General features: G+C 43.1%; 5 protein-coding genes across 8 annotated transcripts; all 5 read right to left on the bottom strand.

The window, feature by feature from the left end:
* Window positions 1–6,482: 6,482 nt before the first annotated feature.
* LOC115164653 (paxillin) lies at window positions 6,483–41,699 on the bottom strand. Of its 3 annotated transcripts, XM_029717354.1 has the most exons (15): window positions 41,371–41,699; window positions 40,555–41,029; window positions 21,068–21,273; window positions 20,883–20,968; window positions 20,620–20,759; window positions 20,241–20,433; window positions 19,895–20,015; window positions 18,425–19,726; window positions 17,183–17,455; window positions 16,668–17,063; window positions 16,339–16,497; window positions 16,024–16,197; window positions 9,146–9,227; window positions 8,909–9,057; window positions 6,483–8,806 (listed from the first exon to the last, which is right to left on the bottom strand). In XM_029717354.1, the coding sequence occupies exons 2-15, from the start codon at window positions 40,670–40,672 to the stop codon at window positions 8,540–8,542; spliced, it is 3,666 nt and encodes a 1,221-aa protein (XP_029573214.1). In that variant the 5' UTR covers window positions 40,673–41,029; window positions 41,371–41,699; the 3' UTR covers window positions 6,483–8,539. The 3 variants fall into 3 exon arrangements, with proteins under 3 accessions (XP_029573214.1, XP_029573216.1, XP_029573217.1); XM_029717356.1 differs by lacking the exons at window positions 40,555–41,029; window positions 41,371–41,699 and adding an exon at window positions 38,857–39,005; XM_029717357.1 differs by lacking the exons at window positions 16,668–17,063; window positions 17,183–17,455; window positions 18,425–19,726 and having other exon boundaries at window positions 41,371–41,689.
* Window positions 41,700–45,380: 3,681 nt separating this feature from the next.
* On the bottom strand, window positions 45,381–47,285 carry LOC115164652 (beta-crystallin B2). The gene is made up of 5 exons (XM_029717353.1): window positions 47,204–47,285; window positions 46,683–46,801; window positions 46,163–46,295; window positions 45,918–46,060; window positions 45,381–45,731 (listed from the first exon to the last, which is right to left on the bottom strand). The coding sequence occupies exons 1-5, from the start codon at window positions 47,264–47,266 to the stop codon at window positions 45,554–45,556; spliced, it is 636 nt and encodes a 211-aa protein (XP_029573213.1). The 5' UTR covers window positions 47,267–47,285; the 3' UTR covers window positions 45,381–45,553.
* An 11,145-nt stretch (window positions 47,286–58,430) lies between these two features.
* On the bottom strand, window positions 58,431–61,312 carry LOC115164651 (beta-crystallin B3). Its single transcript, XM_029717352.1, has 6 exons — window positions 61,267–61,312; window positions 60,462–60,562; window positions 60,111–60,229; window positions 59,780–59,912; window positions 59,055–59,197; window positions 58,431–58,846 (listed from the first exon to the last, which is right to left on the bottom strand). Exons 2-6 carry the CDS (start codon window positions 60,534–60,536, stop codon window positions 58,597–58,599), a joined length of 720 nt encoding a protein of 239 aa, XP_029573212.1. The 5' UTR covers window positions 60,537–60,562; window positions 61,267–61,312; the 3' UTR covers window positions 58,431–58,596.
* Window positions 61,313–63,493: 2,181 nt separating this feature from the next.
* LOC115164648 (protein PRRC2C) lies at window positions 63,494–95,899 on the bottom strand. Of its 2 annotated transcripts, XM_029717349.1 has the most exons (14): window positions 95,818–95,899; window positions 95,469–95,559; window positions 89,637–89,727; window positions 86,567–87,926; window positions 86,391–86,481; window positions 79,081–81,834; window positions 78,366–78,488; window positions 67,881–67,993; window positions 66,600–66,765; window positions 66,352–66,523; window positions 66,000–66,136; window positions 65,744–65,886; window positions 65,538–65,627; window positions 63,494–65,356 (listed from the first exon to the last, which is right to left on the bottom strand). In XM_029717349.1, exons 4-13 carry the CDS (start codon window positions 87,922–87,924, stop codon window positions 65,552–65,554), a joined length of 5,133 nt encoding a protein of 1,710 aa, XP_029573209.1. In that variant the 5' UTR covers window positions 87,925–87,926; window positions 89,637–89,727; window positions 95,469–95,559; window positions 95,818–95,899; the 3' UTR covers window positions 63,494–65,356; window positions 65,538–65,551. The 2 variants fall into 2 exon arrangements, with proteins under 2 accessions (XP_029573209.1, XP_029573210.1); XM_029717350.1 differs by lacking the exon at window positions 95,818–95,899 and having other exon boundaries at window positions 95,469–95,710.
* Window positions 95,900–96,162: 263 nt separating this feature from the next.
* LOC115164649 (RING finger protein 10-like) lies at window positions 96,163–116,845 on the bottom strand. Its single transcript, XM_029717351.1, has 17 exons — window positions 116,280–116,845; window positions 101,497–101,681; window positions 101,002–101,207; window positions 100,819–100,909; window positions 100,549–100,733; window positions 100,286–100,422; window positions 99,868–100,022; window positions 99,609–99,734; window positions 99,273–99,510; window positions 99,022–99,155; window positions 98,793–98,910; window positions 98,583–98,684; window positions 98,340–98,477; window positions 98,081–98,163; window positions 97,842–97,899; window positions 97,507–97,650; window positions 96,163–97,417 (listed from the first exon to the last, which is right to left on the bottom strand). The coding sequence occupies exons 1-17, from the start codon at window positions 116,434–116,436 to the stop codon at window positions 97,344–97,346; spliced, it is 2,331 nt and encodes a 776-aa protein (XP_029573211.1). The 5' UTR covers window positions 116,437–116,845; the 3' UTR covers window positions 96,163–97,343.
* Between the last annotated feature and the right edge of the window lie 10,870 nt (window positions 116,846–127,715).

Below are 127,715 nucleotides of genomic sequence, written 5' to 3'. Positions count from 1 at the left end.
CACTTTTATTGTAAATATTTTAAATTGCCCGAATGGCACCAGAACATCAAGATGAAATGTATTTAGAATTTTGTTCCAGCAATACGGTGCATTAAAATTAAAAGCAAAACCTAGGAACCTCAAGAGTTAACAAATCCTGTAAATGGGTTAGGCAACTCAGGTGTCTATATTTCTATAGCAAAGTTTGATAAGACAGAAGTTTGTGAAGAATGGCCTTATAAACAACTGCCAGAAGAAAAGTAAACTACAAGAAGAAATGCTATACTATTATCTATAAAGGCCTTGTGAAACTCTGCCGTTAATCCATCATTGCCCCGGGAATTAAAAAATAATGAATTAAATATATAGTTATACTTCTTGAACATTCAGTTTCCTAATTTACAGTTATTGGATTAATAATAGACTTAAATATTTCTGAGCGTCCTTGTTATTGAGTCAGTTTGTAAAGATTATTGTAAAAACTAGCTACAAAGGTAGAGATTATTTTACTATCTTCACTTAAAACCCCATCAATTGTTAGTTTCCTTAAAACATTCATTTCAAAATTTCTCTTTTCCAAGCCAAAAAAATATGTACTATTTCTCTCGCCTTCCTACATCAATTGTCTTCTTGATCTAACAAAAGCCCCTCTAGCCTTATCTTTGTACATGTCAGCTTATTCATTTAGCAGTCTATGTAACTGAATGTCATACAACTGTGTACCTTCTTTTTGATGCTCAGATAGGGAAGTCATTTCATTGACAATGCTTTCTATCCTTAACTTATTTTTTGATGAATGTTCCTTGCCATGCCTCATTGTCAATGTTCTAATCTGAAACTTTAGTAGTTCCAGTATTGCCTATTGTAAAAACGGTGGGCTGGTATGCCCTCACCCGTCTGAGCCGTCGGCTGTGAATGTCCTCGTCCGCTAGTACAATTATGCTGACTGTGATTTGGGTTCTGACCCTCCAGAGGATGTCTGGTAAGAACAATGCTAATGCTTCTTTTTTCAGGGTTTTTATTTCCTTTTCCTCTTCACACAAACACACACACACACTTTTGGTCATATAACATGAATCTTGACTGGGAGTGAATCTTGGTGGAATAGTATTTGTAAATCCGAAGGAATTGTGGTTATTTCGATGCACACACCACATTCAGGTATTCTTGTTACTGTCCACAATAAAAATAATTCTAAGAAATGTGTGTTTTCTTTCTGCGGACAATGATCACACTCATACCTGAGTGGGTGTCCAGATGCGCCTTTCCAAGCGCTCTGATTGGTTGGGAATGGCAGGGCTATGATGTGTGGGAAAACTAAGGTAGCATGAACCGCCAAACTAACGGGACTCGAGGGAAACTGAAGGAACTGTGAGGGAAAGTTAGGTAGAAAGGAGGGGAGCAGGACGGCCTTTTTTACATCCACATTGATCATAATCAATGGCTAATGTCCAGCGTTCTTCAATAAGGTAATTGACATTTGCTGTGAAATCTTCAAATTGCAATAGAGTGTTATTACATTTCCAATAACTCACATTTGACTGTTTCTGTGAGTCATCACAAAGATTCAGTTTTAGTATGATGACTTTATGATCCCATAAAATAGCAGGTTAGATCTCAATCTGATCAACTTTAGGTTCGAATTCATTGGATATCAGCAATAAATCTATTCTGGGCTGTAGAGTGAAGTTTTTGTTGCTCCAAGATACATCTTTTACCATGGGTTTTCTATACCTCCATATATCAATAACATTCATACAATTACATAATACAGATGATCTATTACCTGCATCGTGTGCTCTATGAGGATATGTGTCTATGGTATTGTGTAGAACCATACTAAAGTCTCTGCGGAAGGAAAATGATCTACGAATGAATTTGGATTCTCTTCTATATCCTCCAATAGTTTTTCATTTGCATTTCTTGAGCTATAACCAGAAACATTACAAAGTAAGAACTGCTCTACAGAAGTTTTAATTACTCAAAGGACCCAGTGACTTCTTGTATCAGTCTTGGTTTGGGAATAGTGACCCCTGCAGAATGATTTGTACCTTTTGAAAACCATAGATCATTGCCCCACTGGTTTAAAAAAAATTGCACATCCTCTGAGCATGAATGGCATTCTTGTATGAAAAGAGAAAAAAAAAAGCATTTATTTTTATTACCACTTTAAAGACAATACAGTCACAATCAGACCGATGTTTCACCGGATGTATAAATGTAATTGGCATTTTCACTCACTACCAAATATGGTGGTGAGAGGAAGCTCAGTTATCAGCAGTGGGAGAAGATGGAGCGAGATGGATTTTGGCCGACATTCTGCAAAGTTTCTCATCGATTAAACTTTGAATCTCAAAACAGTTTTCTATTTCAAAAATAAGAATCTCTTACGAACAGATTTCACTAAGTTTTGCAGACTTTCCCATTTGCCAAAGTTTCAATGTAAATTGTCCGGGTGGCCATTTCATTAATTGTTCTTATAGCTTGGGGGTAGAAGCTGTTAAGGAGCTTTTTGGGCCTATACTTGTCGCTCCGGTACCGCTTGCCGTGTGGTAGCAGAGAGAATAGTCTATGACTTGGGTGACTGGAGTCTTTCACAATTTAATAATAACAGTGTGATGACAAATGTGATGTCTCTGTTATGTTGTAAAACATTTATTTTTTCAGTGAAACACTGAGTTGAAAGAACATTTTTGTTTGTTCTTTATTATCTAAAGAAAGGATGTCATGTATGTACATGTACTTACCTGGAGTGCCTGAGGTTGACGCTGTTACTAATTACTACATGTGATCTTTATTATTATTATTATTATTAAAATTTTTACCCCATTTTTCTCCCCAATTTCATGTCATCTGTACTTGCACTTAACCCATGACATCTGATAAACATTGTTATTTTACCCGCATCCCTGCCTCGATGTGTTATATTACACACTCCTTTGATATAAAGTTGTTTTTGACAAAAATTATAATGAAAATGTGTCAGTTTGTCACTTTCACAAGGTTTGAGTAATAACATGTTCAACTACTTAAGATATTGTCTCTAATCTAGGTGGTGCCTAAGGAAGAATTTTTAACTTCTCTCATTGGGTGCGTTTGAGTTGTAAGGAGAGAAGTCAGTGGAGGTGCATCTGTGACTGCCGAAAGTCCAACACTAATGTGGTTTTCCGACAGCAAGGCTCAACATGGCAGTGTTGCCATTGTTTATAAAAGGTTATCTTAATAATATATTATATATCTAACCCCATATCACACACTCACAAACTGAAATCATAACATAATATTGTGTGTACACATTGTACAATCAATTAGTGAGAGCGCCTCAAATATCATATTTGCATATACGGTGCATTCGGAAAGTATTCAGACCCCTTGACTTTTTCAACATTTTGTTATGTTACAGCTTTATTCTAAAATGGATTAAATTGTTTTTTTTCCGTCATCAATCTACACACAATACCCCACAATGACAAAGTAGAAACAGGTTTGACACAATCCTGTCTCGGAGCTCTACGGACAATTCCTTCGATCTTATGGCTTGGTTTTTGCTCTGACATGCACTGTCAACTGTGGGACCTTATATGGACAGGTGTGTGCCTTTCCAAATCATGTCCAATTAATTCAATTTACCACAGGTGGACTCCAATGAACTTGTAGAAACATCTCAAGGATGATCAATGGAAACAGGATACACCGGAGCTTAATTTGGAGTCTCATAGCAAAGGGTCTGAATACTTATGTAAATAAGGTATTTCAGTTTTTTATTTTAAAACATTTGCAAACATGCCTCCAGCCACCCAAGCCATAAACTGTTCTCTCTGCTTCCACAAGGCAAGCAGTAACAACTTCTACCCACAAGCCAACTAAATAGCTAACATAATGGCTAGATGGACTGAGTTGACCCTTGTATTTAAAAAAACACACTCACAGGACTCTACACACTCATTCACAATGACACTCCAACATGCACACACACTTATACACACATACTCACAATTTTTAATTTTTTTTTATTTCACCTTTATTTAACCAGGTAAGCTAGTTGAGAACAAGTTCTCATTTACAACTGCAACCTGGCCAAGATAAAGCAAAGCAGTGCGACACAAACAACAACACAGAGTTACACATGGAATAAACAAGCGCACAGTCAATAACACAATAGAACGTCTATATACAGTGTGTGTAAATGGCAAGGAGGTAAGGCAATAAATAGGTCATAGTAGCAAAGTTATTACAATTTAGCAAATTAACACTGGCGTGATAGATGAGCAGATGGTGATGTGCAAGTAGAAATACTGGTGTGCAAAAGAGCAGAAAAGTAAATAAAACAATAAAAACAACATACAATCATAATTTATGCTGCTGCTACTCTGTTTACCATACAGTATCCTGATGCCTAGTCACCTTACCCCTATACATATCTACCTCTATCACTCCAGTATCCCTGCACATTGTAAATATGGTTTAGGAACTGACCCTGTATATAGCTTCTTACTTTCTCGTTTTCTTATTTTTTTTATTGTGTGTTTTTGTTCTACCTTGTTGTTTTCAGTGCTACATTGATATTGATTACTGCATCGTTGTGTTTGGCGCTTGCAAGAAAGGCGTTTCACTGTACTTGTGCACATGACATTAAATATTGAAACTAGTTTCATTCATGTCTTTGATCACGTTTGCGTTGGTCAAACAAAAACACCCTAATGATTGGTTGACAATAGAACATCCCACAATGCAGGTGATCCTGCAGGATGACGTTAGTGAACAGCAACTGCAGAAACTTTGGTCTTTGATCACATGATGTTTGTAAAGTTCATGCAGTCGACAAGTCGGACAATTTACATCCCCAGAATACAACACTCTTTCAGAGGTGATCAGCAATGGTATTGGACTTGACAAAAGTGATGCACTCTAACGCGCCATCATTGTAAATAATTTGTTGTTAACTGAATTGTTTAATTAAATAAGTGTAATTATTTTTTTATTTTTTTTATAAAAAATGTCCTCATGATGGAAAATGTCCTCAAAGATGGAAGGCAGGCTGGAGGAGGCGAGATGTGGAACCATTCTAGCCAATGAGAGGGCAGATACGCTTGTGAACAACACACCATGGAGATAGAGGACTCGTTGTATCTCAATTTTAAAGTAGTATATTTTCTTCTTGTTGACCAAAGTTACCACTTTCATTAACCAGGTTTCCAACCTTTTTATGCTTGTAAAGTACATATCGGATAAATAAAAAAAATGTCATGACAGGCCAGGTTGGTGATGGAAACATAATTTGTCGGTAAACTTTCCCAATGTTGACAAAACAAAATATGCTAGACAAGGTGGGATCTTTTTGTGTCAGTAAAATTAATTATGCGAGAAATGTATGTGGAAACGCCATTATGCATATAATAACAACATATCGAAGTAATTTTGGAGTGGCGCGATGATAGTGGGAGGACAACACAACCTATGACCCGGGAAACCATGCAGTTTATTAGGCTACAGATGAAATAAATTATGATGAATTGCATAGGGTGAGCTTGATGCTGCTTTCCAATAAATATCGAGGGTCTTATTCTGGTGACATGATGACCGATGCTTGGCTGCGGTTTGACAAATAAAAATGATCTCACTCTTATTCATAAAAACCTCATGTTGATAGTCTACCCGCACTGCGAGCTGTTGGTTAGAGCGCACGTGCCAAGACCAGAGTGGGCACATTCGCTATAACGCATGTTGTTTTGGCAAAACCACCAGTGGAGTTGAAAATGCGATCGAAATCCATTAAAGTGTTTTGTAATGTGCACTACGTCATCACGCACAGCCTTTTATTCTGCAACAACTTTATTTGACGGAAACATCTCGAAATGCGCATAACCTCTCGCTTCGCCTCTTCTTCTCTAGGGTCCCTAGCGAAAACGCTCTCCCAACCTACTACGGAAATCACTTCCGGTCGTAGCTGTATCGAAGCCGTATTGAAGTGGCATCAAACGAGTGTGGCCCGTTTTGACATTTGCCCTTGGTGTGTGGAACGTTGAGAGAAAAAAAGGAAGGGTGACAGTAAAAAAACTATCAATTGAGATTTACCTTCTACAACAGTATGTGCCGAGTTAACTAGGTTGTGTATTTGCTGCAAAGATGAGTTTCAAAATATGCTTATTGCAAACTGGATCCCTGCAACGTCCATACCCTAGCCTTACCCCATTGAAGTTGAAATGTAAAATGGTTAACGTCAGAGTTGGGACGTCCCAAAGATTCCTGATAGCAAGGGCCATCAAAAGATCCACCACCTGTATGATTTCACTCCACCGGACACTCTTTCCATGCCACTTCGATAAAGAAACAAGCAGAAGTGGTTTTCATAGCAGGTTAGGAGAGCATTTTCGCTAACCCTAACCCTTTTCCTAACCTGCTACGAAAAAGTCACTTCTGGTCGTAGCTGTATCAAAGTGGCGTGAATAGAGTGTTTCTCATGTCAAGACCAGGGAGAAATTGATTGAGGATAAACAAGCTGCTTCTTGGGCATAGTTTTAGTCTGTACTTCATGCTTTCCTCACAACAATATCACTGGCGTAAATGTTTTACCCCGCCATTTTTACAAACATAATGCCATCAGTCTACTCTAGATTTCACCACGGAGGCAATAATCTCTAGAGTGTGCAGAATCCATTCCTAGATAAATAGGCAAAATTGCCTTTGTTTCTCCAAAGGAAAACATGATCACAAATACTACACACTTGGGTAGATTTCTGTTGTTGTATAGCCTATGCAATGAGTTGGATCAGTATTCAGTACTATGACATCTCAAATGAAAAGGTGACAAGGGACACAATTTCAATAAAAAAGTCACTTTGGTTAAATAACTGCCTACTACAATGATTCTGAGTAGACAAATGATTAAATGATTTAAATAAAACAATGAACAGAGATTTACAAGCTCTGGGTGTAAATCCCTGAACAAGATACAGACCCAATAAAAGGATGTGATAGATAAGAATACAAGCCCACAAACAACTGGTGTACAGTAGATCCTGCACAGTGCACACTCTCAGACCAATATCAACACACATTATCCAGTGGACTCACACTGACAGAAATCTGAAGAGATAGTCCAGGACTCCCAGTCTATAAACAGTAGGATTCCTTGCTGGTCTCCCCAGTGTAAAAGACATTGCATTGATATATTGGCACACAAAAAAATAGGCCTATTCCTTGAAAGCATCACTTGGATAGAGTCCAGAGGGTTGTTGAGTTAAATGTTTGCAGCTGCACACAGTATTGTTTGCATAGAATCTGTGTGTGCGTACATAAGGGGTTAGCCTTGTGCTGTATGCTTCTATTTATTTTACAAAAAGTGAAACTCAATGCACAGTAACTTCACACTGGCTCAGCAAATGTCACAGATCTTGAAAAATAGAAAAGCATCTCTGCTTTGAAATTTCTAAGAGGATTTCTCTTAATGAGTGGTTATTCAAACTATTAACTGACCAGTGCTTTGTATACAGTATCCTCACAGTAGAATGTAACCGTTTCCCGTATGCAGAATAAATTCAATTGTTTATCGTGGCATACTCTTTTATACTGCATCAGCACTTTCTGAACATAAAGGAAACTCCAAACCAGTCCAACTAAGGGTTAAGCTCTAAAGGACTGAGTAGGCAGTGGAGAAGGTGACAAAGTAACAATATTATCCATCTCCCCATTTGTCTTTATATGTGACTCTGATTTTCCAAAGAGAGGGAGTCAAATATTATTTGTTGTAAATGAATATCTTTTTCACATACATTTTATAGAAACGTTCCAATATACATTAAATCTAAATTGTAATATGTCAGCATTTGGATGTTTGTCAAACACCAAATGCTTGTGTGGAGGTGTTAATGATTGTGTGTCACAAGGCCGTGTGTGTGAAAATGAGTCCACAAGGGTCTGATGACACGACCATGTGCTTCACAAGTACTAAAATAATGACTGACCCACAGCCTATTTCCAGTCAAAGCTACAATGACATCATTATATGCATCTGTTCTCTGTTACTCAGACAGCAAACGAAAGAAATCTCAGAGGCCTTTGCTTTAGCAGTTGAAAAAAGGCCTCAGCTGATTAAAAAAAACTATGACAGGTCAACATCTCCCTGATCTAATAACATGACACATTTCAAATGGTTTTCAAGAGACACTCAACCAGTGAGCAGCAACCTCAAAAAACGTCCATGTATGTATTCCATGTGTTCTTACAGTGTTCAGCAAGCATTTACCCTGACTGCAAAAGCAAAGCAAAACTATTTGGGTTTGAAATCACACTATTCTGAGCATCACAGAGTGCACAGGCAGAGACCTGATATGATTGTCCATTACACTTCAAGGGCCAAAAAGACAATGCTGGAATCTCACACACATACTACCTGAAACACACACACACACACACACACTTTCGCCATACTCACCATCAGTATACAGACATCCCTCTAAAACAATTCAAACACACACAATCTGATTTGCACACACTACCAGAGCTACACGGACACTTTCTGATACAAGCTTGTGAGCCACATACACAGAAAATCCACTCCCTAACTGAAGAGCTTCACAAAGCAGCCCTGGCAGTAGGGCTTGTCGTTCTGATCCTTGAAGGTGCCCTTGTTGAGCTGCTTGAGGCAGAAGGCACAAACAAAGTGCTCCGGGTGGAACTTCTTGCCCATTGCTGTGATGCAGCGGCCGGTGATGGGCTTCTGGCAACCCGAACAGAGGGAGCCGCGCTGCTCGTGGTAGTGCACCTCACAGTAGGGCTGCCCATCATGCTCAAAGAAACTCCCATTCACAAATGGGGTGAAGCACTCCTGCATACCCAAACAGAGGGAGAGGAGAGTAATGAGTAAGTACAAGTCAGGACACTTTAACATGAATGCCTTTATATAAAGGGAAATGGGCTGATTACAGACCCTGCAGACAAAGCACTCTGGATGCCAAAGGGAGTTTAGCGCAGAGATGTAGTTCTCCAGGATGGCTCGGGCACAGCCGCCACATTTCGGCGCAAACATGTCAAAGTAGTCCTTCCTACAGTACGCCTTCCCATCCTTCTCATGGAAGCCTTCAGGAGACACATACAGATCATGAGTTCTGCACCTCACTCTAGAAATGGTCATTTCAAGTGAGCTCCAAGAATGGGTCAAACTCACCTTCTGGGCCAAAGAATGATCCACACTGAGCACAGAAGAAGTGTTCAGGATGCCATGTCTTGTCCAACGCGGTCACAACTTTCTGTAAACATAGGAACAGTTACTCTATGCTAGCTGCCATTGCTACACTGGATCTTTGGACTGCCTAAGTTGTAATAATATACACTGAACAAATCAAATCAAGCTTTATTTATACAGCACATTTCAGACATGGAATGCAACGCAATGTGCTTTACAGGAAAAATTAAATAAACAACAAATAAAATAGGAAATATTTACAACACAACAAACAAGATAAAAAACAAAAGGATGACTAAAATATGTTTCAAGATCTCTTAAATATGTCCACAGTTTCGGCCCCCCTCAGGTTCTCTGGCAGGCTATTCCAGAAGCCGGGGGCATAATAACTAAAGGCTGTCTCTCCATGCCTCTTGGTTTTAGGCTTTGGGATAGTTAAAAGGCCAGTGCCTGAGGACCTGAAGGACCTACTAGGTACATAACTTAAAAGCATGTCTGACTTGTATTGGGGTGCACAATCGTGGATTGATTTGAAAACCAATAGAATAATCCTAAAATGACTTCTAAAACTCACAGGCAGCCAGTGCAGAGACCTTAAAACCGGTGTAATGTGTGCTGTCAGTGTGGTCTTGGTCAGAACCTGTGCTGCAGCATTCTGTATGTTTTGCAGTTGACCAATGGCTTTCTTGGGTAGACCAGACAGGAGATCATTACTGTAGTTAAGCCTGTTTGTAATAAAAGCATGGATGAGTCTCTCTGTATCAGTCAGAGAAAGATCCACACCGTGGCAATGTTCCTCAGGTGTTAAAAAGCTATTTTGGTCACATTCATAATGTGCGATTCAAAATTTAGTTCAGAATCTAAAATAACACCTAGGTTTTTTACCTTTATTGCCCGTGAATTAAAATGTGGGGCTAGATTCTCTCTGTGCTTTGGCTCCAACAATAAGCACTTCGGTCTTGTCTTGATTTAGCTGGAGGAAGTTGTGAGCCATCCAAGTATTTAAATCACTAATACAGTCTAATCATTTATCCGTGGAGCTAAAACCCTCTGGTGACACAGAAAGGAAAAGTTGTGTATCGTCTGTGTAACAGTGAAAATCAATGCTGTGCTTTCTGAGAACTCTGCCAAGGGGTAACATATATAAACTGAGCAGTACCGGACCCAAAATCCAACCTTGTGGAACGCCACAAGTGATGTATAATCTGAGTTATGTTCACCAAGGGTGACAAACTAAAAAACCTCTTGACCCATTAAATAGGTCCTAAACCAATTTAGAACTGGACCAGAGAGACCAACCCACCTCTCCAGTCTTTCCAGAAGGACATCACGGTCAACAGTGTCGAATGCAGCACTTAAATCCAAGAGTACAAGGACAGAGAGCTGTTTGGCATCTGTGTTGGCTCTAAGATCATTTACCACTTTAACTAAGGCAGTCTCTGTGTTGACTCTAAGATCATTTACCACTTTAACGAAGGCAGTCTCTGTGTTGGCTCTAAGATCATTTACCACTAACTAAGGCAGTCTCTGTGTTGGCTCTAAGATCATTTACCACTTTAACTAAGGCAGTCTCTGTGTTGGCTCTAAGATCATTTACCACTTTAACTAAGGCAGTCTCTGTGTTGGCTCTAAGATCATTTACCACTTTAACTAAGGCTGTCTCTGTGTTGGCTCTAAGATCATTTACCACTAACTAAGGCAGTCTCTGTGTTGGCTCTAAGATCATTTACCACTTTAACTAAGGCAGTCTCTGTGTTGGCTCTAAGATCATTTACCACTTTAACTAAGGCAGTCTCTGTGTTGGCTCTAAGATCATTTACCACTTTAACTAAGGCTGTCTCTGTGTTGGCTCTAAGATCATTTACCACTTTAACTAAGGCTGTCTCTGTGTTGGCTCTAAGATCATTTACCACTTTAACTAAGGCTGTCTCTGTGCTGTGGTGGGCACAATTACCAGATTGGAATTTTTCAAAAATAGAGTTGGCACTTAAAAAATATATAATTTTGCAGTTTGAAAACCAATTTCTCCAGAATTGTGCTTAAGAATGGAAGGTTGGAGATTGGCCGATAATTGCTATGAGCTGCGGAATCTAGATGACTTTTCTTCAGAAGGGGTTTCACTATAGCAGTGTTTAGTGTAGTGGGGAAAATCCCTGTGAGCAGGGCGTGCTTAACAACAGCTTGCACTTCTTCAGATATGCAATTAAAAACTGTTTTGAAGAAGGTGGTGGGGATAGGATCGAAAAGGCAGGTAGAAGGCTTAAATTGAGATATCCCCTTCCTGAGCATGTCTGTGTCAAGCAGGGAAAATTAATCCATAGCACCTTTGCGTGGCAGGCTAGGGCAAATATCAAACTTCTCATCAAGTCTTGCTTGACTGATACCCAGCCTAATGTTAGTCATCTCTGAAATATGCCGCAAACTCATCACATTTAGATATGGAGGAAAGTTCACATAGGTTTGCAGGGGTAGCATTTATCAGGCATTAAAGTTATGAACTAAATCATCACAAGAGGATGGCAGAATAGGTGATGGAGTATTGTTCATACCCTCAATAAAATCTGTAGCAAATTCAGAGGTAAGATAGTGTTTCTTAATGCGTTCAGTATTACCCTGTGCTATGGGCAATAAGGTAGTAAAAAAATACACAGTGGTGATCAGAAAGCAACATAGAGGATATGTCAATAGAAAGCCCCTTGGTAATAACCAGGTCCAGAGTATGGCAGTGGTAACATTTTGGATAAATTCCATGGCCTTGGAGTCAGTCTCTTTGACAAAATGAATATTAAAAATCGCCCAACACAATGATTTTATCATATTGTCTATTGTCCTTGAACTAGTTCAGATAAATCAGTAAAGAAAGTGGGGCAGTGCTTTAGTGGCCTATACAATGTTATGGCCCTCACTGGTGGCTGACATTTAAACAGTATAGCATGCTGTTCAAAAGATCCAAAGTCGCCAAACAAAATGTCCTTACAGCTGAGAGCATTAGTAAAAATAGAGGCTGTCCCCCTACCCTTTTCCCCCTTTTCTGATGAGTATGAAAAGTTGGAACCCCGGGGGGAGGCTTCAGTAAGAGCGGCACTACAGGTCTGATGACAGCCATGTTTCAGTGAGAAACATGCCATCCACTTTGCGCTCAGCAATGTGGTCATTCACGAGAAAGAGTAATCACAAGTATAACCTAACATTTAAAAGCGCCATATTCAATGAGTGTGTGCCACTCTGCCCCTGGGGCATCTGCCTTGAGGTAACCAATGTAATAACAACCAAATTATTAACGTTACAACCACGTTTTCTGAATCGGTTTCCAATCTATCAGAATGCTAGATGACAGTTTGTATAAACTCACTAGAAGGCAAAGTTAACCTGTTGGGGCTAGGGGGCAGTATTTGCACGTAAAAAAACGTACCCGATTTAAACTGGTTACTACTCTTGCCCAGAAACGAGAATATGCATATAATTAGTACATTTGGATAGAAAACACTCGAAAGTTTCTAAAACTGTTTGAATGGTGTCTGTGAGTATAACAGAACTCATATGGCAGGCCAAAACCTGAGAAGATTCCATACAGGAAGTGCCCTGTCTGACAATTTGTTCTCCTTCTAGGGCATCTCTATCAAAAATACAGCATCTCTGCTGTAACATGACATTTTATAAGGCTTCCATTGGCTCTCAGAAGGCGCCAGAAAGTCGAATGACGTCTCTGCAGTCTCTGGGCGAAAAACAGCAGGAGTTTTTGTGAGTGGTCAGGCAGGGAACAAAGACACTGGAGTGCGCGTCCACGAGAGGACTCCATGTTTTTCTTTCAGTCTATGAATGAATATAACGTCACCCGGTCGGAATATTATCGCTATTTTACGAGAAAAATAGCATAAAAATGGATTTTAAACAGCATTTGACATGCTTCGAAGTACAGTAATGGAATATTTGGATTTTTTTTGTCACGAAATGCACTCGCGCGTCACCCTTCGGATAGTGACCTCAACGCACGAACAAAACTGAGATATTTCAATATAACTATGTATTATTTCGAACCAAAACAACATTTGTTGTTCAAGTAGAAGTCCTGGGAGTGCATTCTGACGAAGAACAGCAAAGGTAATCCAATTTTTCTTATAGTAAATCTGAGTTTGGTGAGGGCCAAACTTGGTGGGTGTCAAATTAGCTAGCCGTGATGGCCGGGCTATCTACTCAGAATATTGCAAAATGTGCTTTCGCCGAAAAGCTATTTTAAAATCTGACACCGCGATTGCATAAAGGAGTTCTGTATCTATAATTCTTAAAATAATTGTTATGTATTTTGTGAACGTTAATCGTGAGTAATTTAGTAAATTCACCGGAAGTTGTAAAAAGCTGTTTTTTGATATAAATATGAACTTGATTGAACAAAACATGCATGTATTGTATAACATAATGTCCTAGGAGTGTCATCTGATGAAGATCATCAAAGGTTAGTGCTGCATTTAGCTGTGGTTTTAGTTTTTGTGACATATATGCTTGCTTTGAAAATGGCTGTGTGATTATTTTTGGCAGGGTACTCTCCTGACATAATCTAATGTTTTGCTTTCATTGTAAAGCCGTTTTGAAATCGGACAGTGTGGTTAGATTAACGAGAGTCTTGTCTTTAAAATGGTGTAAAATAGTCATATGTTTGAGAAATTGAAGTTATAGCATTTATGAGGTATTTGTATTTCGCGCCAAGCGTCCCACCTTACCCAGGGAGGTTAAAAGAACATAAATTAAGTTATAATAACCATAGGGCAATTTCTACAGGAGTTGATATGCTTTCCAAGTCCTCTGTTGCTTATTCTGACAAGGAGAACTGAAGCACGACCAGACCCTCTCTGTCAGTCTCAAACAGTTTGCGATGTTGCTGGAAATAATCCTGGAACCTCTGCGGTTAGGGTGAATCCTGCCTCTTTTAAAAGTGCTGATTGCTCCGACAGCAAAATAATTTGTCACAAGAGACATTCCTGTCATTGCAAAGTTTCTTCAGAGCAAAGAGTCGGCTGGATCCGTGCTGACTCCAGGGGACGGTAGTTCCGTCTCATGCGGGGAAAATCTGCTTGATAGCTGGATCGGATCTTCTTGGATAGATGAAGGGTGGCCAGACTGCCTTCTGATCTCCTACACCTTGCGAGTGTCCAGTCTCCCATGGGCCGCAGAGTTGAGTTTAACATCGGTCTGTTGGATTGGGACAGAAACGCTGCCCGGCTCAGACACCTTTGCTATAGGAGGCATTTAAAACTGAGATTTGGTTTGCCTGGGTTACAGCAAGGTCGGTGTACTTAGAAAGCAGGTTATCCTTTTCTCGCAGCTGAGCTAACAGCTGGAGGATTGCTTCCCTAAGCTGCTTGATGGTGGTGCATTTAGAGCAGACAAATCCCTGTCTATTTTCCAGTTCCACCTTATCGTCATCTTGTGATTGTGTGGAGATCATCTCACACCTGAAGCATTTGTACCCAGCCGTGGATAAAAACACCAGTGGGCTAGCACTGCGAATACAGATTTGCATCGGTTGGTCATAGATACCCTAAAAAGTAGGGGCGTGGATCATAAAACCAGTCAGTATCTGGTTTGCCTCATGCAGTGCAACACATCTCCTTCGCATTGAGTTCATCAGGCTGTTGATTGTGAAATGTTGACCCACTCCTCTTCAATGGCTGTGCGAAGTTGCTGGATATTGGCGGGAACTGAAACACGCTGTTGTAGACGTCGATCCAGAGTATCCCAAACATGTTCAATTTGTGACATGTCTGGTAAGTATGCAGGCCATGGAAGAACTGGGACATTTTCAGCTTTCAGGAATTGTGTACAGATCCTTGCGACATGGGGTCATGCATTATCATGCTGAAACATGTGATGGCGGATGATGAATGGAACAATGGGCCTCAGGATCTCCTCACGGTATCTCTGTGCTTTCAAATTGCCATTGATAAAATGCAATTGTGTTCGTTGTCTGTAGCTTATGCCTGCCCATACCATAACCCCACTGCCACCATGGGGCACTAGTTGACATCAGCAAACCACTGGCCCATATGACACCATCTGACCGGTACAGTTGAAACTGGGATCTAGCCGTGAAGAGCACACATCTCCAGCATGCCAGTGGCCATCAAAGGTGAGCATTTGCCCACTGAAGTTGGTTACAACGTCGAACTGCAGTCAGGTCAAGATCCTGGTGAGGACGATGAGCACGCAGATGAGCTTCCCTGAGACGGTTTCTGACAGTTTGTGCAGAAATTCTTCAGTTGTGCAAAGCCACAGTTTCATCAGCTGTCTGGGTGAATGGTCTCAGATGAGCCTGCAGGTGAAGAAGCCAGATGTGGAGGTCCTGGGCTGGCGCAGTTACACGTGGTCTGCGGTTGTGAAGCCGGTTGGATGTACTGAGAAATTCTCTTAAATGACATTTAGGCGACTTATGGTAGAGAAATGAACATTCAATTCTCTGACAACAGCTCTGGTGGACATTCCTGCAGTCAGCATGCCAATTGCACAGTCCCTCAAAAATTGCGACATCTGTGGCATTGTGTTGTGTGACAACACTGCACATTTTAAAGTGGCCTATTATTGTCCCCATCACAAGGGGCACCTGTGTAATGATCATGCTGTTAAATCAGCTTCTTGATATGACACACCTGTCAAGTGGATGGATTATTTTAGCAAAGGAGAAATGCTCACTAACAGGGATGTAAACCAATTTGTGCACAAAATTTGAGAGAAATAAGCTTTTTGTACATATGGACAATGTCTGGGATCTTTGATTTCAGCTCATGAAACATGGGACCAACACTTTACATGTTGCGTTTATATTTTTGTTCAGTGTAGTTATTTTTGTAGTATAGATGTTTACTTACATCCAGTATAGGGCCGTTACAGTAGTGGCAGCGTGGGGAGAACAGGTTGTGGTAGTCCATCTCACAGTAGGGCGCTCCGTCACGCTCAAAGAAGTTTCTGGAACCTATCTCCTCCTGACAGTGGGTACACACAAAGTGCTCTGGGTGCCACGTGCGCCCCATGGCAGTAACCACCTGGACAAACAGAGACAGTATATTTACATTGACCATGCCAACAAAGCTCTGCAATTCAATTGAAAGTAACTTGAAGTTAAAGCGAGACCATGATCTTAGAAAGGCCACCAGAGCCTGATCTATGGCCCACAAGCCCCTCACCTGTCCCACGATGGGTTTACAACAGGCCCCACACACTCCCTTGGCCACAGTCTGCACACCCAGTTTATGGAGGTCAGACTGCAGACTGCCGAGCATGTTGTCCAGCTTGTTGACCTGTGTTGGGGGGCCTCCAGGGCCACCTTTCCCCTGGGCCATGATCTGTCAAAAGATGGAGAGTAAGAGGACGGACACCAGAGCACAGTGCATTCTCTCAGAAAAATACATCTGAACAAATAACTAAACTGTGGGTGAACTAAAGGAAACTGAAGCCAGTGAGAAATAGAAGGATTTCCACTCTATCAGAAATAGAAAGATAGAGTGATCCATGCCTGCATTGGAGGAAAAATTGGGTCGTATTCTGTTTGACAGCCAATGGACACCAGGACCTTGGAGGGAGGTGGTGGTGGTGCAGGCTGCACTGGTGGAGGGGGCACTGGGGCTGGGGCAGCAGGTGGAGGGGGCTCTGGCTTGGTGGCAGGGGGCTGCTGTACTGGGACCGGTGGGGGTTGTACCAGCGGAGGTGGGGGAGGGATGGGTTCCTGGGGTGGAGGAGGTTGAGGAGGGGGACAGGGGGGAGGGGGAGGAGGTAGGGGAGCAGGGGTCTGCTTAACAGGTGGGGGTCTCCTGGGTTCTTCTATAATAGGAGGGTGACGAGGGGCTGGGGGAGACTGGGGTGGGGAAATGACCCTCCTCTGAGGTATAGGTGACTCCGAGGGAATAATGACCTGAGGAGAAGAGACAGACGATGACAGAGAAAATTAAAGGTAAAGAATGGAAAGTGAAACTTGAAAAGGTAAAAAAATAAAAATAATTGTATCTGGGATGTGATCGTATCCAGGCCAACCTTGTCCACCTCATTCGCAGCCCCATCGCCACGGAAACGCTGTGGCTTGGACATGACGATGACGCCCTCAGTGAGCCAATCGTCCGGCTGCTTGCGCCGGCGGTCAGCCAATCGGCCAATCCCCAGCTTCCCCTGCAGCTCCTCTATGAGGCGGTCCTGTGAGCTGCTCTTGTTGACGATGATGGGGCCCATCCGCCCCCTCCGGGGGTGACCCTCTCGGTACATGGGGTGCACATTGGGGGTCTCCTTGGTGCGCCTAATCACGGACTTAAGCTAGAAGGAGAATGAGCATCAGGACTCCACTGTGATCCAGTTACAATACCACAGATCAGGTGAGTGGTTCAGTTCAGAGGAAGCACCATTCCAGTTCACTCAAAGCCAAAGGCAGCCATCTCCTCAAGGGTATCTATCAGCGGTGGGTAAAGGCATGTCCAAAGGAATGTGTCAGTGAGCTCAGAGTCACACTCCATGCTGTGTTACATGCTCAGACCCCATCTCACCTCCCACCAATCACACAGTCCCATATGTTCTCTGACCGTTAAGCAGAACATAGTTGGGCAAGATGGGGGCATCATGCTGACACAACAAGTGAGGTAGTCATAGGATGCAGTCACAACTCAAATGGTTTGGTTTTAACAAGACATGCCATCAAAGGTCACAGCCAGGCAGTACTGCTGAGCGATTAGTGCTTTTTCAAGTCGGTTCGATCATTAAAAATGATCACGGTTTTCAGTTTTGATTATTAAACGGACAAGTAGGCGGGGGCGCAATAGATTATTGTCATTGTAGTTAATTACCAGGTATTCGGTGCTGAACTATGTAGAATATTGGCTTGTTGGAAACTACAACTCCCTACTACATCGCACAGTTCGGGCTTGATCTGATTTATCTCTATCGAAACTGGGCCTCAAGCGCACAAAAAAATAAAAATGGAATTCAAACTTAACAGACATTGGTCAATTAGTTGTTAAAAACAAACAAAAAAAGAATCAACATTTTGGTTAATCGCTCAGCACTACCAGGCAGTCAACAATAAGAGACTGCAGTAGCAGCAAACATCCAGATGTGCACATTGTAAGGACAGTATCTCCACACACACAATTTCTCAAACAGATGTTTTGGTATCAAACTAAGCCATTTCTGCCATCTCAGAAAGATAGTTTTGTACGAATAACATATAACTCCGTTGTTTCTACGCGTGTTTGTGCAGAACAGCACAGTGTGGTGAGAGCTGTCCCATACATGTCCAGATGCAGAGACCCTGTCCATGGTGGCAGGCTGCAGCAGAGGTAGGTCCATGGCAGCATCAGGAGTTCCAGGGCAGGAGGAGCCATCCAGGGACTCATCCATCCAGCTGGCCTCAGTCATCGGGGTCATGCTCCCATCTGTATAAGGTCTCTCTGTATAAGGAGTCATACTACCATCCAGTCCATCTTGGAGACACATGTTCAGCTCCACATCAGCCCAGTCCATGAGCTCCCTGTGCCCATCTATGTGTCCACTCATTACTGACCCATCCCGGGTAATTGTCCCCTCACGGGTACTTGCCCCATCCCGGGTACACCCGGTGGTGTCTGGCTGAACCTTCCTTCTGTCTAAGGGCATGATGAGCTCCTCATGTACCTCCTGCACCACTTCCCTCTTCAGCGGAGTTGCCTCCCCCTTCAGCTGCAGTGTGTCAGTAGGGACTCTATCGTTCTCCGTCTTGGTGAAACTCATGGCCAGCAGCTTATCCAGGGCTTCATCCAGAGAGGGCTCAGCTGCAGGGACTGGCTCCAGAACTCTCCTGGATATCTTGGGGCTGGTGAGAGCTGGGGGAGAGGGAGACTTGACCAGTGATGGTGAGGGGGCTTTAGAAGCAGTGAGAGGAGGGGTAGGACTCTTGGTGACAGAAGCATGGAGAGGTGAAGGAGTCTTGGAGGTAGAGACAGGAACAGGACTAAGGCTCTTGGTAGTGGTTGGAGTAGAGAAACACAGATCCATCTCAGTTAGGGGACTGGAGCTCTTGGTAACAGTAGCGGGAGTTGTACCAACTTCTAGAAATGGACTATGAGATCTTAAGGGGTTATGGTCCAGGGTGACACTGGCTGAGTTCAGTGATGGTTTAGCAGGATTAGGAGGAATTGGGTATGTGCTAAGTGAAGGGTTGGAGTGGTTGAGGGCTACCAGAGACTTCTGATGAGACGACAGGATGGTTGCAGAGACGTCGATGACAACTTTTGGTTCTGGGTCACTCTCTGCAAATGACAGAGGGCTCTGGGAGGTTACAGTAGCTGGGGGAGGGCTTGATAATGAGGGATGTGGAGGGGACACAGCCCCCCCTGAGTCCCCACTTTCCTCCTCTATGTGCAGCTCCCAGGCAGGTAGAGAGAAAAGAGGAGAGTCACAGGCAGGTTGAGAGGGTGAGAGGGAGGAGGGGGCAGCTGCAGCAAGGGAGGAGCAGGTACGTGGAGGAGGGTGGACCTCCAGAATGATGCTGGGGGAGGTTCCTGCCTGATCAAGCTGAAGGTCAGAGTTCATAGACCCCAAGGAGCCGAGGACAGGCTAGAGGACAGGCAGGAGAGAGGAAAGGGACACCACAAGAAGAGGAAGATAAAGAGAAATAATCAGATTAGAAAATAGATATAGAATTAAGAGGTATCTACTAAAGGATTTTTCATGAGGTGATAAGAGGACAAGCATAAGACACACACACACACACACACCACACACCTTGAAGTCGGAAAGGGAGGCCATGAGCTCATCAAGTTCGCGTGTGGCACAGGAAGCTGACATTCTGGCCTGCTGCTGAGAGGAAGAGTCCAACTCATTGTGAAGGACAGAGGGGCTGCGGCTGCACAATACACAAATAAAACATGATCACACACAATCCAACATTGACCTCCTCATTTTTCATTTCATCTTAATATGTGATCAGATGGAGCACCCAAACACCAGGCTACAGTTGATTATTAACATGCTCTCATTGCTAGCTAGCTTGTATCCTATAATTCAAGGTGATGACAAACTCCTTGTCCATCTGTGATTCTTGAATAGGAGTACCTGCCAATCTGCTTACCTGGGAGTGGGTACAGAGCCCTCCAGCTCATCCAGCAGACTCTCCACAGTGGGCCGGCCCTCCTCCACCGCCTGGCTCCCGTTCCGTTTGGTCTTCTCCTGAGACGGAGGGCTCACCATGATGTCAGGGGGACCCCCGTTCTCCTGCACATAGTGGGTTATGCTGCAGGATGGCAGGGGTGGGGCTGTTTCCTCTGTGGGTAGAAAGGACAGTGGGACATGCTATCTCTGATATCATCACAGTATTATGCAGTAAACACATACTGCAAAGACAAGACCACCTATGGCACAGAGAATGACAGAGATAAGTTCCGCTTAGGTAGCATAAACACCAAAACCTACTGAAAAATGATGTAGGATGTGTTTAGCTGTCTGTGTACCTGTGGTGGGGAAGGAGGGAGAGTTCTGCTGGACAGCGTTGAGCTCCAGGAGCAGCCTGTCCAGCTCTGACAGGTTACTGCCCAGAGCTGAGCTCATGGCAGCCGCAGACTGGTCAGCAGACTTCTGTTTGTTGGGAAAACTGACAGAGGCAGAGAGACAATGGTTGTCAATTGTGGTTGAGTATAAAACTGTGACAGACGGTATAGTAGCCTCCCAGTGGGGGTCCCTTCCTAGAGATCTGTTCCTATGGCCCCCTGCCTACCTGTAGACGTGGTCCTCTTCAATGTGGGACAGGGGCGGGCTGCTACTGTCCCTGAACCATAAGCTCTTTGGAGCTGAATCCAAGGACTGCAGAGGAGAACATTCACTAAGTTTAGTAGTGAAAAGCTATTTAATGAATGAGATGTGTGAGTCTGAGTTGTGGTTCTGAGGTACAGTATGACTGACCTGTTGGGAGGAGTGGTGGGAGTCCAGGGAGTCTATCACAGAGCCATTCAGAGCCTCAGCCGAGGGAGGGGGCGGCACCGGGGGAGGGGCTGACTCCTGGAAGGAGTTCCCTCCAGTGGGGAAGGAGTAAGAGGTCTCCTCAGACAGGAACTCAGGATGCATGGAGATGTGGGACGTCGTGGATTCCAGGTCCGCCAACAAAGCGTCTGAGAAGGAAAGAGATACCTCCATTGTTACACAGCATACGCTCAGTCAAACATTACAGATAGAAATACACAAACCAAGGCTGCCTCTGTATCATTACATCAATACAAAATGTGTTTTTTTTAAAGATTGAGAGCGGACATTTGTTTCCCCTCTTTCTGGAGCAAATCATTCACAGAAGACCAAGATGCAACACGACTTCTATGCTTAGCATCAATGTGAATAGTTTGAATTACAATGACAGATTTAGTTATTTTGCCTCCATTAGACTGAAAATAATTCAAAGCATATGGGCCTCTCCAGCTGGAGTCTATTGAGCGGCGGGTGTCTGTAAACTAACAATGCCTATGCGTACCTGTCAGCCTCTCATTCCAACCTCTTGTAACTCAGCCTCCTCACTCCAAAAGAAAGCCTGCTCCCAAGGCCCCCTCCACCAGGAGCCACGTTTAGGCCCTGTCATCATCACAGCTCGACACAAAGCCCCAGTGTCATTTCTAAACCCACTACAGTCTGGTTAACATCTCCCCTGAAACCCCCAACTTCCTCGGTCCATCAATCTTTCCATCAGGCCCTAAAAATATATTGCTGCTGTCAGTAAGAACCTGGCTATCCGTCTTTGCTTGTCCATTGTTCCTTCTGTCCGTTTGTCTTCCTAACAGAAAAACGCCTTTCTTAACCTGTTGCTCTTTTCAAAAGGCTTTGTGTGAGTGTGGACAGACAGACATCATATACATCTCCTCCAGGGCTATCCTGTGTACAGCATTAGTGTCCCCTGGAACACCAGAGCATCACCCACTCAGTCAGTCAGTCAGTCGGTCAGTCGGTCAGTCAGAGCCTGTTAAAATGTTCCTGTTCGTACTGGAGGGTGTCAAAGGGAATCCTTGTAGTCAACTCCATATAACAGAACCAAGTCAAAAGCCACCCCCCATAAGACTAGTTTCTCTGAATCATATGAGACAATTTACATAAATCAGCTTCAAACCAAGAGAACATTAAAATGGCTAAACTAAATTATATGATAAATGGACAGTCCGTAAGATGCCAACATTACAACTTTGAGGTGAACAACAAATAGACAAATCATTTTTTACAGACCACAGTCCAAAAGTCCCTCTTCAGTCACACACACAAAATCCTCCTTGCAAGAAGAAAAACAAAGCAATGACGTCCTACCCTGGACGACGCTGGGCCAATTGTGCGCCGCCCTCCCTCCCACTCACCCTCCAACTCACCCCAGGGATAACTTTCTCGCTCATAAAAATCAAGTCTGTGTGTACTTCTGTAAAAAGTCTGAAATGTTTTGCTCTAGTTTCAAAAATAATTCCCAGAAAGATTTTTTAATTTGCCATCAACTAGACGTCAACGACATCTCTATTGTTCATCCTTAACAACTTTATTTGAATAGGACTACGTTACAATTGTTCTGTGGGAACAGAGCTTTCAGTTGAACCTATTCACTGCCACAGTACTTCACCCACTGTTCATTCAAACCACAGAGACCCCGACTAGTAGCTAGGTGTTTACGTCATGTAGTTAAACCACATGGGTGCTAAATCTATTTAAAGCTGTAAGTTCAGCAAGTAAGTCTGCTCAAAATAAGCTGCACCTGGTGCTGACATGCTGAACAAGGACTTACTAAAGTTGACGTCATCACCCTTACAATAAAGCCCAATGGAAAAAAAATGATTATAATTTTTGAATATTCTTTTTAAATCACTGGTCATCTTCCTATCCGGTCATTCACTTCGGAATTGATAACTTACACATTATGGTGTGGTTTCCCAATAAAAGTTAATACTGAAACAATAAAAATACATGACTAACCAGGTATGATATAGAGTACACAGAAGAACTTCATGACCTTACTCCTGGCAGCGAAGAAGAGTAGAGACACCGCCAAGTTCCCCAGTATCTGTTGCCAGACTGGGATCTCTATTCTCTGCCTAGTAGCACTAGACTACCCCCCGTTGCTACTACATCTAACACTGGCCAACCCCTGTGGTACTGATCAGTCACAGATCTCAGTCCACATCTGATTGTTTCAAGCAACGTAGAGACTACTGTCAAGGGTATAGCTAGCTCGATGACATACAGCAAAAGCTGGTACTCACTACCCACCTTCACTGTAAAGGAATTGTTTGTTAAACTAAAGAACAATGAGTAGAGGATATTTAAATAATAGCTAGAGGTCTGCCCCAATCCACTTGCCTGTAGTGCTTTAGGCCAGGGCCACACTGACATTCCTCTTTACTGGACTGTGAAAGTGGAAACGCCACTGGAATACATTTGTGTTGATTGTCCCTCCTGTGGGAGGCAGCAACGAGTCTGACACATGAACTGTAAAATGGTCTGTGGCCTGAGTTGGTCTGGGGGGAGTTAGTGGCATTAAGAATGCTAAGAAGTACTGTAAGGGGTGGGGGTAAAGGTTATGAGATGGGTAAAATCCAATCATTCAGAGGAAATCCTGACTACTTAAAAAAAAAAAAAAAGTATTATACAACTGTTCATTTCTATGGGAAACATTTATTCTGCCATTTGGGGATTCTAGGCAGGGCTAAATGCCAGAGAGATCAGTTTATCTGACTTTGTTTATTGCAGCTTCTATGACCTAAATAGATTTGCAATACATTCCTGTCCTGCCTTTTCATTGAACACATCTTAACATAAAGTCAATATTCAAACATAGGCCAACAGCCTTGTGTTGTGTGCATACTGTATGTGCATTCTTTGGGTGGTGGGTGCGTGTAGATTCTTGCCTCTGTCCATAGCCCCCCTCCTCCTAACCGTACCAAAGCCCTGCAGTCTTTATCTGATAGGCGGGAAGGTACATGGAGAATTCCACACATTCCACTGTCCAGCTCCGAGAGAGAAAGCAGCCAGGGAAACAGAGAGGAGGGTGGCAGAGGAGAGGCACGAGGTGGAGGCCAAGAATGGAAGAGAGGGACTATAAATATCAGTTATATGTAACCTAAATGAAATTAACAAATATTAAAGATAAAACACAGAATACAATGTTTTGTAATACAGGCTAGAATTGGCAAGACAGAAACCATCAGTCAATCAGTTGCACTACGACTAGGTTCCAGATGAGAGGAATGCAGAGGGGGAAAAAATGAAGAAAAATCTGGCTGTTTAGTTTCAAAACAATCAAAGTACTACGCTATAATTTAGATAACAGGGCCAGATCAAAAAAGTACCACATACTTTAAATTCCAGGAGAAGAGAGATGTCAATTTTTATTACCCATGTCAGGCCCAGGGTGCCATGCTTCCCAGGTTAACAGGCAGGCAAACTAATCTTTCCCACATCTTTAACACATTGGATACAGGGATGGGCCACCAGGGTCCACAACTCACCTGTTTATAGCTGGGGGCAGAACTGGCCACAACCCCACGTAGAAAGTAACACTATCCGGCCTTCCCAACATGATATTTATATCAATCAGGAGAGACAGGGGCCAGAGAGGGGTGGAGAGAGAAATACCATAGAGGAGAATAGCAGATAGGGAAAGGGGAGAGGGAGTATACAGCACAGAGAGAGAAGGGTGAACAGTGAGTGTAAAGACATACTGAAGGGAGTACAGACACAGTGACAGAGAGGGAGTGGTGTGGTATCTCAGAGAAAGATCTTGAAGCAAGATGGGGTCAATGGCTTCAAAATAATCCCCACCAAAAATCCCCACCCAAGCAGCCCCATATCCGAAAGATGACACTCCCCTGAAGAGAGCGCTGGACCAAAATAAAAGCACTTCCCCACAGGCTAGTAAATCAGATGACAGGGGAAAGTCTAAAAGACCATTTTGACACACAGTCACACTTAGACATTGAGAACAAACTCGCACCAATAGATGAGTGAGAGAGCTAACGGCTACCATGAGTTTGTGTGTGTTGGAGGGGGTGTGAAAACTTCAAGGATAGACGGTCTTGTTTCTCTTCTCCAAGTTCAGCTTGTGCAACAACACTGAATCAAACCAACCAACCTCCAAAAACAGCCTGCCAGATTTTTCTTCATTTTTCCCCCTCTGCATTCCTCTCATCTGGAACCTAGTCGTAGTGCAACTGATTGACTGATGGTTCCTGTGGAATCCTCCACACTGAGCTCGTTGAACAACATGCCCTGGGGAGTCCCTGCCTGAGTAATGTGGGAAGAATCCAGCAGAAACTCCTGCTCCATTACACTGACCCATCAGGAAAATAATTAGCACTGTTCTCAGAGCCAAGAAACAAGGCCAGAGAGAGAGGAGAAAGTGACAGAGAGTGAAAGAGAGGGAAACAGTTGAGGAAATAAAGGCAAAAGAGGTGGGAGTGGGGGGTAGGAAAGAGGGCGTGACTAACTTTTATTGGTCAAAAATGTCCATAACAGCAGTGGCAGAGCATTCATTTCCTGGCCCTGAACGCAGATTGTGCTCATTGTTTTCTCTTATGTTTCCTCAGGATGTGAGGCAGGGTTCATTGCCTAAGCAATGAGGTCAGTCATGCAGATCCCCTCCCCCAGACTCAGAACAGGATGGGTGTGGAATGAGCACAGAAAGAGCACAAGGACTGGACTGATTTACGGACAGGACCCTCGCATTAGTTCAGAAGGCAGGCCCACACAAACATACAGTAGTGGTAGGCATACAGGGAGAAACCCTACAGGTCCCTGGGGGTGATGACTAGTTTGGTAACACTTGCCCACTGCTGACATACAGAAACTCACCAACTGCCAAAGTTGTAAGGAAAGCTATGTTGTCTAAGTTACAGAGTGTGGTTGGCAAATATCGTAAACATTTAGGACCACTAGTGTTGGGCGGTATCCAGATTTTCATTCCATTTCTGTACCATACCGGGGTATATGGTATTACCAAATGTGCACACAAGGGGCGCTATAAAAAATGTGGTTTTTGGGGGATGCACAAAACAATTTAGGCACCAGGGATGTTGATCCAGGAGGGGATTGAATGTCTCTGTTGTAACCAAGAAGCTTGATATCTAGCCACTTAGCTAGTAAACCAAATGCATAGCAGGAGCCCTGAGCTAGATATCATGACACATCTTAGATTTCTTATAGTTATACTTAACTTGGCACCCCCGCAGCCCCCTCCCCCCAAAAATATATATTTTATAAACGGTATTTAAAATCATACCGTCTGTATTTAGAAATAGACATTTTATACCGTACACCGGGGCATCGCCCAAGCCCAAGGACCACACCATTTAACATGCAGCCAGTCCTCTCTTGAATAAGGGAATATGGCCATTTTTCTACAAGGTAATCAACGAATACAGTCCACATCTCCTCAAAAGAGGATACAGGACCCTGAACAGCTTCTACCCAAAGCTAAATAGTTAGTCCATGTAGCTATTTGGTTATCTGGCGTGACCCTTTTTGAACTAACTTTGACTCATCACATATCCTGATGCTACTTTTTACCCTCTGTCACTTTAATCCTAGTTATATGTACATATTTACCTCAATCACCTCATACCCTTGCACATCGACTCATTACTGGTAACCCTTGTATATAGCCAGGTTATTGCTACTCATTGTGTATCTATTATTCAGCGTTTTACTTTTCTATTATTTATCTTTCTTTCGTTCTGCATTGTTAAGGGCCCGTAAGTAAGCATTTCACTGTTAGTCCACACCGGTTGTTCACAAAGCATGTACAAAATTAAATGTCATTACTGTTCAACAGACTGCAACGTTGCCTCTTCTATAATGTTGTCCTCTCAACCAGCTGCCCACCTACACATCACTCCTATCTTGATGACTGGTCTTGACATAAACAAAGGCTGCATTAACCCACAGGGACAGCCCAGCTGTGTGTTTCGCAAGCATGGAGAGTCAATCATACAGGCTCCTGAGGAATTCACACAGAGAGGAGATTGGGGACACGCCACACAAACACACCAGTAAGACAGGCCATCTGACACTGACTGTCACATGTGGGTAAAGAGTCACATCTGGGAGAAAGCTCAGCTGCACTGCAGCCACATCAGTAATGGTTCTGGACTTTGGGCTGGACCTGGCCACCACCTGATCGGTGCTGCGTGAGACATGTCTGAGTCTCTGGAACGTTCACATATCTTGTCTAACCTAGGGTTGCTCACACGGTACAACAGAATCCCCCTTGCTTTTGGGAGAGGAAATAGGGACATCTCTGGTACACTGGGCCAAGTAGAAAGAGGAGAGGATGGGATGATTGGGTTACGCAGCTCTACATCATCAGAGGCATCCCTGCAGAGACCAGGGAATAGGGTTTTACTAGAACACAGTAGGACTGACTGAGGGTACCGGTTTGTGAAGAGCCCTCTCTTTACAGGGCCAGTGGGGAACAGTGGTGGGAGTTGGTGAGCCGTAACCCAGTAAGTATTTGGCCTTGATGTTAAGACATTCCACAGCAGCCTCTCCCCCTCCCTCAGGCCTGGCTTCCCCCAACTTAAGTGAGACAGCAGGCTCCCTCTCAGTTAACAATCAGTCCTTTCACTGGCCCAGAGCAGCATTACCATCTAATGAGCCGTGGAGGTATTCTCAGATCAGGCCAAGCTCAAAATATGTCTCCTCATCCCTCCACTTAAACAATTCAAAAACACACCTCACTGACACATGCTATTTTGGGTCATTCATGCAGAACTCAAAATAGGTAAATTCAAATGGGTGCTGGACTCTTAATTAAGAATATTACTTTGTTGTCCATTTCCTTGGAGAGAATGAAAATGTGTATCACCTGATCAGCTCAATCAACCAAGACACACACTCACCCACACCCTGATGAGTTGTAAGAACAGGAGAGAGCCATGCTTTTGTTGCTGGCCTTTCTAGCCTCTTAGCTACATGCCTCCACTCTGTGCATGAAGATGAAAGCAATTGCATTTGTTCAATAACACCCCATCTAATCTAGGCAGCTTTAGTGAACTGGCCACCAGATGAAATCTGTAAAAACAAAATGAGTTCTAAGTGTAGTTGCACCAGAGGTCAAGGTCTGCTGAATTGTGACAGATGACTGGTCAGCTATCTTGTCACAGAAAATAGACTGAAGGATAAAATGTTGGCATTGGGGGGGAGGGCATGCTTTACAACTGTGCCTGACACATGTAACCATGAAATATGATCTGTGTGTACAAGTATGAACGGTGCAGGTTGGCGTACAGTAGGCCGGTTCCAGGTGTTTGTGTAAATATCTGTAGTGCATATCTGTATCTGAAAAAGTTCTCTAGTCTTTTGAAGCCCCATATTGCTGCAGGTCTGTAGGATACTCTAATGTCTGAGTATGTACTCTAAACATGACTACCCAGCTAACAAACATTCCCACAACTTTAGAGAACGTTCCCTTAAGTCTCAATAGCTCATTAACTAACGTTATCATAGGAATGTTCCCGTGATGTCCTAGGAATGTTTCCAAGAGACTATTACCTTGATGTTAAATAGAACGTTGTTACCTTGTTCTCAGAACTTAATATCTTAACTGTTCTAGACATGTTTCATGGGAGCGTTGAAAGAATTTTCATGTCTCCAGTTCTGATGGTTAGGAGAATATTCCATCAACGTCCCACCGAACATAGTTGCCATGTTATCAGAACATAAACTATTAAGATTCTAGACAAGTTTAATGGAAACGTGGCAAGAACATTTGTGCCAAATGTGTCATTACTCATCTTGTTACTGTTGCCAAGCCAATCTAGGCCCTGATTGGTGAACCACTGATCCACTCACAGAGCCTTGTCTGTTGGCAAGATTAGGGATACACACACACACACACACACACACACACACACACACACACACACACACCTTTTAACATAGTGTTCCCAGCTTCCATATCTGATGCACATTATTTAATTGTGCATGTTCATTTATACAGTAAGTATTATTCAGCATATCCTCACCCGGGAGTTAAACTAACAACCTCTTGGTTTACGATACAGTAATCTTCCTGCTACACCACCATGTCTGTGTCAGGTATCAGTTGACCTGACTGTTCTCTCATCATTGATTTAATTATTTCAGCAATTTAAGAGCTTTCGGTTTAAGGGTCTAAAGTTGTTGGGGCATTTGACCCTGTTTTAATCTTACTCCCGAATTAGTATGATAAACTATTTTGTCATTTTTCCACATTAAATGTCAAGAAGATAGAGCGTTGCTCAGCTAAATAGAATTAATAAATACTGATCATTTATGAGGTAGTGGAAAGGTGGTCAATTTGTGCTCTAGGTGTAATCCTACAGAATCCCATCTTTCAACGAGAAACTGATTTTAATTAGATACTTTTGGTCATGTAGTGTACGTAGACACCTGCTTGTCAAACATCTCATTCCAAAATCATGGCCATTAATATGGAGTGGTCCTCCTTTGCTGCTTTAACAGCCTCCATTCTTCTGGGAAGGTTTTCCACTAGACAATGGAACATTGTTCCGGGGACTTGCGTCCATTCAGCCACAAGATAATTAGTGAGGTCGGGCACTGATGTTGGGCGATTAGGCCTGGCTCGCAGTCGGCGTTCCAATTCTTCCCAAAGGTGTTCGATGGGGTTGACGTCAGGGCTCTGTGCAGGCCAGTCAAGTTCTTCTACACCAATCTAGTTAAATAATTTCTGTATGGACCTCACTTTGTGCGATCCATACAGCATTGTCATGCTGAAATAGGAAAGGCCATTCCCCAAACTGTTTCCAATGTTGGAAGCACAGAATCGTCTAGAACGTCAACGTGTTAAGGATTTCCCTTCACTGGAACTAAGGGGCCTAGCCCAAACCATGAAAACACCCCCAGACCATTATTCCTCTTCCACCAAGCTTGTGTGGCCTACCACTTCACGGCTGAGCCATTGTTGCTCCTAGACATTTCCACTTCACAATAACAGCACTTACAGTTGACCAGGGCAGCTCTAGCAGGGCAGAAATTTGACAAACTGACTTGTTGGAAAGGTGGCAACCTATGACCGTGCCACGTTGAAGAAGTCACTGAGCTCTTCATTAAGGCCATTCTACTGCCAATGTTGCTCTATGGAGATTGCATGGCAGTGTGCTCGATTGTATACACCTGTCAGCAACGGGTGTGGCTGAAATAGCCGAATCCACTAATTTTAAGGGGTGTCCACACACGTTTGTATATAAAGTGTAAGTTAGGGGTGTTGTCAAATAATGACATGAACATATATTTATAAGAATGTGAAGGTAGTGTGACTTCCCTTGCGGGTCTCAAACCCAGGCCACCAGCACTTATGTCGAACGCCATAACCACTAGGATATCCTTAGGGCATGTGCTTGCTTAATGGGCCAGTATAGTTAGGACCTGTCCAGAAGCAAACCCTAACCCTTTCTCTGTAGGCACTTGTGAAACAACTGAATAGGTGTAAACAGGAGTAACATTAAAAACAGGGTTATATGGCCCACAAACATTAGACAACTATACAAAATGCCCTAAAATTGCTGAAATAATGAAATGAAATCAATGAGAGAATAGTCAGATTAACTGATAACTGCAGTGGCGAACCGTGATTTTCTGACCAAGGCTTTCAGTTGTGGAAAGAATGGCTTAATGCACCCAACATTATATTGTGTAGTCGGACCATTGCAGACTCTAGTGCAGGAGACGCAATGCTTTTTGATGAAAATCAAAAACAGGCCTGAGCTGTGCTTCGGGCTGCAGCACACAAAGCCAGCACATGGACACAACATAATATTGTTCTGTCCTCAGATACAGAGAGCTGTGATACCCGGTGTGCAGATGAAGAGGTCCCAATAGAATAAGGGTACATCCTCGTATACCATGGATTATATGTGTAACAAGGTTAGCAAAATGTTAACTAAAATAAAGTTTAAAAGTCACACACACACACAATGTATGAACCCATTACAACTGGAACAGGCCAACCCTGCTGGGTGTGCATGATTCTGTTCCAGTCCAGCACAAACACACCTGATTCACTGGATCGAACATAATTGGTTAATAATCAAGTGCGCTATTGCTAGTTGGAACAGAAGTCTGCTCACCAAGTAGATCAAATCAAAGTTGGTCACGTGTGCCGAATACAACAGGTGTAGACCTTACAGTGAAATGCTTACTTACAGGCTCTAACCAATAGCGCAAAAAAAGGTATTAGATGAACAATAGGTAAGTAAAGAAATAAAACAACATTTAAAAGACAGTAGCGAGGCTATAAAAGTAGCGAGGCTACATACAGACACCGGTTAGTCAGGCTGATTGAGGTAGTATGTACATGTCGATATGGTTAAAGTGACTATGCATATATGATGAACAGAGAGTAGCAGTAGCATAAAGAGGGGTTGGCGGGTGGTGGGTGGCGGGACACAAAGCAGATAGCCCAGTTACTCAATGTGCGGGAGCCATTTCAGGAAGTATGTACATACAGTTGAAGTCAGAAGTTTACATACACTTAGATTGGAGTCATTAAAACTCGTTTTTCAACCACTCCACAAACTTCTTGTAAACAAACTATAGTTTTGGCAAGTTGGTTAGGACATCTACTTTGTGCATGACACAAGTAATTTTTCCAACAATTGTTTACAGACAGATTATTTCACTGTATTACAATTCCAGTGGGTCAGAAGTTTACATACACGAAGTTGACTGTGCCTTTAAACAGCTTGGAAAATTCCAGAAAATTATTTCATGGCTTTAGAAGCTTCTGATGGGCTAATTGACATCATTTGAGTCAACTGGAGGTGTACCTGTGGATGTATTTCAAGGCCTACCTTCAAACTCAGTGCCTCTTTGCTTGACATCATGGGAAAATCAAAAGAAATCAGCCAAGACCTTGCTGAAAATTGCAGACCTCCACAAGTCTGGTTCATCTTTGGGAGCAATTTCCAAACGCCTGAAGGTACCATGTTCATCTGTACAAACAATAGTACGCAAGTATAAACACCATGGGACCACGCAGCCATCATACCGCTCAGGAAGGAGACGCATTCTGTCTCCTACAGATTAACGTACTTTGGTGCAAAAAGTGCAAATCAATCCCAGAACAACAGCAAAGGACCTGGAGGAAACGGGTACAAAAGTATCTATATCCACAGTAAAACGAGTCCTATATCGACATAACCTGAAAGGCCGCTCAGCAAGTAAGAAGCCACTGCTCCAAAACCGCCATAAAAAAAAGCCAGACTACGGTTTGCAACTGCACATGGGGACAAAGATCATACTTTTTGGAGAAATGTCCCTCTGGTCTGATAAAACGAAAATAGAACTGTTTGGCCATTTAGACCATCGTTATGTTTGGAGGAAAAAGGGGGAGGCTTGCAAGCCGAAGAACACCATCCCAACCGTGAAGCACGGGGGTGGCAGCATCATGTTGTGGGGGTGCATTGCTGCAGGAGGGGCTGGTGCACTTGACAAAATAGATGGCATCATGAGGCAGGAAAAGTATGTGGGTATATTGAAGCAACATCAAGACATCAGTCAGGAAGTTAAAGTTTGGTCGCAAATTGGTCTTCCAAATGGACAATGACCCCAAGCATACTTCCAAAGTTGTGGCAAAAAGGCTTAAGGACAACAAAGTCAAGGTATTGGAGTGGCCATGACAAAGCCCTGACCTCAATCCTATAGAAAATGTGTGGGCAGAACTGAAAAAGCCTGTGCGAGCAAGGAGGCCTAGAAACCTGACTCAGTTACATCAGCTCTGTCAGGAGGAAAGGGCCAAAATTCACCCAACTTATTGTGGGAAGCTTGTGGAAGGCTACCCGAAATGTTTGACCCAAGTTAAACAATTTAAAGGCAATGCTACCAAATACTAATTGAGTGTATGTAAACTTCTGACCCACTGGGAATGTGGAAAGCTGAAATAAATCATTCTCTACTATTATTCTGAGATTTCACATTCTTAAAATAAAGTTGTGATCCTAACTGACCTAAGACATGGAATTTTTATTAGGATTAAATGTCAGGAATTGTGAAAAACTGAGTTTAAATGTATTTGGCTAAGGTGTATGCAAACTTCTGACTTTAACTATATATTCATGTACATACAGCTGAAGTGACTATACATATATGATAAACAGAGAGTAGCAGCAGGGGGGGGGGGGGGGGGGGCACACAATGCAAATAGTCCGGGTAGCCATTTGATTACCTGTTCAGGAGTCTTATGGCTTGGGGGTGAAAACTGTTGAGAAGCCGCCTTTTTGTCCTAGACTTGGCACTCTGGTACCGCTTGCCATGCGGTAGTAGAGAGAACAGTCTATGACTGGGGTGGGTCTTTGACAATTTTTACGGCCTTCCTCGGACACCGCCTGGTGTAGAGGTCCTGGATGGCAGGCAGCTTAGCCCCAGTGATGTACTGGGCCGTACGCACTACCCTCTGTAGTGCCTTGCAGTCGGAGGCCGAGCAATTGCCGTACCAGGCAGTGATGCAACCAGTCAGGATGCTCTCGATGTTGCAGCTGTAGAACCTTTTGAGGATCTCAGGACCCATGGCAAATCTTTTTAGTTTCCTGAGGGGGAATAGGCTTTGTCGTGCCCTTTTCACGACTGTCTTGGTGTGTTTGGACTATTCTAGCTTGTTGTTGATGTAGACACCAAGGAACTTGAAGCTCTCAACCTGCTCCACTACAGCCCCATCAACGAGAATGGGGGCGTGCTCAGTCCTCCTTTTCCTGTAGTCCACAATCATCTCCTTAGTCTTGGTTACGTTGAGGCATAGCTTGTTATTCTGGCACCACCCGGCCAGGTCTCTGACCTCCTCCCTATAGGCTGTCTCATCGTTGTCGGTGATCAGGCCTACCACTGGTGTGTCGTCTGCAAACTTAATGATAGTGTTGGAGTTGTGCCTGGCCATGCAGTCGTAGGTGAACAGGGAGTACAGGAGGGGACTAAGCACGCACCCCTGGGGGGCTCCAGTGTTGAGGATCTGCGTGGCAGATGTTGCTACCTACCCTCACCACCTGGGGGCGGCCCGCCAGGAAGTCCAGGATCCAGTTGCAGAGGGAGGTGTTAAGTCCCAGCATCCTTAGTGCCCTCAAAGCTCATTATGAAGCTGTGTTGAACGCTGAGCTGTAGTCAATGAACAGCATTCTCACATAGGTGTTCCTTTTGTCCAGGTGGGAAAGGGCAGTGTGGAGGGCAATAGAGATTGCATCATCTGTGGTTCTGTTTGGGCGGTATGCAAATTGGAGTGGGTCTAGGGTTTCTGGGATAATGGTGTTGATGTGAGCCATTACCAGCCTTTCAAAGCACTTCATGGCTACGGACGTGAGTGCTACAGGTTTGTAGTCATTTAGGCAGGTTGCTTTTGTGTTCTTGGGCACAGGGGCTATGGTGGTCTGCTTGAAACATGTTGGTATTACAGACTCAATCAGGGACATGTTACAAATGTCAGTGAAGACACCTGCCAGTTGGTCAGCACATACACGTCCTGGTAAGCCTTGTGTATGTTGACCTGTTTAAAAGGTCTTACTCATGTCGGCTACAGAGAGCGTGATCACACAGTCGTCCGGAACAGCTGATCCAGTGGAGCAAGGTTGGCCACCTCCGGTATTATCTTTTTTTTGTTCACCTGAAAATTATGCCTTAGTAATAATAATAATAATAGCCTACTTGTTAATAAAATGTCTAACCTTTACATATGAGTTAGCTTACTTGTACACTTTGAAATATGAAAGTGTTGATTCTTTGAAGTTAAGTATTGAAACTTGTGTTAAATTGTTAACTATTATTCAAGACGAACTAGTGTCATACACCCCTACCTACATGTACAAATGACCTCGACCAACCAGTACACCCACACATTGACTCAGTACCGGTACCCCCTGTATATAGCCTCGTTATTGTTATTTTAATGTGTTACTTCTTATAATTGTTTACTGTTGTGTATTTGGTAACCATTTCTTGAACTGCATTGTTGATTAAGGGCTTGTAAGTAAGCATTTCATGGTCTACACCTGTTGTATTCGGGGCATGTGACAAATAAAGTTAGATTGGATTTGTCAATGTTGATACAAATCACAGATGCCAAATCCTGCAATAAAGAGGGGAAGGGAATCTGTCTCTAATTTCTCTGTTTCTGTGTTGTATTCTCAAATGAACAGTACCTTTTTGTTCAGTCATAAGCTCTCCAATTAGTTTAATAATAATTTTATTTAAAAACACGTTTTTTCAGGATATCAGCCATGTCAACCCATTTTGCAGCTGACAATGGCATGCAACTCCAATGCAGCCATAGGCCTACAGCAGTGGTTCCCAACTCCAGTTCTTGAGTACCCCAACAGCACATATTTTCACTGTAGCCCCGAACAAACATACCTGATTCAACTCAGAGGGCCCGATGATTAGCTGAAACAGGTGTGTTAGTCTGGGACTAGACTAAACTGTACTGTTTGCGGTACTTGAGGACTGGGAGTTTGGAAACACAGAGAATAGCTTAACTCACACATTGTTTACAAATTGTTCAGCTATATGTTCTCAATTTAAAAACGATACCAGTGGTCGATAATGATTTTGTACATGCCTTATGCTGACATGAAATGGTTTAGTGCAAATCCAACCCTTGTAATCTAGGTGGTGAAATGTCTAGAAGCAGGAGATTGATGGGACACTTCGTTAAAAAAATAAATAATAATAATAATAATAATAATAAAATCACACTCACACACACTACTACCACCAAGTTCAATGCCAGATACTTTTCTCCCAGGTCTGAGTGGCACTTGGAGGTGCTACTGTGATAATGAAGATGGTTTACTTAAGACTACCACAACAATTACATTGTACAACAAAGAAAATAGTTATACTTATAAAAAATATATATATATATATATATATATATATATATATATTATTTTTTTTCCCCAATGGAGCTAGGCAAAGCAGAGATGACAATACTTTTCATTTCACCCATACATCAATAAAGTCTATTAGAGCACAGTATCTTTACAATATCATAAACAATAGTATTTTACACGTTCCAAATTACATTTTATATATACAGTACCAGTAAAAGGTTTGGACACACCTACTCATTCAAGGGTTTTACCATATTGTAGAATAAAAGTGAGGACATCAAAACTAACATATGGAATCATGTAGTAACCAAAAAGTGTTAAATCAGAATTTATTTTATACATTTGTGGTTCTTCAAAGTAGCCACCCTTTGCCTTGATGACAGCGTTGCACACGGTTGGCACTCTTAACTGGCTTAACCTGGAATGCTTTTGCATCAGTCTTGAAGGAGTTTCAACATGGGCTGAGCACTTGTTGACTACTTTTCCTTCACTCTGCGGTCCAACTCATCCCAAACCATCTCATTTGGGTTGAGGTCAGGGGATTGTGAAGGCCAGATCTTCTAATGCAGCACTCCATCCCTCTCCTTCTTGGTCAAATAGCCCTTACACAGCCTGGAGGTGTGCTGGGTCATTGTCCTGTTGAAAAACAAATGATAGTCCCACTAAGCACAAACCAGATTGGGTTGGTGTATCGCTGCAGAATGCTGTGGTAGCCATGCTGGTTAAGTGTGCCTTGAATTCTATATAAAAACACTGACCGTGTCACCAGCAAAGCACCGCCACACCATCACACCTCCTCCTCCATACTTCACGGTGGGAACCACACATGCAGAGATCATCCGTTCACCTACTCCGTATCTCACAAGGACATGGCAGTTGGAACCAAAAATCTCAAATTTGCACTCATCTGACCAAAGGACAGATTTCCACTGGTCTAATGTCCATTGCTTGTGTTTCTTGGCCCAAGCAAGTCTCTTCTTCCTATAGGTGTTATTTACTAGTGGTTTCTTTGCAGCAATTCGACCATGAAGGCCTGATTCATGCCGTCTCCTCTGAACCGTTGATGTTGAGATGTCTGTTACTTGAACTCTGTGAAGCATTTTTTGGGGCAGCAATTTGAGGCTGGTAACTAATGAACTTATTCTCTGCAGCAGAGGTAACGCTGGGTCTTCCTTTCCTGTGGCGGTCCTCATGAGAGCCAGATTCATCATAGCACCTGATGGTTTTTGCGACTGCACTTGAAGAAACGTTCAAAGGTCTTGACATTTTCTGGATTGACTGATCTTCATGTCTTAAAGTAATGACGGACTGTCATTTCTCTTTGCTTATTTATTTGAGCTGTTCTTGCCATAATATGGACTTGGTCTTTTACCAAATAGGGCTATCTTCTGTATACCATCCCTACCTTGTCACAACACAACTGACTGGCTCAAACGCATTAAGAGCGAAATAAATTCCACAAATTAACATTTAACAAGGCACACCTGTTAATTTAAATGCATTCCAGGTGAACGGGAACATCCGGCGACTGATACACAGTAATATTCTTGCAACATTCCTATCAAACGTGTACATTATTATCTTGTATTCAGAGAACATGGCCATGTATGTTTGGTGTAATATTCTCCTAACCCTCAGAAAACGACATTAATGAGAACATTGTAACCACATTCTAGAGAAGTTCCACTTGACATTAAGGGAATTTTCACCTAACACCAAAATATGCTGAAAAGATGCTCAGAAGGTTTTTGCTAACATAAATAAAATGTTCATTTAACTAATGGAAAACTGGACACACAGAGGAACATTACAAAAATTATCTCTCCCTTGAATTGTTAGCTGGGTAGCCTTGGACAGGGGTCATGAGACCCATTTATAAAACAGAGACACTAGGCCTACTATGAGCACAGAAGAACTACCACTAGAAATAAAGTCAGAGACAACCAAATATAAGTAGGGATCCAACCACTATATAATATGTAAATATTTAGGTTCACTCATATGCCATGAATGTTGCCATTAAAAGTTAGTAAATCTAATTTGAGCAGGATGCCAGTGGAGAAGGCACAACCATATTTGCCATACAATAAGTGACAATGGGCTTGATTAAAATTCAAAGAGGCAGACATACACTATTTATGACATTTCACATGTTTTTCTTATATTGAGATTGTGTGTTTGCAACGCCAGGGTTGTGGGTTCGATTGCCACGGGGGGGCAGAAAAAATAAATAATGTATGAATTGAAATGTATGCATTCACTACTGTAAATCGCTCTGGATAAGAGCGTCTGCTAAATGACTAAAATGTAATGTAAATGTGTCGCCATTTAGAACGTTTGGATAACACTGAACATAAAAGGCTATAACGTTACAAACTTGCTCCGTGTTACTTTGGACAACTTCAAGCATCTGTACCAACTGCATTGAGACCGAATTGTAGTAAAAAAAATAATAATACGCCCATAACTTTTAGGCCTACGATGGTAAAGCCAATCAATTTGTGTGGAGTCTCGTTTTTATACAAACAATGTTGACATCAGACGGACTTTTGCTAAAATGTTTGCATAAATTCTTAGCTTAAAAAAACAACAAAAAAACAACGAACGAGATTACTTATTATTCAGTTCGAAGGAGGGAAATCCGACATGAAAAGATAAAATGTTTAATTCGAAGCTTTTGTACGTAGTTTACACTTTAAATACATGTCTCCCTGTTGGCTTCAGATATTTACAAAAATCCCAGGCCGTCGATTATCCCAAGACCTTGAAATCTCCGGAGCCTCGAAATACATTATTTTCTCTCCACCCATACTTACCGCTATGCTAAATAGAAAAGGGCTGAGATTAGAAAAGGTCACGGTTTGAACTTACCTAAATCGTCCATACTTCCAGAATTGGCTTCACCAGTTAAAATGTTTTTCGATGTCCGTGATTTCCTCTCAAAATCTCAATTAGTTTACTCACTGTGCTGAAGTTGGTTGGGAAGTACAATACATGACCGCACAGCGCCGAGCACGCGCATCCATACACGCCGACATGAAGAGAACCCCGGGCTGTTTCAATCGCTTTGATAAAGGGCGGCCTCTAGCGAGTGAACTAAATGTATACAAAGTACCCTACTGCTGTATATCAGACAGGCTCGTACTTAAACCTCAGTGGACAGGCTGCCTAAAATAAACATTGTTATATGAAAACAGTGTAACCGCGATTGATGAAGAAACATTTTTACACAATTTACAGCAGCTACACCTACCTATATGTTTTATTAGTTTACAAGGTAGCGTAGGTCAATTCCACCTAAATAACGAAAATTATTTTCATACCTAATAAAATGTTTCAGCTTGGGCTTTTTTCCAATTTGTGAAAAATGTAATCCTAATACAAGTACGTGTAATAATTCTCTTGAGGAATTTTCATACTAAAATCAGAAGAGGCCATGCAAACGTTTAATAGCTTTATTATACAGACACCGCACAAAATATGCTTGTATTTCAATCATCAGCTGTCAGCGGTTTCAAAATTAACTGACCACATAGCCAAATGTAAATTGAATTTGGATTCCAGCAACTGCAAAGAGGACCGTTTTAATCATTATCACTTCCTCATTGTTCAGTGGCTGAAAAGGGGAAATGCTGGCTACTCTTTCGTTAGAGGCAACGTAACGTCTCTACTTCAATTCCAAGCTAAAACTTAAAAACAACTCCACATCTGGTTGAGGCATCTTCAGTTACTCATTTCAAGGTGTAACTTCACAGAAACAGTGGAGGTGATCCTGAGATGTTCTGCCTATACGCCTCTCAGAAGTTCACAGCCTTGAGTTTGCTCTCCTGTGCCTGGGTCAGAGGCTGCTGTGAGAGGATCTTCCTGTGGAAGGCGGTGGTGCTTGCCGATTCCTAGTCTAGGCAGGCCACGGTTCAGGCTGGAGATGTAGCCACAGCGGCCGCAGGTCCCCTGAATGGGCATCTTCACACCCTCCCTCACTGACAGGTTCTCCACAGAGTGGATGACGTCATGATGGCACTGGGCCGCAAAGCCTCCAGGTCTTTCAGGAAGGTGCGGGTGTGGCCTCGGTAGGCGTTGGGGGAGTAGATGCACTCTGTGGAGAAGTAGTCCAGCTTCTTAAAGTAGGCGTAGAGGACAATCTCCTTCTCGTAAGCGTATTTGAGGGGCTTGCAGCGTGGCACCACCCCCTCACCCTCGCTGGCTGTGCTGATGGCAGTGCAGCGACACAGACGGGCAATGTCTCCTCGGAGGACGTTCATCAGAACTGTCTCTGCCACGTCATCAGCGTTGTGACCTGAGGGATGTCACCGTTTTTTTTTTTATACATAATTGCATAACAAAATGCTTGATTTTGCTATGGCAATAATTACATTTTGCATGGCAAATGCCACTGATTGGTCACATTTGCAAGCCCTCGCATATTATGCAGGAAAATGTTGATTTAGCTAAAAGGGTTGTGATCAGTCACAAAATCCTGGAAGGACTATTTAAACTAGGCAACACATCTGAAATAAGATAGATAAAATAAGCCTGCTCAATAACAAATATATTTGTCTTATACATTACCTGTACATATCTTATCAACCTTCAGCATCATGGCTCCCCTGTCCAGCGCCTGTCTTCGGAACACTCCACAGAAAGTGCAATTGTTCTTCAGTCCAATCTGCTTCACTATGGCATCCATAGTCCAGCCATACAGCTCCTCATAGGACACAATCTTCAGGGGTAGTTCATACTGCTGCTGGTTCTTCTTCACAGTCTTCAAGGAGTCGTCACGGTAACCTGTGATGCCCTCGTCCACTGAGGCAGCAGTAGTTTCAGGCCGTAGTTATAGCGCTCAAAAGGCCCTTCATGAGGTGTGCCAGCACAGTGGAATCCTTCCCGCCAGAGGCACCAATGCCCAGTCTCTCCATCTTTGAAGAACTGCGCTGTTATTATTGTCTGATGCACCTCCTCCTAAAAGGCTCAGAAGAGGCGCTCTTTGGACGTTTCAGCACTGCACTCTTCTCAGCACAGCTGCTACAAATGACTGGCATCTTGACTGTGGAGGACAGGAGAGTTTGCTATGTGAAGGCAATAGCGTAAATAATTATCCTCTTACAAGGTTGAAATATTCACCTGTGTTATAAGAGTTAAGTATAGGATGGTTGAAAGGTTGAAATATTCACCTGTGTTATAAGAGTTAAGTATAGGATGTCAAACAGACTACTACTAGCCAGCTAAGGGTTCTGTAGACTGAAGGTTCTGAAGAATACTGGACAACCTATGCAAATAACATCTAGCTAACAACAATGTCAGTTTAGGTTATCTAGCTAGCTAGAAACATATACTTTGATGACCGGCTTGACAGCTAGTTAGCTAAAGATGCTAGCTTGCACTTACTTAAACCGCTGCTGAAAATGCGTTACCAAACTCCAATTGAAAGTCTCGCCTCTAGCCGTGCTCGATCCTTGAGCTGGTGTTTTTATGCCATGTCTAAACTTGTTTTTAAAAATGCCGCGTTAAAAACTACTGGAAACTAGGAACTCGGAAATCTTCGACTTCTGACTTCTACTTCTGTGGGTTCAAAACAACAGGGGACTAAAAAAAACCTGTGAAAAATCGATTTGAACGGTCACTTACGTCATGAGTTGACCTCGTTCCCAGTTTTTTTTAACGTGGCATAATATCTTACCAATGCTACGTACGGTAATCTTCGTAGTCGTCATCTTCTTCTTCTTCGGAGTTTAACGGCGGCTGGCATCCAATATGTTGCGTTACCGCCCCCAACTGGACTATAATATAAATCCAGTATACTTTGTGATACAAAATGAAAACTAACCCTATACTTCTGGAGGCTGCTGAGGGGAGGACGGCAAATAATAATAATAATGTCTGTTTGATGTATTTGATACCATTCCACTGATTCCGCTCCAGCCATTACCACGAGCCCGTCCTCACCACTTAAGGTGCCACCAACCTCCTGTGCACTACACCCAACTAACCCTACACTCATTAAAATCACACTATTCCTGCACCATGCCAACGGCCAGGGAGGACGGGACACCACCACTCAATACACTCTGTAATTCTTCTGAAGTCAAATCTCGTATACCCAAATACTTCTCTGCAGCTGCCACCACAACATGTATTTTCTGGGATTTCCGTTCCATTTCTGCTGTACTGTTGATGACCGTTGCTATGAATGCCAAGAAGACAACCTTATTGAAGCATATCACTTGTTGGCATATCCCTCTGTGTTGACACAGATTTACTACTGGATCCCTCACCCTTAACCCATCCTCCTCTACTTTCTTCATTACCTCTGCACTACTCTGACTCTAACCACCTCAACCTGCCTCTCTCGCACTGGACACTTCCGATCCCCAGCAACATGGGCACCCCTACAGTTGACACACAACTTTATCCACCGAATCTACACAATCTATCCCATGCCGCCCTGCAGACTTCCCACATCTTGAAATCTCCATCCTACAAACTGCTGCGACATGACCATAAACATTGCACCTGAAACAGCCCAGTGGATTCGGCACAAAAACTCTAACAAGCTATATAGTAACATGACTTTGTCGAGGTAAAAACTCTGACTCAAAACTCAAAAGAACTGAGAGTGACTCCTCTGTTTCACCACGCTCACCACCAGGATTGCGTCGCACCAAACGGTGGGCATCACAAACACCAGGAATTTTCAACTTCAATTTCTCCTTCTCCATACTACCCCAGAAATCACTCCTTTCAATGATGCCCTGTTCCTAATAGCAAAGCAAGAAACAGATATTGACCCAAGTTGTGTGACACTGAGCGCCTGCTCCCTCTGGTCAGAAGAAACACCAACAAATATCACAAGTCCACTACAGGCTACCTTCACTGATTCAACTGCACCCAACTCCTTTCCCACCCACTTTGAAACCATAAATGGATTCGTCAAAGGCAAGGATCCACTTTCTCCAAAAATGTCACTCCTACTAGACCAGATTCTTCTTTATCATGTCCATTGATGCCAGGCTTGGGTCCTGAGCTCTTCATCACACCTTCCACCTCACTTAACTCGCCCTCATTCACTTCCATTTCACCTCCAGAACTGGGTCTGTCTCACTCTGATCACCTGACACCAATCTTCTCCATTTTTATCACCATCTTCCTCAAACTCAAATCCAACCTCTGCTTTCCTCATTCTCTTTCTCCTCTTCTTCCTCTTTTTTCCCCCTCCATTCCTCCTCAGAAATCCACCTTTCTGTGTCCCTGTCCCAATATTCCTCTTCTCCCGACTTTGCTTACGGCCCGGTGGCTTCCCGAGGTAACTCCATCTCATAATCGTCCTACTCACCTCAGAAACGTGTCTTCTCCGGGCGCTGGCATTTTGAGAGCATGAGCAGTGGCCACACACAGAAAAACGACACGTTCTTCTTTCGTTTCCGGTGTTGTTATTCATTACAGGAAATTTTGTGGGTGTCAATTCTGCATGGGTGACCAATCACAGCAAGTTAGAAAGCTGCCCTACATAATTGAAGATGATTTTGTATTAAAATTTAATAATACAGTATTTCCTCCAGTACTGGATTACTTTGTAGCATTTAGTTTGATATAATGATGAGGTTCTGATACTGTCATCTGTTATTCATATGCTATGAAATTGGACCAAGTCAGATATTCAGTTTTATACACTACTGGTCAAAACTTTAAGAACACCTACTCATTCAAGGATTTTTCTTTATTTTTACTATTTTCTACATTGTAGAATAATAGTGAAGACATCAAAACTATGAAATAACACATATGGAATCATGTAGTAACCAAAAAAGTGTTAAACAAATCAAAATATATTTTATATTTGAGATTCTTCAAATAGCCATCCTTTGCCTTGATGACAGCTTTGCACACTCAGTTAAGCCTAAATCAAATGTATTTATAAAGCCCTTCTTACATCAGCTGATATCTCAAAGTGCTGTACATAAACCCAGCATAAAACCCCAAAAAGCAAGCAATGCAGGTGTAGAAGCAGTGGCTAGGGAAAAACTCCCTAGAAAAGTCCAGAACCTAGGAAAATCAGGTGCCTACCAATCAAAACAGCTAACAGGGCCGCAAGCACCGGGCCGCAAGCAAAGGTGTGCCTTGTTAAAAGTTAATTTGTGGAATTTCTTTCCTTCTTAATGCGTTTGAGCCAATCAGTTGTGTTGTGACAAGGTAGGGGCGGGATACAGAAGATAGCACTATTTGGTAAAAGACCATGTCCATATTATGGCAAGAACAGCTCAAATAAGCAAAGATAAACGACAGTCCATCACTACTTTAAGACATGAAGGTCAGTCAATCCGGAAAATTTCAAGAACTTTGAAAGATTCTTCAAGTGCTGTGATGAAACTGGCTCTCATGAGGACCGCCCCACGAATGGAAGACCCAGAGATACCTCTGCTGCAGAGGATAAGTTCATTAGAGTTACCAGCCTCAGAAATTGCAGCCCAAATAAATGCTTCAAAGAGTTCAAGTAACAGACACATCTCAACATCAACTGTTCAGAGGAGACTGTATGAATCAGACCTTCATGGTCAAATTGCTGCAAGGAAACCACTACTAAAGGACACCAATAAGAAAAAAAGACTTGCTTGGGCCAAGAAACACGAGCAATGGACATTATACCGGTGGAAATATGTCCTTTGGTCTGGAGTAATAAATTGGAGATTTTTGGTTCAAACAGCAGTGTTTTTGTGAGACGCGGTGTGGGTGAACGGATGATCTCCACGTGTGTATTTCCCACGGTAAAGCATGGAGGAGGAGGTGTTATGGTGTGGGGGTGCTTTTCTGTTGACACTGTCTGTGATTTATTTAGAATTCAAGGCACACTTAACCAGCATGGCTACCACATTATTCTGTAGCGATACGCCATCCCATCTGGTTTTCGCTTAGTGGGACTATCATTTGTTTTTCAACAGGACAATGACCCAACACACTTCCAGGCTGTGTAAGGGCTATTTTACCAAGAAGGAGGTTGAGAGAATGCCAAGAGTGTGCAAAGTTGTCATCAAGGCAAAGGGTGGCTATTTGAAGAGTCTCACATATAAAATATATTTTGATTGATTTAACACTTTTTTGGTTACTACAGGATTCCATATGTGTTATTTCATAGTTTTGATGTCTTCACTATTATTCTACATTGTAGAAAATAGTAAAAATAAAGAAAAACCCTTGAATGAGTAGGTGTTCTAAAACTTTTGACCAGTAGTGTATTTAATACCATTAAAATGACTCATCATCCAATCACTCTTCCAGCTACATATTTAGGTCTGAAACACGTTAGATGCTGTTGCCGCTCAGTAATTGAAAGGGTAACTGTCTGTTCAGATAAACAATACAGGAGGAAATGTGTAGAGGTGAAAACACAGTTGAGTCACATGACCACTTGAAAGATAAGCAACAAGGATTTATTATTTTGCTTTAAAGGATTGTGCTACTGAAACAATGGCAATAGGCATCAAAATGCAATTTTGAGTAGGTGATTGAGAGAGGGGTATGGGAAGGAGCAGGATTGTAGGGGTCAGGGCTTGGTGCAGGAAAGAGTCATTTAAGCTTAGTTGGCACCAGCGGCAGGGTGAAAAGCTCCCCTCTGGTGCCACTGCATGTCTCGGATGCGCCTGACGGACTGGATCTGAGGGAACTGGGCACCAAACTCAGCACAGTCCTTGTATTCCCCCTTCTCAAACAGGTACTGATAGCCTCTGTAGCCAGGATACTGGTACCCCACCCAACTTGGTACACAACCAGCAAAGGTGTGAGAGTCAGGGAATGGGAGAGAAAAGAATGAGAAAAGTATTTAGAGAAGAAAGCCATGGAGATAAGATCAACACGTGATTAGGAGAAAATGGCAATATGATATGGTAATGTTGGGGCAGATATTGCTGTAAGAGAATTATTCTGTTGGCGGACAGACTCACGTGCCACTCTGAACTCTGACAGATGTGACCTTCTCTTGGTATCCGTGTGAGTGGAAGCTGGGGACATCATCATCTATGATCTCGATCTTCTTCCCCGCGAAACTGGGGTTTTCATAAAGGACAATCTTGTGCTCCTGGCTGTCCTATATAGAAAACACACCATAAGAAACAGTCACAGGGAATCTTCAAAAAGGCTGAACAAAATGGCTGATTTGTGTTGTAGTAGAGAAGGTGTGCTGCGTTACCACTTTAATGGGGCGGAATGCAAAGATGTTGTCGCTACGTCTGCTGTTGGTCCAGGAATCCCAGCGAGGATACTCCCCCTTCTCAAACACATACTGTTCCCCTTTACAGTTAGCCTGCTCGTAACCCACCCATCTGAGGAAGCACAGACGAGTCAAGGTAAGGAGGGCACAAGGTGGTTGTGGGGGGAAGTGAAGGATGACAAAAACAAGATGGAAGGTGTATGAACATACTGTGCCTTGTGCACAATGCAGTGACTATATTTGTGTTATGGAATGGTTTGGAAGTGATTGTTTTTTTGTTCAGAACCATTTTCATTTGTCCTATCAGCCATACCTTTTCTTTTTCTATTGTTTGAGAATCACACTATATCTACCCCCCCCCCCACACACACACACACACCACTATCTAACTCCTATTGTTTTTGTCTCTATCTTTTGTTTAACTCTCACCCTCTGTCTCACTCGTAGTCCCTCTCTCTCTTTCCCTCTCTCTATCATACTATCTCTGAGCCACACTCACGGTCCACACAGCACCAGTATGGAGCCCACTTTCTCCACGCCTGCTTCCTGGAGGTCATTACAGGGACCAGTCAGCTCATGGCAATGCCCCTGGAAGTTCTCCTGTTCATAGATGATCAACTGTGGAAGACAAGGAGAGACAACATGGATGTTTAGGTCTCCTTGCTATGCTAGCCCTGATGGCATCTCAAGTTGTACAGGGAAATTATGTAGAATACTGTGTAACTTTTGCCTCGAACAATCCCACAGTGTCTCATTGTCTTTGATCCACCGTGCCCCACCATTATCCATTCCTCTTGCTTTCCCTCCTCTATCCTGCCCTGCCCTCCTCTGCCCTGCCCTCCTCTGCCCTGCCCTTCCTCTGCCCTGCCCTTCCTCTGCTCTGCCCTGCCCTTCCTCTGCCCTGCCCTCATCTGCCCTGCCCTCATCTGCCCTGCCCTTCCTCTGCCCTGCCCATCCTCTAGCCTGCCCTGCCATCCTCTTGCCCCCTCCCTCTCTCCCCTCTCTCCCTCTCCCCCTCACCTTGAAAGCACTGGTGCCTGGCTGCTGCTGCTTGGATGCAGGGTTCTGGTGGTCTGTGGCCATAGTGAACAGGATGATGAAACTGTACAGAGATAAAGGAGAAATTATGGAGTGCATAACATATATTTTTAGGGTCCAGTAGACTAATTGAAAATGTTTATATTCCAATGGGTAGTTTACAGTTTGATAGGATATTGGCAAAAGTAATGAAACAATAGTGCCAGAAAATCTGCTGTTAAATTCTGCATAAAACTGGTTCTCTCATGTATGTAAACACAAGTCCCCACCCCTTTCCTTCCTTAAAAAATATTTGAGAAAAATGTGAAATTGACAACGGTCCTCATGTTAATCTATTTGTTGTAAGTTAAATAGTTTTATGTATAGTGAATGACAAAGAAGTGTGTTACCCCAACATGTTAAATAAATTAACTTCAAAGTGATGTTTGATTTGAAAAAAGTAGACAAAGTTGGATAAAAATAGCAATAAAATAATGTGGAAAGCGACGGTCGTGAATCTCTTACCAGTACCTGTCTGTGCCAGTGTGTTTGGGATGGCATGCTGGGCTCAATATATACGGCGGGCTCAGGGGTGGAAACTCTGCCAACACTCCTCTGTGTCCAAGCCACCCTCTAGATCAGCATGCAATAGGCTGAGCAGACCGGACTGTGGGGTCACTGCTCTGCCTGGCCCCCCTTCTCACTCCCCCTCAAAGTTATTTCATTACTTGTCAATTTCATCCAGCCGGTCATTGTTCGATATCCACATGATTCAGCACAACCTGTGCCAAGAGTTCCACACTTACAATGAGAGCTGCCTGTATGCCTGGACCACCAGAGTGGGAGAGAGATAGGATGATAGAGAGGAGGGAGAGTGCCAAATTGATAGAAAGGGACTGATTTAACTCACAAAATCTAGTATATTTCTGTTTACTCTTACATAGGAATAATGGTTAACATAGTATTCAATTGGGTCGTTATTGGCAATGCTTTCTATTGGAGAGCATTTATTGTAAGTGCATGTAAGGTATAATATAACAGTTTTCCTATCATTGCCACATATGGAAGCTTACACATCCAGAGGTCATCTGTACTAAGCTGACAAAAATGTTGACATGCCAAGCTAACTTCCTGCTGCTGGCAGGAGAAGAGCAGAGTTGCACACCAATGTGAGCTGTCAACAAGAGAGCTTAGTGTTTCACTCGTTGAATGCAGTAACTGGAGTACATTTCACTTGTTGAATGTAGATCATTCTGTAAATTGGTAGAAGTAAATATAGTTGGATGGAGTAATTATAGTTGGTTGGAGTTAGAGGTGATGAACGTGGCACAGTAGTTAGATGGAGCAGGGGTAGGCCCGTGGTTGGAGGAATTAGAGATAGGCCTAGTGCACAGATAGAAGAACATGTGCTGTGAATACAATCAAATGCATTGCATTGCACTGGATAAAGGTGGCTTAGGGTTAGGATTTTTGTGGTTGTGTTGGAATGGGGAAATGAATAGAGCACAATGAGATATGTGGTTGAAATGTAGTTTATTAAATTGGAAAAGTACATTGGCGCTTAAAGCTATTTACACAACCCTTGGCTGTATGGGCTGAATCCAAGATGGAGATCCCATGACATTGACCACCTACTTGCCCCATTTCAATCTTCAACCTAGAATAAAATTTGCATGGCAAGAAGGCAAAAGTAGACTAACCTTGTGCAGGAAAATATAATGACACTCTTATTCATAACAAAACAGGTAGCTAAATATAATAACAAGATGTAATAATTTGTCATTAGTGAGAAGAGCGAAAACATTTATTTGTTTGATCTTTACACTCTAAAATAATTAGAAATTGGCATCTATTTCCAAAAAGGAACACGGTTTATAACATACAGTAGAATTGAACAGCTTAACAGATGGTTGATATTTTGCAGTGAAGTGTGTAGGTTACCACTGTAAATTGGCCTACTGTAGCCTAGTTTTCTTATTTTTTTCCTGAGTAGACATTTTTTCAGAATTCTCAGGCAGTGTAGTAGCCTATATTTAGGTAAATGCAAAACATTATTGAATTCAAACGATCTGCTTACAGGTCCACAAAAATGTACAATTGTTTTTGTCTTTCAGAAACGTCAGATATGCTTCAACAAATGTCACTGCAAAAGGAAACATTCTGCCAAAATGATTTTATACTTTTTTGTATTTATTATTATGAACAAAACAAATACAAAAACAAAAAAATACAAAGAAAGGTACCTAAACCTAACAGACAAGGGGTATTACATATCGAGATAAATTGCCAATTTGTCTAAACGTTTTATGGTGCGTATTGATTTTTGTTGTTACATAATTTCAAAATAATATTTCAATTATATCTTAAATAATGTGAAGAGGGGTTTGTTCTCTGCCCACTTCATTTTATGGACAAAGAATCTTCCATGAAAAATTCTGCCAACATCTCTGAAAACATTTGGTCAAGTACCCCATTGCTATGTCCTTTAGATAGACCAACTGTATTGGCCTAATTCCAATACTTTCAAAGAAAACATAAAATAAGGGCGTCATTGTCACCATAAAAGGTGAGTGATGGCCGTTTTTCAAGTGGAATTATAATCTCATACAAAATTTCTGCATGCACCATTTCTGAAAAGTTTGCACATGTACAAAAATATTGAGATTTATAAATTTGGCATAGGCCATACATATCATACAACTCTGCGTGCGTGAACAAGCGAATTATTGTTCAGTATTTCGTTTATTTTTAGATTATTGGGTTTGTATGTCCTGCTTTGGTATATAGACCCTGAGATGAAATAGGCAATGATGTCTCGCTCCTGTCGCTCACCAATACAGTTAGCTACCCATAGGCCTACGGTAAAATATGTTACATAAACTACCGGTCTATTTACTGTGTTGGCAGAATGTTTCAAGCTTTAGCAGCAATGTATGTTGTATTTGGAAATGGACTGTGTCCGTTTCTGAGAGAGAAAATAATGGCAAATTGTTGTGAACCTGTCAGCAGAACGTTTGAATTCAACAATGTTTTGCATCGACTTTTCCCCCAAAGTAAATATGATGGACTGCCCGCGAATTATGAAACATTGTCTAAGTCAGGCTACAAAACATAATGCACTTACAGTAGTTTCCTAAGACCTACTTCAATATAAAGGATCAACTGTTCACCTCTTAAATTCGACTGTACACCGGTATTATAAACTGCACTGCCTATGATAGGCCTATTGCAAAACTTGAAATACATATAGCCTATCTTTTACTATGCTCCCAGATCCAATTAAATGACAGATGCGGAATAAGAACCCACCACCGCCAGAAAAGGGGAGGAATTTATTATGTAATAATATATTAATTTATGTTAATAAAATGTATAGATGAAAAAAATGAAACATATATTTTCACTCTTCTCAGTAATGGGAAAGGCCTGCATTCTTGTTAATATGTTATCCTGTTTTTAGTTTTTTATGAAACAGCTTTTCATAATACCCCAATTGGCACAAAATACCTATACTGGACAAAAATATAAACACAACATGCAACAATTTCAAAGATTTTACTGAGTTACAGTTCATATAAGGAAATCAGTCAATTGAAATAAATTCATTAGGCCCTAATCTATGGATTTCACATAACTGGGCAGGGGTGCAGCCATGGATGAGCCTGGGAGGGCATAGGCCCACCCACTTGGCAGCAAGGCCCATCCACTGGGGAGCCAGGCCCAGCCAATCAGAATAAGTTTTTCCCCACAAAAAAGGCTTTATTACAGAATGAGTTCCCCCCCATATAACGATCATGCATTTAAATCAGCTTCGTGATATGCCACACCTGTCAGGTGGATGCATTATCTTGGTAAAGAAGAAATTCTCACTAACAGGGATATAAACACATTTCTGCAAAAAAAGTTTGAGAAATAAGCTTTTGGTGCGTATGGACCATTTCTGTGATTTTTTTATTTCAGCTCACGAAACATGGGACCAACACTTTACATGTTGCGTTTATATTTTTGTTCAGTGTACTTTCTAGCTTGCAATACACTAGCAGATGTGTGTACTCATGGTCTAAAATTAGCTGGGAGGTGAGCACATTCTCATATCAAGTTGCATTTTTTGAAATGACAACTTTTGCATGACAACTGTCACCCACACTCTTTGGGGTGTAGTTTGTATGTACAGTTGAAGTCGGAAGTTTACATACACTTAGGTTGGAGTCATTAAAACTAATTTTTCAACCACTCCACAAATTTCTTTTTAACAAACTATCGTTTTGTCAAGTCGGTTAGGACATCTACTTTGTGCATGACTGTCACGTCCTGACCAGTAATAGGGGTTATTTGTTATTGTAGTTTGGTCAGGACGTGGCAGAGGGTATTTGTTTTATGTGGTTCGGGGTGGTGGTTTGTTTAGTAGGGTATTTGATTTATGTATTCCGGGGGTTTTTGGGCACTGTTCTATGTTAGTGTATTTCTATGTTCTGTCTAGTCTTTTGTATTTCTATGTTTTGTTAATTGGGGTTGGACTCTCAATTGGAGGCAGGTGTTTTCTAGTTGCATCTGATTGAGAGTCCTATATATAGCTATGTGTTTGTTGAGTACTTTGTGGGAGATTGTTCTGTGTATAGCCTTGTGCGTGACCAGCCTGTGGTTAGTCGTTGTGTTATCTTTGTGTACGTGTTTGTTTTGGTTCTCCTTCTTGTCCGTTTATAATAAAGAAGATGAGTGCACATTTCCCCGCTGCGTTTTGGTCTAAATCCGACGACAACCGTTACAATGACACAAGTAATTTTTCCAACAATGGTTTACAGACGTATTATTTCATTTATAATTCACAGTATCACAATTCCAGTGAGTCAGAAGTTTACATACACTAAGTTGACTGTGCCTTTAAACAGCTTGGAAAATTCCTGTAAATGATGTCATGGCATTAGAAGCTTCTGATAGGCTAATTGACATCATTTGAGTCAGTAGGAAGTGTACCTGTGGATGTATTTCAAAGCCTACCTTCAAACTCAGTGCCTCTTTGCTTGACATCATGGGAAAATGAAAAGAAATCATCCAAGACCTCAGAAAAAAAACTGTAGACCTCCACAAGTCTGGTTCATCCTTGGGAGCAATTTCGAAATGCCTGAAGGTACCACGTTCATCTGTACAAACAATAGTACGCAAGTATAAACACAACGGGACCACGCAGCCGTCATACCGCTCACAAAGGAGACGCGTTCTGTCTCCTACAGATTAACATACTTTGGTGCGAAAGGTGCAAATCAATCCCAGAACAACAGTAAAGGACCTTGTGAAGATGCTGGAGGAAACAGGTACAAAAGTATCTATATCCACAGTAAAACGAGTCCTATATCGACATAACCTGAAAGGCCGCTCAGCAAGAAGCCACTGCTCCAAAACCGCCATAAAAAAGCAAGACTACGGTTTGCAACTGCACATGGGGACAAAGATAATACTTTTTGTATAAAAGTCCTCTGGTCTGATGAAACAAAAATATAACTGTTTGGCCATAATGACCATCGTTATGTTTGGAGGAAAAGGGGGAGGCTTGCAGCATCATGTTGTGGGGGTACTTTGCTGCAGGAGGGACCGGTGCACTTCACAAAATAGATGGCATCATGAGGCAGGAAAAGTATGTGGATATATTGAAGTAACATCTCAAGACATCAGTCAGGAAGTTAAAGCTTGGTCTCAAATGGGTCTTCCAAATGGACAATGACCTCAAGCATACTTCCAAAGTTGTGGCAAAATGGCTTAAGGACAACAAAGTCAAGGTATTGTAGTGGCCATCACAAAGCCCTGACCTCAATACTATAGAACATTTGTGGGAAGAACTGAAAAAGCCTGTGCGAGCAAGAAGGCCTAAAAACTTGACTCAATTACACCAGCTCTGTCAGGAGGAATGGGCCAAAATTCACCTAACTTATCGTGGGAAGCCTGTGGAAGGCTACCTGAAACGTTTGACCCAAGTTAAACAATTTAAAGACAATGCTACCAAATACTAAATACTAATTGAGTGTATGTAAACTTCTGACCCACTGGGAATGTGATGAAAGAAATAAAAGCTGAAATAAATCCTTCTCTCTACTATTATTCTGACATTTCACATTCTTACAATAAAGTGGTGATCCTAACTGACCTAAGACAGGAATTTTTAAATGTCAGGAATTATGAAAAACTGAGTTTAAATGTATTTGGCTAAGATGTATGTAAACTTCCGACTTCAACTGTATGCACTGTTTATAAATGAGGAACCTGGTGTGCTTGATCTGCTTTGCAAGCATTCCCGGAAGTCTTGCGATGTCGGCCTATGGGTTTAGAAACTCTGTGCATGTTTTTTTTATAGATATTTTTTTATTTCACCTTTATTTAACCAGGTAGGCTAGTTGAGAACAAGTTCTCATTTACAACTGCAACCTGGCCAAGATAAAGCTAAGCAGTGTGACAAAAACAAGAACACAGAGTTACACATAAAAAAATGTACAGTCAATAACACAATAGTTCAATCTATGTACAGTGTGTGCAAATGGAGACGAGCTGGGAGGTAAGGCAATAAATAGGCCATGGAGGCGAAATAATTACAATTTAGCATTAACACTGGAGTGATAGATGTGCAGATGATGATGTGCAAGTAGAGATACTGAGGTGCAAAAGAGCAAGAGGATAAGTAACAATATGGGGATGAGGTAGTTGGGTGTGCTATTTACAGATTGGCTGTGTACAGGTACAGTGATCGGTAAGCTGCTCTGACAGCTGATGCTTAAAGTTAGAGAGGGAGATATAAGACTCCAGCTTCAGTGATTTTTGAAATTCATTCCAGTCACTGGCAGCAGAGAACTGGAAGGAAAGGCGGCCAAAGGAATTGTTGGCTTTGGGGGTGACCAGTGAAATATACCTGCTGGAGCGCGTGCTACGAGGGGGTGCTGCTATGGTGAACAGTGAGCTGAGATAAGGCAGGGCTTTACCTAGCAAAGACTTATAGATGACCTGGAGCCAGTGGGTTTGGCAACGAATATGAAGCGAGGGCCAGCCAAGTTGCTGCAGTGGGTGCTGAGATGTTGGCCAGGGTAGGGGTAGCCAGGTGGAAAGCATGGTCAGCCGTAGAAAAATGCTTATTGAAATGATCGATTATCGTAGATTTATCGGTGCTTACAGTGTTTCCTAGCCTCAGTGCAGTGGGCAGCTAGGAGGAGGTGCTCTTATTCTCCATGGACTTTACAGTGTCCCAAAACTTTTTGGAATTAATGCTACAGGATGCATATTTCTGTTTGAAAAAGTTAGCTTTAGCTGTCCTAACTGACTGAGTATATTGGTTCCTGACTTCCCTGAAAAGTTACATATCATGGGGGCTATTCGATGCTAATGCAGAATGCCACAGGATGTTTTTGTGCTGGTCAAGGGCAGTCTGGGGTGAACCAAGGGCTATATCTGTTCTTAGTTCTATATTTTTTGAATGGGGCATGATTATTTAAGATGGTGAGGAAAACACTTTTAAAGAGCAACCAGGCATCATTTACTGACGGGATGAGGTCAATATCCTTCCAGGATACCCGGGCCAGATCGATTAGAAAGGCCTGCTTGCTGAAGTGTTTTAGGGAGCGTTTGACAGTGATGAGGGGTGTTCATTTGACCCCCGGACCCATTACGCATGCAGGAAATGAGGCAGTGATTGCTGAGATCCTGGTTGAAGACAGCAGAGGTGTATTTAGAGGGAAAGTTGGTCAGGATGATGTCTAAGAGGGTGCCCATGGTTACGGATTTAGGGTTGTACCTGATAGGATCCTTGATAATTGGTGTGAGATTGAGGGTATCTAGCTTAGAGTGTAGGACGGCCGGGGTGTTAAGTATGTCCCAGTTTAGGTCACCTAACAGTACGAACTCTGAAGATAGATGGGGGGCAATCAATTCACATATGGTGTCCAGGGCTCAGCTGGGGGCTATAGGGGGTCTATAACAAGCGGCAATGGTAAGAGACTTGTTTCTTGAAAGGTGGATTTTTAAAAGTAGAAGCTCGACTTGTTTGGGCACAGACCTGGATAGCATGACAGAACTCTGTAGGCTGTCTCTGCAGTAGATTGCAACTCCGCCCCCTTTGGCAGTTCTACCTTGTCAGAAAATGTTATAGTTAGGGATGGAAATTTCAGGATTTTTGGTGGCCCTCCTAAGCCAGGATTCAGACACGGCTAGGACATCCGGGTTGGCGGAGTGTGCTAAAGCAGTGAATAAAACAAACTTAGGGAGGAGGCTTCTAATGTTAACATGCATGAAACCAAGGCTTTTACGGTTACAGAAGTCAACAAATGAAAGCGCCCGGGGAATGGGAGTGGTGCTGGGGGCTGCAGGGCCTGGGTTAACCTTTACATCACCAGAGGAACAGAGGAGGAGTAGGATAAGGGTATGGCTAAAGGATAAAAGAACTGGTCGTTTAGTGTGTTTGGAACAGAGAGTAAAGGGAGCAGATTTCTGGGCGTGGTAGAATAGATTCAAGGCATAATGTACAGACAAGGTTATGGTAGGATGTGAAAACAGTGGAGGTATTACAGTGTATCGGTTACATGTATCGGTTACCAAAGTACAGTGCATTCGGAAACTATTCAGACCCCTTGATTTTTCAAAATGTTGTTACGTTACAGCTTTATTCTAAAACGGATGAAATAGTTTTTTTCCCTCATCAATCTACAAACAATACCTCATAATGACAAAGCAAAAACAGATTCACAGTGATTACAGCCTTGAGTCTTCTTGGGCATGACTATACAAGCTTTGCACACCTGTATTTGGGGAGTTTCTCCCATTCTTCTCTGCAGATTCTCTCAAGCTCTGTCAGGTTGGATGGGGAGCGTTGCTGCACAGCTATTTTCAGGTCTCTACAGAGATGTTTGATCGGGTTCAAGTCCTGGCTGGGCCACTCAAGAACATTCAGAGACTTGTCAGAGACTCCTGTGTTGTATTGGCTGTGTGCTTAAGGTCGTTGTCCTGTTGGAAGGTGAACCTTCGCCCCGGTCTGAGGTCCTGAGTGCTCTGGAGCAGGTTTCATCAAGGATCTCTCTGTACTTTGCTCCGTTCATATTTCCCTCGATCCTGACTAGTCACCCAGTCCCTGCCGATGAAAATCATCCCCACAGCATGATGCTGCCACCAACATGCTTCACTGTAGGGATGGTGCCAGGTTTCCTCCAGATGTAACACTTGGCATTCAGGCCAAAGAGTTCAATTTTGGTTTTATCAGAGCAGAGAATCTTGTTTCTCATGTACTGAGAGTCCTTTAGGTGCCTTTTGGAAAACTCCAAGCAGGCTGTCATGTGCCTTTTACTGAGGGGTGGCTTCCATCTGGCCGCTCTACCATAAAGGCCTGATTGGTGTAGTGCTGCAGAGATGGTTGTCCTTCTGAAAGGTTCTCCCATTTCCACAGAGGAACTCTGGAGCTCTGTCAGAGTGACTATCGGATGCACTGTATACTGTATACAGTTAGCACAGGCCCACAATATTATTGTTGTTGTGTGTAGGCCTAATCTAGGCCCAAGATTCAATCAGATCAGTGTTCACCAGTGGTAACCAAAAATAGCATAGTTTATCATTGCTTTGGTTTAGGCGGTGACAGAGGTATAACTGCGTTGGAGCTGTCAAATCCACAAGCGGCTCCCGGCGTTATACCTTTGCAGACATTGCCATTGAAAGCATAGAAATCGCATTAGTAAAAATGCTGAGGAGCGTACAAGATAATATTTCTATAAAACACTTTCTCGTTCTGGGAAGGGTGTAGTTTCGTGAATGACAACAAGAGCACCCACCCACCAATTTGGCAGCTCCAATGCAGTTACACATCCAACACACAAAAGCAATGAAAATACATGCGATTGTCGTTTACCACGGAATAATTTGAATTAATCCTGGCCCTACTCTATCATAACACATTTCATACAGACATAACTATTATGAGATTTAATTGAACCTAAACATTTCACCATGATGGCCATCAATACTCTCACAATAAATGTTTATTTTTTTCTCCACTGCATCAGTCAAATCTCAGAGAGCAGAAGAGCACATCGATGCAGGCTTCACCTGACTAAGCTTCAGAGAATGAGAAGACTGACCCAACTAAGGCACTGAGGGGCTGGTCTCCCCTCTATCAGCATATATCTCTCCCTGATAAGTGTTTGACCATGATAGGACCCTTGTTAGGACCCTTGGGGCAGCAGGGAGCCTAGTGGTTAGAGTGGTGAACCAGTAACCAAGAGGTTGCTGAATCGAATCCCTGAGCTGACAAGGTAAAAATCTGTCGTTCTGCCCCTGAACAAGGCAGTTAACCCACTGTTCCCAGGTAGGCTGTCACTGTAAATAAGAATTTGTTCTTAACTGACTTGCCTAGTTAAATAAAGTTTAATTTGAAAAAAATGGTCTGATTGATAGTGGATTTGTGGTTCTTAAACATTAAAATATGATATTATGATGATAATAATAGTATATGAAGTAGAATAACTTTTGTCAATTACTTTAGTACACTCCCAGCCTCCATGTTTTTACCCCTCCTGTTTCCATCTTTGAAGTGCATTGAATAAAGATTTGAACTTGAGACATTATTCTTGGTGTGATTCAATTAAATGTATTCTCATTGTTGACATAGGCTATTTATCTTTTTTTATCAAGAGCATTTCACAACCCTATTTCAAGACAGTGATGGCCAGCTGAGGAAATGTGGAGATGAGATGTAAATGAGATGACGTGACATCAGTATGTCCAGAGAGATGTGGAACAAAGCTTTCTTCTAACATACCATGTGTTGTTCATGCCAGAATTCCCCTGTCAACAGTCAACTTTTAAGACTTAAAAAGTATATCCCTCTATGACTTCAACAAAAGCTGTGGAAAACGAATGTAGAAATAAGACTTGAAGAGGCATCTATGTCAAAACTAATCTATGAGTCAGATTTGTAACTAAGCCTACTGTTGAATTTGTATTTAAATATGTTCTATGACTGTCTGTGTAATTTGGCAACAATAATCTACAGTAACATTGTTATTGTTGACTCAACCAACTCCACAGCTGACTAGGTTAGCAAAATTCCAGTAATTTCCCCCAAATTCCCAGGATTCTCAGAATGAGGAGGAAACAAGCAGGAAATCCAGCATCCTCCAACCAGCGTTTCTTGAAAAACTGGACATTTTTATAAAGTTACCTAACAAACCCAAGGATTTCAACAATAGAAACAGCACCAACAAACACAATACATTTCTGGTCAAACAAACTTTATTTGCCACTGAAACATATATAGCACTTCTCCTCACTAAGCAGGAGCAGCATTTGCCATGGTTAGGGTCAGGCAGAGGGCAAGCACTGATGGTAGAAAGAGGCTCATGGAAGAGGCTCTGGGGGGAAGTTGTTTAGAATCCTCTTCAGCTGGCCCCGGAGGCGGCAGGGGGTGCGGGGGGTGCGGGTGCTGGGGCAGGGGCAGGGGCAGGAGCTGGAGCAGGGGCAGGAACAGGGACGGTGAAACACCCTCTCTTGTGCCACTGCATGTCTCGCACACGTCGGACAGACTGGATCTGAGGTGCAGGGGCATCCCAGTCGTTCCAGTGCTTGAAGTCTCCACACTCAAACACATACTGGCACCCCCTGTAGCCGGGGTACATGTAGCCCACCCATCTGCAACAAAGGAACAGAGAAGGAGTCCATGAGACAGGACCAAAATAGAAGTCAGAATATGACAGTTAGCATAATTGACCATCTTTTAAAGGTTTTCAGGAGAAAGACGAGAGATGAAGTGAGACATGAGAGAAACAGAAAAAGGACGGAGAGAGAGAGAGCAAGTTAAAAAGGAAGAAAATGAGAGAGGGTGAAAGGGAGCTCTTACGTTCCGTTGAGGGCCTTGACACTCGCTACGCGATCTTGGAAACCATGTCCCCACAAACTGGGAACATCATCATCAACAATCTCCATCTTTCTACCAGTGAAGCCTGGGCTCTCAAACAGATGGAGCTTGTGTTCGGCACTATCCTAAAGAGGAGAAATGGAAATATGCACACACACAAACAGACTCACTTAGTGTTAAGATGTTTACTGAGAGCTGATTGTTGAGATAGACTGTGAGTGCTGAGATAGAGAGAGGCTTCAGGTAATCAGTGAGCATTCAGATAGCCAATGAGAGCCGTCTGCTGAGGTGATAAATTACTGTTGAGATGAACATGGAGTTCTGCAATGGTTAAAGTGTTGAGATAATCTGCGAGTGTTGAGATAAATGGGAGTACTGAGATGCTCAGAGAATATTTGTTTTTTAGTATAATTTTTATTATTATATTATTTATAAGGTGTAGATCAGCTTTAATATTACAGATAGAATGTGGCTCAGAGAATGTTGATAGAGATAGGTAGGGAATGCAGGGTGGTGAGATGGTAAACGTGTTAACATGGTCAGTGAGTATGTTGAGCATGTTTACATTTCTGTCATTTAGCCGACACTCTTATACACATATCGGTACCCCTGTGGGAATCGAACCCACAACCTTGGCATTGCAAGCACCATGCTCTACCAACTGTGCTACACGGGGTATGTTTAGACATTGTTTGAGTGCTACCCACCACGTTGAGAGGCCGCATGGACCAGAAGGAGTAGCTGTACTGGCTGTTGGTCCAGGTGTCCCAGCGTGGATACTCGCCTTTCTCCAGAACAAACTGCTCACCTGCAAACCCCTGGCGGTCATACCCCACCCATCTGACAGGAGAGAGGACAAGGACGAGGCTGAGTTAGAATATCTCTCCTCAGCATGTATGACGTTGTATTTGGCCAAATGTGGTAACAGATATACAGTATAATAAAAAAAAATAACACTTCACCTGAACCTGAAAATACATATTCTGTATGTGTAAGAAAGTGTGTGTCTGTGAATGACACCAATGCACCAGTACTCACGGGCCAGACTCAACCAGCACAGAGCCCACCTTCTCCAGGCCCTTCTCTGAAACGTCTTTACACTCGGTAGAAAACTCAGCCCTGCGGCCCTGGAAATTCTCAAGCTCAAACAGCACCACCTGGATCAGAGAGAGGAGGAGAGACAGAGGGGGGGAAGAGGAGGAAAGATACTAATATTGAGAAAGTCAAGCTTACAGTATAAAGAGAGGAAATATATGGGGGACTTAGGAAGAGGGTTTATAGAGAAGTGGGAAAATAGAGAAGTGGGCGAAGGAGAGAAAAATAAATGAAGAGAAACATCACAAGAGAGAAATAGACAGATAACAGATGGGGAGAGGGAGGGTGCAGTACCTTGTAAGTTGCTCCTGCTCCACCCTGGCTCTTCCCTGCAGCCAGCTGCTCCGGGGCGCTCTGCTGCTCCGACATCCTCCTCGTCCACTGGTTACTCCTCTCTCAGGAGCACAATCAGGAGAGAGACAGCGAAAAGAGAAACACAGACACCATGATAACATTCATTTCACAATGATGACCATCAGTCCTCTCAGTATCAATGGATCCTTTTACTCCTTTGAATCAGTCAAGATTTGCATCCACTTCAGAGAGCAGAAGAGCACATTGGTGCAGACGAATAAGGACCTGAGGGGCTGTAATCTACACTTTTCTATCTCCAGGAGAAAACCCTGGGGCCAGGAGTTTTTCCTGACTGTAGGCTATAACTAGGGCCCGGAGTCATCCCCCTATGAACATGTTATTCTCAAACACTAATGTGCAACCTTTCAAATCAGTGATTCCATCTTTCGCTGTCTATCATGTCCAACTTTGCAAGCGTCAGTCTGTATCATAACCAGTTCTGCACCCCTGACTCAATCAAACCTATCACTACAAACAACACACATCCCATAATACTCTATTCTGCAAACTCTTCACTTGCTCAATCATATATTTTACTGCAAACATTTAAGCATACCAAATTATATCTTTACCAACTCTAAAAATACTACACAATCATTCCTATCCCCCCACCCCATCCAACCTCTCCTTCTCCATCCGTCAACAATCATGACTGTGGGGTCTCCTTTACTTTTCATGTAAAATCAGTTTCAAAGTTCAATTAAAACCTTGTTAATCCTGCTGTGCAGAACCAAGCTGTTTTTACCTGGATATGCCTGCTGTGTATTGCTAGCCTCTCTCTCTGTGCCACTGGGTGTTCGGGGTTGAGCCGTTGGAGGGCAGGGGGGGTATTTATGGTTTATTTCTGGCCACAACAGCAGAAAAGGGGGAGCTGTTGATACAGCAAGTCTGTCGCTGACATTGTGTCCATAACGCTACCTCTCAATATGCAGCTGTGTTGGCACACGCTGCCCTGCCCGTCCGCCTGGCTGCCAGTGCGTGGTATGTGCGGGTACAAGGAGAGGGAGCCAAGAGGATTCAGCAAACAGCCCCACTCAGCACAAACTGGTAGACACGCTCACACACACACACACACTAACCACACCCAGCAGTCTAAACATCACCTAACCTCCTCACACCACTCTGACCAATAACATCACCAACACACAATAAGGAACCAAACCATTCATAAAAACAAACATAACATTGACCTCATTTTACTATATCCTGTTGACATCATTTACCTTCATTGACCAAACCCTGACCCTCAATCTCTCTTAAACCTCCCTACATCAAACACTCTACCTCCCTTTAACCTCCCTACACAACTCTACCCCGCAAACCTCCCTACACAACTCTACCTCCCTCAAACCTCCCTACACAACTCTACCCCGCAAACCTCCCTACACAACTCTACCTCCCTCAAACCTCCCTACACAACTCTACCCCGCAAACCTCCCTACACAACTCTACCTCCCTCAAACCTCCCTACACAACTCTACCTCCCTCAAACCTCCCTACACAACTCTACCCCGCAAACCTCCCTACACAACTCTACCTCCCTCAAACCTCCCTACACAACTCTACCCCGCAAACCTCCCTACACAACTCTACCCCGCAAACCTCCCTACACAACTCTACCTCCCTCAAACCTCCCTACACAACTCTACCCCGCAAACCTCCCTACCTCCCTCAACCTCCCTACACAACTCTACCCCGCAAACATCCCTACACAACTCTACCCCTCAAACCTCCCTACACAACTCTACCCCGCAAACCTCCCTACACAACTCTACCCCGCAAACCTCCCTACACAACTCTACCTCCCTCAAACCTCCCTACACAACTCTACCCCGCAAACCTCCCTACACAACTCTACCTCCCTCAAACCTCCCTACACAACTCTACCCCGCAAACCTCCCTACACAACTCTACCTCCCTCAAACCTCCCTACACAACTCTACCTCCCTCAAACCTCCCTACACAACTCTACCCCGCAAACCTCCCTACACAACTCTACCTCCCTCAAACCTCCCTACACAACTCTACCCCGCAAACCTCCCTACACAACTCTACCCCGCAAACCTCCCTACACAACTCTACCTCCCTCAAACCTCCCTACACAACTCTACACCGCAAACCTCCCTACCTCCCTCAAACCTCCCTACACAACTCTACCCCGCAAACCTCCCTACACAACTCTACCCCTCAAACCTCCCTACACAACTCTACCCCGCAAACCTCCCTACACAACTCTACCCCGCAAACCTCCCTACACAACTCTACCTCCCTCAAACCTCCCTACACAACTCTACCCCGCAAACCTCCCTACACAACTCTACCTCCCTCAAACCTCCCTACACAACTCTACCCCGCAAACCTCCCTACACAACTCTACCTCCCGCAAACCTCCCTACACAACTCTACCCCGCAAACCTCCCTACAACTCTACCTCCCTCAAACCTCCCTACACAACTCTACCCCGCAAACCTCCCTACACAACTCTACCTCCCGCAAACCTCCCTACACAACTCTACCCCGCAAACCTCCCTACAACTCTACCTCCCTCACACCTCCCTACACAACTCTACCCCGCAAACCTCCCTACCTCCCTCAAACCTCCCTACACAACTCTACCCCGCAAACCTCCCTACACAACTCTACCCCTCAAACCTCCCTACACAACTCTACCCCGCAAACCTCCCTACACAACTCTACCCCTCAAACCTCCCTACACAACTCTACCCCTCAAACCTCCCTACACAACTCTACAGCTCTTAAACCTCCCTACACTAAAACACTACCTTTCCAATACCACCCTACACCAAATACTACCTTGCCTATATGTACTTCCCTAATTCAAACACTATCGACCGCTCTGTTACACAAAAGACACCAGTTTAAATGTATAACACCACAGACTGGAGGGCGTGGGTCTGAGCTGAAATGAGTGTAATGCAGAAGTAATATTTAGCCCAATAATTACAAAATCAGAAGCTTAACGCAGTACATTTTATTGAGAATTTACACTTTTGAACAACGGCCTTACAACAGTGCAATATACATTTTACTTTCAAATAAAACAAACGAGAAAGAGAAAAAATAAAATAAGTAATGACAAAGTCAAACGCCATGGACAGACACCAAAGGGACAACGACTCCAAAGATTCCCTCAAAACATTCACTTGCATTGCATACGCGTTCCAACGTCTGTCTACGAAAATGTGGAATGCGGTCAGTGCTGTAGTGGAAGTAGTAAGACAGTGGCGCACGGCTAACATGGTCAGGGGAATGGCTTAAGTCAGCTCAAACAAGCCCTAAAACAACTGGTGCAAATAGTCCAAGTCATTTGCAGAAAAAAGGGTAAATTACCACCCTCATCTCAAAACAATATAGTTTACTTGCATTCCCCACTGGAGTAGTGTAATCCATACTCCTACCATTCCACTATACATCCGCACCGCTGCACCGACCATGTGCACAATGGGACCATTACAGTTGTGGATGAAGCCATGATATCCAGACTGTGATTGTACCACTGCTACTTGGTGTGGCCATTCAGTTAAGTGTCTGAGCAAAGCATGATGAAAAGGACCAGAGACTGCAAGCACATCCTTTTCCAAACAATGATGGGAAAATGCACGTGAGGTCGCTAAATGGGAGATGTGTTGCAGACATGCTGGTAAAACAGAAACCAGGGAGTGCACATTAAATGTATGGCTCATTGGTAACATGTACATTTTCCTTTCATCCTTACTCACTCATCCATCAGTATTACACACACAATCATTTGATCTTTCACTGAAGAGGTAAGTGGAGGTGAAGGGAGGAAGAACAGGCTGATTAGTGTTCATGTGTGTGTGTTGTACATGTGTGTGTGTGTTCATGTGTGTGTGTGTTCATGTGTGTGTGCGTGTAATTGAGATGGAGGTAGATGTCCATTGTGATTAACCCTTCCCCTCCCCACCAGTAGAAACAGATTCAGACATGATTGAAAATACAGCGAACACAGCATTCCTCTTTAACCATAAGTTTAAAGGGACTGCATGACGTCAACACAACAGATTCTCAGTTAGTTCATGACATCAGTCACTGAGTGGCTCAGAGGAATGGGGCCTCTACTGTAGTGATGCTTTAAATGCTCTCCATACAAACCCAGCACTCTGACATGTTATGATTCAGCTTTCAAATGAGCAACAATACAAATATAACATTTCATGATTACAGATACCATATTTATTAGTAACACATAATACAGCCTGGCTGACCATTAGTTCAGCAGTGTTTTGTTCTCTATGATCCATGACAAAAAATAAAATCTGAAATATTTTCCAACACTCCTCCACTGACAGATACAGTTAACGCATAGACGAACCTGAAAATGATATTTAAAAGAGAAAACAAAATAAAAATATGTCTTGTGGAGTGCTATACTGTCCTCCAGCTTACTGAAGCACTTCCAGGTTAAGAGGCATGTGGTCCCACAAGTTAACCATTAATGAAATACAACCTGACAGGAGAGAATGGGATCCCCCCGTCCGTAGTCTCCCGTCATGTGAGAGGGTAAAGTGGCTTTATGCAAAGACCCCCCTGACACAGGAGGTGGAGCAGCTAGCAGTGAAATGGACACGCTGAGCAGAGCAGCTCCATGTTTTCCCTTGCTCGTTTCATCCATAAGACCGAGGTTGTCTGAAAGAAGGCACCATGCACATGTATTTGAGCCAGGCAGGAAGAGAACAGAGAAAACAAACAAACAAATGACGAATTACAACATCAGCAGCAGAATTCCCATCTTCTCAGGGTCCAAGGTTAAGGCTACTGTCCGATTCTCCACCAGATTCTTCAGTTAAGGCAACCTACAGAGGGACGATGCAAACGGATACAAACCATCAGCCTTTTAGGGTTACGTATTAGCAAAACAGACACTAGAATATTGTCTAATTATGAAAATGTGGTAAAATGTCAGGTTTTTTGCATACAGCACCCTATGATAAAGAATGATTCATAATGAGGAACATTTGTGAGAAGAGAGGTCACCTGCTCATTCACACTTAGCTGTCATTTTCATACTGACTCAAGCGCTTCTTGGACTTCAGCTCTCTCAGCCACTGTGGTGAGGCCTCTTCACTAAGAGAGACAGACATTACAACTGGTAAATATTTCTGTTCCAACTATCAACAATCCCTGGTTTGGGATATTAGATCCAGGCTGAACAGAAGGAAGAGACAGGGTCACTATCTTACCCATTTTCTTTCCCTCCGGAGGGGGGCAGCACACGGGATGCCCGGGGAAGGAAGGGGGATTTAGGAGAACGGGATAACTGGGAGGGAGAAGTGGCGGGTCCCTCAGTCTGATTGTCAGAGTCACTTCTCTTCTTGAGCTGGGCCTGCCAAACAGAGGGAGAAACCAGCAGGAAAACATATCAAAAGCATTTTTCAGAGCAGTATGAGTGACAACATTACACTCCTGGTCAACTCTGTTTCTCTTGGGGAGCCTTACCATGAGAGCAGATGGGTCCATCCCAGGGAAGAGGGCGACTCTCTGGGGCTGGGAGGAGGCAGCAGCAGAGCGGGGGTCTGCTCCTCTCGCTAGCTCCTCAGAGTCTGAGTCCTTCTTGGAAGACTCCACTTTGTCCTCTGTAGAGGACAACACACCTGAGTACATCACTTCACAATCAAAACAAATAGGTTATTCAGAAGTCTAACAGATCTTTGACCATCTAAGTCACATCTCCAGTCTAACTGGTCGAATCATGTCCACTCAATCCATAGTAAAAGGTATGCAGCAGAACAAGGTAGTGGATGGAGATATGGCCGAGGGGGTCTACATGAGAGCAGAGTCCAAGGCTGACCTGTGGAGTCTCGAGAGCGCCAGTCCTCAGTAGGCGTGGCCTGCCCCTCTGGGTGTACAGACAGAGCAGCAGTCTTACGAGAGACCCTGGAGGGGCGTGAACGTGGCCCCCGCATCTTACTCAACTGCACCCTGGAGCGCAGAGCACTGGAGTCCAGCAGGCTGGTGGAGGCCTGAAACACAAAGCAAATCTGTGGAAACAAAAACTCTGACTTCTACGTCTTTTTAAAAAGGTGAAGTCAGTCTTACCTCAGGGAAGGGGAGGGGTTGTATCTCGGTCTGGGCAGGGAAGCCGTCTGGAGTGTCGAGGTCGCTGGGCGGGGAGTGGACATGTTCCCCTGGCGTGTAAAGTGGAGTGGGTTTCCTAGGGGACTGACCGGGGTGGCTGTCTGAGGTGGGCGTGGCAGGAGTCAGGCTACAGGAAGGACAGACAGGAACAAACAGAAGAGTACTTTAGGCTACCTTCCTAAATCTACACTACAGTCTGTTAAATGCATGCATTGGCAATGAGAGAACAATGTGACAGGTACTGTGTCTACTAGCTCTGTGACCGAGTGATATTCTCCTGTCTGGGTTTACTGTTGGAGCATCACATTTCATAGAGGATGCATGTGCATGATGACAATGGATGACAGGTTGACTCACGCTCCACTTTATTTCATAATGAGGGATGCAAACAGTGCCGAGTCACCTACTGTACACAATCATACCAGCTCAAAATCATCCCTGAGGTGATTCATTTGAATTACATTAAAATGACCCACTTTCTGTTGACAGTCTCTAGTATCGTATCTTTATCTGAAACTCTACTACAGCATCCAGTCATTTCTACTAAACATAATCCAGTTTTGTTGCTGTGATACCATCTCCTAGCCACAGGAGGTCAGTGATCGACCGGCCTGCTGAGAGAGGCCATTTTGAGTGCTGGCGTAAACCAGGTTTCAGTGAGCTGCTGCTCCTTGACCACAATGTGTCAGGAGTGCTGAGATTGTACTGTATCTGTACAGGAAGTACCGATAGATACCATAGTATGTTGATTTATTTCAATATCAGTAACCGTCTCTGCCTTGGAGGAGATGCTTGTGGGTGTTGTAAGGAAAAAGGTTGAGATGATTGTTAGCCATAACGGTGGGACAGCAGAGAATCACCCTGCCCTATCTAGAAGGCTGGACCAAACACGGCTCCGTGACTTTGTCTTAAGGTCAATGCTGCTCCAGGAGAAGAGACGATAGAGCACATCTCTCCCTTTAGCTGCATCCATTCGATACTACTTAGCAATCCAGGGGGTGTTAAATTGGAGATCAAATGGTTGAGGATTGTATATTTAGGAGGGAGAAGTGACTGGGTGGCATTCAGTACTAGGGATGTCAAGATGTCTTGATATCAGGGTAAAGCCTCATGGGAAATTAGTAATCATAGAGGAATGAGGATCAGCATATTTGGTAACCAAAAACACAAGCACATCCTGTTTCATAGGTCCAGCCCGCAGGATCCACACCTGTGATGGGTTGTGTGTATATTTCTATTCACCTATCGTCAGTGTGCAGTCCTGTCTCCCAGGTCCCGTACTGACTGTCCGTCTCACGGACCAATGTGTCCATGTCCCTCCACTCCTCACCGTCCAGATTCTGCTTCAACTGCTCCTGAGAGAGATGGACAGGGAGAAAATGACAAGTCAGTCAAAAAGGAGTGGATGCAGTGCATTCAGACCCCTTCCCCCTTTTGTTACATTACAGCCTTATTCTAAAAGGGGAGAAGAAGAAAAAAAATCCCTCATTAATCTACACAAAATACCCCATAATGAAAATAAGTTCAGAAATGTTTGCAAATGTATAAAAAAATATATATTTCTATAAGTATTCAGACCCTTTGCTATGAGACTTGAAATTGAGCTCAAGTGCATCCTGTTTCCATTGCTCATCCTTGAGATGTTTCTACAACTCCACCTGTGGTAAATTCAATTGATTGGACATGATCTGGAAAGGCACACACACACACACCTGTCTATATAAGGTCCCACAGTTCAGTGCATGTCAGAACAAAAATCAAGCCATGAGGTCAAAGGAATTGTCTGTAGAGCTCCGAGACAGGATTGTGTCGAGGCACAGATCTGGGGAACAGTACCAAAAAAAATCTGCAGCATTGAAGGTACACAAGAACACAGTGGCCTCCATCATTCTTAAATGGAAGAAATGTGGAACCACCAAGACTTCCTAGAGCTGGCCGGCCAAACTGAGCAATCGGGAGAGAAGGGCCTTGGTCAGGGAGGTGACCAAGAACCTGAAAGTCACTCTGAAAGAGCACCAGAGTTCCTCTGTGGAGTTGGAAAAACCTTCCAGAAGGACAACCATCTCTACAGCACTCCACCAATCAGGCCTTTATGGTAGAGTAGCCAGACAGAAGCCACTCCTCAGTAAAAGGAACATGACAGCCCGCTTGGAGTTTGTCAAAAGGCACCTAAAGACTCTCAGTACATGAGAAACAAGATTCTCTGGTCGGATAAAACCAAGATTGAACTCTTTGGCCTGAATGCCAAGCATCATTTCTGGAGGGACGGTGAAGCATGTGTTGGCAGCATTATGCTGTGGGGATGTTTTTCAGCGGCAGGGACTTAGATGACCGGAGCAAAGTACAGAGAGATCCTTGATGAAGTCCTGAGCACTCTGGAGCAGGTTCTCAGACTGGGGTGAAGGTTCACCTTCCAACAGGACAACGACTCTAAGCACACAGCCAAGACAACGCAAGAGTGGTTCCGAGACAAGTCTCAATGTCCTTGAGTGGCCCAGCTAGAGACCGGACTTGAACCCGATCGAACATCTCTGGAGACCTGAAAACAGCTGTGCAGCGACGCTCCCCATCCAACCTGACAGAGCTTGAGAGGATCTGCAGAGAAGAACGGGACAAACTCCCCAAATACAGGTGTACCAAGCTTGTAATGTCATACACAAGAACACTTGAGGCTGTAGTCGCTGCCAAAGTTGCTTCAACAAAGTACTGAATACTTACGCAAACAGTATTTGCTTTGTCATTATGGGGTAGTGCGTGTAGATTGATGAGGGGAAAAAACAATTTCCTCAACTTTAGAATAAGATTGTAACATATCAAAATGTGGAATAAGTGAAGGGGCCTGGATTCTTTCCGAATGCACTGTATGTGCCATTGGAGTCCCCCTCGGAGGTCAGAGGAAACGCATTCCAATATGACAGAACTGGATTCATCTCCACCAGCCTGAATCAAACTATCAAAGCATCTTACTGGCTGTCGGTTCAATCCATCACCACGTCTGTGGAACGAAACCCCGCCCAGCCTACAGTAACAAAGTTGGCCAGTTGAGAGAGAGAATGAGTGACGCTGGTCCTGATAGCCCTGTATTGTGTGGCTATGGCCAGGCCAGCAGTGGGTGAGAAGGATAACGAGAGGTAATGGGATGAACTCACAGGGCCAGAGACTGGTGAGACACTGTTTGCCGTCTACTGAACCGTGGCTCTTTTAATGAGGCTTCTACAGAGGGCACACTGTCCTAAAACCACACACTCACTGCTCCTGTGCATGCATTCACGTCTGTGCAAGTACGCGCACATACTGTATAGAAACAGAGAAATATTGCTGAACTTCCATGATCTCTACTGACTTCCTTGACAGTGCTATACAGATGCACTGCTGCACCACAACACCATGTCTAAAGAAAACGATTGAGGGAAATGTAATGGGAGTTTGGTGTGTGTGTGTGTGTGTGTGTGTGTGTGTGTAAGGGAGTGAGAGCAGGGCCAGAGGGAGAAGGAGGGAGAACAACAGTACAGGATGTCATTCATCATCAATGCCTTTCCTGACAGGAAGAAAGAAGGCCAGGGAGAACAGTAAGAAACTCCATCTGAGAAAGCACTTGCACCAAAAGTACATTAGTTCCTCCTCTCCAGGCTTTACAGCCCTAAAAATGTATATTTACAGCACAGTAACCTAGGCTTGTTTTCAAATCCACACTGACTTTCTGCCAAATCTGGCATCAGCAGTTAAACAAGCATTGGTTTGAACATGCTGTTGGTCACATGACTAATGCCTCAGGCTAACAGGTGGGCTGGGCTCAGGGTCAATTAAACAGGCATGCGAATCGATCTACATGCATAGGCCTTTCAGACAGATTAGGTTGGGTCTATGGTACAGCTACGTTTCTCGACGTGAGGGGTTTACTGAGAAGCATAGGAGGAACAATAGCAACACAGTGAAGAGAAAGTGAACAGACCAGCAAGGTGCAGTAAGATATGAATGCTTAAGTGTTGCTTTCTAAAACCCTCTCATTTCTGGCAGGAATGATTCCTGATAGGTCAAAAGACAGTCAGAGAAATAGACCTCTCACACCCACTTAATCCCTCTATATCATGAATTTCAGCCTAAGATTTAGTACAACTAATTCACAGGACTAAGCATGTAGGATTCCATAAGCGAACCTCCTGTAATCTAAATTCCTTGAACATGTACCATATCCACAGTGTGCGTGGGTGAACTTCAGCACACCCAAACACACCCTCACTTAGTGTTTGCCGCTCCTGAGGCTACCCGGTTACCTGCCAACCAAACAATAGCAGCAAGACAGAGAGGGTTAAGAAATAACATAGGCTGACTTGTAGTGCTGTTTAAAGCCCTTTCGTATTGACCATGTGAGGGTGTAGGCTCTGCTATCAACAACACTAGGAGAGAGCAGGCCTGCATGGCACCGCATTGTGAATCAGAGCCGTAGTGAAGTAGACGTTTCCTTAATAACATTAGCCTTGGCCAGCCTCCTCTGCTAAAATACCCCCTCTGTGGACAGGAAGGGTGTGTCAATGGAAATGACAGAACAATGAGCGGATGAATAGAAGGAGGGAGGAGAGAAAGGGTGATTGATAATCTAACACACTTTTGAGGAAGTAGAGGAGCCAAGGTCTTGGAAAGTTAGACCTGCCAGACATCACGGCTCTGAAAAACATCCTGGTATTATGACACCATCACATTTATGAAAATGTTCACCGTAAATCCCCTTATTTAATACAATACTTTGGGTTGAGATAAAACACATGTTGGGCCTATTACGTCACTGTGAAGGCATAGTCACTTTAAATTGGATTAATCCACTTCCTTACTGCAAAACAATCATTCATATCCGCCCTGAATAACAGCCAGTCAGTCACACAGCCCTACGAATGAGGAAGTACTGTGCAGCTCTAAGACATTTAACATATGGTCCTGCTGCCTGGAAGCAGACAACACATAGCAGGCCGGTTACTTAGTGCAGGTACAATGACCCCAACACGAACACTGCAGAACAAACCTCACACCGCCCCCAGTACGCCCCAACACCTCTCTCCTGCTCTAACCCCTCTAGGTGGAGTCTTCCTCAGTAGGAATGTTTAACAGTAAAACACATTGATCATGGAGTGGACTGGTCAATGACGACACTTTCAGCTATCCTAATATGACTACAGATCCCATGAGCACCAATCCCCTGTCAACAACAGAACAGCACTCCAGCCACATGTCACAAACTCAGAAAAAAAGAAACGTCCCTTTTTCAGGACCGTCTTTCAAAGATAATTCATAAAAATCCCAAACTTCAGAGATCTTCATTGTAAAGGGTTTAAACACTGTTTCCCATGCTTGTTCAATGAACCATAAACAATTAATGAACATGCACCTAAGACACTAACAGCTTACAGACGGTAGGCAATTAAGGTCACAGTTATGAAAACTTAGGACACTAAAGAGGACTTTCTACTGACTCTGAAAAAAAAAAAAAGAAAGATGCCCAGGGTCCCTGCTCATCTGCGTGAACGTGCCTTAGGCATGCTGCGAGGAGGCATGAGGACTGCGGATGTGGCCAGGGCAATAAATTGCAATGTCCGTACTGTGAGATGCCTAAGACAGCACTACAGGGAGACAGAACGGACAGCTGATCGTCCTCGCAGTGGGAGACCATGTGTAACAACACCTGCACAGGATCGGTACATCCGAACATCACACCTGCGGGACAGGTACAGGATGGCAACAACAACTGCCTGAGTTACACCAGGAACGCACAATTCCTCCATCAGTGCTCAGACTGTCCGCAATAGGCTGAGAGAGGCTGGACTGAGGGCTTGTAGGCCTGTTGTAAGGTTTGCTGAAAATAAACGCAGTTGACAGTGAGAGGGTGTTTCGTTTTTTGCTGAGTTTAGTTACCAAAACACTGACCTGAACAGGACACTGACAGGGTATTTTCTTCTGTCATTATTACATCAGTGTAATGTACAGACAAGGGGTCAAATGTTTGCTAAGAATGCAGAGCAGAATGTCATTAAAATCTGACTGACTCGGCTTAAGAACTTAAGACCAGTGGGCCTGGCTGATACAGGCTGCAGGGTAGAGGACTGGGTCCAAGGGAGAGGTGGTGGGTTCAGGTCAGCTGGATCAGCCTGAGGGAGACCAGGGCATCTGGATGATCCACCAGCTGGTTCTCAGGTAATGTACGGACAACCAACAGGCTCTAGCTAAAACCAGACCATACATGCACACAAACCAGACAGAGAGAGTGAATCAGTAAAGGGCTGCTGTGTGTTTTGTTCTTTCTTTGTATTCAGACGTGAGAGTCCAGGTGTGTGGACCTTCTGGGCATTAGGTACCGTGGAGGGGGAAAAACCAGCAGAGCTGCATCCCTTGAGGACAGGAGTTGTGTACCACCCATCCCTGTGGTCCTCTCAGTGAGTAGACCACCTCCCAAACTCCTCTCACCCTTTCCACCGCTCCATTATCTGGCTGGCCCCTGATCAGCTCTTTCTCCTCACATCTCACTGGCCTCCGTTCTATGACCATTCATCACCTCTCTCCTGACAGGCTGCAGAACACACTGATGCTCATGCTCAGTGACAAACAAACAAGCAGATCTGCAAATCTCGCAAATCTCGTAAAAACTGCAATCAAACTGTATCCAGACTAACAGTACAATTGACACTTCCTCATCTCACACCCGGACTTCATTGTCTAAGATAACTGACCTACAATGGGTGTCATTACACAACTACTGCAACTACATGGGATCCATAGCTACAAAGTCTATATCCATACATGGATCCCAGCACTGTTGTTGACTGCTCTATACACAGACAGTTTTTACCCCCAAGCCATAAGACTCCTGAACAGGTAATCAAATGGCTATCTGGACTATTTGCATTGTGTGTCCCCCCAACCCCTCTTTTTATGCTGTTTATCTTATATGCATAGTCACTAACTATACATTCATGTACATACTACCTCAATTGGGCCAACCAACCAGTGCACCAGCACATTGGCTAACCGGGCCATCTGCATTGTGTCCCACCACCCACCGCCCCCTCTTTATGCTGCTGCTACTCTCTGTTCATCATATATGCATAGTCTCTTTAACCATATATACATACTACCTCAAATCAGCCTGACTAACCGGTGTCTGTATGTAGCCTCGCTACTTTTATAGCCTCGCTACTGTCTTTTAAATGTTGTTTTATTTCTTTACTTACCTATTGTTCGCCTAACACCTTTTTTGCACTATTGGTTAGAGCCTGTAAGTAAAGATTTCACTGTAAGGTCTACACCTGTTGTATTCAGCACACGTGACACAAACTTTGATTTGACTAGATTAAACCAGACCATAGTTTAGGAGGGAGGGACAGGGGGCGAGAAACCCAACTCCAGCCCACAGTAAGCTATGACCTGAGGAGCCAGTGACACTGCGGTTGCAGTAGGAGCTATGGTGCACACACAGACAAAGGTCAGTGTTATGTCAAAGATGGTATGAGACGCAGAGGGCGAGAGAGAGGACACAGAAGCAGATGAGGCACAGAGGGGGGTGAGCACTGAACAGCGAAGAAAAGCAGAACAGTCAGGAACTATCAGGATCAGAGAGAGAATTCACATTGCAACACAAGACATTAAACACAAGTAGAGAAGGCCTTGACAAGTCTGAGGTGCTTGGAATGGGCAGTGACAGACGGAAGGACAGTTGATGGTGAGAAGGATTGATGGGGGGGAGCAAGTGTCAAATTGTGTGTGTGTCTTACAGCAGTGGGGGTGTTGGGGGTGCTGGTCCCAGGACGCCTGCGTAGGGACAGGCGCTGCTGGCTGCGCAGAGAGAACCTACGGAAAGAGTCCCGGCTGCGAGAAGCCAGAGAACGTAACGAGTTGGCCCTCTTGAAGTCCCCGGGGCTGTCCTCGGCCCCCCTGCCCCTACGTTCCACTGCACTGGACACCAAGCTGAGCGCCCCCTGCAGGGAACGGCGTGCGGTCCCCATCCACCCAGACACCTGGGACTGGGCCACCGACAGCTTGTCCCCCAGGTACTCCATCTCAGATCACTAAAAGACCAATGTCACAGAATGAAGTCCGGACAAAGCGTTCAGTCAGGCTGTGGTCCGGTACTGTAGGGCCTGAGTCCAGTGTGATACCGTGGTCGATGGGGAGTCCTTCAGCCAGGTAGTCATCCAGGACCAGAGCTGGTGTCCTGGATACTGTTGAGGTGCGTAGCTAGGTCAATGCTGCAGTAGCTGGGCTGTTCGTAAGGGATAGCACAGCCAGTCAGATGCATCATGACTCCATTTCAGTCCATCATCGGCAGCGAGGTGAACTCTAAGCTTTCTGTTCTGCAAAATGCCTATTTCTATACAGCTATACAGAAGGGCAAGACTGTAGCGGGGAACCCAAAAGGGTTAGGGCTGTTTAACAGACAACCCCAGACTCAGGTGTGATGATCCGTTCACAGCAGATATACTGCTGCACCGTCTGCAAACAGGTTCTGGAGCCACATAATGATGATCAGACCAAGTAGCAGCAATAAACCCACAGACGTAGAAGTGCAATGTCACAACACAGCTCATCTGTTCTGATTCTCACGCCCCTCACGGCGGGATTCTGAAGCTGTCGCTGCTGCTGTCGCTCTGACACATCCGCAATCGCAGAGGAACACCATTTTTAAAAATCTACCTCTCCATAGATCCCACGCTGCAGTCGTCTTCCTGCAGGAAAACTTTACAGGAAGAACGGTGCTGAACAGAACAGCTGGTGTCAGGCAGGAGGAAGAGCTGTACTGATTCCTATTCCCTCGGAGTACCCAGCACACAAACCGCAGAGCAGCACCGTGGATTTAGAAGCACAAACAGGAGAGGAGATTGTGATGCTAAGGTCAAATCCATGAGAGAAAGACCAGTGCACTCTCCTTCCTTTCCTCTCCCCCTGCAGGTACAGGCCAATAGAGAAATGCGTCAGTCTTCTGCTCCCATTCCCCAGCACTACAGGACTCACGCTCAAGGAGAAATTGAGTGAACAAAGTGAGGGAGGGGAGAGAGGAGGCAGGGAGAAGCGGAGAGAGGGAGGGCCTTGATTTGCAGTGCAGGAGGGGAGGGCGATATATGTTCTGCGGTGATCCATCTCTCCTGCATGTTTCTGCTTGCAGCGAGCAAGAGAGAATTCTCACAGGCATAGTCAGCACAGGGCGGAGGGGGTAGAAAGCAAACATAGGAAGGATGGGGGGGTTGACAGTGATAGGAACTTTATGTTGAGCCTATACTTTAAAATAGATGGAGAGAATGTGTGTCTGAAAGAAAGAGAGGGAGCAAAAGAGCAAGGAGGAGACCGGTGTAGCTGTTTTCAAGAGCTACTGGGGTTGTGGCTGTCAGCAGCAGTGAGCTCATGGCTAAACGGAGGAATCACGACAGTGTGTCAGAGTTTGCCTAACAAATGTCTCCCTGACTCACGTCAGGTCACAGAAGTCTGTCCTCTCCCACTTTCAGATCTCCACCGTTCCTAGCATTCATCTCACTGAATTAAGCCTTAGTGAGTAAGACACTCTAGTCTATAAAACAACCGAGTACCACAGATTTATTCTCAAACAGAAACCCCCTGAGAAATAAACTGGAGCAGAGACTGATGACTGCTACTCTGAGCTGCCCACAACTGCCCCCTGGTGGACTTCTGGAGAACAGTTGAGGAACCCTCCAGGAACCATCCTATAGCTGGAAATCACAGTTCTCTCCACAAACACAGACTCAAGTTTCATCAACTATGAAGATAACCATTTTACTACAGAAAAAAAAGTCTGCTAAAAACAATTGTCCAGCAAGAAATGACGGCCCTCAAGTCCCCTCTAAACAGAGTCCACAAAGGGACGTTGGCCAGATGATTTTCAGTTGTATCCGTCTCGTCTGTCCTCTCCCTGGTTTCCCTGCTCTGATGAATCATCTCCCATCACAGCCAGTGTAGATGCCTTAGACAGCTCATGTAGTCTGAGCCTGGTGACCATAGTGCACACTCACACTAGGCCCAACCTCCACGCTGATACAGAGAAACACCATCACCACAACATCAAGCGACATCCAGTCATTGACGCGTGTTGATACTCCAAATCCACACTCAATAAGGAGGTCCCGTCAACCACGCCCATAACTTGGGGAAAATTCTTTCCCATTGACCTCCAGTGTAAAAGACCCAACTTCATTGTACATTTTTTGCAGAAAAGCTGCTGTGTTGTTCAATGTACATGTAACCAGGTAAATAATTGCGACCTACAGTTCACCATGCTCCCACATAGGGAAGTAGAGCCTGCGAGAAGAGCCCTGTGGCTTCTGGCTGTTCGGTGTGGGAGACCCGGTGTCCAAGTAGGCTACACATAGCTATATGTGGGAAAACATTTCACAGGTAAGACATTTACCTCGTTTAGTATTGTCCGTGTGTGTGTGTGTGTGTGTGTGTGTGTGTGTGTGTGTGTGTATAGTCTGTTGTTGGTCTTGGCTAGCTTAATGTTCTGGTTGGTAGCTGTTACATCAATAACTCATTCTAGACCAGGTATTTCACACTCCTGTCTCCAGTTGGTCTACAAACAATTAAAAACTAGAATCCCTGCGGTAATTGCAGCACCACTCAGACCAGCAAGAGCTGACAGACACAGGAAACATCATGAAGAAACACAGGGAGGGCTCATTGTGGGGAGGGGAGGGCTCATTGTGGCGAGGGCTCATTGTGGCGAGGGCTCATTGTGGCGAGGGCTCATTGTGGCGAGGGCTCATTGTGGCGAGGGCTCATTGTGGGGAGGCGAGGGCTCATTGTGGGGAGGCGAGGGCTCATTGTGGGGAGGGGAGGGCTCATTGTGGGGAGGGGAGGGCTCATTGTGGGGAGGGGAGGGCTCATTGTGGGGAGGGGAGGGCTCATTGTGGGGAGGGGAGGGCTCATTGGGGGAGGGGAGGGCTCATTGGGGGAGGGGAGGGCTCATTGGGGGAGGGGAGGGCTCATTGTGGGGAGGGGAGGGCTCATTGGGGGAGGGGAGGGCTCATTGGGGGAGGGGAGGGCTCATTGGGGGAGGGGAGGGCTCATTGGGGGAGGGGAGGGCTCATTGTGGGGAGGGGAGGGCAGCCTGGTCTCTGAATGGAATCTGCTTTGTAGCACAGGCTATTTACATGGTGCATGGGTCTCTGTAGTGTACCAGTGGTAAAGAGGAGCACCAACACTAAAGTATTAAGACAGGTGCTTGAATAAAAGGAATGTCTATCACACAATGGGAAATGTCACTGCAGAGCCTTTCTTCAGCTATGCAAACAGAAGGCTGTCAAAATGAGCAGCACATAATCCTGAATTACAGGCCTAAAAACATGATTTCATTTCTCTGCTTTGTGTGTTTCACATTACTCATCACCTCCAGTGAACTAACTGCATTCCTACTCCACCCTACTGTAACACACACAACCCAATCTGCAAATGAAGTCATATACAAGCACATTTTTCCAAATCACCAGGGTTTTCTGTGAGATTCAGCTCAAAAGTATAAACAGTGATAACATAGAACTGAGGGGCTCCAATTGTTACCATGATGAAGCAGTGTCATTTCACTGTAGCAGAAGCTCATCTCTGAAACTTGTCCAACTTTCAGTCAGAAATTAGGTGATTGTGTGTGTGTGTGTGTGTGTGTGTGTGTGTGTGTGTGTGTGTGTGTGTGTGTGTGTGTGTGTACACCTGTGTGTATGGAAACAGAGCATCGTGACTCACCCAGCTCTGTCGGACCCTCTCTCTATGTGCACTCCTGCTCCTCATCCTGAGGCTCCCCTCCATAGCACCCTCCGACGGGGCTGATCTATGGGACACGCTGCGGGACCTCATCCGGTTCAGCTCCTAAGACACGGAGAGCGTAGAATGAAATCTAATGTTTGCTGTTACGGAACAGTTTACTAGCCTGCTAATATTGATTTGCTGGAAAGTCTAGGGGTCTTACGCCTGGCTAACTGGTCTGTAGCCTGATTTCAGCGTATGATGACTGTGTTGTCCGCACATGTATCCAGGAGACAGCAACCTTACCTTAGGTCCAGCTCAGTCTCAACGCCTCCTTGGCTAGCCCAAGCACATTATTGTTCGTTCAAAACAGTGACAGAAATACATATACAAAAATAAACAAAAGCCCACTAAGAAAAATAACCCAGCATCCTCCTGGTTCTGCAAGCTTGCACCCTAATTATCTTCTGATTGCCTCCACCTGTGGGCTTAATAAGGCTTGGCACAGCACCTGCCCCTGAGCCGGTGGGTGCTGCCACCTGGGGAAGGAGTGTGGAAGTGTATCCTGGTAGTGTACTGCCCAACTGTGTGTCAACAAACTACCCCCCATAATCATAACATTACACAAAAGCACTTGAACTGGTTGAATTCATTGAATCTATAGATGCCACTGATTCACACAGCCTATGTCTCTCGTTATGATACGGTTTCTTACCTGGGAGCCCTGAGATCTCCTCTGTCCTCTGGCCTCTGCCCTGTGCCCCTGGGGCTCTGAGTCCTGGGGGAACCAGGTCTGCTCCATGGGGAAGGATGGTTCACTGGGCATACCAGACCAGCGTCTCTCTGGGACCAGGATGGGGGCTGTGGCCCTGTCCTCCAGTCTGTGGAGGAGCTGCTCCAGGCTGGGTTTATTGGCAGACTTCCTGGGTGGCTCTGGTCTAGCCATGGGCCTATCCACTGATTCCTTGTCGATGCTTAGCCTCTGCTCCCACAGCTCCTGCTGAGAGGGGGCCCACACTGTACTGGGTCGCCCCACTGTGCCCTCGGGAGCCATCCTATGGCCACCTTCCCTTTCTGGAGAGTGGGGGTGGGAGCTTACCCCACTACCTGGGTCTGACACCTCTCTAGTGGGCAAGGGTTGTGTCTCGGTCTGGGACCTGAATGAGTCTATGTCCAGGATACCAGGTCTGTAGTGGTCATCTGCCCAGGGAGAGGGCTGCTTCCATCGGACACCAGGGGAGTGAGGACTGCCTCTGGAGTGCTTGTCACCCAGAGACACAGAGTCTACATCCAGCATTTTAGGTCTGAGAGGTAAAGAGTTCAGCACCCCCCTCTCCTGGTTCTCTCTCCTCTGCCTCTCCATGATTCTCTGTTTCTCTGCCTCCTCTTGTATGGCTACCTGTCTCATCTTCTCCTGCTCCTCTCTCTCCATCCTTTCCCTTAGTCTCTGCTTTCCAAGCTCATGAAGCTGTTGTCTCCCTCTCGCATTCTGCTTCTGTTTTTCAAACTCAAACAGTTGTCTTCTCTCCATCTCCTTTATTCTCTCCAGTTCTTCTACCCTCTGTCTCTCCCTCTCTAACTCCCTTTTTCTATCCCTCTGGTTTTCCAATTCCTGTCTCTCAAAGTCCAACTGTTTCTGTCGCTGCCTCTCCAACTCTCTCTGTTTCTGTCTTTCCAGATCGCGTTGCCTCTCTCTCTCCAACTCTTGCATTCTTTCCCTTTCCAACTCTCTCTGTCTGTCTTCCTCCTGTTGTATGGCTTGATGTCTCATCTTCTCCTGCTCCGCTCTCTCCATTTTTTCTCTTAGTCTCTGCTTTTCAAGCTCCAGAAGCTGTTGCCTCTCTCTCTCATTCTGCTTCTGTTTTTCAAACTCAAACACTTGCCTTCTCTCCATCTCCTTTATTCTCTCCAACTCTTCAGTCCTCTCCTTTTCAAACTCTTTCTGTCTCTCTAAGTCTAACTGTCTCTGCCTCTCCTTTTCAAACTCTTTCTGCCTCTCTAAGTCTAACTGTCTCTGCCTCTCCTTTTCAAACTCTTTCTGTCTCTCCTGCTCTCTCTGTCTCCCAAACTCTATCGGTCTCTCCCTCTGCAGCTCTTGCCATCGATGTCTTTCCAGCTCTCTTTGTCTCTCGCTCAGTCTCTCGTTCTCCAACTCATTTCGTCTCTCTCTTTCTAATTCTTTTAGCTTTTCCTTCTCTCTCTTTCTTGCATATTCTAACGGTTTCTGTCTCTCCATGTCCAGCTGTGTCTGTTTCTCCCTCTCAAACTCCTTGCTCTCCCTCTGCTGTTCTTTCTCCCGCTCCAATTCTCTTACTTTCTCAAGGTCTACTTGTTTTTGTTTTTCTATTTCCAGCGGCTCCCTCCATGTCCGTCTGTCCCATGCCGTTCCTCTCTCCCTTTCCGGTGTTTGATTCCGCTCCATCAGTTCTTCTTGTTGTTGACCTTGGGAGCTTTTTCCAAAAGCTTCATCTAGAGAGGGGTTCCTTCGTACTTGTAAGACCTTCCCTTGAGAGCCCCATTGTCCAGACTTCATAGAGAAATTGTCAAAGGGAACTTCCACGTCCCCTCTCTCGGTTTCCTCGTCCCCATAGGATATGGTTTCCTGGATCTGACCAGTCAGAGCAAAGTAGGTGGCCCTGGCCTTGGGTGGCTGCTCATCTGCCTCCAGCATTTTCAACCGCTTCGGTGCTGCCACTTCCTCCCTCTCCTGTTCTCTCGGCTTCTCCCTGTCTACATCCATTTGCATCCTCCTCTCCGCTTCCCTCTGCCTCTCTTTCTCATCCTCCATTCTCTCCGTCTTCTTTTCCCTTTGCCTTCCTTTCTCTACCTCTGCCTCCCTATCCATCTCAGTGGTATTCCACTTCTGCAGAACTCCAACCCTCAGGTAGTGTGGACCCTGTTCCTGTTGGGAGGCTGGTGCTCTCCTTTGAGCCAAACTGAGGACTCCTTGGACCTGAGCATGTCTCTCCTCCACTGGCTCAGCCCTGGCTGACCGATTGCCCTCAGAACGCCTGGAACGGAGGGTCATGGCTTTGTCCTCCAGCTGAGCCAAAGGGACACTCTCACTAACGGCTCTCCTCTTTCCCACCGCCTGCACAGTGTCAAACAAGTGCTCTACAAGAAGTGGACTGGAGGGAGACACAGGCTTGCGGTAGGTAGCGGTGACCAGGCTGCCGTCGTTCTCCCCATCCCCAAGTTTGAGGGTCACACTTCTCTTGGGACAGCCCTTTGTGGCACTCTGTGCCCTATCCTCCTCCATCACCAGCACGCTGTGTCTCTCCACCACATTCTCAAACAGGGCTGCTCGCACCATCTGCGCCCCACTGCTGGGGCTGCTCTCCACCCGTCGCCCTGCCTCAGTCAGTACTGCTGATGGGTCAGAGGTGGTCTGGGTGGGCTGCTCTTGTATGCCTCTGATGTCCTCATCCACCTTTTGTTGGTGACTGAAGCTGTAAACGGAGTCCTCCACCTACAAAATAAGTCATGGAATGAGTTTGGTTACATTAAGTCAGACAGTCTGTGGGCATTTCTGCAATAATCTTTATGAGCACTGCCTTGACAAGTATGTCATCTCAAATCAAGCTTTCTTCAATATTTATTCACTGGTTATTAATTTACTTATGAGTGCTCATGTCAATAAACCTAACTCTGGATAAGAAATTGATAAGGGGACGATTTTCTAACTTATAGCTGAAAGTCAATATCATCTGCCATTTTCTTTCAAGAAATGAATTTCAACAGATACACTTAGCTGGTGGATAATACAAGATCTGGGAGTGAAAGTGTCTGTTTGACAAATAGTCAAATTTGTTTTAAGTATTACATAACGACAGAGAAAAAGAGAGGGTGATACAAAGTGAAGTGACTGAGCGAGGCATTGTGTCTGGGAAGAAAGGGGATCCCACTCCTCTGTTGGGTCCATAAAAGTAGGTGTGATGCTGAGGTGGTAATCACAACCTCTCCATGTTGACCTTTACCCAGTGCTTCAATCCCCGCATGTTTCATAACCAACACACAGAACCACCAGAGATGACAAATGCCCCAGATTCGGTTTCAGTTCTTTGCACCTCAGTGGTGTTCCTTTTCGCTTCCATGCCCCATTTTCCTATGGGACATGCTTTCCCATAACTAGAGCAAAGACTGATTAGGAGAAAATGTTTTGTGCCCAGGTTGTTTGAGAGATGAATTGCAAATCAGAATTTTCCTTGAACATAGTCCTTATAGTGGAAACATTGCACGAAGATCAAGTTATTTTTTGGGGGCTTACAGTGGCAAACACAGAAACTATAGAAATACATTACATTTTCAAAAATCGAAACTAGTAAAAATACATAATGAAATAAAGGAATATACTGTTTTCACAAAGCTTTAACTAAGTTAACACCATCTTCAAATATTGCTCAAACAAACAGTGACCGTAAAACAAGACAGGAAACATAATGGACAAACACTTACCAATCCCCCAGTGTTGTGACTGAGATCATTTAACAGGCTGATTCAATTTCTCTCTCAACATCTTTGGTAACTTGCTAGTAAACTCAAATTGGATGGGCATTAGTAAATTGCTGGAATGGCTCTCATTCTGTTTTTATAGCAAACGAGACAACTTTATTTTGTGTCACTAGCTAAGTTTCCTTCCAATTGGCGACAGATTTTCATGCATACATTCAAGAATCTGCATAAAAACAATGCGCATTTCCCACGAGAGATGCGTTTCCATCAATTTGACTTGTTGTGGATAAAAGGATGTGCGTGATGACATAGTACACATAAAAATAACTTTTGCGGTTAAATTTCCATTAAACAAATACAAGTTAAAAAGGGTTTCCATCACATTTTCAACTCCACTGATGGTTTTCTCACGACAAAAAACAATTGCGTTAAATATGCCCACTCTGGTATTGTGATGTGCGTCCTGACCAACAGCTCGCATATATAGTGCGGGTATAACCTACATGATGAGATTATACTGGACAAAATATTTCTCAAACGGCAGCCAAGTATTAAAAGGTAAAATGTCAAATAGGATGCATTGCGAAAGTATTCACCCCCCCTTGGCATTTTTCCTATTTTGTTGCCTTACAACCTGGAATTAAAATAGATTTTTGGGGGGTTTGTATCATTTGATTCACACAACATACTTACCACTTTGAAGATGCATCATTTTTTTTTTATTGTGAAACAAACAAGAAATAAGCCACCTTTTGCAGCAATTACAGCTGCAAGTCTCTTAGGATATCTCTCTATAAGCTTGGCACATCTAGCCACTGGGATTTTTGCCCATTCTTCAAGGCAAAACTGCTCCAGCTCCTTCAAGTTGGATGGGTTCCGCTGGTGTACAGCAATCTTTAAGTCATACCACAGATTCTCAATTGGATTAAGGTCTGGGCTTTGACTAGGCCATTCCAAGACATTTAAATGTTTCCCCTTAAACCACTTGATTGTTGCTTTAGCAGTATGCTTAGGGTCATTGTCCTGCTGGAAGGTAAACCTCCGTCCCAGTCTCAAATCTCTGGAAGACGAAAACAGGTTTCCCTCAAGAATTTCCCTGTATTTAGCGCCATCCATCATTCCTTCAATTCTGACCAGTTTCCCAGTCCCTGCTGATGAAAAACATCCCCACAGCATGATGCTGCCACCACCATGCTTCACTGTGGGGATAGGATTCTCGGGGTGATGAGAGGTGTTGGGTTTGTGCCAGACATTGCATTTTCCCCCGATGGCCAAAAAGCTACATTTTAGTCTCATCTGACCAGAGTACCTTCTTCCATATGTTTAGGGAGTCTCCCACATGCCTTTTGGTGTTTGCTTTTTTTTTTTCTTTAAGCAATGGCTTTTTTCTGGCCACTCTTCCGTAAAGCACAGCTCTGTGGAGTGTATGGCTTAAAGTAGTCCTATGGACAGATACTCCAATCTCCGCTGTGGAGCTTTGCAGCTCCTTCAGGGTTATCTTTGGTCTCTTTGTTGCCTCTCTGATTAATGTCCTCCTTGCCTGGTCCGTGAGTTTTGGTGGGCGGCCCTCTCTTGGCAGGTTTGTTGTGGTGCCATATTCTTTCCATTTTTTAACAATGGATTTAATGGTGCTCCATGGGATGTTCAAAGTTTCTGATATTTTTTTATAACCAAACCCTGATCTGTACTTCTCCACAACTTCGTACCCTGACCTGTTTGGAGAGCTCCTTGGTCTTCATGGTCCCGCTTGCTTGGTGGTGCCGCTTGCTTAGTGGTGTTGCAGACTCTGCGGCCTTTCAGAACAGATATATATATATATATATTTATATTTATATTTATATATATATATATATATAAAAATAATATATCTTGTGACAGATCATGTGACAATGAAATAAAGTCCACCTGTGTGCAATCAAACTAATTATGTGACTTCTGAAGGTAATTGGTTGCACCAGATCTTATTTAGGGGCTTCATAGCAAAAGGGGATGAATACATACGCACGCACCACTTTTCAATTTTTAACTTTTTTGAAACAAGTAATTTTTTAAATTTCACTTCACCAATTTGGAATATTTTGTGTATGTCCATTACATGAAATCCAAATAAAAATCAATTTAAATTGCAGGTTGTAATGCAACAAAATAGGAAAAACGCCATGGGGTGAATACTTTTGCAAGGCACTGTATTTGTCCTGTTTCACATATGTACAAGTGTGCAACCTGCACAAGTATGTGTGTGAAATGGAAACATGTTTTTTTGCATATCCCACTCCCCCTGAGACACCCTCAGAGAGTGGGGTCGCGGCCAGGGATCAGTCATTATTGACGGCGATGCTGGAGCAATTAGGGTTAAGTGCCTTGCTCAACGGCAGATCAGATTTTTCACCTTGTCAGAAATTCGAACAAGCAACCATTACTGGTCCAATTCTTTAACCGCTATGCTACCTGCCACCCATCATGATATTTATTGGAAAGGAGCATCAAGCTAAATCACTTTGCACTTTCATCACCTGTGAAGTTCATAACTTATTTCATCTGTAGCCTAATAAACTGCATGCTTTCCCGACTCGTAGTAGGGAGACCACACAACATGCCATCACGTGACTTCAAGTTTGGATGAAAACCTGGTTACTGAAGACCAGGGATTAAAAAATCTAATTCGCATTTGGGGAACCAGTGCCACTGTTCGTCGCAGCGCCTTTGTTCTTGTTTTGAGGTGAGGAGTGTCTGGCAGCGTGGTGTTTTGAGGTGGGGAGTGTCTGGCAGCGTGGTGTTTTTAGGTGGGGAGTGTCTGGCAGCGTGGTGTTTTGAGGTGGGGAGTGTCTGGCAGCGTGGTGTTTTGAGGTGGGGAGTGTCTGGCAGCGTGGTGTTTTGAGGTGGGGAGTGTCTGGCAGCGTGGTGTTTTGAGGTGAGGAGTGTCTGGCAGCGTGGTGTTTTGAGGTGAGGAGTGTCTGGCAGCGTGATGTTTTGAGGTGGGGAGTGTCTGGCAGCGTGGTGTTTTGAGGTGAGGAGTGTCTGGCAGCGTGATGTTTTGAGGTGGGGAGTGTCTGGCAGCGTGGTGTTTTGAGGTGAGGAGTGTCTGGCAGCGTGATGTTTTGAGGTGGGGAGTGTCTGGCAGCGTGGTGTTTTGAGGTGAGGAGTGTCTGGCAGCGTGATGTTTTGAGGTGGGGAGTGTCTGGCAGCGTGATGTTTTGAGGTGGGGAGTGTCTGGCAGCGTGGTGTTTTGAGGTGAGGAGTGTCTGGCAGCGTGGTGTTTTGAGGTGGGGAGTGTCTGGCAGCGTGGTAAAATAAATTGCAGTACAGAACAGCAGAATATATCTTATAAAACAGTGTTGGTTGTTTGCAGTAACTTCATTGTTGTTGTAATATCCCAAACAGATGTGGCAGTTTCACCAAGTAAGGATTCTAGCTTGAACTGTTACCTTGTTGCTTGCCTATCATACAGTAGTGTTTCAACTGGGTTTGCCTGGTAGGCACGGGAGTTTGAACAATTCTCACAGGGCTCACTGCAATCCTACACCAAACCACCTACACCAGATTAACCTAAGCAAATCCCAGAGCCTCTCTTACCCTCCTTTGAGGATCAGTGTCACTCTCATGGCGGTCTGTCGCCTCATTGGGGGAGGGACTGCCGAGGTCTGTGGACCTCTCAGAGCCAAGCCTGATGAAGAGAAACACACATATCACACAAGACATGCCAATGGGAGAGCCATAAAAGAACTGACAGTGTGGTGAGGAGCTCCTACCTTCTGGTCAGGTCAGGGGGCAGAGGGCGGGACTTGAACTGTGGTCTAACAGCAGGGGTCTGGGCTGGTGGTGTAACAGTATCTTCAGTAAGCTTCCTGATTCGCTGTTTAACACCACCCAATGTTACATCTGCCTCTTGGATTGGCTGTACTGGAGAGTTAGACCCTGGTCTTTGGGCAGCAACACGGAGAGGAACCACAGGAGAGGAAGAAGAGGAGGAATCAAGCAAGAGACTGATCTGTCTCTTAATGCTGCCTCCACCCTTTCCCTCATCCTTATCATCCTCCTCCTCTGTTTTTTTCTCTCTCCCTCGTACGAGGGCTGAGGGCTTGCTGTCTGGGGCCGGTGGTGTAACATTGGTCCCCTCTGCTCCCTTCTCCTTCTCTGTCCTCCGTAGCGGTTCCACCGGAGTGTTTTCCTTGCTGTCGGTCTTGGCAGGTCGGCCGTGGTGCAGCGACAGGCCAATGGACTCAAACTTGGAGGTGAGGTCGACTGAGAGGGGACGTCTCACTGCCCAGCGAGCAGCTGGGGTGGGCGACTCAGCCTGAGTGGGAGAGGGCAGGAAGATGGCCGACACAGGTCTGGGCCTGGAGGCTCTAGACTGGGATCGGAGTTGAACTGTGACCTTGGGCCCTTCATCCCCCTTCCTTTCCTCCTCATCTTGCCCTATCTGACTGAGGAAGCCCATAGACTTGGCTCTGGTCATAGAGGCTGCCCCAGCTCTGATACTGGATGCTGTTTTGTTCCTTTCCTTCTCTGGTTTGGTGGATCCGGACCATTCTGCTGAAGGCGGTTTCTTAGGGCCTCGTGAGTGGAACAAGCCTGCCACAGCTGGCTTCTGACGCCGCACCGGTTGGGAGGGAGTTGGTTTGCTGGGGTCCCCAAGGGTTAGAAGAGGGGCGGGTTTGAAGGGCTGGGCTACAGGCTTCGTGGTTTGTCCCATGCTCAACTTATGAGAGGGTTTGTAGGAGTTAGGAGCAGGACAGCTGGGGTTGGTCGGCACTGGCCTGTGTTTGCTGGTGACATTCGGCTGCTGAGGTTTTGAGGTGCTGGGTGAGTCAGGTTTGTAAGAAGTAGGGCGAGTGGACACTGGTCGGGGGTTGGTATTAGGCTTAGGCGCAAGTATGGGCCGGATGGTGGGGTTTTTCTCCACAGCGAAAGGTCTGGGAGTGAGCCGTGGTTTGGGTGCAGGGACAGGCTTACTAGGCTCTGGGGTGATGATGAGGGAGGCCTGGGTGTTGGAGGAACCCTCCGTGAGGCTCTTGTTGCTGGAGTCAGACAGAGGGCTGAGGTGCAGTCGACCCCCTACACCAATCCTTTCCACCTCCCCAGTCTGCACCTCCACTTGTGCAGCCATCCCTGTGGAAAAAGGGAGAGGAATGTACAAATCTCTATCAGCACCTTTGGCCATTAACTGTTGGTCTAGCAGTAAAACAATAAACAAAGTCCAATAAATAAATTCAGCGAGTCGTACTGCCACTCCTTTCTCTGAGGCAATGCACTGACTGTACTACGACTGGTGCATTCACATCAGGAACATGGGACAGAGGAAGTAAAGGCTGTCTTGGTTATCTGGGCACTGCTCTGGACTTTGCCTTGGGAGGCGTCATGCACCCAGAGATGTGGCTGGCTGCTCTAGAAGCAGATGGGCTGTTAAACACAGGCCATACATTAGTATGGCATGCCTCAGCCAGGGGGAGAGGGAGAGATCCACCACCTCTGGAGCGTTCAGTTCCCCGGGTACGGGGGAAGCGTTCAGTTCCCCGGGTACGGGGGAAGCGTTCAGTTCCCCGGGTACGGGGGAAGCGTTCAGTTCCCCGGGTACGGGGGAAGCGTTCAGTTCCCCGGGTACGGGGGAAGGTTCAGTTCCCTGGCAGCATCGTTTCCATCTACTGTTTCTCCATCTGCCGTGACTAAGTCTGACTCAGAGATAACCAGTACACATAGACAACATCGTGAGCTTGGGACTATAAGGTTCTATCTGCCGTGACTAAGTCTGACTCAGAGATAACCAGTACACATAGACAACATCGTGAGCTTGGGACTATAAGGTTCTATCTGCCGTGACTAAGTCTGACTCAGAGATAACCAGTACACATAGACAACATCGTGAGCTTGGGACTATAAGGTTCTATCTGCATTTTTGTCAAAATGTAATTATTGACATAGAAACAGTGAACAGACCAAGGCTACCTATATAGTACTCTAAAATAAAAATTGCTGACACCATTCAAACCAATTAGGGCTTGGAACTTTAAAGCCAATTATCTCAGAATCATCTTTTTGCAGATAGAACCTTATAATCCCAAGAACTCAAAATATAGATGTAGCTACAGGTGAGACAGCAGAAATCCTGCCAGCACAAAGACCGTCTGGCGCTCCTTTTGAAGAGCTACAGTAATCTGAAGATTACAGAGCTGCACCAGACAGCAGTAACAGTGAGGCAGGAAGGCTCACTCTCCTATGAGTGTCATTGTTGTCTTTTCCATTCAGTCAGTGTAGTAATGCAAAGCAGGTCTGGCCTATGGCAGTAAAAGGGAATTCCATTGAAAAGCTACACAAGTAATTAGATATTGGGCTCCTCCCCTACTAAAGTGCTCTACTAGGACTGAGGCAGTCACTACATTATCAGCCGGTGATTGTCAAGCAAATAATTGTCGGTATAACAGTAATTGACTGTTAATTAACGTACAGTAAACACAGTCATATCACATGTTCCCATCATCAAGAAGGAGAGCATTTCTCACAACACCCGCAATAACATCTGCTAAATATGTGTATGTGACCAATAACATTTGATTTGAGAGCAAAAACATCAAAGCAACAATGTTTGGTGGACTGCTGCCCTTTAAGAGGCTCCTGCAGATCTGATCATGTATTCCACATGTTCTTCTCTTGAGTTAGGCTTCTCTGAAAGGGATTGACTGCTCTCCTACGGTGTGAGAGGGGGGACACAGAACTGTTTGGTGGTGCAATTATCCAATTCTGCTTTGACTGCAGTTCAAATAAAATGTAATCGGTCGCACACACGTCCTCGTTGTTGTTGTGGGCAATACCATCATCACTCACTTGACTGGCTGTCAACCGTCTGCAGTGGAGCCCTGGTTTCTGTGGTAACCACTCAGTGATGTCATATCACAGTGGAGTAAGGAGTAGGTGCCTGGGGAGAGAGAACCATTTGGTGTCATTACAAAGGAAGGAACTCTGTTTCCTGTAACAGTAGACCCTGCGGCTGCGTACATTACAGTGTAGCACAGACCTCAGCATCATTACAGCAGTCTCAGACCTCCCACCGGAAATCCACTTAGCATTTTTCATTTATGGAAACACACAGAGAAATACCCTAACATACATTTTGAAGGATGTAAACAAAGATTCAAAAAAAGACTAACAAAAATTGTAGATTTCACAACTTGCATAATAGATAAAACATGGAGAAGAGAAAGAAAAGAATGGGAGTAAAGGGAGAGTGTCCTACTGCTAGCAGGGGGCTGATAAATGGAGGCAGTGGTTGTTGACAGGAAAAGCTTTTGCAAAGCTGGAATGCTAAACATTCCCTGTAGATGGGTCCAGCAACACAGCAGGGACTGGAGGAGAAACCACTGGCTGTAAGAATTGCACTGCACAACCACCATTGCCCTTGCAAACAGCTCATTTGCTTTTTAAAGTACAAACACAAATTCTAAATCTGGACCAGATCTAACCAAGTTCAATTGAGTAGGGACTAGCCTACCTTTCAACTAGAGAGACAAATGAGGTAAAAACATAGAATGAGCTCTGCTATGAGACAGATTCAAAATAAGCTCATCGCAACTGGGGAAGAGAATACAGTAGATAGATGTTTGACATGGGCAGTAAATGTATGCCAAACAAAAAAACATTCATTTCATAGTTTAACAAACCAGTGGTTTGTCACTATTATGATTTCCCATTGTAGCCAATTCAATTGCAGAAATTCCATTACCGATTTTTGGGAAATTTGAGTTTCAAATCGCTTCATAAAAAAATGGAAAGGTCTAACTTTACCTGTTACTTCTGTGAAAGTTCATTATCCTCCCTCCTCATGAGGGAGAGAATTTAGAAAATATACTGAACAAAATTATAAAATCAACATGGAACAATTCCTACGATTTTACTGAGTTACAGTTCATGTAAAGATATCAGTCAATTGAAATTAATTAATTAGGTCCTAAACTATGGATTTCGCATGACTGGGAATACAGATATCCATCTGTTGGTCACAGATACCTTTAATAAAAAGGTAGGGGTGTAGATCAGAAAACCAGTCAGTATCTGGTGTGACCACCAATATCCTCACGCAGCACAACACATCTCCTTCGCATAGAGTTGATCATGCTGTTGATTGTGACCTGTGGAACGTTGTCCAACTCCTCTTCATTGGCTGTGTGAAGTTGCTGGATATTGGCAGGAAATGGAAAACGCTGTCGTACACGTCGATCCAAAGCATCCAAAGCAATAGGTGACGTCTGGTGAGTATGCAGGCCATGGAAGAACTGGGGGGGACATTTTCAGCTTCCAGGAAGTGTACAGATCCTTACGTCATAGGGCCGTGCATTATGCTGAAACATGAGTTGATGGCAACGGATGAATGGCACGACAATGGACATCATGATCTCGTCGCGGTATCTCTGTGACGATGCCGAACTGCATTCAGGTCAAGACCCTGGTGAGGATAACGATCATGCAGATAAGCTTCCCTGAGATGCTTTCTGACAATTTGTGCAGAAATTCTTTGGTTGTGCAAACAAAACCACAGTTTCAACAGCTGTCCGGGTGGCTGGTCTCACATCCGCAGACCATGTGTAACCACGCCAGCCCAGGACCTCCACATCCGGCAGGATCATCTGAGACCAGCCACCTAGACAACTGATAAAACGGAGGAGTATTTCTGTCTGTAATAAAGCCCTTGTGGGGAAATACTAATTTTTATTGGCTGGGCCTGGCTCCCCAGTGAGTGGACCTGGCTCCCAGGTGGGTGGGCCTGCTCCCCTGTCCAGTCATGTCAAATCCATAGATCAGGGCCTGAAGAATTTATTTCAATTGACAGATTTCCTTATATGAACTGTAACTCTAAAACAACTGAAATTGCATTTATATTTTTGTTCAGCATAGATAATTTGCTTCCTACAAGAGCACAAAAAGGTGTGTATTTCAAGACATATTTCAAAAATGAGTCATGTAAAGAACTTTGTTTTGTCTTAAAGGGGCAGTGTTGTATTTTGAGACAGGCTTGAATAAGCTATGTAGCCAATAGGCAGAGGGTAGCATAATTTGTCTGGTTCTCTGTAATAATGGTATGGGAATAATGATGCATTTTATTTTGTAAAGTGGTTTCTTGCATCAAACATCACAACATTTTCAGTCATTTCCTTGTCTTTAGGACAAGTGGATAAACAGGTTAATATCAAGCCCTGCATGTTTTTTGTCTCCAAAAGTCTCAAGGAATGTAGACCTACACTGAACACCACACATTGGCTGCTACTGTAGGCTGAACGATAAAACAGCTATTAACATGTAAAAATTTTATGGGATCCATTTTCTCCATTGTTTTTTTTTTTTTTTTTAAATGGTAGGCCACTCTGGTAGGTATACATTATGATCAAATAACAACAGTAGCCTACTTGACCACTGTTAAAACTAACTTAAAGCAGGTACAACCTCAGCGTTCACAGTAAACGCGCGGCGGAAGTTGCACAGAATTCTCACAACGTTCAAGTTTGCGCTCAACAAACCTGACAAAAAAAAATAGAGGGAACATTGTCTGTGGCATTGTGTTGTGACAAAACTGCACATTTGAGTGGCCATGTATTGTCCCCAACACAAGGTGCCCCTGTGTAATGACCATGCTGTTTATTCAGCATCTTGATATGCCACACCTGTCAGGTGGATGGATTATCTAGGCAAAGGAGAAATACTCACATCAAATTTCAGCTCATGAAACATGGGACCAACACTTTACATGTTGCATTTATATTTTTGTTCAAGGTGTGTGTTCAAGGCACAAGGAAATGTTTCTTAGACTTACAGATGGCAGAAAAAGTATAAAATCGAGCACACAGTTATGCAATCTCCATAGACAAACATTGGCATCAGAATGGCCCGTACTGAAGAGCGCAGTGACTTTCAACGTGGCACCGTGATAGGATGACACCTTTCCAACAAGTCAGTTCATCAAATGTCTGCCCTGCTAGAGCTGCCCCGAGAACACTACCTGCCCGAATGCATAATGCCAACTGTAAGGTTTGGTGGAGGAGGAATAATGGTTTGGGCTAGGCCCCTTAGTTCCAGTGAAGGGAAATCTTAATGCTACAGCATACAATGACATTCTAGACATTCAGGTGTCCACATACTTTTGGTCATGTAGTTTAAAAGTGTTGATATTAGTTGTCTGGGGTCTTCAACATTTTGTTTTGATGTATATCTAATACCTTTTAAGACTTTTTCTTGTAGATGTTTTCTAAGACGCCTTTTCCACCTGACCAGAAACCAAAGCCTTTGCTTAGTTAAAATTTTTAGGATGGAAAAATAGTTGAAAAATGTATATATGCTAAAAAAAAATTTTTAAATAGACACCCAGTTTGACATGATCCTATGAACTCACGTTGGTGCTCATGGGTCATTTTACATGGACATGACCGCATATCATTTAGAACGACAGCACACCAGAGCCTCTGTGATCTGACTGAGAATCTGTCTACGAGTGCAGTACACCTGCAGAGCAAAGGTTGAGATAAGGCCTAGAATGCAATGTCCATAGAGCAATCCTGCAGGCTTTAACACTGCATCGAGCCTAAATTTGATTTGAAAAACATTTATAGAACATAAGCAACCATTAGGGACACACACACACAGACACTCACGAGGAATAACTTGGTGGTGACTTGACTACTAGAGAACAAAAGTCATTTGGGAGATGAAAGGAAAAGATAGGATCCTAAGAGGAAGAAGAGAGCAAAGTAAAATCAATAGAGAACTTAATATTAGGCCTAGCACTTTTCTGAGCCTAAATCGGAATTAGGCTACATTTATTTTTTGCAACCTGCTAGTGTCAGTGTGTGGTGCATGCACACCACTATGTCCTCTATCATATTGGTAAGTATAGACACTTTTAGACTTCAGTCACTGTTCTTAAGAGGAACTATGGATCTATTTGACAGTGTGGTCTGGATACACATATTGTACTCACTACTAGTCATTACTCATTTGGTGACACCATTGACATACCTTTCATACAGACCGAAATAGCACTAATTTACCATGCCTGCTTGAAAAAAAAAAAATTATACCAGCTTTTCGTATATATCTGAATAGGGTAGGGGGTAAAAAAAACATGGTAAATTAAAAACCACATGAAGACCTAGTCACAGAGCCTGTAACCAAAATACAGGTACCAGGTCTGTGAATTTCCCTACAAAAAAAGCAGGGAACCACTTCTATGTTTAATATCTTCCTAATTTGAAATGCAAACAGACCGCGTGGTTAAATTCCCAATCTGGCCCTCATATCATCATGGCCACCTAAACACCCCCAGCTTCCAATTGGCTCATTAATCCCCCTGTAACTATTCCCCAGGTCGTTGCTGTAAATGAGAATGTGTTCAGTCAACTTATCTGGTAAAATAAATGAAAACACCCCCCACCTCTCCTGATTTGCCAGTTACCACTGATATGTATACAAACGGTATGGCTGCAAGAAAGTGGTAAATAAGGGGCTGTTTGAAAGGGGGTTACATATACATATATAAATAAATAAAATAAAAATATATTTTTTTTTACAGGAAATATACCACATCTTCTGTCTGAAATGGTTATGAGTAACACTTGCGTACCCATGTAGTAAAAAGGCATCTGGAATGGTTAAAATGAAACCTAATTTCCTGTACTGTGCCTTGGCATTGTGTGGGTAACACTGTCATGTTAATGACAGTCTTGTTTAGCCAGTTTAAGTTTTGCAGAGGAAAAATACTTACCAAACTGTTATGTGAACAAAAACTAAGCAACACCTAGTTAAATACAGGTGAAATAAAATAAAAAACACTTTAACCTCTGAGAAGTTGCTTGTGTGAGACTAGTAGTGTGGGGGTGTGGAAAATAGGGGTGCGATTATTTTCGTATTAGCGTGTTCACTCTTATTCTGTCAGATCGATGATAGTTCATTGCCCAGGAAAGTGATATAACATAATGCACCGTGATATTTTATTCTGCGGTGAGTCTCGTCTTGACCCTACACGTTCTCTAACGCTGTTCGTTCGTTGTTTAGCTAACTTTAGCGCACCAGCTACGCACCACCGCAAGAGCACAAAGAAAATGTAGGCTAACCAACTTTTAGCCTAGAGTTTTGAAACTGCCTTTGTAACACTTGCTACATGCGATCCTGAATCGATTCCTTAAAATGCATGTCATGTAATTTTGCAAAAAGTTAGCTAACGAGTAGTGAGACTTATCTATGTCGGAGCTTAGCTAGTATAACGTTACCTGGCTAGTCGAACCTAGCTAACTAACAGTTAGTCTCAGTCAAGAGACGCTGATTTAGCAAAACAGACAAACATTACAATATTATCCAGCACGTGTGAAACCATGAGGACCAGAGAAGAAAACTACAAACTAGCAAGCGATACGTAGCATAATTAGCTAGTAGATTTATAAATCGTTAGCTAGCTCTCTGTCAATTAGCTCAATGTAGCTAGCTAACGTTAGCTGCTAGCTTACTTACCAACTTAGCCATGCGTATCCCTGCGTCGTTTTTTATGTGAATCGATTCGTTTAAACAATCGTTAGATGAGTATCTAGCTACAAAACCTGGCTGGCGTGAACTATTATCCCGTCGCAGCTTTTAGTCATTAGCTAGCTAACCTTAATACAGGAAGCTAAATTAACTTACTTCACTGAGAAATCCATCCACCTGTCGTGTTTATCCGCACCATTCACCAGGGACCTAATAATTTTCTTCAACCAAACCTCAGTCAATCGATCTGCGGTGTGGGAAAGGGTAACGTTATATCAGTCAGGCAGAGGCGAACCTGTTGCGAACACACTAGTAGCCAGGTTGCACGGAGACTAGCTGCGATTCAACCAAGAATTGTCTTTTGACATTATGCTGGGAGACTCCCAGCACCAAATGTCAAGACAATTATTGGTTGAATCGCAGCTATTCTGAGACATGAGCTTTCAATAGATACATTTGAAACTGGCTAAACGAGTTGATAGCCATCTGTAACTAGTTGACTTACTTTTCTCTCCTCACACCCTTGCCACCTGGCTCACTCCAACTTGGTAGTAGAGGTGAGGGATTTGTTTTGATACTGTAGTTGGCTGGCTGCCTGCTAGCTACAAGTTGGTAGGTACAGTATGGTGTCCCACCATGTGGACAGTTTTCATTACTACACTGACATGGTCTGCGACAGGTGAGATGTAAAGGCATCTCCTTCGATATATGGGTAGGTTCTGATTAGGGACATAATTTCAACTCCGATACATTTTTCAAAAATCAACCCATTCCTCCTAGTTACCTAGTACAATGGCGCATCAATACCCTCTCATTGTTGCTGCAATACCAAAAATATCCAGACAATTAGTTTGCTTGTGCATAACCCTTTATTCATTCCAATGTCAGGCCAGTTCATGTAAGCCTATTTCATGTTTACTCATGTTTCCCGCCCAAATAATCAAAAGGCAAATAAAATAACCTTCAAACAAAACTTATATAGTGTCTTTAAATCCCACCTTTTCACTCCTTATATAGCAAGCAATCAAAAGTATGCAAATCTCTAGCTTCACACAAAATATATTTGCAATACTGAATTGAAACCAGGGGGTAAAATGACAATGTTACAAATTGGACCGCACACTAGTTCTTTAAAGTAAAATGAGGAAAAGGAAAAACTGAACAAAGAAGAAAATTCATATGCATGGTCTAATAAATCAAACGAGGTCTACAGTGCATTTCTCAGCCACCAACACACAACAGGTTTTCAAGCCTCTTTAATACAACTACACTATTCCTTGCATTTCCTCCAGACCGTTAAGAGAATCAGACTCATGCATAGAGGTTCTGCTATGTTCAGGCCATCTCAGCATGAAGCTCAAATATAACATCACTTTCATTGGAAGGGTTTTTGTTAGTTTAGTATAAAAATAAAGTGGCACACTAATTATGCTCCCAACCAATGTTTCAGCAATGCTGGTTACTATACCCATTAAAACGTTTTGGAACAGTGTGCGTCTTTATTGTTTTAGTTTACGCTCAGTCTGCACCTCTAAAAAAGTTTGAGGTGTGCGCCAGCTTCTGCCTTTTACCAGTAGACATTTATTTGAAGACCAAATTCAGGGTTGACAGTGTTCGGACTCATTGGGTTCATTGGGTGTAACGTACCTACAGCTTGCTGACTGCTACCCCAAATATATAATGCATCCCTAAAACTAATTCCATTCTAATCAACCCTAAGTAGATCCTACTATGGTAAACTGATCAGTCTAACCCCAAAGTATGTCTGACAAAATCTTTGTTGTGGAACAAATCTTTGCACGCTCGCATTATTGTAGAATGCATAATAAACCAATTGCATGGTGTTCCAGTGAAGAAATAGTGAGTGGGACTGTGGTGGAGGTATTACTTCCTTTGGCTACATACTAAACATTTTCTCTCCATTGCTTATAATTCTAAAATAGAGCTGCATGGAAAAATGACAGTGATAGCAGGAGATGGATCAAATAAAAAGTGTGAGGGTAAAGGGAGAAGTTTCAACTTCAGTGTAGTCTACTTTGTGTGAACCATGGAGGTGCTGAATAGAAGCTTCTGTTTCTGTTTCTTCTTTTTCCCTCCCTTTTCCTCTGAAAGAGAGTGAGGAATGAGATGAGTATGCAGTCTAACGCCATAAATAAGTCATCAATCACAAGCAAAGACGCAGTGAAAGACTGACCAGGGATGACCAACGGCTGGGTTGGAGCAGTTGGACCTTGGTGCTGCAGGAGTGCCTCCTCAAAGGCCTGGCTGAAAGAGTTCTGGAAACTCGGAACTGGGACCCGGTTACTCTCTCCATCACTCTCTCCATCGCTATCTGCCACTGGAGGAGCCAGCAGCATGTATGATGGAGCAGCACAGAAAAAGAGGAGTCAAACATGGTCCAACACTGCCCATTATTGACACTTCGCTGTCCAATATAGGTTTCAGCTACAATACTTGTCTGGCCAACTGATTTGAGCAAGCACTAACAGACACAGGAGAAATGGAAGGCTTTAGATGTGTAGTTGTCACCTTTCTTTGAGGTGGTCCATGGCCCAGCATCTGCCCTGGCTTTCCCATCTCTCAGCATCTATACAGGGGAGAATAAGGGATGATGAGCAAAAAAGTCAGAAAGTTATACAAATTGTCTATTACTGGTCTACATTGTCAATATCCAAAGGCCGTGATACATCCTGACATCTAAGGTAATCAGTCCATAATGAAAATAATACATGAAGGAGTGAGTAAATGAATGAGTTAGGCCAACAGACCTGAGCGAACGACATGCAGTTAGAGTCATCCTCCACGCTGGGCACAGGGCTGTGTCCACTCAGACTGGGGAACATCAGCCCATCTGCAACAGGGAAATGGTGTTTTCAGTTCACAAGGCTCACACGTCCAAGGCACTGTTTGTAATGCGCTATATTTTGTCCAAAATATGAATTCCATGTCACAAAATCTATTGAGTCGCTAAGACTTAACATTTCTAAACCGATCAAAATGAAGGACATTTGAAAAAGCTGGTCTCACCAGAGACAGGGCTGGTGCTGAGGAATGAGGGAGGGGCTAACAGAAATTCAGGGTACACAGGTGGACTGCCATTGTGAAGTGGGGACCCAAACGCCGGGAACTGCTGAAAATTCTCCAGCCCAATCTGCACCTCTGGATCTGAGAGAGAGATAGAAGACCGTAAACTTAAGATACTCCATCTGACCACAGGTTTTTAGTTACACATTCTACAATGAGAAACAACCTAAAGTAAAATGTACTCACATTTCCCCTGCTTCCTGTTCTCCTCCATCTCAATACGCCTCTCCCTACGCTTCTCATCCCTTGCTTTCTTTTGTCTAAGACGCTTTCTTTTCTCCAAGTCATCTGAGTCACATAAGAATGACGGAGAAAGAAGATTTGGATATGAGGAGTAGTACTGTAACAATCCATGAATAGACTGTGTGTGTGTGTGTGTGTGTTAGGATATCTAACCTGCAAAGCTGTCCAGGGTCTCTTTGGACAGGGTGGGGGGCTGCAGGGCCAGCTCACAGATGCTGAACTCACAGGTGAGCGGCAGGTGAGCCAGGTAGCGGTGTCGACGGCGAATCTCCTTTAGCCAGAGAATGAAAACAATGAAATGAGCCAGAAGAAGAAAAAAAAGTCTTGGTACGTTTCATGAATAAACATACTTAAGTAGTATGTTACAGTTCTAATCACTTACCTCTGTGATAGTCTGCCCCTCAATCTCCACCACAGTGGCAGTGATGGTGTGAGGGCTGGCCTCCAGGCTGCCGTACTCACGCAGCAGACAGCGCACGTTCACTGGGTGCAAAAACATCTGCTGGCAGTCCTCCGCTGAAGGGAGAACGAAAGGAGTAAGTACAGAGACTGGACTTTTGATGACAATATAGATGACAAGGTAGGCATTGAGTGGAGAGACTGATGAAGACATTTTGCTAAAGGGTATCCTACCTTGGTAGAAGTAATAGGAAGGGCCATGCTCTGAGGTTTGGGGGCGCATTGTTTCAGCCTGGCTGGGAGGGTTCTCAGCAGGCTGGGGCTCTGGAGCTGCATCCTCAGTGGACTCCTCCATTACTCTCTCCAGGAGCCCTTCAGGGATCTCTGGTTCCTCACCAGGTGCCTCCTCTGGGTCCTCCTCTGGAACCTCTGCTACCTCATCATCAAATGCAGAGGAGTATTGTAGCACCGGCTGGAAAGAGTAAAACACGGATAATCTCTCAGACCCAATAACATGGGTGAATTTGGAGAGTAATGTTACATAAAGGGGTTTTAAATGGCAACACTTACCTTGGTACTGCTGAAGATTGTCACTACCTCCTCAGGGGAGGGGGGGTCTGCCAGAGTGAGACTTGACAGTTCTAAGTTGTCCTTAGTACATGCCTTCTGGTGCTTCAGCAGAGCCGCCTCTCGCTCCTGGACCACAGCAGAGGAAAGAGGGGGTTAGTTCATGCTACCTAGGCCTATATGACTTGAACTAAGTTTGGGTAACAATGCAGTAGACACTACCTGTGTTTTAAATTACAAGCTAGTTGTTTGTCAGTGTTACCTGGAGACTGCACAGGGCACTCTGGATGAAGCAGGCTGTGGCATCCTCCTCCTGGGTGAGCTGAGCCTGCAAAACAAACTTCTCCTCAGCCACCAGGCCCAGTACCTGCTCTTGAGAGGCAAGCAGCAGCTTGGAGTACGGGCTCAGATGCACATCTACAACACAGGGGTACAACAACTCACATATAGCATACCACAGACACAGTTATATGGTAAACATTGTCATCATCCAACCTTGCCTTCTTTGCACTAACACCTGTCTTTTCTTACTAGCACTGACTTTGCTGATGGCTACCTTAATGAGGAAACATGTACTCACTATGACTGATGTGGTTGTCTCACCTAACTACCTTAAGATGGATGCACTAACTATAAGTCACTGGATATTCAGACCGTCTGATAAAATGAAAAGCTCTCACCTCCAAAGCAAATAGGCTCCTCCACCTTCACCCACTGGGAGGTGGGCATGGCCACCAGAGCCCCCTTCTCCCTGCGCATTAGGCGCATGGTGATGAGGTCACCAACTGCATACTGCCTGGTCTCCATCGCAACCACACTGCAGTGAGATACGAGGGGATAGAGCATGTTACTAACCATTTTCAACCATAATATTTTATTTCCCCTAAGGTGGCGATACAGAATTTTCTAATAAGGCTGTTTAACATCGCTCTCTCACTCTAACCTTTTGAGGTCGTCAGAGTGTACAGACTCATAACAGATGGGGCACTTGGACCAGCTCTTGTCACTGAGAGACAGGTAGTGCAGCATGCATGGCCAGCAGAAGATGTGGCCACAGCGAGTGATATGGGCCGCTACAGGGGGGTAGAGGCAGATGGGGCAGGAGGGAACCTCATGACTGTAGATGCGCTGGAGGGGGGAAATAATATTTGCATTAAAAGTCTAATAAGACGTGGCGATTTCAAGCCAAAGAGATCTGGTGTACGGAACTAACCACTTGCTGCACACAGTCCCAGTTCACAAGAGTGTCTGGGTCAGTGAAGTGAGCCTTGTAGTCCTGGTCATCAGTCACCACAAACTGGCAGCTAAGGCACAAAAAAAAAAGACCAATTAGTTAATAAATAGCAACCTAACAATTCATACTGTACAAAGTAGACTGAATTGATCAGGAGCTCACTTGGCCTGGAGGAAAAGCTCCTTGTTGAAGGGCTTATGCTTGTGGCCCCACTTGTTGTGGCGGCCCCAGTAGGAGTGTTTCTCTCCTCCTAGGCCACCATGGCCCCCACGAGGCTCAAACGTGAAGTTGAGCAAGTGGTTCAAACTGATCTTTTTGGGTCCAGCAAACTGAGCCGGGCTGAACTCGGCCCGGCGGCACTCTGCTACCTGGGGGAAGGGAGAAGAAAATTAGAGCCCAACTTTTCTGATTCACAGGTAGGAATAATAATATTCCAGATAGATGTCCTACTGTATGTGGGTTGATGCTGCCTTGTTTCTACCGTTCAGTGACTCATAATTCTACCATTAATTTGTCAATAAGTGCAATTATATTGATATTAATTCAATGTGGGAATATACAAATATAGAACCTAACTAAGCTCTCTTTTTAATAGACTTTGATGTTATTCCATATCCAAAAAAGGATAAATAAATGTCAATTCTTGTGAACGCTCACCTCTTCACGTCTTCCTCCACCTGCAATGCCATACTGCCGGGCTTCACCTCTCTGGGTAGGCCTCTTGTCAAAATTCTTGCTTTTCTGTGAATTGGTGCGACGAGGGCCAGGGAAACTGTCACTCTTGGGAAGGGAGGGCTCTCGCTTGCGGCTGTAGCGCTTAGAGCTTCCATTATTCTTACCATCTGGGGAGAATGAAAGGGGAAAATATGGAGAGTTATCATTCTAGCACAATTCCAGTGTTTCCCCTAGGACTTATTTCAGCAGTGGTACAGTTTGTGTGTTTTAAAGCCAATTTCCTGCAATAGTGGTGAGGAAGAGCTCTGCGGGGCCTTCGTGTCCGGAAGCAATTTAGCCTTTCATTGTAGTCATTGCACTCTGTAGAGTTGCTAATTTCTCAAGTTTTTCTTGGGTCAATTTACACCTGACATTCCTCGATTACTCATTATATGAATAAAGTCAGGGGCCTCCCGAGTGGTGCAGTGGTCTAAGGCAGTGCTAGCTGTGCCACTAGAGACCCTGGTTCGAGTCTAGGCTCTATCGCAGCTGGCCGCAACCGGGAGACCCATGGGGCGGCGTACAATTGGCCCAGCGTTGTCCAGGTTAGGGGAGGGTTTGGCCGGCAGTGATGTCCTTGTTCCACTGCACTCTAGCGACTCCTGTGGCGGGCCAGGCGCATGCACGCTGACACGGTCGCCAGGTGTACGGCGTTTCCTCAGACACATTGGTGCGGCTGGCTTCTGGGTTAAGCGGACATTGTGTCAAGAAGCAGCACGGCTTGGTTGGGTCGTGTTTCAGAGGACGCATGGCTCTCGACCTTCACCTCTCCCGAGTCTGTACAGGAGTTGCAGCGATGAGACAAGACTGTAACTACCAATTGCATACCACAAAATTGGGGAGGAAAAAATTTTTTAAAAAAAGAAAAAAAAGGTAAAAAGTAGTATATATATATTTTTTATTAATAAAGTCCGATTTAACTCAGTTTAAAAAAGTTAAGGAAACATGACTATACATATCTGTCTGTGTTAGCAAAATCACTACATATCCCATCGAGCCATGCGGGGAGAGGCTATCTGTTGTCACAGTTCCAAGACCAGTCAGAAACGTCCAGCTAACCTTACGCCAAAGACGCCGATGGACCTCAAAATTTGACTTGGATCCGCATCTTACAACAGTCATGACTATTCAACAAAAAATATTTTTATTATTTAGTTACATCATGGTATAACTAGCAAAGGAGTTTTGGCAATGAGGACAAAAACTAATTCAGGAGACAGATTGTAGTTTTTAATATCCCTAATATCAGGAGCTGGCAGCGAAACGGTTCACTGAAACGAATCAAAAGATGTCTATTTAAAGAGGGTGAATCAATATACAATCCCGAAATCAGCTGTAACTGTCAATAGTAAAACAAAGCATAAAATGACGCTAAATCCAGAAAATGTACGGTGAAGTCGCTTCTGAACACTGTATACTCCTCCCCACTCTATTCTACACATTTTGCCATAGGGCCCAAGAGGAAATGTACAGGTTTAAATGCCAGATTCCTATACATTTTGCCATGGCTTCTGGCTTGTTTTTAATGCTATTTTAGTGACTCAAACGGGGACCTCATGCAATGCTTCTTAGTTCTCTCATCTAATAAAAAAAAATATATTAGGTCCTTTATTGTTGAGATATTTTATATCTGGTTTTAGTTGTTTAAGTTCACACTGAAAATGATTTATCACAAAAATTATTTTCAAAAAGCATTTTTTGCAGTGCCTGCCCGCAGCTGCTGAATTAATATAGGTGGGTTGGCTGACAACGTCCCGAAAACGTTGTGCGCGCTTCAATGGGGCAGAAGTCAGCGTGTTGCTGGGATTCTGTATGGCCAGATTGCTAGCAAGATTATAAAGAAACCCTGCCATGTGGGGACTAGTAAGGTGGCTCATTTCATCCTGTTCTTGATACCATGTCTTGTTTTGAGGAGCAAAATGAATGCAAATGAATTACTTAAAAATCATACAATGTGATTTTCTGGATTTTTGTTTTAGATTCCATCTCTCACAGTTGAAGTGTACCTATGATAAAAATTACAGACCTCTACATGCTTTGTAAGTAGGAAAACCTGCAAAATTGGCAGTGTATCAAATACTTGTTCTCCCCACTGTATGTAAATGAAATAAGCTTTTTATTTGTAATACATTAGAAATATTTCTAAAAACCTGTTTTTGCTTCGTCATTATGGGGTATTGTGAGTAGATTGATTTAAATTGATGTTTCCTCATCAATTTTAGAATAAGGCTGTAACGTAACAAAATGTGGAAAAAGTCAAGGGGTCTGAATACTTTCCGAACGCACTGTATCATTCACCAGCCACATTGGCAGAGCACACAAGAGCATACAGAGCATTTGGTAGAAGGAAAAAACAATTATATCCAAAGCCCACATGTAGAAGTTGGTCAAATTGACAAGAAAGGCTACTAAAAGATGACTTTGTCCTTGTTTCTTAGCCAGTTGCATCGTTTGTCACATGCTAGGTTGTTTTTCAATGTTCGTTTGAGTTTGCTGCAACTGTCTGCTGCTAGTGGTGCACAACTCCAGGATTTTGAGTCGACTCCTGTGGTTGGAATCTACTCTTGCTCCCACTCCCAAAACACACTGAAAAAGATGCGCATACAGCACCTTGTTATTGCAGAGTCCTACTAGGAAGACTACATTTGCATTCTAGAGAACTGATATGAGCATGATGCTGCCCATTTGCTCATCAACTTAGACTATAAAAAAGGCCTATTTCGTTTGAATATAGAAGGTGCTGTGTAGGAACTAGTATATTTCAGTGATATTTCTGCTTTGTGCAGCCTTGACGGATCCCATGGAAAGATGCGGTGCATGCTGATAAGCCTATTCTTTGCCATAGCCCTATTCAGACGGTATTACTAGAGACGGTTTTGTATTTATTAACCAAGCATGTGCATTATGCCAGAGGACGATTCACACAGGATTTGTTTTTCCAAACTGAATTGTGATACATTTTTTTTCTCTCCAATTGAATTGGCTTATGACTGAAGCCTACTGTATAGGGTTTTACTGTAGGAGTGAAGATATTCCAATGTCATGTCTAGATTTTTAAAATGATTATTAAACCTTTATTTAATTAGGAAAGGCTCATTGAGATTTAAAATCTCTTTTTCAAGAGCGTCCTGGCCAAGATAGGCAGCACCAAGTCATTACAAAAATTACAGACAAACATGAAAAACTACAAATAATCTAGTAAAAACCATAGAATTCACAAGAGTATAACAAAATCAAAAACAGCAAATTAAAAACATTGACAGGTCAGGGAATCAGTCTCATGATCATTCATCAGTGATTTAAAAATACCAATCGGGACAAGTTCTTCCAGTTTAAAAGTATTTTGTAAGGCGTTCCAAGACGATGGCGCAGAGTACATAAAAGGCAGAGTACATAAAAGCCCTTTTACCAAATTCAGTTCGGACATTTGGAACAGTTAGCAGGATAAAGTCCAGCGAACGAAGAGAGTACCCACCACATTTCTGAACAATAAAAATGCCCAAATAAAACGGTAGTAAACCAAAAATGGTGACTGAGCCTACGAGTGACTAGAGAAGGCCAGCCAACCCTGATATACAAAGTGCAGTGGTGCGTAAGGGTTTTGCAGTTTAAAATAAATCTCAAAGTGCCATGGTAAAGGGTGTCAATTGATCTCAAACACTGAGCGGAAGCATTCATATATAAAATATCCCCATAGTCTAGTAAAGGCATAAATGTAGCTGATACTAGCCTTCTTCTGGCTTCAAAAGAAAAACAGGCCTTATTCCTAAAATAAAATCCCAATTTCAGCTTCAATTTTTTTGTAAGTTGTTGAATATGCAATTTAAAAGAGAGGCCGTCATAAATTAAAATTCCAAGATATTTATACGCGTTACAGTCTCAATGCCCTGACAGGTAATAATAGGTGAAAAGTTCAAAGGTCTATTTCTTGCTTTAAAAAACACCATTAGTTTAGTTTTGTCAGTATTGAGGATAAGCTTCAATTGACACAAGGTATGTTGAACAGTATAAAAAGCATTTTGCAAGTTCTGGAAAGCTTTTGGAAGAGACGAGGCACAACAGTAAATAACTATCATCAGCATAAAAATGAAGTTGCACATTTTGGACATTTTTGTCTAAATTATTTATATAAATAGTGAATAAGAGAGGACCAAGTACAAAGCCGTGGGGCACACCATTACAGACAGACAATTTAACAGCCATAAGCCCATCAAATTGAGTGCACTGAGTTCTATCAGACAGATAGTTAGCAAACCATGCAACTGCATGCTCTGAAAAACCTACACTCGACAATCTCTGCCGCAGTATAGCATGATGAACTGTATCAAAAGCCTTAGAGAGATCAATAAAAAGTGAGACACAGTGCTGTTTTTTGTCAAGGGCTTCAGTGATATCATTTAAAACCGTCATGGCTGCTGTAATTGTGCTATGCTTCTTCCTGGAGCCCGATTGATACATTGATAAAATAGAGTTAGAAATAAAAACTCTTTTAGCTGTTCATTCACAAGGGTTTCAAGTATTTTCACCAGGGGTGACAGCTTTGAGATTGGCCTATAATTATTTAAAAGAGTTGGATCTCCCCCTTTTAAAAGTGGTAGGACAAATGCTGATATCCAGATCTTTGGAATTTCATTACATTCCAGGGTTAGATTGAACTGATTTGTAAGTGGTTCAGCTATGAAATCAGCTGTCAGATTTAAAAAGCAGGGATCAAGAAGATCAGGACCTGCAGGCTTTCTCTGATCTAAGGATTTCAGGGCTTTATGTACCACCTGCACTGAGAATGGCAAAAAGCTAAAGGTTTGACCAGCTCTCACTGTTTCATCCACACAGGGTTGTACAGAGACAGAGGACACTGAATCAAACAGCCTACCAGATGATACAAAGTGCTGATTGAAACAATTCTGCATTTCAGTTGTGTCATATACAGCAACAAAGTCCTTCAATACAAATGACGGTAATTCATTAACATTACCAGACATAGACTTAATAGCCTTCCAAAACTTTCTAGGGTCATTCAGGTTATCAGTGGTAACAGACAAAATATTCAGACTTGGCCTTCCTGAGAAGAAAAGAACACTTGTTTCATAACTGCCTAAAAATAAGCCAATCAGCATCAGAACATGATTTCCTTGCTTTAGCCCAGGCTAGATTACAGTCGTGAATAATACAAGACAGCTCAGAAGAAAAACATGGATTATCCCGCCCTTTAACCCTGAACCTGTGGAATGGGGCATACTATTTGGGAAAAACCATCATGAAAGAATTTCCAGGCAGTTTCCACATCAGGGATAAGATCAATCTTGCTCCAGGCAAAATAAAACAAATCATGAAGGAAAGCCTGCTCATTAAAACACTTCAAATTTCTCTTAGGAATAAAACGTGGGTTTGTCTTAGGAACCTTAGTATTTCTAACAGCAACAACAGCACAATGGTCACTTAAATCATTACAAAAAACACCAACTGCTGAATATTTATGTGGAACATTTGTCAATATCAAATCAAATCAGGGTAGATTTTTCTGGGCATTTAAGATTTGGGCGAGTGGGTGAGTTAATCAACTGGGTAAGATTCATAGCATTACAAAACATTTTTAAATCATCAGACTTGGCTTTAACCAACACCAGTTGAGATCACCAATCAAGATAATTTCACTGTAAAATAAGTTTAGACATAAGGTTCATCAGAGAAGAAAATGCATCACCGAGAGCAGAGGGGGGTCTATAAACAGCCAATCACAGTTATAGAGAGACCCTTTGAAACCTCAATATTCAAAGCAAGAAATTCCAACTGTTTACAAATAGTTAGACTCGTTTTTACATATATAGCCACACCCCCAGCTTTCTTAACTCGATCAGTACGATAAACATTGTAACCACTTATACAAATATCCTTATCAAGAACAGACTTGCTGAGCCAGGTTTCAGAAAACACAATTACATCAGCATCAGTTGATTTAGCCCAAATCATAACCCCATCCATTTTTGACAACATTTAAATGAAAAATACCAAAACCAGATCTAGATTTAAAATCAGAGGGGGTTTGGAGACATTGCATATCAGGGCCAGGGTTAGGCTGCACGTTACCTGATATCAACAATAGAAGAATAACTAGGGACCTCTGTTTAATAACCTTGCACGGCTTCTCTTTTTTAAGAGACCTACAGCAAGCGAATTCTACAAGTGAGTTTCCCGACAATACAAAACAGCCATTTAAAACCATTAGACTTTGGTAGTGACACAAATTCGTACTGTTCACATCATGCCACAAATGCATCGGCACTTGGACGAGTGGACCGAGTGAAAAAGAGCGAGTTCCTGCAGACAAAATGTCTAATGGACAGGAGAGCCCATTGTCAGATTTTTTATTTTTATTTATTTCACCTTTATTTAACCAGGTAGGCAAGTTGAGAACAAGTTCTCATTTACAATTGCGACCTGGCCAAGATAAAGCAAAGCAGTTCGACAACATACAAAAACACAGAGTTACACATGGAGTAAAACAACATACAATCAATGATGCAGTAGAAAAAAAATAAGACTATATACAATGTGAGCAAATGATGTGAGATAATGAAGGTAAAGGCAAAAAAATGCCATGGTGGCAAAGTAAATAAAGTATGGCAAGAAAAAACACTGGAATGGTAGATTTGTAGTTTGAAGAAAGTTAAAAGTTAAAATATAAATAATATGGTGCAAAGGAGCAAAATAAATAAAATAAATAAATACAGTAGGGGAAAAGGTAGTAGTTTGGGCTCAATTAAAGATGGGCTATGTACAGGTGCAGAGATCTGTGAGCTGCTCTGACAGCTGGTGCTTAAAGCTAGTGAGGGAGATAAGTGTTTCCAGTTTTAGAGATTTTTGTAGTTCGTTCCAATCATTGGCAGCTGAGAACTGGAAGGAGAGACGACCAAAGGAGGAGTTGGCTTTAGGGGTGACCAGAGAGATATACCTGCTGGAGCGCGTGCTACAGGTGGGTGCTGCTATGGTGACCAGTGAGCGGAGATAAGGGGGGACTTTACCTAGCAGGGTCTTGTAGATGACCTGGAGCCAATGTGTTTGGCGACGATGATGAAGTGAAGGCCAGCCAACGAGAGCATACAGGTCGCAGTGGTGGGTTGTATATGGGGCTTTGGTGACAAAACGGATGGCACTGTGATAGACTGCATCCAGCTTGTTGAGTAGGGTATTGGAGGCTATTTTGTAAATGACATCGCCGAAGTCGAGGATTGGTAGGATGGTCAGTTTTACGAGGGTATGTTTGGCAGCATGAGTGAAGGATGCTTTGTTGCGAAATAGGAAGCCAATTCTAGATTTCACTTTGGATTGGAGATGATTGATGTGAGTCTGGAAGGAGAGTTTACAGTCTAACCAGACACCTAGGTATTTGTAGTTGTCCACAAATTCTAAGTTAGAACCGTCCAGAGAAGTTATGCTGGATGGGCGGGCAGGTGCAGGCAGCGATCGGTTGAAGAGCATGCATTTAGTTTTACTTGTGTTTAGGAGCAGTTGGAGACCACGGAAGGAGAGTTGAATGGCATTGAAGCTCGTCTGGAGTGTTGTTAACACGGTGTCCAAAGAAGGGCCAGAAGTATACAGAATGGTGTCGTCTGCGTAGAGGTGGATCAGATGTACTCACCCAGTGGCAATGTGTGTTTTCTCCAGAGTTCAGTAAAGTCAGTGCACAAAGCAATACCACGAAAATTGTCATTTTCTCTGAGAAATGTAAAAAATAGAGGCCAAGGAAGTTAAGAGGAGAGAGGGACAGCGTGTATGTATGAGTCTAAATGTGAGTGTTTGCGCGTGTGAGTAGATTGGGTGTTGAGGTCGATTGAGAGAACGGGTTGGGGATTGTTGAACTGTCACTGACAGCCAGGTAAAGAGCAAAAAGGAGCAGCTTGGACGAGACACTCCGCGGACGAAGAAGGAACTCAGGCCAGCCAGAGATAGGGTTACTTTGGTAAACTTCAAGTAATGAAGTGCCGAGTTGAGGGAGACTCGTGATCTTTACACCAGCAAAAACAAAATAGTTTGCACTACACAACAAGGAAGTTACTCAAATCATAAATAAATAGGTTATTAGTAGGTTAAAATGTACTAGTCACAGACAAACGACATGACATGCTGCCATCTTGGATTCGTGTTTCTCATATAAGTGATAATAGGCAATACTGATTAGAGGTCGACCGATTAATCGGCATGGCCGATTAAATAGGGCAGATTTCAAGTTTTCATAACAATCGGTAAATCGGCCTTTTTGGACGCCGATGATGGCAGATTAAATTGCAATACACGAGGAGACTGCGTGGCAGGCTGAGTGCTGCATCAAAAGGACCTTGTGGCTGCACGGAGCCAAGGTAAGTTGCTAGCTAGCATTAAACTTATAAAAAACAATTAATCTTCACATAATCACTAGTTAACTACACATGGTTGATGATATTACTAGGTTAACTAGCTTGTTCTGCGTTGCATATAATCAATGCGGTGCCTGTTAATTTATCATCGAATCACAGCCTACTTCAACTTGATGATTTAACAAAAGCGCATTCGTAACAAAAGCACAATTGTTGCAATAATGTACCTAACCATAAACATCAAGGCCTTTCTTAAAATCAGTACACAAGTATATTTTTTTAAACCTCCATATGTAGTTAAAAGAAATTCATGTTAGCAGGCAATATTAAAAAGGGAAATTGTGTCACTTCTCTTGCATTCTGTGCAAGCAGAGTAGGGGGTATATGCAGCAGTTTGGGCCGGCTGGCTCGTTGCGAACTGTTGAAAGGCCATTTATTCCTAACAAAGACCGTAATTCATTTGCCAGAATTTTACATAATTATGACATAACATTGAAGGTTGTGCAATGTAACAGTAATATTTAGACTTATGGATGCCACCCGTTCAATAAAATACGGAACGGTTCCGTATTTCACTGAAAGAATAAACGTTTTGTTTTTTCAAAATTATAGTTTCTAGATTTGACCCTATTAATGACCAAAGGCTCATATTTCTGTATGTTTATTATACTAGAATTAAGTATATGATTTGATATTTGATAGAGCAGTCTGACTGAGCGGTGGTAGGCAGCAGCAGGCTCGTAAGCATTCATTCAAACAGCAGCTCTTAGCAATGCTGGGATGCACAGTGCTGTTTATTACTTCAAGCCTATCAACTCCTGAGATTAGGCTGGCAATACTAAAGTGCCTATAAGAACATCCAATAGTCAAAGGTATATGAAATACAAATGGTATAGAGAGAAATAGTCCTATAATAACTACAACCTAAAACTTCTTAACTGGGAATATTGAAAACTCATGTTAAAAGGAACCACCAGCTTTTATATGTTCTCATCTTCTGAGCAAGGAACTTAAACATTAGATTTTTTACATGGCACATATTGCACTTTTACTTTCTTCTCCAACACTATCTTTTTGCATTATGTAAACCAAATTGAACATGTTTCATTATTTATTTGAGACTAAATTGATTTATGTATTATATTAAGTTAAAATAAGTGTTAATTGTTCATTCAGTATTGTTATAATTGTCATTTATTACAAATATATCTAAAAACAATTATTATAAATATTATTATTAATATTTATTTATTTTAAATCGGCCGATTAATCGGTATCGGCTTTTTTTGGTTCTCCAATAATCAGTATTGAAAATAATAATCGGTTGACCTCTAATACTGATAACTCGTGCTTGGGTGCCAAATGTGTAGGTGTCCCCATAATATTTGTGACCATAACCATTATTTTAGTGATCCATGACCTCCTAAATACAATGCCCCCTATCCTGCTGATTTGAGCTGCTGAAACGTATTCATGCCAGTGGACCCTAAAGTGAATTTCCCACCTGACTGCATTATTTGCATTGCTTTATCTGCCTTTCACACAATTTCCCTGAGGCACTCTGATGTAAAGTATAAAACAAATCAATCTAAGGAAGGGGTGAAGATTATGAAGATCTTGCTGATATTATTACTGTTGTATGAAATACCTACAGTGCCTTCAGAAAGTATTCATACCCCTTGACTTAAACCACATTTTGTTATGTTACAGCCTGAATTCAAAATGTATTAAATAGATGTTCTCACACATCTACACACAATACCCCATGACAAATTGAAAACGTTCTAAGAAATGTATGTAAATGTATTAAATGAAATACAGAAATATTTAATTTAATTTGTATTATTGACTGTATGTTTTGTTTATTCCATGTGTAACTCTGTGTTGTTGTATGTGTCGAATTGCTATGCTTTATCTTGGCCAGGTCGCAAATGAGAACTTGTTTTCAACTAGCCTACCTGGTAAAATAAAGGTGAAATAAAATCAAAATAAACATAAGTATTCACACCCCTGAGTCAATACATGTTAGAATCACCTTAGGCAGCGATTACAGCTGTGAGTCTTTCTGGATAAGTCTAAGAGCGTTGCATACCTGGATTGTACATTATTTGCCCTTTATTCTTTTCAATACTCTTCAAGCTCTGTCAAATTGGTTGTTGATCATTGCAAGACAAACATTTTCAAGTCTTGCCATAGATTTATGCAGATTTAAGTCAAAACTGTAACTCAGCCACTCAGGAACTTTCACTGTCTTCTTGGTAAGCAACTCCAGTGTAGATTTGGCCTTGTTGAAGGTTATCGTCATGCTGAAAGGTGAATTTGTCTCCCAGTCTCTGGTGTAAAACAGACTGAACAAGGTTTAACTAAGATTTTGCCCATGCTTAGCTCCATTCCGTTTCTTTTTATCCTCCCCAGTCCTTAATGATTACAAGCATACCCATAACATGATCCAGCCACAACTACAGTTGAACATATGGAGAGTGGTACTTAGTAAATGTGTTGCATTTACCCCAAACATAACACTTTGTATTCAGGACAAAAATGTAATTGCTTTGCCAATAATTTTTGGGCAGTATTGGTTAGTAGCTTTACATCATTTTTTTAATATGTAAAAAAAAATGTAAAACATAATTCCACTGACATTATGGGGTATTGTAGGTCAGTGACAAAAAAAATCTAAATTTAACCCATTTAAAATGTGTGTTGTAACCCAAAATGTGGAAAAGTCAAGGGGTGAATACTTTCTGAAGGCAATGTATCTAAAAGACGACAATACTGAAAGGCCTATTGGTGAAAAGTAAACAAAATCCTGCCAGCCATCTCATTTTCAAAAAATCCTAGACAAAGTAAACATTGAGCAAACTGTGCAAGCTGATATTTAAAACCCACATGACTAGCACTGGGTAGGCTGTATGGACTTAAGCACAAGCCAGAACAAGTCAACTCATAAATGCATACATTTAAAGTGATAGATCACTCTAAAATCAAAGTTGTCAGGAGTTGTTGGACCTGTTGTGTAGCTCCTGTTAAAAACCTATGCCTCAATCCCAAATGAATGGCAAAGGGAGACAATCTACAATGCTAAAACTAGATGGTGTCCTCCACTGTCTAGGGCCTTTATAACTCATTTTTACCCAATGCATAGACACTAACTACATTAGCGCCTAATGACAATAGTATCTGGTGGCCGGGGGTTTTGTTAAGAGCCCCGAAGCTCGTTCCGAAAGTTAAAACGCATCGCTTGCGGTTCGGTTATGGAAACATAAGTAACTTATCTTTCATATCAGCAAAAAATAATATTCTAAAAAATGTGACAATTACTACACACCTTTATAGGGTAAGGATTCCCACTCGGCCATACTTCGATGCTACTGCGGTTGTTTACAGAAAACAGACAGAGATATACCTGTGCCAATTAGCTATCTGCATGTCCGAACACCTGTGTGTAAACTAAAGACTGACCCTACAAACGTGTTGTCACAAAAAAAATACTGTTGGCTGCAACTGTTATAAAACAGTGTACATTAAGTGTATATTTCGCATTTGTGAAATTATTTTGATGTGATATGAAAGTAGAGGGCTTTAGATTTCTAGAACCTTAACGCAATTGAGAATCAATTCACATGTCGATGGAGTATTTGGCCGTTTTGGCTGCCAGAACAATTCACCTCTATCAGAACATGTAAGGTCCTTGGACTATAAGTTGTAATGTAAGGCTACTTTAGTCCATTATTGGGCTAGCTCACTTTTAACTCCACCAGCCCCTGGTGTTAAGTAAGCACTCAGTGTATGCATGAAACAGACCCTTTGAATAACTCAATTCTCAACTGAACAATAGTTAACCTGTGGTTAGATATATCAGCATTATTTATTGAATATACAGTACCAGTCAAAAGTTTGGACACACCTACTCTTTCAAGGGTTTCTTTATTTTTACTATTTTCTACACTGTAGAATAATAGTGAAGACATCAAAACTATGAAATAACACATATGGAATCATGTAGTAACCAAATAAAGTGTTAAATCAAAATAGATTTTAGATTCTTCAAAGTAGCCACCCTTTGCCTTGACAGATTTGCACACACTTGGTATTCTCTCAACCAGCTTCAAGAGTTGATCACCTGGAATGCTTTTCCTACAGTCTTGAAGTAGTTTCCACATATGCTGAGCACTTGTTGACTACTTTTCCTTCAGTCTGCGGTCCAACTCATCCCAAACCATCTCAAATTGGGTCGAGGTCGGGTGATTCTGGAGGCCAGGTCATCTGACGCAGCACTCCATCACACTCCTTCTTGGTCAAATAGACCTTACACAGCCTAGAGGTGTGTTTTGGGTCATTGTCGTGTTGAAAAACAAATGATAGGCCCACTAAGCGCAAAACCGGATGGGATGGCGTATCGCTGCAGAATGCTGTGGTAGCCATGTTGGTTAAGTACCTTAAATTTTAAATAAATCACTGACCGTGTCACCAACAAAGCACCCCAATACCATCACACATCCATGCTTCACAGTGGGAACCACACATCCAGAGATAATCCGTTCACCTATTCTGCGTCTCACAAACACACAGTGGTTGGAACAAAATAACTCAAATTTGGAATCATCAGACCAAATTACAGATTTCCACAGGTCTAATGTTCAATACTCGTGTTTCTTGGCCCAAGCAAGTCTCTTATTATTCGTGTCCTTTAGTGGTTTCTTTGCAGCAATTCGACCATGAAGGTCTGATTCACACAGTCTCCTCTGAACAGTTTATTTTTTATTGAACCTTTATGTATGATGTTGAGATGTGTCTGTTACTTGAACTCTGAGAAGCATTTATTTGGGCTGCAATCTGAGGTGCAGTTAATTGCCGATTTCTGAGGCTGGTAACTAATGAACTTATCCTCTGCAGCAGAGGTAACTATGGGTCTTCCTTTCCTGTGGCGGTCCTTATGAGAGCCAGTTTCATCATAGCGCTTGATGGTTTTTGCAACTGCACTTGAAGAAACTTTCAAAGTTCTTAACATTTTCAGGATTGACTTAAAGTAATAATGGACTGTGGTTTATCTTTGCTTATTTGAGCTGCTCTTGCTATAATATGGACTTGGTCTTTTACCAAATAGGGCTATCTTCTGTATACCACCCCTACCTTGTCCCAACACAACTGATTGGCTTAAACACATTAAGGAAAGAAATTCCACAAATTAACTTTGAACATGGCACACCTGTTAATTGAAATGCATTCCAGGTGACTACCTTGAAGCTGGTTGAGAGAATGCCAAGCACATGCAAAGCTGTCAAAGGCAAAGGGTGGCTATTTGAAGAATCTCAAATATATCTTGATTTGTTTAACACTTTTTTGGTTACTAAATGATTCCATGTGTTATTTCATAGTTTTGACATCTTCACTATTATTCCACAATGTAGAAAACAGTAAAAATAAAGAAAAACCATTGAATGAGTAGGTGTCCCCAAACCTTTGACTTGTACTGTATATGTGTAGAATTCTATGGAATGTGCAAATATCCTTAACTTAAGCATTGGAATCTTGGTGAATGTTTAAATGTTGGGTGTGTTCATAACTTAAATGTGGAGTGCCAGAGGGCGCTCTGGTCGTTGGTAAATTCAGAGAGTTTCGCTCTCAGAGCACACACAAAACGCTCTGACGGAGGAGTAGGGTTGATCTGAGCGTTCTGACCTCACAACGGCAATCAAGCACCCAATCTAGCTGGCTGACTTGCTAGCTACTTCCAGACACAAATGAGAGACCACCTCACTCTGAACATTTTACTCAACCTAGCAGAGCTTGTTAGGCTGTTATGTTATCCAGAGCATTGGTGACTAACTGCAACTGGCAACAATTGAAATACGCTTTTTTTTGCAGATTTCTTTACCGACTCGGGCTCCCGAGTGGCGCAGCGGTCTAAGGCACTGCATCACAGTGCTAGAGGCATCACTGTAGACCTCACTGTATCACAACCGGTCGTGATCGGGAATCCCATAGGGCAGGCCACAATTTGCCCAGCGTCGTCCTGGTTTGGGTTTTGCTGTGTAGACAGTCATTGTAAATACGAATTTGTTCTTAACTGTCTTGCCTAGTAAAATAAAATACTGACACCGTCAACGGGTGTTGAGCGTTCGTAAATACCTCAGTTATTCTTAACTCTTGCACACTCAGACGAGACTGGTCTGAAATCGGATAGCCAGAGCGAACGCACCCGTTCTGTCAAGACACGTCATCTCCCATATCAAGTAAACAAACCATGCACTACTACTAGGCCAGCGTTAAAGCTAGCTAACTAGTTAGCAAGCTAAGACAACGTTGGGTGGGTCGTTAAACCAGTCAGGAAAGATGAACTAGGATTTGGTTCGAATTATTAATGTTCACCTGTTTTCGGTTTAGATTCGCCAGCTGTTGGGCCTGTAGAACGCGGAACCTTGTTGCTGTTGGCATTGCTGTTTGGATTCTTCTCCATAGTTGTCTCCTTTCTGCGAGAGGTATTTAGGCCGCGCTCCAGGGAGAGAGCGTCCGAGCGCTCTAGCATTAAATGGGGCAAAGGGAGAGGAGACCGGGTTGTTGCGACTGCGGGTCAGGCCCTGATTCATTTCTGTCAAACACAGAAACTCCATCACGGCGACATATTGATAAACAAAACAAACAAGAGAAAAATAGAGACACAATTTAGGCGTCTCAGTAATGGAGGCTGTGTAGAAAGAGAAAACGAAGGCTCACACCGCGGGGCCAAGACCCCGTAAAGTTCTGCTTTTTCGCGTTCTGGGAAACACTTGGCCCCAACAAGGCGTCGACCGTTCTCCAAGGTCTGTCCAAACGGACACTTGTGCAGTTTTCCACCAAAAATATGATCGCATGGACGATCTCCTACTAATGGCAACAGGAACCATAAAGACCCAGTTGAGATCGGCGTGTTTGTTCTTTTGTATGGGGAGGGATTATGGGAAATGTAGTAACAACCCAACATTTTTGAACTCATCGATAGCTAACGTTAATTATTAGCATAGCAGGTTAGGATAACTAACGTGGAAGACTGAAGCTGTGTTCGAATCTTTATTTATTTATTATTATTTTCTATTATTCATAATACAAAAATCAACCTACATCAAACATGTCTAACAAAACAAAACACAGGTATTAACAAGAAAATACTCAAACATACAAAAAATATCAATAAAATAAAACAAAATAAACAATTTTAGTGCAATTGTATTCACTGTGAAAAAAATCTTATAATAATGATTCAGGAAAATGTTATTCTTGTTGTTATTCGCTAGGGTTAATGTTTTAATAAGATAGTTGAATTCAATCCGAAAAATGTGTAATTGTGGTATAGAATTTTGGATTTTTTGTTTGTGTATGAAGTATTTGGCAACAAGAATTTAAAAAATTACAATAATTTCAGTGGTCTTGTTATCATTTCAATAGTAACATATATATTTCATGTCAAAAACATAGGCAGTGTTCATAATGGTAAATAAGTATTTTGCAAGTTTTTCCCAAAATTCTGACACAAATTTACATTCAAAGAACAAGTGAGACAGATTCTCACCTTCTTTTTCACAGAAAATGCAGACATCATCCATAGCCACAAATTTGGATGTCATAGAATTACATGGATATATCTTATGTAAAATTTTGAAGTGCACTTCCTTAACTTTGTTTGGTATACAGTATTTGTAAGGCCTTAACCATGCATTTTTCCAGACAATGTCAGGAATAAGCATGTTCCAGAAAAACTTTCCTCTCTGTGTAAGTTGGATTTGTGAATGAAGAATTTGTCTTATATATTTATTACAACAAGATCTCTCAAGTAAGCCCACGCCTTCCAATCTGAGTTCTGGATAAACTTTGTGATCATTACCAAATCTAAGATGAGTTTTCATTAGTGTAGTTATACCACTGGGAACAGCTTTGATCACAGAAATAAACTCTCTGAAAGGTATTGGAAACTCAATGTTATAAATTGTTCATATGTGAGAATATTATCCTTGTTGTCAAAAATATCAAGAACAAAGTCAATATTCCTCTCATGCCAGCTGGGGTAGAACAATGACTTATTCCTTATAGTTATGTCTGAATTATTCCACAAAAGAGCATTATGTGGGGAAAAATTGTGCAGGAAACATATTTCCCAGGCCATTAAAGATTGTTGGTGAAACCTAGCCAATTTAGCAGGTAATGATTCAGGAATATAATTACATTTTAGTAAAAATGTAAGACCTCCCTATTTATTAAACACATTATTTGGAATGAAATACCATATTGAATCAGTATTGATTAAAAAAAATTTGAACCAGTTTATCTTGAAAGTGTTATTTATGTCAACCAAATCCAATACTTCTTGACCGCCTTCAGCTCTTTTGTTAGAAAGGACAGATTTTTTTAGTTTGTGAGACTTATTTTTCCAGATGAAGTCAAGAAAGGTCTTATTGAGCTCTTTACAAGTAGCAGGATTTACACATAACGATAATGAGGGGTACACAAAACATTTTACATTTACATTTCAGCAGACGCTCTTATCCAGAGCGACTTACAGTAGTGAATGCATACATTTAATTTTTTTTGTACTGGCCCCCCATGGGAATCAAACCCACAACCCTGGCGTTGCACACACCATGCTGGCGTTGCAAACATCATGCTCTACCAACTGAGCCACAGGGAAGACATTCCCTCTGCCTTGGACAGAAGTACTCTCCCAAGTATAGAAAGATCTCTTTGTAGCCAATTATTAAATATATATATTATATATATTCAATATATTTTTAGTTCTGAAGTAAAGTTTTTTTCCCACTAGGTATAGCTTTAATAACAGTGTCATATTCCTTGCTTGAAACCTCAGTTGTATCTTTCCATAAATTCTCTCCGTGTAAATAGATTCCCACTAATATTAACTAATTGGCCGACAAGGACAATGTTTTTCGAGAACCATTTATGGTTAAATAACATCTTGTTTCTATGTAATATCGACCCATTGTTCCATATAAAACATGTATGAGGTGAAAAGTTGTGTTTATACAACAAAGCCCAGCACATTAAAGCCTGCTTGTGAAAAGCCGCCAGCTTCACAGGAAGTTTACCCACAATATATGGACATTGTAGTAAAAAATTAAGCCCTCAAAACTTCTGAAAAACAAAATGTGGTATAATATTTGAGAAACTATGAGGATCCAGTAATCCATTTGACCGTTGTTATCTGATTAAAGAGAGTGAAGTCTAAGACATTTAGACCGCCATCACAAACCCTGTTGGTGATTACATCTCTTTTTATCTTATGTGGCTTGTTTTTCCATATGAAGTTGTACAATAGCCTATCTAATGTACAGCAAGTGGATTTGGGAATGTCATTAGGTGAAAAAAGATAGGATGCATGAGATAGCCCCTCAGCTTTGGATAAAATCACCCTTCCTTGAAGACTTAAATCCCTCCCTAATCATGAGGATAAGTTTTATTTGACAGATTCAGTTACAGGGTTCAAATTAAGATCAGTGATGTTACAATCTGCTGGATTGACAGCTCCTTTCAAAACAAACATCTCACATTTGGAAAGATTTAATGCCAAACCTGAGATTTTGGAGAACTGCTTCACGATATCCAATGCTAATCTAGCTTGTGACACTTTTTTTTTTTAAGTGAGGTGTCATCTGCCAGTTGGGATATCTTGATCTCTCTAGCCTGGAATGTAATGCCTTCAAATTGACTTTTATGAACTAATGAGCATAAAATTTGAGATACTAACAAAAATAAAAAAGGTGAAATTGGACAACCTTGTCTTCCTTTGTAAATGTTAAACCTTGAGGATGTTCCATGACAGAGCTTGATACAGCTATTGCCACCATTGTACAGAGTTCTAATAGCATCAACAACAAAAAATACCAAATTTCAAATGCTTAAGATAATCGAAGATAAAAATGTGACTTACTGTATCAAATGTTTTCTGAAAATCCAAAAATAGGATAACAGGGAAGTCATCCAATAGATCACAATACTCAACCAAGTCTAACACCAGCCTCAGATTATTAGATATATGGCGCCCTTTCATAAACCCTGATTGACATTCATCAATCAGATCATTCAAGCAACACTTTAACCTTTTTGCAAAGATTAAGGCTATAATTTTGTACTCGTTATTTAGGAGTGTGATTGGACGCCAATTATCAATATTTAAGAGATCCTTGTGTGGTTTAGGTATTGGAGTCCATTTGAGTAAACAAAAATTTCCCATTGAAATTGTGTGCTAAAATTGCAACCCCAGCTGAATGATTAGTCTCGTGGGCCAAAAAAATGACATTGTCCCACTGATTTTTTCAATAATTATAGTCCTCTTTGCATGAATGTGTTTCTTGAACGAATACAAGATCTGCGTTGCAGACCTTACAAAACAAAAAAAAGCTTTTCTCTTCAACAGGTTTTGTATCCCCCTGGCATTGATTGACATAAACTTCAAGTCCAAATCTACAGAATAGAAAGAAAAATCCTATGCAATCTCAACTCTACCCTCTCTATAAAAAGTTGCTTCATATATGTATTAACAGAAATCTTAACTTGAAAACAGTAACACCTTCATTCAAAACTAGAACGCTCAGTTTGCAGTGGGGAAGGAGCTACCTTGTAAACCTACTGACAGAACAAATCACCCCAGTCGTATTTCTTTTCCATCGGCGAAAAAGGCTCTGATTCCCCTGTAGTATCCACCCTTTCCTAAATCCGCCAAAATATGAAGTATACACGCAGAGGACACTATTTCCGTATGGCAGGGCCCATAGTGCAATTCTTCAGGAAATGTGCGTTTTCAGATTTGAAGAAAATGGCGGAAAACATGCAGCCGAAGTACGAGAGCGGATACATATTCATTGCTTTAACTAATTACGACAAATGTTAAGAAAATGTTTCAAAATAAGTTTCCTCACACGTTATGCTGGCTGATAATTTGTTCGCTACGCTGTCCTTACGAACCACATAGCATATCATTACAGCAGTATGTACCGGAATGTTAGCTAGCTGCTTATACATCAAACTTGACAGTATATTAACGATAGGCAATTAACTAATTACCCAACGTTTATTGACTTGATTATCTCCTTCATTTTTAGTGTCACGTCCTGACCAGTAAAGGGGTAATTTGTTATTGTAGTTTGGTCAGGACGTGGCAGGGGGTGTTTGTTTTATGTGGTTCGGGGTTTTTGGGTATTGTTCGATGTTTTGTATTTCTATGGTTTTTCTATGTTGTGTATTTCTTTGTTGGCCTGGTATGGCTCTCAATCAGGAACAGCTGTTCATCGTTGTTGCTGATTGGGAGTCATACTTAGGTAGCCCTTTTTTCACCTGTCTTTTGTGGGAAGTTGTTTTTGCATTGCTGTGTGTAGCCTGCAAGACTGTGTCGTTCGTTTTCTTGTTTTGTAAGTGTTCAATAAAAGTAAATATGAGCACTCAACCCGCTGCGCCTTGGTCTACTCCATACGACGACCGTTACATTTAGCTTAGCTAAATGGTATAGTTGTTGTGCATTCTGAATGGACATTCAGGTTCTTTGTAAATTCGCTCGGGCTATCTACTGTTATTTCAGATCACTCTCGTCTGAGTACCAGTGCAGAATAATGAATTTACGAGCGCTCAACACCCGTTGAATATGACCGGTGTCAGTAAACGTCGGCCAAAAAGCGTAATTAAATTGTTGCCAGCTGCACAGTTAGTCACCAACGTTCTTGATAACATAACTGCCTAACCAGCTCTGCTAGGGTGAGTAAAATGGTCAGAGTTGTCTCATGTTTGTCTGAAAGTAGCTAGCCAACGTTAGCTTGGGTGCTTAAGGTCTCAGAGCGAGTGATGTCCCCAATTGAAATGTTATTAGCGTGCACCCCGCTAACTAGCTAGCCATTTCACATCGGTTACATAAGGACAGAATGCTCAAATCAATCATACTCCTCGGCTGTGCATCCAGTGTGCGTCTGAATTTACAAACGGACAATCTGGCAACGCTCTGAATTTACTAGCGCACTCTGGCACCCCAGATTGAATAGCAACTGCATCAACTTCCGGTAGACAGGCGAAGAGCTAGTATGCTCAACTGAAAGGATACTTGTTTGTTTACAGTATACTAAAATGAACTTATAGTATGTAGTATATACTCATTAAGTATGTAGTATATACAGTTGAAGTCGGAGGTTTACATACACTTAGGTTGGAGTCATTAAAACTGTAACGTTCGTCGTGAGGAATGGACCAAGGTGCAGCGGGTTGAGTGCTCATAATTAAAATTTTACTGTGAACACTTATAACCAAGAAAACGATGAACGACGAAAAACAGTCTTGAAGGCAACATACAGCAATACAAGAACAACCTCCCACAAAACCCCCCATGAAAACAAACTCCTACTTATAGGACCCTCAATCAGAAGCAACGATTACCAGCTGCTTCCAATTGAAGGCCCAACCCCAATAAACTAAACAGAACTACAATAGACTACACAGAACATAGAACTATACTAACATAGAACAATACAAAAAACCCCGGAATACCTAAACCAAACACCCCTCTACATACACATACAACCCGAACCATATTAAACAAATACCCCCTGCCACGTCCTGACCAAACTACAATAACAAAATAACCCCTATACTGGTCAGGACGTGACAAAAACTCGTTTTTCAACCACTCCACAAGGTCTTGTGAACAAACTATAGTTTTGGCAAGTCGGTTAGGACATCTACTTTGTGCATGACACAAGTAATTTTTCATACAATTATTATTATTATATACAATATATATACAATTATTATTTCACTTATAATTCACTGTATCACAATTCCAGTGGGTCAGAAGTTTACATACACTAAGTTGACTGTGCCTTTAAACAGCTTGGATTCCAGAAAATGATGTCATGGTGTCACGTCCTGACCAGCAGAGGGAGAAAGTGTTAAGTTTTGGTCAGGGCGTGGCAGAAGAAGTTGTGCTTTCTATGTTCTGTCTAGGTTGGGTGTTTCTATGTAGAGGTAATTGGGGTGGACTTCCAATTGAAGGCAGCTGTGTGGTGTTGCCTTTGATTGGAAGTCCTATATTAGTTGGGTGTGTTTGTCTGTGTGTTTGTTTGTGGGGAATTGTTTTTGCACTGCGTTAGTATAGCCTGCAAAACTGTTGGTGTCGTGAGTATTGTTTTGGTTTTATCTGTGGATGCTTTACTCTTGTTTTTGTGAATTAAAAGAATGAGTATCCATATACCCGCTGCATTTTGGTCCTCTTCTCTGCAACACCACGACGAATATCGTGACACATGGCTTTAGAAGCTTCTGATAGGCTAATTGACATAATTTGAGTCAATTGGTGGTGTACCTGTGGATGTATTTCAAGGCCTACCTTCAAACTCAGTGTCTCTTTGCTTGACATCATGGGAAAATCAAAATAAATCAGCCAAGACCTCAGAATTTTGATTTTCGACCTCCAGAAGTCTGGTTCATCCTTGGGAGCAATTTCCAAACGCCTGAAGGTACCATGCAGCCATCATACCGCTCAAGAAGGAGACGCGTTCTGTCTCCTAGAGATGAACGTACTTTGGTGCGAAAAGTGCAAATCAATCCCAGAAGATCAGCAAAGGACCTTGTGAAGCTGCTGCAGGAAACAGGTACAAAAGTATCTATATCCACAGTAAAACGAGTTCTATATCGACATAACCTGAAAGGCCGCTCAGCAAGGAAGAAGCCACTGCTCCAAAACCACCATGAAAAAGCCAGACTATGGTTTGCAACTGCACATGGGGAAAAAGATAGTACTTTTTGGAGAAATGTCCTCTGGTCTGAAGACACAAAAATAGTACTGTTTGGCCATAATGACCATTGTTATGTTTGGAGGAAAAGGGGGAGGCTTGCAAGCCAAAGAACACCATCCCAACCGTGAAGCATTGGGGTGGCAGCATCATGTTGTGGGGGTGCTTTGCTGCAGGAGGGACTGGTGCACTTCACAAAATAGATGGCATTATGAGGAAAGAAAATTATGTGGATATATTGAAGCAACATCTCAAGACATCAGTCAGGAAGTTAAAGCTTGGTCACAAATGGGTCTTCCAAATGGACAATGACCTCAAGCATACTTCCAAAGTTGTGCCAAAATGGCTTAAGGACAACAAAGTCAAGGTATTGGAGTGGCCATCACAAAGCCCTAACCTCATTCTATTGAACATTTGTGGGCAGAACTGAAAAGGCATGTGCGAGCAAGGAGGCCTACAAACCTGACTCAGTTACACCAGCTCTGTCAGGAGGAATGGGACACAATTCACCCAATTTATTGTGGGAAGGTTGTGGAAGGCTACCTGAAACATTTGACCCAAGTTAACCAATTTAAAGGCAATGCTACCAAATACTAATTGAGTGTATGTAAACTTCTGACCAATTGGGAATGTGATTAAAGAAATTAAAACATTTTTTTACTAGGATTAAATGTCAGGAATTGTGAAAAACTTAATTTAAATATATTTCGCTAAGGTGTATGTAAACTTCCGATTTCAACTGTACCGACCTAGATGTTATTAGCAACATACTCTTATTTTACCAGATCCTCTTCTCCTTCAGCCAGTGGAGATCTTTATTTAATCGCTTACAATTTCTGACAACTTTATGAACAAGGTGAAATATATTTAAATTCATAGGGTTCGAATGCACTGCTGTATTAAAACAATTTTGAACTAACTTGTTGACGTTTTCTGTTGAAGATTCAAAGTCAGATTAACTCATTGCAGAATGTATCCATAATCATGAATGAATAAGCATATTTATTTGACAAGAAGGCACCTAGTCCCCCATCAATCTCGTCAAACACCTGAACTCCAACAATGACATTGCTTTAAATAAATCAAAATAGTAAACAATGCATACATGTGCCTTTCATACATAATATATACACTTCTGAATTTAGGTCAACCTTAAATGTATTGATCAATGTCACAAACATGGGACATCGAAGTGCACCATATGAACTATTATTACTATCTGAGAGCACACAGATTCTTCTGCTTTTCCATTTGAGGAATTAGACCAGCACAAATAACACAATGTAAAACAGCATATTGTGATTTTGGTGGGTGAGTTACAAATCGAAAGACTGAATGCGTAATGTAAGTTTTATGTAAAATACTAGGTCACTCCAGCAGAATGAGAAACACATTTAACAGACTCAAAACAAGAAAGCCATGTCTTAACACAACTATATCAACACCTTTCTTGTCAATTTAATAGGTCTATGTTTCTGCTGTCAACTGTGAGCAGCACAATTACCACTGCATTCAGTCTGAACCCTAGAATAAGCAGGACAGCATATCCCAGGTGATAAAAAGGTAGCGAAAACAGCACACCACAACACTTTTAAAAGTGCTACTGAGTCTAGATTAGAGGTCGACCGATGATGATTTTTCAACGTTGATACCGATTATTGGAGGATCAAAAAAAGCTGATACCGATTAATTGGCAGATTTTTATATATAAACTCAGCAAAAAAAGAAACGTCCCTTTTTCAGGACCCTGTCTTTCAAAGATAATTCGTAAAAATCCAAATAACTTCACAGATCTTCATTGTAAAGGGTTAAAACACTGTTTCCTGTCACGCCCTGATCTGTTTCACCTGTTCCTTTGATTGTCTCCACCCCCTCCAGGTGTCGCTTACTTTCCCCAGTGTATTTATCCCTGTGTTTCCTGTCTTTCTGTGTCAGTTTGTCTTGTATGTTAGTCAAGTCAAACAGTGTGTTTTACACATACTCCTTTTGCTATTCTCTTTTTGATAGTCTTCCCGGTTTTGACCCCTGCCTGACTCTGGACTACTTTCCCGCCTGCCTGATCATCCTGCCTGCCCTGACCTTGATTCTGCCTGCCCTTCGGTACCTTTTGGAATCTGAACTGGTTTTGACCTTTTGCCTGTACACGACCATTCTCTTGCCTACCCCTTTTTGGATTAATAAACATTGTAAGACTCCAACCATCTGCCTCCTGTGTCTGCATCTGGGTCTCGCCTTGTGTCATGATAGTTTCCCATGCTTGTTCAATGAACCATAAACAATTAATGAACATGCACCTGTGGAACGGTCGTTAAGACACTAACAGCTTACATACGGTAGGAAATTGAGGTCACAGTTATGAAAACTTAGGACACTAAAGAAGCCTTTCTACTGACTCTGAAAAACACTAAAAGAAAGATGCCCAGGGTCCCTGCTCATCTGCGTGAATGTGCCTTAGGCATGTTGCAAGGAGGCATGAGGATTGCAGATGTGGCCAGGGCAATAAATTGCAATGTCCGTACTGTGAGATGCCTAAGACAGCGCTACAGGGAGACAGGACGGACAGCTGATCATCCTCGCAGTGGGAGACCATGTGTAACAACACCTGCACAGGATCGGTACATCCGAACATCACACCTGTGGGACAGGTACAGGATGGCAACAACAACTGCCTGAGTTACACCAGGAACGCACAATCCCTCCATCAGTGCTCAGACTGTCCGCAATAGGCTGAGAGAGGCTGGACTGAGGGCTTGTAGGCCTGTTGTAAGGCAGGTCCTCACCAGACATCACTGGCAACAACGTCGCCTATGGGCACAAACCCACCGTAGCTGGACCAGACAGGACTGGCAAAAAGTGCTCTTCACTGACGAGTCACGGTTTTGTCCCACCAGGGGTGATGGTTGGATTTGCGTTTATCATCGAAGGAATGAGCGTTACACTGAGGCCTGTACTCTGGAGCGGGATCGATTTGGAGGTGGAGGGTCCGTCATGGTCTGGGGCGGTGTGTCACCATCGGACTGAGCTTGTGGTCATTACAGGCAGTCTCAACGCTGTGCGTTACAGGGAAGACATCCTCCTCCCTCATGTGGTACACTTCCTGCAGACTCATCCTGACATGACCCACCAGCATGACAATGCCACCAACCATACTGCTCCTTCTGTGTGTGATTTCCTGCAAGACAGGAATGTCAGTGTTCTGCCATGGCCAGCGAAGTGCCCGGACCATTGACCATGGAGCATAAATTGAATAATGGGGAGCTAGAGAGATGGTTGGCCATAGAATAAACATAAAATGGGGTGCTGGTGTGCTTCGGCACCCATTTTAGATCTGTCACAAGATCTGATTTCTCCCAAGTCGAGTCATACTGGGGGTCTCAGAGTGTGTCCCAATGACGTCATTCCGTCTCAGTTGCAAACGTCTCAGTTGCAAATTCAAATTGTGGTCATCGTGTCTGTGAATCACAACATTAAAGATAATGAGTGATCACAGCAGTTCCACAAATTGAACAATAGACATAACAACTTAACATTACCCTGAATTGTGAATTTCTTTGCCCTCCACAAATGTGCCTCTTGTCGAGGTCAATAGTGCCTTCATAGTACTTTGCCTGGTTGGAAAGATAAAATAAAATCTCCTCGAGTGATGCCATTGAAGTGTAAGCTACATACAAACAGAAAGCTACAATAACAGTTAGCTAGCTACCATTAGCTAAAGAAAACAGTCTGGCTAGCTAGCTAGCTGACTAAGCAGGCTGAGGTATATACAGTAAGTACTGTATATAGCAACGTCAATTTAAAAACAGCTTAAATTAGGACGGCTCATGATAATGGCTGGAACAAAGCGAATGGAATGGCATCAAACACATGGAAATCATGTGTTTGATGTATTTGATACCATCCCACCCATTCCGCTCCAACCATTGCCAAGAGCTCGTCCTCCCCAATTAAGGTGCCAGCAACCTCCTGTGAAACACAAATATATGGTAAAGAAAGACTGTTCTCTTTCCAGTCTTCTGAAGCAGTCAGCCTTCAAAACCACAGATTGTGA

Source organism: Salmo trutta, chromosome 27, assembly GCF_901001165.1.
Source record: "Salmo trutta chromosome 27, fSalTru1.1, whole genome shotgun sequence".
In the NCBI taxonomy this organism is placed as follows: domain Eukaryota; kingdom Metazoa; phylum Chordata; class Actinopteri; order Salmoniformes; family Salmonidae; genus Salmo; species Salmo trutta.
Note: the sequence above shows the minus strand (reverse complement) of the source record. Positions and strands in the feature narration are given on the sequence as shown.

Coding starts and splice junctions, on each gene's coding strand:
- LOC115164653 (XM_029717354.1), bottom strand. CDS start 40,672: ATGGATGCCATAGTGAAGCAGATTGGACTGAAGAACAATTGCACTTTC. Junction 20,434..20,619: donor TCCCTCCTTCCCCACCACAG/GTACACAGACAG, acceptor TTCTACCCACAG/AGGAAACAGCCCCACCCCTG. Junction 9,228..16,023: donor GTAACGGCCCTATACTGGAT/GTAAGTAAACAT, acceptor CTATGTTTACAG/AAAGTTGTGACCGCGTTGGA.
- LOC115164652 (XM_029717353.1), bottom strand. CDS start 47,266: ATGGCCACAGACCACCAGAACCCTGCATCCAAGCAGCAGCAGCCAGGC. Junction 46,802..47,203: donor CAGGCACCAGTGCTTTCAAG/GTGAGGGGGAGA, acceptor TGTCTTCCACAG/TTGATCATCTATGAACAGGA. Junction 46,061..46,162: donor CATTCCGCCCCATTAAAGTG/GTAACGCAGCAC, acceptor TTTTCTATATAG/GACAGCCAGGAGCACAAGAT.
- LOC115164651 (XM_029717352.1), bottom strand. CDS start 60,536: ATGTCGGAGCAGCAGAGCGCCCCGGAGCAGCTGGCTGCAGGGAAGAGC. Junction 60,230..60,461: donor GAGCAGGAGCAACTTACAAG/GTACTGCACCCT, acceptor TCTCTGATCCAG/GTGGTGCTGTTTGAGCTTGA. Junction 58,847..59,054: donor GTCAAGGCCCTCAACGGAAC/GTAAGAGCTCCC, acceptor CCTTTGTTGCAG/ATGGGTGGGCTACATGTACC.
- LOC115164648 (XM_029717349.1), bottom strand. CDS start 87,924: ATGGCTGCACAAGTGGAGGTGCAGACTGGGGAGGTGGAAAGGATTGGT. Junction 67,994..78,365: donor AGAGGGTCCGACAGAGCTGG/GTGAGTCACGAT, acceptor CATCTCTCTCAG/GAGCAGTTGAAGCAGAATCT. Junction 65,628..65,743: donor TCCGGAGGGAAAGAAAATGG/GTAAGATAGTGA, acceptor TGTCTCTCTTAG/TGAAGAGGCCTCACCACAGT.
- LOC115164649 (XM_029717351.1), bottom strand. CDS start 116,436: ATGCTAGAGCGCTCGGACGCTCTCTCCCTGGAGCGCGGCCTAAATACC. Junction 101,682..116,279: donor CGAATCTAAACCGAAAACAG/GTGAACATTAAT, acceptor CATTCTCCCCAG/ATGGTAAGAATAATGGAAGC. Junction 99,735..99,867: donor GTGCCCTGTGCAGTCTCCAG/GTAACACTGACA, acceptor GCTGTGGTCCAG/GAGCGAGAGGCGGCTCTGCT.